We start from the raw sequence: 121870 nt of genomic DNA, 5'->3' as shown, positions 1-121870 counted from the left end.
CGCGGTGTCCTTCTCTTCGACGCCTTTCGATCTACGCTTTTTTTTTTTTTGCGTGTGCGTTTGCGTGTGCCCGAGTTCGGGTGGCTTTCGCGACGTTTTTGATAGTACGGACGTGGATAGTACTGTGGGTTGAAAAGGGGAGCCGAGCTGACTTTTTCTTCATTATCGGCTGTTCTGACGGGGGATGCGGTCATCTCCTGTTATTGGTGATGGCTCTGGTGTTGAGTGTTGACCGTCATCAAAAGATCACAGTTTCTCTGCAATTATCTGTGATTAGATAACCTATCATCCTCTGTATGAGTGCGACCTAGTAGCTGCCAGCCGTGCACGAGATGGCTAATTGTATCTTCATAGAACAACGCGTGATGTAATTAACCTGAGATTCTGGTGTTACTGGCCAAAAGCATGCACTAGTTAAGTGTTTGCTCCGCGCGCGTATTATTATCTGTCTAATCCTTTGGGCGAGAACTGTAACGCAGAGAGCCACGAATATGAAATTCGTAGCTTTTCAGATTTATGCTTATCTTTTCCAATATTCCTCTGAGAGGAAACTCTCTCGTGGGATTGGAAGTAGGTGATGGGCATGAAATGGGCAGAGGTGATGGGGTCAGAGGCCAAGCGCATTGCAGCATGGGCGCCATCAGCAAACACGTAATAAAGGCCAAACTCCAACTTGATATCTCTCTTTCTTCCTTTCCACTTGCAATTCTTCCTTCAGTGCATTATCATCAACCACCATTATTCTATATGTTATCACCATGTTAGCTGCTACTACCTCAATTCAGTTCACTCCTCCGGCACCAGATCTCCTAGATGCATGCATGGCAGCCAATGATCGAGCCAAAACCATCAAAACAGCTTACAGAGTCTGTGGGTGGTTTACCGCTGAAAAAGATAGCTTATCAAACATGGATTTATTAGTCATATATTTTGTGCCATGCTGTAGTACGACACGAGACCTCTTTTTTATCGGCCGGTATATCGTAGCATGTGTAGAGAGATGCATTAGCAGACAAGCCCTATAGGCCGCGTACGTTGCCTAGCATGCAACAAACTGTGTCTGCGATGGGATGCTCTGCTGGCATGAAAAATGTGGCCCTGCATGCTAAATGAAATGATACAAAAAATCTATCGCTCATATTCGTTCGGTCTGTACTGCCCTTGACACACAGAATTTAAATCCATGACGTTGTACAGACGGCTAACTATTTACCGACAGATTCACGTTTTAACCGTTTTAAATCAAAAGCAAGAAGTATATGAATTTTCTAAGGTTATTATAAGAAGCTTGTCCTATACGAGTATAATAGATATATTTTACTGTTACTCAAAAAAAATACCCATGCGTTGCAACGGGTGAAGTTTATTTTTATTTTATTATTGTTATATGGTTTAGTTAAGATAAAATTCACAGTGGGAGTTCGCTTGGATATATATATATATATAGAAAATCATGAGCTACAGTTAGAAGTCCAATCGTCTCAAGTTAACATGCGAGTTTTTCATACATATTTCTTATATGGTTCCTTTCTATTATCAAAAGTGAACGATCTTAAAAACCGACTCAAATATGGATATGTATTTCCAAAAACAAACAAATTTAAAAACCAACTCATACACGGATGACGTATCAAAATACCGGCATAACATCTTCAGTTTTTATAATAGTAGAGATAGAGATAGAGAAGAGATATAGATTAAAACCAAAATATAAAATTAAAACCGACTCAAACACAGATGACGAACCGCGAAAATATCTTCAGTTTTTATAACCGACTCAAACACAGATGACGAACCGCAGAAACAACTTTAATCTATCTATCTATCTATCTATCTATCTATCTATCTATTATATTATTAAGACAGCTTGAAAAGGAGGCACCACGTTCGCTGTGGAGGCTAGAAATTCCCACATTAATCGGAGAAAAAGAAAAAAAAGAAAAGGAGAGTCCAAGTAGGAATACAATCTAAAAATAGCTGAAATTGGGAATTAAAAATAAGCAATATTGAAAGAAGTTTCCATATAAGAACCCAATACGAGATTAATCAAAATTCGAAATAAAAATAAAATAAAATCCAAAATTAGAAAAGGAAAGAAGAGTCCAAGTAGGAATACAATTTAAAAATAGCTGAAATTCGGAATTAAAATAAGCAAAATTGAAAGAAGTTTCCATATAAGAACCCAATACGAGATTACTCAAAATTCAAAATTAAAATAAAAAAAATCCAAAATTAGAAAAGGAAAGGAGAGTCCAAGTAGGAATGCAATTTAAAAATAGCTGAAATTCGGAATTAAAAATAAGTAATATTGAAAGAAGTTTCCATATAAGAACCCAAGACGAGATTAATCAAAATTTGAAATAAAAATAAAATAAAATCCAAAATTAGAAAAGGAAAGGAGAGTCCAAGTAGGAATACAATTTAAAAATAGCAGAATTTCGGAATTAAAAATAAAGAATATTAAAAGAAGAGTCCATACAATAACCCAATACAACATTAATTAAAATTCTAAATAAAAATAAAAATAAATCCAAAATTAGCAAAAGAAAATAAAAGAAGAGTTAAGTAGGAATACAATTTATCAAAATTAAAAATAAGCAATATTGAAAGAAGAATCCATATACGAACCCAATACGAGATTAATTAAAATTTCGGAATTAAAAATAAGCAATATTGAAAGAAGTTTCTATATAAGAACCCAATACGAGATTAATCAAAATTCAAAATAAAAATAAAATAAAATCCAAAATTAGAAAATGAAAGAAGAGTCCAAGTAGGAATATAATTTAAAAATAGCTGAAATTCGGAATTAAAAATAAGCAATATTGAAAGAAGTTTCCATATAAGAAACCAATACGAGATTAATCAAAATTCGAAATTAAAATAAAAAAATCCAAAATTAGAAAATGAAAGGAGAGTCCAAGTAGGAATACAATTTAAAAATAGCTGAAATTCAGAATTAAAAATAAGTAATATTGAAAGAAGTTTCCATATAAGAACCCAATACGAGATTAATCAAAATTTGAAATAAAAATAAGATAAAATCCAAAATTTAAAAAGGAAAGGAGACTCCAAGTAGGAATACAATTTAAAAATAGCTGAATTTCGGAATTAAAAATAAAGAATATTAAAAGAAGAGTCCATATAAAAACCCAATACGAGATTAATTAAAATTCGAAATAAAAATAAAAATAAATCCAAAATTAGCAAAAGAAAATAAAAGAAGAGTTAATTAGGAATACAATTTAAAATTAGCTGAAATTCAAAATTAAAAATAAGCAATATTGAAAGAAGAATCCATATAAGAACCCAATATGAAATTAATTAAAATTTTGAATAAAAAATAAAATAATATCCAAAATTAGAAAAATTAAAAGAGAGTTCAAGTAGAAATACAATTTTGAAATAACTGAAAATAAAAATAAAAAATAAAAATATTAAAAGAACACTATACGGTATTAACTAATTTTTTTTAAAAAAAATAAATTCTGAAATTAGAAAAAGAAAAATAATATTTCAATTAGGAATACAATTTATAAATAACTAAATTTTGTGATAACAATAAACACTATTGAAAGAAAAGACCATCTAAAACACATGACAAGATAAATTAAGTAACAGATCTATAAAGGAGTAGAGTGGTGGCGGTTCGTACGACATATAAAAATTGTTAATAAAACACCAAATAGAATCCTAATGACGATTAAAAAGAGGGACGTCAAGCAGGCCGTGAAGCAAACAAGTAAGGCAGTTGCTGGGACTTCTAGAAAGTAAAAAAATAAACCCATTGATAATCATATTTGATTTTTAAAATCTCAATGACAATAAAAAGGAGAAGCAGAGCCGCCGATGGTTGACGGGACTTCTAGAAAATAAAAAATGAATTCCAACGATAGTTATGTTCGATTTTTAGAATTACAATGATAATAAAGAGTGGGTGACGGACGAGTTGTAGAGGGGTATAGTGGCATCGTTTGATGGGACTTCTAAAAATTATAAAAAATGAAATGCAAGTCCAATGTTTAAAGGTTCGGAATTTCCAAAAAGTAAAAAAACCCAATGATAATCATGTTCGATTTTAAAATCTCAATGACAATAAAGAAGGGAGGCAGCGGGCGAGCCGTAGAGGAGTATAATGGCAAAGCCGCTGATGGTTTAGCCGGACTTTTAGAAAGTAAAAATGAACCCAAACAATAATTATGTTCGATTTTTAAAATCTCAATGACAATAAAGAGAAGAAACAGTGGACGGGCCGTAGAGGAGTATAATGGCAACGTTTGACGGGACATCTATAAATTATAAAAACGAAACCCATCGTGACAATAAACTCTAAAAACTATAAAATCCAATTTTTAAAGGTTCCAAGAAAAATGAATAGAAATAGTGGTAGATCAAGCAAGCAAATAAAAAAGAAGATGACGTTTGAAACACGAGAATGATAAGGTTTGGTCTTTTAAAGTCTTTAAGACAATAAAATAGCTATTTAATAGATTTTAAGTAAAATCATACTTAAAAAAATATATGATTTTGTTTAGGTGCTAGCCGCGCAATCGCGCGGGCCACCCAGCTAGTTTTTATAACAGTAGAGATTTGTTAATCATGGGTAACTAGATTTGTAGCAAAATATGGGGACTTTCCTGCTCTCTCTCCTTTTCAACTCATTTGCAGATTCAACGTGTTGTCTGTTTTTTTTTCCTTTTTTTTTTTTTACTGGGGCGAACAGATTCAACGTGTTCTGTGTTCCTTCGTGAACATGTTGGCGACGAATCCAAAGCAGTGGAGTCCGTGGCGCAGAAGCAAAAACGAGTACGTAGAGGTCAACAATAATAGAGATTGGTCCACTCGATCGAGAGTGAGATTACAGGCAGGCAGCTGGCGAGTGTGCCCTACTGCCCTTGCTAAAATAATGCGGGCGCTTTCCCATCATGGAAGCCAGCGGAGGCCGCGCTGCAGCTGCTTGGGCTTGGGGCAGGGGGGATCCACCGAATCGCGGCCGGGGATTCGCGTTCGCCGCCACGGGGGCACACGCGATGGAAAAAGGTAGACCAAAAAGGCCAGTTTTGGCCGCATCCGCCTCCGCCTCCGCCTTTTGTCCCCCAAAAAAATCCCCAATCCCGCCACGACGACGCGCCCTTGCTCCGCGGGGGAAACGGCACGGCGCTCGCGCGCGAGCCGGGAAGCAAGCACGGGCGCGCGTCTCGGCTTCGGCCTCTCGCGCCGCGCCCACAAGGCGTACGTGTGCGTAGGCAGCCGCGGCGACTACGAGATTGGGCACCGTTTTCGCGCGCCTTTTCTGCGGCTCGTACGTCTCCCGGACTCCCGGTTCAGAGCAGCCCAATACTAGATCTAAATCATCTATAACCAATATAATAGCCAATTCATATAATAGTTACTTACTATACTATTAATATCTAGTCTCACATATCATACGCACATTACATCTTAGACTCCGTGCTGCAGCTGGCTACTGATATGTAGCACGCTGCTCTTCTCTCTCTTTCTTTATCTTTTTAAAATATGTTTATAGTTACCTTATAGCTTGTTATTATACCTGCTCTCATAGGCTCACAGCTGCAGGTCAACTCGCGCGGCCTTGTAGGACGGTGAGGGACTTTTCAAGGTGGATCGATGATCTCTGGTCGATTAATTATCTGGTTTGCCGAAGGTTCGCCCGTGTCGCCTCGCTCCAGGGCGACTCGGGCGGCGACGCCAGCCACCACCGTCAGCCCCCCTCCCTCGCCTTCTTTGCCTCGCCGCCGCCCGAGCAGCCGCCGGCAAAGCCAGGCGGCGGCAAGGACGGCGGCGGCGGGGCCTTCTTTCTCCCTCGCGCCTCTACCTGTCGGATGGAGCTTCGAAGGGGAACGGACGGAGGGACGGAGGCGGGGGTCTTCGGTGCCGCCGGCAGCCGGAGGCGACGGATCCAACGCCAGTGGAGGCGGATCTGGCCCCCGCGTGGCCAGTTCGGGAGGGAGCGGCGCCGGCCGCGTCGTTTCAAAGGCCAGCGGAGGAGGTCGAGCTGCCGGTGGAGGAGGCCGTGACGGCCGCGGAGGTGGTTGCGGCACAGGAGGAAGAGGCGGACGAGGTGACGGCGGCGGGGCTGAGGGGCGGCGGCGGTGGCGAATGGTGGTGGAGGCGGCGGAGTGCAGGCCAGCGGCAGCGGGGATGGAAGGGGGCGGTGAGGAGGGCGACGGCGGGCAGGACCCGATCGCGCCGGAGGCGGATCCAGCCCCCCAGAGGGCGGATCTGGTGTAGGGCGACCTCGCGGCAGTGCCAGCGCTGCGGAATTTGCGGCGTCAGCGGCAAGGGCGCAATGGCGATGGTGGCAACGGCGCGGAGCTCGTGGTGATGGTGGCAGTGGCGGCTGGTCGGCGGCGACAGCACGGTGGTGGATCAGCGGCAACGGCGGAGGAGGTTGAGTATTTGAGGATGGCGACAGCGAGGTGGTTGGGTGTTCAGCAGCAACGGCTGCGGTGGCGGTGACCATATGTGCGGTCACCGGAGGCATGACGGCCTCGGACGGCTAGCCGAGAGCGTGGCAGATGGCTGCAACTAGCCGGCGCGGCATCATTTGGAGGAGGGGTCGGAGATCGGCTTGGTGTAGAGAGGCGCGGGCGGCGGAGATGGAGGCCGGCTTGGCGCGAGAGGTGCGGCCGATGGAGGGAGGCCGGACTGGCGCGAGAGGCGCGTCCGGTGGAGGAGGCCGGCTTGGCGCGAGAGGCGCGGCCGGCGGTGGAGGAGGCGACCTCGGTGTGAGGAAGAGCTGTCGGTGGGTGTGGCGCGGTCTTCGACGCACGAAGGCTGGCCGGCGGGGGCCGCCGGTGCAGGGGTCCCACATGTCGGCAGAGCTTGAGCGGTGGTGGAGCATCGGAGCGTCAGTCGTGGATTCGCTGGTGGTGAGCAGCGGGTGAAAACCTAGCCCGGCCTTGGCCGGACCGACATCGATGGTTCATTCCCCCTCTTGAGGGTGTTGCCGTACTGTCTCACCCCTCATGGGTGGTTGCCGGGCGTAAGCCCAGTCTTGGCTCCTTTGAGCCCCGACAGACGGCGGTGGCGGTTTTTCCGTCACTTCTCTTCTTGAAGACGTCGTTTTGGCATTCCCTCGGGGGCGATCTCGTCTGTATTTCTTTGTTGGTCTAGCGGCGGTCAGTTACGCTTAGCGGCGGCCGATTCGGTGATAATCTTCTCCCGGACTTGTGTGTTAGCGCTGTCGGTGTGTGGGTCGTGGTTTTCTTTTTCCTTTTTTCTGGTTACAACCTTTTATGGTTGTAATCTTATAATTTTTTCCTGCCCTATCAATAAAACTTCGCACCGTCTCGTGCGAGTCGTTAAAAAAAATTAATTATCTGGTTTCCAGGAGGACTTACGGCTGGAGACTAGAGGTTGCGACATGCGGGTCAATTGCGCCACGTTTCTGGGAAGCTAGGTGAGATTGGTATGAATCCCTATAGAATCCGCTGTACAATTCCGGATGGAGCTGCTCCTGGATATGATAGCTGTTGACCGTGGGATGGTCTAGGTTGCTTGTAGTTGGATCATAAGATAGTTATACATGAGGAGCGGGCTAATTAAGGTCTTGTTTGGATCCCAAAAAATTTTAGCCAAAAACGTTACATCAAATGCTTAGACACATGTATGGGGCATTAAATGTGGGGAAAAGAAAAAAAACAATTACACAGTTTGCATGTAAATTGCGAGACGAATCTTTTAAACCTAATTACGCCATGATTTGATAATGTGATGCTACAGTAAACGTTTGCTAATGACGGATTAATTAGGCTTAAAAAATCCATCTAGCAGTTTACAGACAGAATCTGTAATTTGTTTTGTTATTAGTCTACATTTAATACTCAAATGTGCGTCCGTATACTTCAAAAACTTTACACCCAAAGAACTAAACACACCCTAAGTTAGTATTATGTGTTCTCGATATAGAAAAGACGCTCCTTAACCTTGTAATGGTTAACTAGCTGGGTAGCTCGCGCAATTGCACGGCTAGCACCCAAACAAAAACATATATTATTTTAGTATGATTTTACTTTGAGTTTAGACTTTAAAAGACCGAGCATTATCATCCTCGTGTTTCTAATTATATAGTTTTTAAAAAGTCATATCAGTTGCTACCCCTTACTTATGTCATCTCATTTTTTATTTGCTTGCTCGATCTACTACTATTTCTATTCATTCTCTTGAAACCTTTAATAATTAGATATTATAATTTTTGGAGTTTATTGTCACGTTGTGTTTTTAATTTCGTCCCGTCAAACGTTGACATTATACTCCTCTACTGCCCATCCACTGTCTTTTCTCTTTATTGTCATTGGGATTTTAAAAATCGAACATAATTACCATTTGGGTTCATTTTTACTTTCTAGAAGTCCCGCCAAACCGTCAGCGGCTTTGCCATTGTACTCCTCTACGGCTCGCCCACTGCCTCCCTTCTTTATTGTCATTGAGATTTTAAAATCAAACATGATTATCATTGTTTTTTTTACTTTTTAGAATTTTCGAACCATTAAAAATTGGACCTTATAGTTTTTAGAGTTTATTGTCTTGTTGGGTTTCATTTTTTATAAATTTTAGAAGTCCCGTCAAACGATGCCACTATGCTCCTCTACGGCCCATCCACCGCCTACTCTATATTGTTATTGGGATTATAAAAATCGAACATAACTATTGTTGGAATTCATTTTTTATTTTCTAGAAGTTCCGCCAACCATAGGAGGCTCTGCAACTATACTCCTATACACCCCGCCCGCTGCTTCTCATTTTTATTATCATTGAGATTTTAAAAATTGAATATGATTATCAATGAGGTTTATTTTTTTACTTTATAGAAGTTCCGGCAACCGCCTTGCCCGTTTGCTTCACGGTCTGCCTGTCGTCCCTCCTTTTAATCGTTATTAGGATTTTATTTGGTGTTTTATTAACAATATTTATATGTCGTATCAACCGCCGCCACTCTACTCTTTTATAGACCTGTTACTTAATTTATCTCGTCAAGTGTTTTAGATGGTCTTTTCTTTCAATAGTTTTTATTTTTATCACAAATTTTACTTATTTATAAATTGTATTCCTAATTCAAATCTTATTTTTATTTTTCTAATTTCAGAATTTATTTTTTTTTCAAATTTTAGTTAATACCGTATGTGTTATTTTAATTTTTTTATTTTCAATTTCAGTTGTTTCAAAATTGTATTCCTACTTGACCTCTCTTTTAATTTTCTAATTTTTGATATTATTTTTTATTCCGAATTTTAATTAATCTCGTATTGGCTTACATGGATTCTTTTTTCAATATTATTTATTTTTAATTTCGAATTCCAGCTAATTTTAAATCGTATTCCTACTTGAATTCTTCTTTTATTTTATTTTATTTTTATTTTTTCTAAATTTGGATTTTATTTTTATATCTATTTCAAATTTTAATTAATCTCGTCTTGGGTTCTTATATATGGACTCTTCTTTCAATATTACTTATTTTTAATTCCGAATTTCAGTTATTTTCAAATTGTATTCCTACTTGAACTCTCCTTTTTTTTTCTAATTTTGGATTTTATTTTATTTTTATTTTGAACTTTTATTAATCTCGTATTGGGTTCTTATATGGAAACTTCTTTCAATATTTGCCTATTTTTAATACTAAATTTCAGCTATTTTTAAATTGTATTTCTACTTGGACTCTCCTTTTATTTTTCTCTGATTAATGTGGGAATTTCTAGCCCCCATAGCGAGCGTGGTGCTCCTTTTAAAGTGGTTTTAATAATATAATATTCGACTTTTGATCAATCTCGTATTGGGTTCTTATATGAAAACTTCTTTCAATATTGCTTATTTTTAATTCCGAATTTCGGCTATTTTTAAATTGTATTTCTACTTGGACTCTCATTTTCTTTTCCTCCGATTGATGTGGGAATTTCTAGCCCCCACAGCAAACGTGGTGTCTCCTTTCAAAGTTGTTTTAATAATATAATATTTGGAATTTTGATTAATCTCGTATTGGGTTCTTATATAGAAATTTCTTTCAATATTGCTTATTTTTTAATTTCGAATTTTAGCTATTTTTAAATTGTATTTCTACTTGGACTCTCCTTTTCTTTTTCTCCGATTAACATGGGAATTTCTAGCCCCCACAGCGAACGTGGTGCCTCCTTCCAAAATTGTTTTAATAATATAATAGATTAGATTAGACCCCACACTCATTTTTAATTATTGGGTCAAGATATATCTTTAGTACCTCCTTCCCTACATGCGTCAAGGGGGGGGGGGGGGGGTAATTAGTATGACAACCGAAAGACGAGTATCTGATAGAACATGAGGAGAATAACTTATTTGTACCCAATATGATAGAAAGCTCATGCATGATGTGAAGTCGGGTAGTACTAGTTGAGTTGTAAATTCATTCATTGCTACATCCTTAGAAGACTTTGTCTCAAAACCTAAACTTTGGATTAAAGGAGAGGAGCTTTGCAACCTGAGTTCAAACACAGATTTTACAACTCTAGTTAAGCCACTTTGTCGACAACTTTGGCTACCATCCATGTCCATGAGGTCCATCGTAACCAATACAATTGAGCTTTTCACTTCATATTTTATTAGTTGTTTTCCTTGTCTTCGCCATTAATTTGTCATACAATTGACGGTGCTGGCATACAGCAACACCATCTCTTTCCAGGTTTGTTTTGACCTATAATTAAAGGGAATAGTTAAACATATGATCTTAGTGTTAAGTTGCAGGTCGTTGGAGTGTTGGGATAACTCAAGTGGACTATGTTTTTTAAGAAATAATGGTGGATCCATTATTTATTCATGTTTTTTTTCTTCAAGTATACGAAGGAAACCAGGAGAGGTTACAATAATATCATATAGTCATTACCAAGGAGCCTATTGTCGAGGCCACAGTTACTCTATTGTCCTTTTAGTTGGTGATAAATCGTTGTAGCACTAATGGTAATGACTTTGGAGATTGGTAGTATTGGTTGATTGTATCGACTAAATGTCGGTTGGTTAGGGAAGGGATACATACACCTATCCGTTCTTAAAAAGAGAGATAAGGTTAATTTTGTGGTCGGTAAAATTAAACTAACTTTTTACCTAATTGGAGATAACCCCCGAGCACCACCAACGCCTATAAATAGAAGTTAACACAAAGAAGAGAGGGACACTGAACTCTCTGTACTAAACCCTAACCCTAATTGCCAGATCGATCTGAGCATTGGAAGAGATTCATGAGGCGATCTCGGGAACCGTCGATGGTGAAAGAAAGAGAAGATGAAAATTGAAGGAAGAAGAAAAGGAAGAAACAAAGGAAGAACATAAATCAATGTCAAGACCGATGACATTTCAAGCAGGTTATAAGTGAGATTAAGAATTTCGCATTAAGCAAAGATTATCATGTATAGGCTAAACAATAAGATCATATAATTTAGTAGACTCCAATGGTTAAGGGCTATTATTTCTCAGTAACAAATTTTCTATAAGTTCATTTCAGCTGATACTTGGCATGAATTGGACAGACTCCATCAAGTCATAGATCGACTATTGTTAGTGAAATCATTTATAAATATTGATTAAGTATGTTTGTGAATCTCTTTTTTTAACACGACCCATTCAAGAGAGTATGAAGTTTCATGTTAATATAGTAGAAAAAAATTGCAATACTTAGTCTTAGCGGACTATAAACAGGAAAAAAAACCAACTAAAAGTTTCATATTCAAATCTCTTTACAAGATATAGCTAGATTATAATCGACAAACGTGCTTACGAACTTTTTACCCTCTATGCATGAGGAGGGGGGAGGGGGATCATGGGACCCTTCTTGGAAAAAATAAATAATAGACCGTGATGGGGTGGTCCAACTTGGCGTAAATGTCCAAGTGGCATGTGTTGGATTAATAACTATAACAAATACACAAATATATTGAATTTTGCTACTTGCTTTGATCAATTTGCAATCATTTTAAATAAATTGAGTTGATATTACAACTGCTGGTACCAACATGTATTACTGTGTAGTTGGTGGCTAAGCACTTTTGAGCTTTTGGAACAAATAATATATCCTATCCCCAGCTTGACATCCCCACATCAAGACATTGAAATCTGTGGAAAAAGCTCACAAATCTATTTTCCTTTTATCGTTCTATTTTACAATTTGTGCGGCCATAGCTTGACTACGTATGCAACTGGTTTGTGTAAGCCGGAAACATGGCTTTCAAGGCTAACACGGTGTCAACATTTTCAATGCATCCAACTTTTGCACAGGTACAAGGGAATTGATGCCACTCCACTGCTTTCCATTTTCTTGGGATCAAAAGGAAATGGGCAGAAAACGACTCCAAGAAACTGGGGTGTGGTGGCTGCTCGTCTATATATACTTGTCTACTTGAAAAGGTCGAATTAATATGCGTGACCGCAGCAGTAGTGCTATGGTATGGTTAATCCACAATAATAGCATATGAAACTATCTAAGTTTCGCCATTTACCCTATTCATAAGTCATAACCATGGAAGAAGAATTGAGCTAAGCAGTCTCAAACCTACTAAATCTGTGACCAATATAATGATCATGTTAATTAAACGATCGAAGTTGGATGATGATGCAGTAGTATTTTCAGCTTAGGTGAAAAGGTAGCATTTCGTGAACATATTTATCCACAAATAACATGAACTGGACAGCGGGCATGCAGTCCCTTTTGATCGTGATGCCAAACATGTCTGATTAGTTGTGAAGAAAGGTACCGGAAGAACAAACTCAGCCACAAAGCTTTGCAAATAAGAACACACATTGAAGAGGAAAGGCACTGCCCAAGCGAGTCAAAGGGCAAGATGTGCATACGGCTTTAAAGGGCGTTGTTTTCATGTGCTGCACTTTTCAGCCAAGCATGGGCATGCGTTGCACTTTGCTGCTGATAAGGCAAGAACAACTTGGCACACGCAGCCAACCATTCCTGGCTCCACAAACGCTCTGGACTCTGGAACTTTATTGATGAGAGATATGCTAGAGTTGATGAAGAAGCCCCATGATTTGTTTATACCTCAAATTGCCGAGATTGCATCGAATCGTCACGAGCTGAAAAGCATAAAAATATTAATTGTTTGCAGCTTGCGAGGGACAACGATCGTTTGGTCCTCTCTGCTTTGCGTGCTCTACTGAGGAATCAGCTCAATCAAGTACAATTATAGGAGGTAATTGCACGAGCTAGGGCATACTCCTTCCCGTCACAAATTCAGAATTAGTATCCTGAAACCATGTTTCTTTTTTTCTTTCGAGGAAGCTGCAGTTTTAATCACGTAGTAAACAATGCTATATTACACATCGCAAGCAAGAATTATTGGTGAGAGCAGAATCTTTGCTTTGAGATCGCGGCATGTGCTCAGCGGACACGGAATCGATCACAAAAGTTAACATTTGTCCTGTTGCTCCTGATCATCGCGATTTTCTTATGATATCTTGCGATCTCCATCGCGTCCGGTAGGATTATTATTCTCTGGAGTCTACACCAATGTGCGGCTTAAAGAAAATAGCGGCAACCTAACTACACACAAGTTGCGGATTCATCAAAAGTGCACCTCTGATAGAAGCTCAAGCCATGCATCATTTGTTAAAAAAAAATAACGTCGCACGAGTTGCGCGCGCGAGATGGCCTGCGTACTTCCGAATTCTCAACGGCAAATTGGACAATTGGTGGCAGGGCCGGCTGCTCCGTCCAGCTTTGGAATCACACAGTCTCCAGAGATTTATTTATGTTTCTCGTTTTGAGATGGAGCCTGCAGAGATGGTATATATGCTACCAACACAGAAACTCTCACCACGGAGAAGAAACAGTAGGAAGCTGACGCCATCGGGCCAACGTTTTTGGGCCAATCTGTCACTTCAAGGCATGTGCTGGTGGTCCATAGCCACAACCTCATGGGCCATGGCCCATATGATACGTCTGATATCAAAGCCTTCTTCCGATGGGCCGAAATCTGGCCCATCCATGTGGAAGTCAGGTTCTCCAACTTCCTACCCCTATAGTCTACCGTAATTTTGACATTTTGATCTTTTACTAAACTTATTCCATAGCTAGTGCTTGACAAGAATTATAACCAGAAACAGATATTTACCTCAATGCCATAGACCTTGGCGCTGGGGCCCAACATGTGGTCACTAGGCCCATTGGCACTGAATCGTGAAATACATTATAAAAAAATAATAGGCTCAAATACACGTGATAGCTTGTGTAGTGTAGTGGTAAATGGTAGAGACCTACTTTTAGTTATAGTTTTTGTCATGGTTCATTTATAGAACTAGGTGATTCCCCGCGCTTTGCTATGAAACATATCGATAAGTATATGTTAAATATTGTAAAACTGATAGATAGATTTGTTAAAATATTGTGGAAATGATATGAGAGATGATGATTGGATATGCTTGCGTTTTGATTTATAGAATTAAATAAATTGTAGATCATATTGTATGCTTGCATGAGATTAAATATGTAATTATTGTTAGTGGGTGATGATGTGGTATGGTTGCATGTTAAGCTTTGGACTTAATTGGCTTTAACTTTATAGAAAGCATACATAAGTTTTGTGAAAGGGCTAGAATGTTAAAATTTCAGTATAGTCTAAGCTATTTTAGATGTCTAAGCCCAACGATGTGGGCCCTACTTACTTAGTTTGGAGTGGGAATAAGTCTATTTTTCCTCACTCAGATCTTATCCTTGGTTGAATCACGTCCCTCAACCGAAAAACAGGGTATAATACCTCCTTCAGCTTTGAAAACCATGGCAAATCACCTCCCTTGGTGGTTTCGCTGGCGGTTTCATCCGACCTATGCTGACTAGCTAAGTCAGCTTGTGGATCCCACCTATCAGTGACTCTGCTCTTCCTCTATCCTCTATTCCATCCCTCGTGGGCTCGTGGCGGCAGTGAGACAAGCACCGAATGCCGGATGCAGGACACCGGAGCTGGGAGGTCGCGGCGGAGGCGTTTTGGCTTTGTCCGCGTCGGAACAGTGACGTGTGGTCCACGACCGCATCCGTGCGCTGGGCGAGGTGAGGCGACGACACTACCAGCCGCTGCTCGGCACGACAGAGGCACGCCGGATGAGGGAGGTGACCCTGCCGCCGCCGTCGAGGCTGTGACGAACATGTCAGGTGAGGCCGTCTCCGTCAGGATGCCAGTCTGCGTGTAGGAGGAGGAGAGGATGGGGATGAGGCGACGGAGGAGGGGCGCGGGAAGGGAGGCGACGGCGAAAGGGAGAAGAGGCGGCGGCGAGGCCAACGAGGCGAGAATGAGGATGAGGCGGTGAGGTTTCTTCCCCTCTCCTCTCTCTCTCTCCGCTCCTGCGAGCTCTTGCCGCTCTGCCGAGCTCTCGTAGTCCGGCCACTCCCACCAAGATCCCGCCACCCCCGCCGCTCCCGCCTCTCCCGCCAAACTCCCGATGCCCCGCCTCTCCCACCGCCCCACCGCCTCCCGCTGTCCTACCGCTCCTGCTGTGCTCCCGCCGCTCCCTCTATGCTCGCGCATCTCTTTCCATCTCGCTCGCTGCCAGGGATAAAGTGGGAGGAGTAAGGTAATTAACACATGGGCCCAAAATTTATTTTGTTGTTTTACTAACTGACATGTGAGTCCCATTTAGGTTTGTTTTTATTTTAGTGCCATGTCGATGCCACATGGGATAAAGTCCAAGTCAACTTGCCACGTAAGGGCCACGTAGGACGAAACCACCTCCGAAACCGCCGAGGGAGTCGATTTGTAACGATTTTGGAAGTTAGGGGACGGGTTATACCCAATTTTGCGGTTGAGGGATGCGATTCAACCAGGCGCAAGAGTTGAGGGAGGCAAAGTGGACTTATTCCTTTGGAGTGTGAAGAAGCGCTCGCTGTTACATAACAGGCCCTAATTGAGATCCCACTGGATGGGTCGCATCGTAGGTTCGTAGCCCATGGAGATATTGTAGCTATCCGCACCCATTATTGTCTTCTGACCTGTGCAACGAGAAAGAAGGTTGCACGTAAATGAGAAGTACAAAAATTTTCAACAGGCAACGACTACAGTCTGCAGGCTTGCATGCAGCTAGTAGAAGTTTGACCTTTGTCCACGTTTGCGAGACGCCCAGGGAGAGTGACCTCACCGCTGGTGCAGGTGAGCTACCCTGCACAGACTGATGGCAGTTGACCCTCTCATTCACTCGCTGGCATCGGCATCGGCCATCAGCCAGCCAACACCCACTGATAGAGATGTGAAACTGATTACTAGTCGTGCAGTGGGTGCAATTAATCCACTGTTTAACCCCCCCCCCCCCCCTCGCTTGGTCGCGTTCCCGTGCCTTCTAATGAACATCAGTTGATGTGATTAAGTGAAGCAGTAGTATTGGTACTGCTTCAGTCTTGCAGATGATATGTCTTCCTCAAGGCTAGGTCCTGCTCTGTAGTGTGCAGTCTGAAGATCATAAATTGTGCGGTTGTGCATAGCAAGAGCGGCGCTTGCCATTCACTGCACGCACCCATACCTTCACAGTTAACATACATCAGCCATGGCTCACCGTTCATGCAAAGGCCAAATCACATGCTAAATTTTGGAGTAGGTGATATAACGCTACCACACCAAAATTTAGTTCTTATCTCGTTGACCTCTTCGTTGAATCCATGGGGCAAAAACAATTCTAAACTAAGCATACGACTGGACGATATTTCACTTGTTCTTTCCAGCATTGCCATATGGAACAAGATTAGATTGGTCAGGTGTACTTATTGAGCAATAATGATATCCAAAGAATACATGTGGGCCAGATTGATTGGCCGGCCCCAGGTGACTGTGCAGGCAATCAAACTGTTGCGTGATAGCCAGAAAATGGCTAAGTGTCAACACTCTATAGAATGAATTAGAGCCACATATTAAACGTTTCAGAATCTCGCCTTCTTTTTCCTTGGTGGTAGTATGATTAAGCAATTTAAGCCTTTCCAAGTGCTCCTATTGAAATTACTGATCCGATTGACGCCACGTACGAATGTCGTGGAGATTTTATACTCGCCTAAAAGCTCATCGCCTCACACGTAGACACGGGCATAGGCAGTAATGTTATCTGATTTGCCGTCCCCGACATGTCAAATTCGTCATTAGCAAAGCCTGTTATAAGTAGCTTATCCTCTCCTTTTTTTTTTCCAACTGAAGGGCACAAAGAAGATCACAATTCCCAGGCATCTCCTAGTTCGTTTCCTAGAGAAGTAACAGAACATATAGCAGAAACAAAAGAGCAAATCAACACATGAAGAGACCAAAAGCAGGGTCCCTCGCTGCATGTGCCCAGAAGCAAAAATTCGTAGCCAAACGAAGCAGAGGAGATGCGCGCAGTGCGTTGGCGACAAAAGAAAGAGCAGCGAGAGGCAGGGAGCCAGGTAAAAGAGATGCAGTCTGTCTGCACCTCAGAGACTAAATTTACCGTGGTCCATGCCAGTCTTTTATCTTTCCGACATGATGCATTATTGAGAGTATGTTTTTCAGTCTATTAGTACGCAGTTTAAGGGAGAGGGTAAAAGAGCACGCGGCTCAAAAAAGAAAGACAAAAAAAGAACTCTCACTTGCGATAACAAATCCGCTTCTCCAACTCAAATGATGATTACGACCAAGGCAGGTGCAAGTGCGACCCTTTGGGATGACATCCATCATTGTAGCTACTAGCACCACCGGCGTTCTACTCTGCCGCAACTTTATGGATTGAAAAAAGGACGAGTGGCTGACGGATGGAGCAGGGTGCTTATGTATAGTAATATATTCTATCTTAATATATACTACTTTCTATTTAATCCTAAAATTTATAGTTTTAAAATGAATCTAATCTCATCCTAGTTAAATTGCTACGGAGTACATACTAGAACGGGGAGATAGTACTATTTATCTTAGTAATATAAATATAGATAAGTATGTAATAATTGATAAGATAGGCGTCGAGGGCAAGATCGTGAGGACTGAGGCTCTAGGGTTACGTTAGTCACTCATACTTTCAGGACTCACGGGCTTTCTTTGCGTATGGACTAATGAGCTGGACAGAAGATGAGTATATACATATTCCGACAAAATGGCAAAATAAACATCGTTCTTGTTTCCATTTCCATTATTGGCTTCAATAAAAAATGAACATGGCAGCCAGTACGGTTGGATTTTCCATCCTATTTCCAAACTTACACTACTAGAAAAAGTGTTTTTCCAGACGGCCCAACGACATTTTCGCAAGCGGGCAAGCCATCCGCCTGCACCTCAACGCTTGCGAAAATAGTTGATTTTCGTAGGCGTGCAACAGGTCTGCCTGCGAAAATAGCTTCGAGCGTTAAAAAAAAAGGCAGTCACCGTCGTTTCCGGCGGTAGCTTCCTGTTCCCAATCCAGTTCCCACCTATTCCCCATCCAATCGAGTGAATCCAAATTCAACAGAGAAATCACAAGTTCATCCAAAATCACTGAATCAATTCTAGCAAGAAAGCAAATAAAATCATTCCTAAAACCACGGCCGCCGCCCTGCCGTCGTCCGCCGCCGCCGCCGCACGTCCGGTCCGCGCCGCCATCTGCCGCCGCCGCACGTTCGCGCCACGCTCCCCTTCTGCCAGATCTGAGAGGGAGGGACCGGGAGCCGCCGCCGCCGCCTCAACCCCCCTCGCCGCCGTGGCCGAGAGCTGCGCCGCCTCGACCCTCCTCACCGCTGCCGCTACCGCCTCAACCCTCCTCGCCGGCGTCGCCATGTCTGTCCTCCCCCCGCCCCCCTCCGGCCAAATCCGGGAGGGAGAGGCTAGGACCCGCCGGCCACCGCTCTCCCCCCGCCCCCCTCAGGCCAGATCCGGGAGGGACGGGCCGGGAGTCGCTGCCGCCTCAACCCTCCTCGCCGCTGCCGCCCTCCGCTGCCACCGCCCGCTGCCGCCGCCGGGAGCACACGCCGCCACCGCCGGTAGCCGCCAGAGAGGATAGGTGTGAGACTTAGAAAAAATCTAGCTATCACAAGTATATTTATATTCAAGTCTATTTTCGCAGGCGGACCACTTAAGCGGGCGCCGCTTGAGTGGTTCGTAGCAAATTTCACCCCAAGTTATATTTTTGTAGGTGGTCATTTGACTCTAAGGGTCATGTCCGCCTGTGAAAATAAGACCCCCACGTCAGGAAAAATTTTCTAGTAGTGCTACTCCATTCGTCTCAAAAATAAGAATTCTAGTATTTAAATTTTATTAAAAAATATAAGAAATACTAGCGCTACTCACGATACTATTTGTCCATTAATCATTTTTATGAAAATTTTTGTTCATCTTACCTTAGCTACTCATTTTTCTCCATCTTAATATATGCTAAATGGCAAATTTTGCTACATTACACTCAAAATTTGTGTAATCACTGATAAGCATCGTAAAAACATGTCACGGCTCAAAGACTCCTAAAAAATTGATAATTTGCTCAAGAACACTTTTGGCTCAATCGGAGAGATAAATTCTTAGGAAAGATGAGAATACTCGTAGGACCTAGGGGCATTCTCGTCTTTAAGAATCTCTTTCTTCAATAGAGCGGAAAGTGTTATCCAAGAAACTAACAGTTTTTAGGAGGTCTTTCAGCCGTGACGTATTTTTGCTATGTTTATAAGCAAATTACATAAATTTTAAGTGTCGTGTAGCAAATTTTGTCATGCTAAATAACCTATAAATTCATATAGTGTTATATATTTTGAAACGGGGGAGTATATTAGCCAGGAAGCCACTAGTATGCAAGAGTAGTACTTCTTGTTTTATGTTTGCATAGTACAAGTTGCACTACAAATTCCGTTATAAGATATGGTCGATAGAGTTGTCGTACTAGTACTTTCTTCGTTCCAAAATAGGCATATCTATTATTATGATTGTGGATAAGGAGTTTATTTCGATTTATAGTATTAGAATATGTCATATCTTCTATTTATCTAAATTTATAGTATTAACATATTGCACATCCAATCAAAACATCTTACATCTTAAGACGAAGAATGTAGAAAAATGTGTCATGTACTAGTATTCCCTCTATCCTATTTTAAGTGAAGTTATAGTTTTCTATGTTCAATATTTGGTCGTATATCTTATTTGAAATATTAATAAAAAATAAAAATAAATAATCCATAAAGTACTATTCATATATTATTATCTAATTAAAAAAATACTAATTATAAAAATATTTTAAATAAGATGGACGATAAAACGTTGGAAAAAAATAGAAAAGAGTAGTAGTAGAAAATTGAAGGTCCGGCCTGCATCCCGAGTTCCTGAGTCCTGACCTAAATTCTGAACGACAGACATCACACGCAACGAACGTGATAGGACGTCTTCGTTTAAGAGCGCTGATTCTGACGTGTGTTCTAAACACAAATTTTGATATATGATGAGTTGGTCAACGTCGTTTAATTTTACTTAGCAACACCAATGAATAAAATTGAAGTGAGCATTAGTGTCAGTTCTTGGGTCAGAGGTAGTAGTTGTATGCAGGCAGCACAATGTGTATGAGATTTTAAGGTGGGGTCCACCAATAAAATATTCTCCAACCCTCAACCATTCATAAGGGCACCCACAATGGTTATCTATAGACTCTATATAAGATATTCATGTCAGCATATTTTCCTACTTGGAAGAGATTAAATGAAGAGAGAGAGCAAAGCTATCTACTAACCTGGAGATGGTCTATAGAGAAAAACGAGACAATGTATTAAAGAGCTATAGATACCCATGTAGACATACTATTGAGGTGGTTTACTATTAATCTAGTCTATTGCTGAGATGTACATGTTTTATAGAGAGCACCTTACTTTACCATTGTGGGTGAGGGCACCCATAATGGTTATCTATAAACTCTCTACAAGAGATCTATATCAGCATATTTTCCTACATGGAAGATATTAAATGAAGAGGGAGAGTAAAACTATCTACTAACTTAGAGATAGTCTATAGAAAAAAACGAGGCAATGCATGATAGAGATATAGATACATGTAGACATACTATTGAGATGGTTTACTATTAATCCAGTCTATTGCTGATATGTACATGTTTTATAGATAGCACCTTACTTTACCATTGCGGGTGCTCTAAGTAAAGATGTTTTTATCCCGTACTCTCTCTGTCTCGATTGTGTAAACAACATTATTTATTCCCTTGCTATCGGTAGTAAGCATACTACCCGATACTACTTATTTACTAGTTCCACAATGGCTATTACCAGGTTGTAGAGGACCATTGAATGTCTATTACCTGGTTTCTCAGCACATTGTGGATGAATTAGTTTCTGAGCATTGCCAACTTTGTTTCTGTTTGGTCCACCTGGACATGCATGTATCCCCATTTGAATTTTAATACTTTCTTCGTCTTGTAATAAGTTTGCTTTTAGCTTTTCTTTATTTATCATAAAATAAGTTTATAGTATTTATATTAAACATTATATCGGATTTTATGAAAATAGAGAATTATTATATTTAAAGTAGATAAAATGAGAAATAGTTGTATTAGGATTTGATAAAAAGTATTGGTATTTTTCATTACTATATCTGTGGAATGAGTGAAAATTAAATTTATTTTGGAGGAAGATAGTACTATAAAAGTACTAGTAGCATATTAGCACCACATAAATAGGATTACTCATTAACACATGATTAATTAAATATTAGCTATTATATATTTAAATAATAATTTATTTTTAAAAAAAATCTATATGGAAAATTTATATCATTTAGTAGTTCGAAAAATATGTTAATAAAAAAATGAGAGTGATAGTTTAGAGTTGAAGTTTAGAACTCAGTCAATTGTGTGCACTCGTTTGATAGTGCTATTTACCACTACTATAAAGAGGCGATCAAACAGGCACTAACACGTACTCTGTCATACTATCACCGGAACAGAACTAGTAAGCATCAATATACTAATCTAGTATTCCAGTCGTACTTCAGTTTGATTGTGTTTGATTGTGCTGCAAACCTGCAAAATAAATATATTGGGTGATCGCTCAGCAAAAAATAAAATAAAATTGCAATACTGGTTTCCTTCTAAATTCCGTTAGTGTTCTGACTAGTCGTAGGCTCGTAGCCGTGAACTCGAGGTGGGTCAAGCAGCGAAGTGACCTTGGTGTATACTCCCTCATATTTCTGTATCCAACTTTGACTGTCCATCTTATATGAAATTTTTTTATAATTCGTATTTTCATTGTTATTATATGATAAAATATGATTAATATTTTATGCGTGACTTATCTTTTTAATTTTTTTCAAATAAGACGGACAGTCAAACGTTAGACACGGAAACCAGAGTTTGTTTTTTTAGGACGGAGGGAGTACAACGACGTACGATGTTGTTAATCTCCCGATTCCATTTCATCTTCAAACAACTGAACAAGTAGTTGTTGTAGCTTTCACGCAAAAAACCGAGACGCTCCAGTCTCGTGTCCCATAGGCAGCAGGTTCCTATCATCTCGATGGCAAGCCAGAGAATCTTAGGCACCTTTTCTCGTGGAAACTACTCACTCCATCCGTATACTGTTCAACTCTACTATTCATTCATAGTTTTCTTTTTACCATTATGCAGTACAGTACTTTAGTACTCTCTACTATAGTATGTAGACGTAGTAGTACCATGGCTTGTCCTCCTAGCTTTCAGTTAGGACGTCTTTTGGGTCAAAAGGTCATGAAACCTTATCAAATCGGCCGGTTTCAATTGAAACCAGTAGACGTAGTAGCTCTGTAATCAAAAGCTAACGTTAGGCATGCCTGTTCTGTTTTGCACTCAACAGAAAGCGTGCCTCGCTCCAAGGGCTCTAAACAAGTTGGCGGAGTAGTCTCGGCCGCCCCCAGAATTTCTGGTTTTATTTGATAGATGCGGGCCGCATGCACCAGCCAGCCATTAGCCAAACCAACTTGTGTCGTAGTTGATGGCTTCCAGCCAATTAGTAACGGAAAAGGAGCCACTCTTGCACGGGAAAACTTTAAGGCTAACGAATTGAAAGCGAGGACTAACACACCGCGCCAAACCTTGAAAAGACTCGGCCATGGACGCCATGGCATTACACTACTGTAGTATGGAGTATGGAGTATGGAGTATTCACTGCCACCTTCCAGTGGCACGGCTCAGTGATAAATTACTAGGAGCAGTAGCAATTTACAGTAACAGCTAACAACCTGGGCGTACGGTACGGCCACCTCGCTATTACTACAGGGGGTTTGTTCCACCCAAACACCAAACGCAACGCCAACGCGCGCGCCATATCCCGCCGCGGCGCATGTGCCGCCTCGCCACGAGCCCACGTACGCCAAAGGCAAAGCTACATGCACTCGCGCGCGGCGTGCGTCTTCCCCGCTTCTCGGCCCATGCGGCGACTGTGTCGTCGTTCACGGGATGATCGCGATGAGTGTGCGCTAGGTGTCGCGCATGCATTTGCCCCCTGCCCCTTGCAAACCCGACCGGCCGGTTTGGGTACTTCAGTTTCTGGAAGGGGAATCCCCGTCTCTGATTTTATTCAGAGTACGTAGTAGGGACGAGTAGGGTACATGTTACCAGTTGCTGCTTGCTAGGATCAACTGATCAAGCGAAGCAATAAGCAGCCGTCGCTGGTCAGTGGAGTGTACACAAAACAGCCCAGGAGGCAAGAATCCAGGAGGGTGAAAGACGGAAGGGGAAAGGAATAAGAGTACATCAAAGCAGGAGAAAGCGCACACGCGGAGTGGATGTGCAATTCCACCTCTTTTTGTATTTTCGATAGAGAGGTAAAGCAAATTATCGCAGAAATTTGTGCACGGCTTGCTTTCATGGATAAACAGCTCAGTTTCTAGTGTCTAGCTAGCATACTACGTAGCACGGAGCTCCCACTTGACCTAAGCAACACGTGGAAATGGCAATAAAATCAAAATGGATTTGGAACTAAGAAATGAAAAAAAAAAGCAGAAATAGAACGTAGGATCAAGTCGAAAAACTAGAAATTTGAGAATTAGACGTAGCTCAATTTATTAGGCTTATCGTGGTCGAACCTATTCACCAATATTCAAATCTTACACTCATCACAGGTACAAATATTTATGCATTAATTTTGCTATACATTTGCGATAAATTTTCTCCTAAAAATTTGACAGATTTATAATATAATTATAGTGTAATTATAATGTAACTTGCATGTAATTACACTGTATAAGTGATCCCTTATGTATTAGTACAAAAGCAATTTTTCTGTACGAGGACCCCTATAGGTTACATGCGAACCGTAATTAGTTGCATCTGCAAAAATCAATCTTCATTTTCGCATACGGCTCCTTAAGACAAGTACATGTAAAAATCTAAGTGGTCCTTATGCAAAAGATACCCCTCTTTCTCCACAGATTTTTTTTTCTCCCGGCCACTCTCTTTTCCCTCTCACCACCTAAAAAAAATTCAACTCATCTCCTCTCTCTCTCTTCCTCTCCTCTCCTCAAGTCCTCATTATTCTCTCATCTCTCTCTCTTCCTCTACGAGCAGGAGATGGCGCCGGCATCGACAAGGAGGCGGCAGGGAGTGGCTGCGGCGACGGCGACGGCGACGGCGGTGGGACTCATTTCTCAGTATATGTTACTGTATATATTAGGAGGGAGATAGATACAAACCCAAACCAAAGTGGAAGTTCTAAAAGAAAACAACCAAAGTGAAGAAAATTTTCATTTGAGTTGAACTTTATTTTTTTTCCTTTGAAAATACAAGAATTCTGTCTTTTTTCTTAGGATTTTGATCTATTTTTTTCTTTTGTTCCAAACAAGATCATAGAAAAAAAAAAGTCTCCAGAGAAAAGTAGAAAACCAAACGTTGACAATTCCTTTGAAATTCAGGGCCCTTTGATTCAAAGAATTTTTATAGAAATTTCATAGGATTCAAATACTATATGAAATTTTCCAATTTGGCCCTTTGATTCAAAGGATTGAAGCTTTCCAAATCCTATGAAATTCATATGGAATGATACATTGCATGTGGATTTTGGAGGAAATTTAGCAAGAGCTTCAACCTATTGAAAAATTCCCTTTGAGTCTATCTCTCTCATCCGATTCCTGCGTTTTTCCTGCGCTCTAATCAAACGACCATTCCTATATTTTTCCTGTGTTTTGCAATCCTCTGTTTTATACTTCAATTCCTATCAGAATCTTATGTTTTTCCTATCCCTCCATTTTTTCAACCTGTGATTCAAAAGGGCCCTCATTTGATCCTTAAAGAAACACAGGAATTTTATTAAGAACTTATGTAGAAAACAGTGCAGTTCCTCCAAATTGCTGCGAAATTTCTCCGAACTACTCTCTGTCCTAAATAAGAACTAAAATAATAATAATAATAATAATAATAATAATTATTATTATTATTATTATTATTATTTTATTATTTTGAACGGAGGAAGCGGTAGGCCGTAAACAGGCCTTCGAAATTTCTAGCGGTCCGTCACGCGTGCACGCCGACGTAAGCGCCCGCCACATGAGTACATCACGACGGGGAACCGGGAAGCTGCAGCATCTCTGCGCTGCTACTGCTGCTGCTGCAACCAAAGCACGTTGTACGCGGATTGGGTGGAGTATTTAGGGGTGTTTGTTTGATTACTTCACTTTGCCACGCCACACTTCAGTCATGTCACAGTTACTTCAGTCATGCTACGTGTGTTTGTTTCAATGCTATAGTTATGTCATGCCACACTTTCCTACCCTTAGGTCCCATATGTTATACTCAGATAACTGGCAACATATTCTATACACACATGCCCTCACATGTACACACGTGCACAACAACTAAAAAATATCACAAAAAAAATCTAGAAAAAATTATACACATACTTTCAATTGTATTACACCTAAGGTTAAAATCTTAACATCAAATTCATTATATTTTAGCCGTAACAAAAAAAAATCTGACAGTTTTAAGGTTGCAATTTTGTCAGAATTTTATCTTTTTTTGTTATTCTCTATGTAGAATGAATTTGAAGATGCGACTTTGCACGTAGATGTAATACTATTGAAAGTACATGTATGAATTTTCGTAGAATTTTTTGTGATAATTTTTAGTTGGTGTACACGGTGTGTACACGCGAGGGCCTGTGTGCATAGGATACGCTCCCCAGATAACTAGAGCTAACATTGCCACACTTGTGGCTAAATACTTCTTGGCCATACTTTTGCCACATGCCACAACTTGTCTTAGCTTAGTTATGGCAAACTTAGTCATCAACCAAACAACCCCTTAGAGCCTGTTCTTTTGGATATAAAAAAACCTTACTAAATTTTGATATGGATGTCAAAATTTTGGTATGATATCTTGTATAGTTATCAAAATTTAACAGCAAACTAAATATATTTATTTTTTAAAACTTTTTTTAAAATTTAGTAAGTTTGAAAATAGTATCAAAATTTAGAAAGCCGAGGCACCTGACCGGCCGCGGCGGCAAGCGAAATCTTGCTCGTCGACGACACACGGGCAGCGTTGCCCGCGCAGGAATCTGAAGTATCAAAGATTTCTCCCCGAAGTATATGTTAAACCGGAGGGAGAAACTCGGATGTCGTGTGTGCCTGTGTGGAGTTGGACGGGAAGACCGGAAGGGCGCGGTTATCGCCTACTGTTTGTTGGGAAGCACTCTATCGATCTGTTCAATCCACATCCACAGTACACAAGACCACGGCGGCTTTTTTAAAAAAACTACTCTCTTCTCGTTCCATAATGTAAAAGATTATAATATTTTTTAAAAAAATTAAAGAAGTAGCAAAAGAACAAATCATATAGGGATGAATAACAAACCAGCGGCTCATTAAAACTAAGGAGCTAAAAACCTATCTCGGTTCAGCTCACGAGCTGACTCATTAATGCATTTATACCACTTTTATAATTTTATATTTACTATTTTATTCTATAAGCCGAATAATAAACACTAATTAAACATATATAGTTTGCCTGAAATTAAAGTACTAATCGATAGTTAACAAGCACTAGGTACGCGAAGACATGATGATCTCTTTTACTAACGACCTAAATATCTAACTTGGCTCGAATAATTAAGACTATTAGCATGAGCCAAGCTAGTTATACGAGCCGATCCAAGTGACGAGCTTCGAGCTTTTGCCCACCCGGCCACCCTAATACCATAGTATTAAAGGTGATAAATTGAGGGATAAAATAGTACAGAAGTTCATAGGTGGGAAAATATACTACTACATGAGTGGATAGATGGGAATAAGCATTATCTCAGAATCACAAAACCATGAGAAGGAGAGAGTACCAATTTTTCACACAAATGAATTACTCTTAAGTAAATTTTACAAAACTATAAATACTTTAAGCAAATTATTGTAAAACTACATATTCAATATGATGATCACAAAACTACAGGTTTAATTATAAATTTATTATAAAAATACAAGTTTAAGCAAAATATCGTAAAACTATGTATTTAATAATAAAGTTATAAAAAACATGTTTTGGAGTTTAAATACTTAGCACTAATATTATGTTTGAGTAAATGTCCTAATTTTATGATTAAATTGATATTAAACATGTAGTTTTATGATAACTTTGTTATTAAATCTACAATTTTGCGCTATTTCACTAGTGTTAAGTCCGTACTTTTGTGATATATCATGTTAAATCTATAGTTTTACGATAATTTCACCAAAGTACATGTAGTTTTGTGAAATTTACATAATTGTTTTTGGTAAAAAAATGCGAAAACTATCATTTAATTTAATTTAATTAGTCTGGAGTTATCAAAAGTAGAAAAGAGTTAAGAGAGCTTTGCTATAGCTCAATTAGTAAATGAATGGCATGCCTCGTAAAATGGGTAAGTATGGCAAACTTTGGCTAATAAGTGAGCCAACAAGGTAAAATTGCGCCTTGTTTGAATTAGAATACTCCCTCCGTATTTATAAAGGAAGTCGTTTAGAACAATGTTTAAGTTAAACCTTGGCAATATAAATCATGAATAACTCTTAAGTTGTTGAGTTTGAAAATGTAAAAATTACATGAATAGATTTATCTTGAAAAATACTTTCATAAAAATATACATATATCACTTTTTAATAAATATTTTTTATAGAAATAAGAAGTTGAAGTTATATTTTGGAGACCGTGTCGCTATACAAAACAACTTCCTTTGCGAGTACGGAGGGAGTACTTAACTACACGCATGAGAACTCATCTAGAACACAGAAATACTCTAACATATTCAAATAAACTGTTCAAATTGGCATGGCAAACTTGGACCATGAACCAAACATCACACTCTTAAAGGCGCATTAAGCATGAAGCCTATTAGTAACCCGGCATCCAAAGTGTATAAAATAGTGTTTGACTATCGACTGCAAGAGTGTGTATCCAGCAAGAGTGTTGCATCGTAGTCTAGAAATGAAGCTGGCTGATATATATGAATAAGAACAACCTAATGTACAATGAGTACTTAATATTCATTGTACACTGCTCTCTAATTTCAAATGTAGTCTCGTTTTGAGTTGTTCATAAGAACAAATGGTAAAAGAAACCTCGTTTTCCTGTGGCTATTACACATTTTTCATCTGATACTCCCTCCGTCTTATAATATAAGGGATTTTGACTTTTTACTTATACTGTTTGACCATTCATCTTATTTAAAAAAATTTTACAAACATAAAAAACAAAAGGTTGTGCTTAAAGTACTTTGGATAATAAAGTAAGTCACAAATAAAAGAAATAATAATTCTAAATTTTTTTAATAAAACGAATGGTCGAACAGTACAAGCAAAAAATCAAAATCCCTTATATTATGGGACGGAGGGAGTATCTTGTTTCAACCGTATTAGCAGTGTTTATTTACGGGAGAACGATTTTCTTTCTCAAGTTCTTGCAATAAAATTCAATGCGACTTTCTCAGTTTCTAGACAATATAATTTAATTAAGCCGGTTGATTTGAATGGGGTAAACAGAAAATCGTTCATATAATTCAGATTTTTTATTTGTTCTGAATAACTTGGAGATTTTCTAAAGTGTATAATTGATAGAGCAGTACCAATTTCCACTTGCAGCATGTTGTATTCAGGCCTTGTTTAGATTCAAGTTTTTTTTTCAAACTTCAAACTTTTCCGTCATATCAAATGTTTAGGCATATGCATGAAACATTAAATGTTGACAAAAAAAAATCAATTGCACAGTTTGTATGTAAATCACGAGACGAATCTTTTGAGCCTAATTACGCCATGATGATTTGACAATGCGGTGCTACAGTAAATATTTGCTAATGACAAATTAATTAAGCTTAATAGATTCGTATCACAGTTTATAGGCGGTATCTATAATTTGTTTTGTTATTAGTCTATGTTTAATACTTCAAATATATATCCGTATACGTCCAAAAAAAAATTTGGCACACGAACAAAACACAGCCTCTCATATGAACTCTTCATTTTCAATATTCAAATGGATAGCCTTTTTCTTTTTCTTTTTTCCAGAGCATGATAATTAAGAGTATCTAATTTATATGACTATAGACCAAGAGATAAATGATAAACTGCCTATGGGGTCTAATCAATTATGCACATGAACTTTAATAGCGGAAATGTGGAATGCGAGTAGTCTCAGTCTCACTGGTGTTGAACTGTTGACTACTGATGAAGTGGCTGAGATGGCTTTAGGAGACCACCTACAGTGATGTGTGATGACCTCGACATAGATAGAACCAATGTTCTCGATGTGCCGGGAGTAATGGACAGATAGCTTTGGCACCACAAAGCTGATGGCGATGATGCAGGCAAGCCACACCCCATTCCTCTTTCACCAGATACTCTAATTCTTTCTGACCCCTCGGTTAAAACAAGACAGCCAATTTCTTGTTTCACACCGAAGACATCGGTACCCCTCTGCCTCCCAGCCATTCTTGCCAGACGCAGCTTTGAATAGCTTTTCTTGTGAAGAGCTCGAGTGCTTTCTACTAGAGTACACTATAACAATCTAATGCTAAAACATGCAAATGTTGATCACTAAACCTAACACAATCTCTAAATGAGACCTCTAATTTTCCTACTACTGAATTCTAGCAGTACGACGGGACTAAAATAGAGTGAAGGGAGGAAAAAGTTCAGGTACGGTACAGCAGACTAATGATACGGCCAGGAAAAAGGAAAATGTACAGCCACCGCGGCGGTGCTAGCTAGGCTAGGCTAGAAGGAGGCGACGGCCGGCGCGGCGGCCGCCACGATGACGGGGGTCTCCTTCTTGCGGCGCATCTCGAGCACCTTGCGGTGGGAGTTGGAGTGCAGGCTGCTGACGAACGTCGGGCTGCAGGCCGGCCGGTACTCCGGGAGGAGGCGGCCCGACTTGTAGCGGACGCCGCAGGCGTTGCAGAGCGTCTTGGCGCCCTCGGGGCCGGCGCGCCACTGGGGCGTCTTCTGGACGCCGCAGTGGCTGCAGCGGCGGTCGCCCGTGGCGGGGAGGGCGGCGCCGCCGGCGGCGGCGGCGGCGGCGAGGTGCGGCGGCTGCTGGTGCTTCGGCTTGCGCCCGCGCTTCTTGGGCTTCTGCTTGCCGTTCTTGCCGTGCTTGGACTTCTTGGAGCGCGGCTGCTCGTCGAGCAGGTCGGAGGCGACTAGCGCGGGGAAGTCCACGTACTGGAGGAACGGCGAGAAGGAGGCCGACGACGAGCAGGACGAGGTTGTCGCGGTGGACGACGACGACGTCGAGTCGGACAGGGGCGCGCCGGAGAGCGACCACACGGAGGCACGCGACCGCTTGCTCCGCCGCGACTTCACCGGCACCAGCGCCTCCGTCGACAGCGCGCAAATGGTCGGGGTGCGCATAGGGTCCAACAACGCCGACGCCGCGCCTTCGTGCGGCCGGCGGTGCTGCGGCTTGCCGCACGCCGCCAACGCCGCCGCCGCCGCGGGGAGCTGCGGCAGCGGGAGCTCGGCGAGCGAGTCGTCCATGATACGGGACACCCACTCAAGCTCCTCCACGTCATGCGCCTGTACACAAAAACAAACACCTCATGAGCAAACGACGACATGGGTGGAGACTGCAAAAGTCGACGCGCTTGGCGCGAAACGAGGAGCCAAACGTCGTCATATATGTTCTTACCGGCAGGTCCATCACCGGCGGCAGCAGCGGCATGGGCTCATACGACACCACCGACGAGCCATGGGAGTCACTAGACCTCTCCTTCTCCACGGCGGCCGCCGCCGCCGCCGCCGCCTCGCCTTGCTCGCCGCCGTCCCTGTCCACCTCACAGAGCTCCTCAAGGTCCAGCAAGTCCTCCACCGAGAACCCGTCCCCCATCATCCCTGCCCCCCTCTCCACCGCCCCCCACGCCGCCGCCGGCCCGCCGGCGGCCGCCGCCGCGGCCATCTCCTCGGCCGCCTCGTACGGCCTAAGGCTACTCCTCAGCGCGGACATCCTCCCGTCCTTCTCCACCTGAAACCGCACAAAGAAAGCAGAGCAAAAGAAAGAAACACACGAAACTCTCGTCAGTTTCAAGAACCACCCTAATTAAAACCGTCGCGAACGGCTCAACCACGCAAGAGAGAGCCTCACCAGCGAGCCATGGTGGTGGTGCGCGAACGACGACATGGCGGCGGCGGCGTGGGAGGAAAGCGAAGGCGAGGAGGAGGAGGAGGAGGCGTGGAGGAAGTGGGAAGCAGGGGAAAAGGCAGAGGGAGGGGTGGAAGGGATGAGCGCCTGGTGGGTCATTGAATGGCTGCCAAAGTCCGTGTGCGCAACAAATGCACTGTTCGTTAAATTTCTCCGTCGCCCCCCTCCATCTCCCCCGTTTTTACGCCCAACTCAACAAACTTCTTTTTTACTAGGGCTGTGTTTTTCTTCTAAAGTTGAAAGTTTGTGTTGAAATTGGTACAATGTGACTGAAAAGTTATGTGTATAACAGGTTGATGTGATAGAAAAAATTGGATGTTTGGATCTAAAGTTTAGATCTAAACACAGCCTAGACTTGGGCCTAGTTTAGTTCCAAACTTTTTTAAAAAAACTTTCAACTTTTCTATCACATCAAACTTTCCTACACACAAACTTTCAACTTTTCCGTCACATCGTTCCAATTTCAATCAAATTTTTAATTTTGGCTTGAACTAAACACACCCTTGGTTTAGTTTCCAACTTTGGTTGTGTTTAGTTGGAGCCAAAATTTGGAATTTGGTTGAAATTGGAGACGATGTGACTGAAAAGTTGTGTGTGTATGAAATGTTTGATGCGATGGAAAGTTGTAAGTTTGGAAAAAAACTTTGGAACTAAACACACCCTTTTTCTTCAAACTTTTAACTTTTCCATCACATCAAAACTTTTCTACACATACAAACTTCCAACTTTTCTGTCACATCGTTTCAATTTCACTTAAACTTCTAATTTTAGCGTGAACTAAACACGCACTTTTACTACTACAAATACAATGCTAAAATTGACTTTGCTTTTAATTATTTCATTATTACTGGGAGAGCCACTAATTTGAAACCTGTATGTGACGGCTTGCGTTTGCATGCACCCTTTGCCGTTCATTTGGGGGCTTCTTTTTAAAAGAAACGGTGCGAAAATGGGGCGAATCTGGAACTGATTCACTCACTGTGTGGAGGGAAGCATTATTCGACGCCCATTGTTCTTTTTTCTTTTTGAGATTATTTTGAATAGTCGGGAGGGGGCAGAGATAAGCGGGGCGGGGGTAGTGGGGCGTGGGGAGTGTGATTAGTGGCGGGCACTCGGGGCATGGGGAGGATGACACGTGGTGGGCCCAGGCATCCCACGGATCCTTCCCTCCAAATGGAGACGCAACGCTGCTTCTCCCGAAATCCGGATTCGGAAAGTCCGAACTCCGCTTTGCTTTAGGCGGGCAACTGCGGCCGTGTTTACTGTGTAGTTTATCCCTAACTACCCTAAACTTCCAACTTTCCATCACATCACATCATCCAAAACTTTCCTACATACATAAACTTTTAATTTTTTTCTAAACTTCCAACTTTCCCCAAACTTCCAACTTTTTTCAGGAACTAAACGTTGAAAGTTTTGGGAAAGTTGGGAGTTTGAAAAAAAATTAAAAGTTTATGTATGTAGAAAAGTTTTTGATGTGATGTGATATGATGAAAAGTTAGAAGTTTAGAGTAGTTGAGGGTGATCTAAACACGTCCCTACTACAATAGCACTGACCCAAGTCCAAGTTTAAGAAATGGCCGTGGGCTCGTCGTGTGTTAGCCGTTGCCGTTGCGGCGTCAGCAGCTCGCGTAGCGTAGCGTGCAGCAAAAAGGGTTGTAGCCCGGGGCTGGGAAGCAACCGATTTTTGGCATGTCAAAGATTGCTACTCCAGATTTGGCCGGCAATCGGCATTAGTTCTGTCAGGCTGCCGGTGGAAATTGAGATATCAGTAGTAGTGGTAGTGGATATAGGCATCTTGAATGGGAGAATCAACGAATTCTGTTGGAATAGATCACTTCTCTCTTGTGAAATCCAAGAAATGTACTGACTTATCATTTCAAAGTTCATACATTTACCGGGCAGAGGCATGAAAGTGGCTGATTGTGGCTGGGCCAGCCAGCAAGATTGAAGGAGGATTCATAGTGGTGGTGATGTAAATTGTGTTGTTTTTTTTCTGATTGCAACTTTCAAGATTGTAATTTTGAATTTTTTTTATGCTATATCAATACAAAACTTCGTATTGTCTGGTAGGGGTTGTTTCGAGAAGGTGGATTCATGGTGCAATGACATTTTAAGAAACAAGTTTAGCGACATCATTCTAGCAAAGTTGGCATACCTTAGGCATTTAAGAGAAAGTGACATTTTGGCAGAACGGCTCAGTTCAACTGGGTTGTTAGGTCCGACATATTAGAGGTACATAGAACATGGGGTAAATTCCATAAAACGACATGTACTTTGTCTAAACTATCACAAATTACGGATTTAAGATAATATATCACAAAACTATAAATTTAGAACCAAGTTTATCGAAGAACTACATATTTAAGATGGAGTATAATAAAATTACATGTTTAGTAATAAAATTATCACAAAATTACATTTTTGCACCAAGTGAAGTACAAAACTACAACATTTATAACTCTAACATAATAATAGTTGTAGGAATTTAAACTTGTAAAATATATAGTTTTGTGATAATTTGAGCATTAAATCTGTAGTTTTGTGATGCTTGGTCTTAAATTTGTCTTTTTGTGATACAACGTTTTAAATCTGTAGTTTTACGATAATTCGATCAAAGTATATGTAGTTTTGTGAAATTTGATCTAAAACATGATAAGTCATCAGTGAGCGTATGATTAGTCAAGTATTGGTTATTATAATTTGAAAATAGATTTATTTTACTTTTATAATGAAAACTTTGTACGAAATATATCGTGTTAGTAGTTCGAAAAACATGCTAATAGAAAATGAGAAAGTTGCCACACCCAAAATTACTTCCCAATGGGGCATAAACATATGTAGGGTGGGTCTGTTCATTTTGGAACTGAATTAAGGCTATATTCTTCTCCCAGTTTTCCCAACTCACTTCTCTCGTTTTCGTGCGCACGTTTTTCAAACTGTTAAACGGTGTGATTTTTACAATGTTTTAAAAAATTATACTAATCCATTTTTCAAAAAAGTTAATACTTAATTAATCATGCAATAATACGAGCTTCGTTTTACGTGCCGGGGAGGAGGGACTGCGGCCCAGCCCCTCCTCCCGAACACAGCCTTAGGCTGTGTTTTTGTTCCTGGTGTGGTTCCCAACTAATGTGCAGTGCACGTAAAATGAAACTATCCATTAGCGTGTGATTAATTAAGTATTAGCTTTTTTAAAAAATGAATCATAAGATTTTTTTTAAAAAAACAACTTTCGTATAGAAATTTATTAAAAAAATACACCATTTAGCAGTTTGAAAAGCGTTCGTGTAGAAAAAGGAGAGATATTAGTTGGGAAAACAAAGGAACAAACTCAACCGGGGTATTTCATTGTTGCTTTTTCTATTTTTCAGCTTTACCTTATGGGTTGTTAAGAGTAAAATTATTAAACCTTTTAGCACAGAGTTTTTATTTTAAGACTCATATTTTTATTATATAGCAATGACAAAGTTTATGGAAAGAATCCCCAGTACATCACCACGACGATTAATCATACAACACACGACCATCCTTCGCGAAAATAAGATTGACTAAACTTAGAAAACGAATTTCAAAAAGGACCATATAGGGGTAAGGATAAGATCGACGTAGAGTCGCGCCATATCTGATTATACCTTTGATTTATAAGCCACAATCGTAAGAAAGCATTCCAAAATTCCAAAAGCAGACTCGTGCTATGACTATGAGTCGAGAATTTATCCATGTTGGCCGTTTGGTTAATAGTTCTTCCAATGTACGAGACTCTTTATTATGCGCTTCTAGAGGTCCCAGGCCTCATGACCAGAGGCAAAGGGCCGTTAGGCTACGGATGAAAACAGTAATGAAAATTTCCATGGATCGAGCGCCGTTTCCGTATAAGAGTTATTGTTTCTGACCATACTTTTTTTTGACTATTTATAAATTTTATTTTTTCTAATTTTTTATGGTATTAATGTCATTACTGAATAGTTTAAATGATAGTTATGGCCAATTATCGACCGATTGAGTGTCGTTGCCAAAAAGATGCTATCGATTCCGACCGTTTTCACCCTTACATTCGGCTTTGCGGTTAGCAAAAATTAATTATGTTATTTGGTATACTTATACTACTGGAAAACTGATATTTGCTCGGTCACCCCAAAATCACAATAGTTCCGGTTAAAAAAGAACCGGCACTAAAAATCATCTTTAGTCCCGGTTTAAAACCCCACAGCCATTCTACGATCACCAACCTGTCAGTCCCTTGTCAGAGAGATCTTTAGTCCCGGTTGGTGTCACAAACCGGGACTAAAGATCACCACTTTACCAACCAAGACTAAAGATCTCCTAGATCTTTACTCCCGGTTGATATTACCAACCGGGCTAAAATCACGCATAGTATATAATCCATATTCCATATCCTCTCCCCCACAACCAGCCTCAATCTCCTCAACAACCGGCCTCTCCTCTCCTCAGATCCATCTCCCTTTCCTCCTCCCCCTCCTCCCTTCACATCCGATGCCCGGAACGCCTCCTCCCCCTCCTACCTTCCCGTGCCCAGCAGGGCCGCACGCGGCAGGCGCCCGGCGGGGCCGCACGCAGCAGGCGGCCGCGCACGGGCCGAGTAGCGAGCGGCGGCAAGTGGCGCTACCGGCATCAATTCTTTTTTCTTTTTTTTTTTTACAATTTGTGATTCACTGAGATGTATAATTTTGTGATTTGTTGTATGGATCTGAGATGTATAATATGTGATGTATTTGGTTTGTGTGTAATTTTTTTAAGATCTGTGATGCATTTGATTTGTGTGTACAAGTAACTTAAAATTTGTGATGTGAATGTTTTGGGATGTTACTTTGATTTGGGGTTTGATTTGGGAATATGCATCCCACTCGATTTGGGAGAAAATATAGGGATTAAACTCTGGCTAAAAAACAATGAAAAAAAAAGAAGAAAAGGAGACCTAGTGGGACTGCCGCTATCCTCTCTTTAGTCCCGGTTGGCGTTACCAACCGGAACTAAAGATTCCTGATTGGTGTTACCAACCGAAACTAGAGATTCCTGATTGATGTTACCAACCGGGACTAAAGATAGATGGGCATCTTTAGTCCCGGATTGCTAGTCCCGGTTGGAAAACTGGGACTAAAGAAGATTACCAACCGGGAGTATAAATGGTTTCTCCACCAGTGTTAATTTCAGTTCGAGTAATTGGATTATAAAACTTTTAGCGAATATGCAAGAGGATTAAGTATTTTATTAAGGAGAAAAGTTTAAATACAATCATCACGGTGCAGTAATAGGGTGATGGCTGACGACCCATAGCGTTTGCAGAAGCATTTGAACAAATGTAATAATAAGGTATAAGTCAACTATAAACTTATATGGATGAAACATAATTTAAAAAATGAAAATGGTTGGCTCTCATAGAGCTATTCACATATTTCAAGATGAATACATTGAATGTATATGTGAGAGATAAAGAAAAGAAAAAAAAAAAGAAGATAACCTTATAGGTCATCTATATACTAGTACATGCTAACTTTAATATGACTTATAAGCTTAAAGTTAACTCTAATATTAAACTTGTTTTTAAGTTGTTATCCCGCGATACGATACGAAAGAGATGATTACCCACTTGTAGCTGCAGGTGGAAATGAGCTCGAACTTATCATTGAAAAGGCCGTTCACTGTACCATCGAAATCATCTTTTAGTTGTTGGTATTTTTTTCCCTTGTGATGTGGCTACGAAAGAGCAGGTGAAGTGGGCAGCAAAGACGGGCCTTGACAAAATTTCCCTCGCGAGTCTCACCTGTTCTCCTCCTCCTAACCGCGATTAATAAACAAACCTTGGCCCGCGCCAAAAGAGAGACCGTCAGACAGCGCGCTGCCAGTTATCCTCGGAATGGCAAAACCGAGCCGAGAAATACCCAAAAAAGGAATTCCAGAATTTTTAGTCTACGTCGAGCTCAATACAGCCCCACACGTTGACGCCCAACTGGTGGAAACTTGGAATCGCCAAATTTGACCGTGGGCCTCATGGCGAAGTTACCAAAACGCCACCCCGTGCCCCCCCTGACGGAAGTCCAGCGCCGCCCCACGTTCGCTACGAGGAAAATAGCGGGCCAAACCGCGGTTGCCGCCTTGCCGATCTCCACGAGGGGCAGTTTCGGTAAGAAGCCGGCCACGCCGCCTCGCGTAGTCGCGTGCTCGGAGGCGAGACCTCGTCCTCGCCCGGTAAACGGCCAAGCGTCCGCCCGCCTCTCGCTCGAAGCAAAGACAAGAATGCAAGATACACACGACGGCGCACGCGCGAGACGGCTCGTCGATACTGCTGCCTCGGCTCCTGACCAGTTGGTCCCGCGCGTGCTGGAGCCCAAACGGTAGCGAATACAACGTCGCCCCCGTGCCGCGTCTGCGTCCAACGTGGCGGGCTGCATATGCCCGTTTCACTCCGTCGTTTTGCATTTCGGGAGGAGCGCGGTCGCGTTCGAAATTTGAAACCTGCCCGGCTGACTCTTGGGCCGTCGTCCTGCGACGGAGTCACGCGAAAACAGGCTCGGCCTGTTTGAGTCAAACTCGTCCAAAAATTTAAGCGGTCACCGATTTGAGCGTAGCAAACGTTTGGCGATTCCCAGATTTAAAACTTTGATTTTTTTTCCCTCCTCGTTTCGTCGTCACCTAGCAGTCCGCCCCCTCCACATGTCATGCCCCGCAAGACACGCAAGTGGAGCTACACTGACACATTGTACACACCGACTCGGCCGCGTGGACGATGACAAGTCGCTGACGGAGACGCCGAGGGCGGACGACGGGGTCTTCGCCGATTCGGCGCTTCTACTCGCAACCATGCTACTACCGTGGATCCCATACCATGCGGTCACCGTCGAGAGCGGCTTGCGGAAAACAACAATATTGAGTTTAACACGTACCAGTACTCCTGTTATTGTATAGGAGTGTGCACGTAAGATATGTGAAGTCAATGATCTCTCTAACCGAAAGGTCAACGGATCACGCATGCTTGGCCTGAATAGTGGAGTATATATATATACCTCGTCTGGTCGGAGTATACTATACTGTTTGCGGAAGGTCCATTTGCGCTAACGAATTAATAACTTGAAAGCTTATCCATGGAGTATTATAACGTGCATAAAGTTCTCAAAAGAATTTCTCGGTCAATTGTATTCGGCCTGTACTTATTTTTAATAATGGATAATAGAATTTATCTTCCCTTTAAATAAGTTACGACTAGTTATTACATAGGTGATGTTTGGATACAGGGACTTAACTTTAGTCCCTGTATTTAGACACTAATTTAGAGTATTAAATATAGACTACTTATAAAACTAATTACATAAATGAAAGCTAATTCGCGAGATAATTTTTTTAAGCCTAATTAATCCATATTTAGAGAATGTTTACTGTAGCATTACATAGGCTAATCATAGATTAATTAGGGTCAATAGATTCGTCTCGCGAATTAGTCTAAGATTATGAATGGCTTTTATTAATAGTCTACGTTTAATATTTATAATTAGTGTCCAAACATTTTAGTCCCATCTAAACAGGGTCTTAGACTGCAAGTCGAACGACTACTTATCATAAAATCACACCTTGATTAAAATACTATTTGAGTATCCGTATAAAAATAGAGACAACACATTAATAATGGTGATAATCTGCATAGCCCGTTATTTATGACCATCAACCTACAGGTTATATATAGTACTTGTTTTTCATAAACTGTAAAACAAAGTATCAAAATCAGCACTTTTTTTTATTAACCGAAGACGCATGCCACGCTCGCACACCCAAAAGTGCGTCCCATAACACATGTTAAAAGAAACGAACGGCATATCCATAGCATCGCTGATTTCCTATTGATATCACACTCAAGTGTGTATATATTTGTGGGCACCATGATTTAAACCCTAGTAAGTGAAGTCTCGCAACCACGATTACACCACCACAATACTGGTGCTTCCCCAATTTAGTTATCAAATTTTCAAATTGGTTATGTCAGATGAGAGATTATAATCTATTTATTGTAAACTATCTCAGGGGCATGGTGGATATATGACAAAATTGAACGGTAAAACCTAATTTTGAATTGTTTTAATTTTTTTCATTGTTTTTAGTATTTACCCTTGATATTGATAACACTAAAAATAAGAGTATTGACTTAACCTAAAATTATTGTCTTCACTTAAGACACTTAAGACACATGTTTTGAATTAAAAGTTGCAGCCAAAAGATATATTTGCCAAACAAACACTTAAACATTAGATTATAAAATCATACACTTGGAATCATCTCCTATTCCTTGCATGACCAATTCTTCCCTCTACCCCCAGGGTCACGGTAAAATTGATGGTGTACATCAAATCTATACCATTACTTATCGTAGTCATCGTCAAAGTTATATCGGAGGGGAATGTGTAGATAACATATTCTGTCAAAGATAGCATGTAATACTCTATTTTTGGCATTGTCTCCTCTATATTTGGTGTGTAGGGGTTGTATAATAAGTCCCTTAATGACCTTCCATCCCTTGTAAGTTTTTTGGATGTTCCTAAGCCTAGTTATTTCATTAAAATCGACCCGCACTGATTGTGTGTGAGCTGAGCCAATCTCCTTCTCTTTCACTACGTTCACAAGGTATTAGAGCATGATTGATCTTGCCTGCTTCCTTCTCTCATTCGTCTTGCACCTATGGAGAACTCTTCCACTCAGCTTCCTGTGGGAGGTGCCACTCCTCCTCCTCCTTCTCAAGACACCGTGGCCAACCTCGTCATGGTGCTCGCAGTCGCCCATGTTGTGTCGTTGCCGGCAAACAAGAGGATCTCCTCGCCACCATAGCCAACATACAAGCGGCCTAAGATACCATCATGGCAACAACACATGCACAAGCATCAGGCATATCCTCAGCCATGGTGATGGTCCCCGCTGCCCATACTGAATGTGTTCATTGGCACGGCAAATGCACCCTCTCCCTTGACGATCGATGCCCTCAGCATCCCAACGTAAAGACGCATGTACCTGTTATCCTCGACATGAAGAGTTTGAACTACACCAAGTGGAGGATATTCTTTATTGTTGCCTTCCTAGGAAAGTTTGGTATGCTAGGTCACGTGCTCAACTCTCATCCTCCTGTTGATGCCACCAACACCTGGTGGACTTTACCATTTTCACCGTACTCTACTACTCCATCTCCCGTTACTCCTTGACATGATCATGGAGCCAACACAGATGACCTGCGATCTGTGGGTCGCCAACAAGAACGTCTTTTATGACAATCGTGAAAACAACCACAACCGATTGATTGAAGAAACCATCATTTGGGACATCTTGTTTTTGCAGTTTTTCATGGAAGATGTTCTTGATAGTGACCCTTAGATCACGAAATGTATATGTTGGATCCATGTTGATGTCAAGGACATCGTGGAAGATGGAGTAGTAGAAAAGGCGATGAGGATGGGTAAGTCCTCTTGCACCCTGTGCCGGTTGCATCTATTGGAGGAGGAAGTTCGAGCACATGAAGTAGCAGGCAAAACTTGTCGAGGAAAGAAAGGGAGATTTCCCTTCACTTGGTGTAGTTTGGACTCTTCATGTCGAGGACAACAGGCAATTTCCTCTTGATGTTGGAGAGTTGAGGGTGCTAGCCATCTAGGTAAAGGGTGTAGATGCCACACCGGCTAACAAGTTTGGCATGGGCAGCTGGACCATCAGTCCACTATCATGGTTGAGGAGATGCATGGCGCTTGCGCCTAGCTTCATACAGTGGTGGCATCTTGGGTTGCATGCGCATTGGTTAGGCACTAAGGAAATCCTCTTGTTTGCCGAAATACCGGTGGCGACCACAACATAGGTGGTTGCGAGTGCTGTGATGAGGCTTTCGCAGTATCTTGGGGAGGAGGAGTGGACATTGTCGCCGTTGGGAAGCTGAATGGAAGATGTCTTCATGGGTGCGGCGGAAAGATGAAGGAGAGAAGGAAACACGTGGAATTAATTTCGCTCTAATATCATGAGAACATAAAGAGGGAGATTGGCTCAACTCATACAATCAATGCGGACCGATTTCATATAAACCCGACTTAGGAAAAATGGGAAACATTGAAATGAATGAAAGGTGATTACGAGACTTAATATACAATCCATGGACATTAAATATAGAGGATACAACGCCAAAAATAGAAGATTACATGCGTTCTTCGACAATAATAAATCCCATATAGTCTTGCTACAAGACCGAGTTGTTTTAAATTTTAGTTTTTAATTACCTTGGCAAACTCATTTTATTTCTTAGTTAATTCTTGGGGGAACACTAAACTCAAAATATTTTCACGCTAATGGCTCCCGTTTCTAAAAGGTTTAATTGGCTCCATGCCACTACAAATATGCTATATTAGATAAATGCCACTACTGTTAACGATATCGGCTACGTGCCACTGAAATTTTGGAAAATTGGAATCATGCCACTCCGTCGCGTTTTCCATCAAAAATCTCCTTAGTCTCATCTGCACGCGGGGAAGATAAAAGAGGGAGGATGGAGGAAGATGGAACTGGCATGTGGGTCCCACGTTAGGGGTCTGACGGAAAACGCGACGGAGTGGCACAGTTCCAATTTCTCCAAATTCTAGTGGCGTAGCCGATTTCGTGAATAGTAATGACATTTATCTAAAATGGCATATTTGTAATAGCATTGATCCAATAAAAAAGATGATCACATATATCGATTCAGATTCAGAGCTCACAAATTTAACTGGGAACTTCCATCAAGAAGAGGAATGTTGGCACGTGCCTTTCTCTGATATTTCTATCTTGAGCGAGAGAGATGTGCCGTTCAAGCGTTGGCGTGCAGTTCGGCGAGAACCCAGCAATTTAACCGAAAAGAGAGATCAACACACCCAAAAGAGAAAGCCACCCACTTTTTCTTTATCGAGAAAACCGAAAAACAAAAGCCGGCCGGCTTTTTTCCTCTTTGGAGCTCGTTTTCCGGGCTTCTTTTCCATCGCTTGCAAGGCACATCCTCCTAGCTATCGATCGTGTGACGCTGTACTGGATTGCATCATCGCTCGTGAAAATTGCGATGCTGGGAAGAGTAAAAGTTGATGGGAGGTCGTTCGTTCGGTGCCATCAAAATCTCGCTGTTGTTTGCCGTTCACACCAAGCAAGACACTAGTAGCAAATGGTTTCTGTGTAGGACTTGGGAGTTTCATTGTATCGGTAGCTTTGATGACATGCACGGATGTTGCCACCCTACTGCACGTACTGTTTCTTCTCGCTACGGTCTTGTTGGTTAGGGAATCAATACCATCAATTTATGATATGGTAGCACCAGTGAGTACGTGTGGTAGTGTATACTGGAGTACTATTGAGATGTTTTGTGTTACTCTTTAGATAATAAATCAACCAATGGGAAAAACCGTTGTGGGGAGATTGGGATGGACAAACTAATACACTGACTAATACTTGTCTGATCTTTTTATAGGGAAAAGTAAATTGCTCAATCTTTTAGGGCTAAAATTTAGTACCACAATAAAAAACGGTTAGTACTTTTTTTACACTATAAATTACATATAATTACATCGTAAATTTAATACATACACTGTACTCTACTATGGACAAATCAAGACAGTAAGGGAAAAATACAAAAGAGATAGAAACATATGAATACACCATAGGCAAGCAACAACACGTGCCCAGTATGAGAAAAGGCTTAAAAAATTCGACTGAAATTACTCGATAAATGTGGTTGCAGTTTTCTGTCGAAACCGATCTTTTTCAATGGAAGAGATTTGCTCAATCGTGTGCATCAGCGAATGGATCGGACAACCTGTTAGGCCCGGCTGGGCTCACAAGAGGCCCGTGAATTGGGTTAGCATCGACAGGGTTCAGGTCCTCAGGGTGGAGGACCATTTACCAATCAAGTGGGCCTTCTAAGGCTGGCCTGAGCTTGTTGCATAACTGGGCCGGGCCCTGCTGTTGTCAGCCTACGCTGTTTTATAAGAAGCGAGACAAAACTGAGACAAGAGTTAAAATAAAGTTTAGCGATCTTATCGAAATAATTCAGAGTCTCCCCGCATAGAAGAAGAAATAATTCTGAGTAATTACTTGAACAGTTCAACTAAATCAGTCAAATAGAAAATGTTATTATGGTTCCAATTCTGCTGGATCAGTTCATATACCTTGCCAGAACTTGGAACCAACCTACGAGGTAACTTTTTTCTCCAGGGATAAGATTTGATCATATGAATCATGAATGGTGTTCCAAAAAAAAAAAGATTTGATCATTTGAACATTAGAACATACGATGCAGTACGCACACTCTGTACAGCAGTACAGGTGAGCACCTTCCAACTCGGGCCACAGCGTATGATACCACCAGATTACTAGTGCTACCGACTGGCCCCGCGTGCGTCTGCGGCAAGGCGGCAATCTCCTCCGTGCTCCAAGACCAAGCAGGACTGACTGCAGAGTAGTAAAAACAACAGAAAAACGCACGGCGTTCTGCCCAAACTGGCGCGCTAGCCGCTTGGACACGGGCACGGACACGGACGGACGGATCGATGTTGCAGGATGCGGATGTTCCCCGCGTGCTTAGCTTCTCGGACTCTCATCTCTCTCACGCCCTGACGGAAAACACGGGCAGATAGTTAATCAGTTGCAACGTACTCCCTCCCTCCCGTAAAAAAACGAATCTAGTACTAGATAAGACACATTCTAACTATGAATCTGAACATATGTCCAGATTCGTAGTATTAGAATGTGCCAAATCCGGTACTATATGTTCAGATTCGTCATATCCGGTACTAGGTTGTTTTTTATGGGACTGAGGGAGTATGACCTTATCTTGTCGCTTATGTTTATGCATATTAGCGAAATTTAAATTTGGAGTTGATTTAGAGATTTTTTTCATCGAATTTATTTTTCAACCTTTGATCTTAGATCGTTAGGAACACGTATATAAAGTTTTTATTCATAAGTTATTTTTCGTTTGTAAATACGCTGTTGTAAGCGAAATCCAGCGAGTAGCACCTGTATGTTCCTTTTCATTCGCTAAAAAAACGAGGGTTCGTTATGGTCAGCCGGCCGAATTGGGCAGCTGGCAGCCGTTGGAGTATAGTATTGTGCTTGCCGACACGGCTTTGTGGAACTCGGTAGACTTTATAAGTATATCCTGAAAAGAAACTTCCAAGCAAAATATAGGAGACTAATCATGTCAGACCAAGAAAAGTACAAACGCGAGTGAAAATCAGGAGGTTTAATACTACTATTCTTTTTTGAGAACCTAATACTCCTATCCGACAAGGTGCTACAAGCGGGTACGTCTAATAGGCGATCGATCACCGTCAGATTCGCTCCCCACCCCTCCCCCTCTCTTTCTCTATCTGGTTTCATTTTTTGGCACCGTATTACTTTTATATTTTTAGTAATTTATGCATCTAAAGTTTATACACCTCAAGTTTACACATCTAAAGTTTAGAGACTAAAAGTTTATAAGTCAAAAGTTTATATATCCGATTCAAATATGAATTTGAATTCAAATATTTTTCATATATAATATTTCTATATATCTAAAGTTTATACACCTAAAATTTATAGAGCTAAAGTTTATATACCCGATTCAAATTCAAATTTGAATTATATCCGATTCAAATTTAAATTTGAATTCAAATATTTTCTATATATAGTATTTCTATACATCTAAAGTTTACACATCTAAAGTTTATAGACCTAAAGTTTACGTACCCAATTCATATTGAATTTAAATTTGAATTCAAATTTTTTATATATAGTATTTCTATACATAATTTTTTCTAACTTTTTATTTTTAAAAAAAAATTATGGAGATGTATAAATTTGAGGTGTACAAACTTTATATTTATAAATTTACTAAAATAGGAAAGTAATGCGGTGCTAAAAAAGAAAATCAGGTAGAGGGAGGGAATCAGAAATTTAATCGCCCCTAGCGATCCCTAGCGATCGATCGCCAGGTAGCATTCTCGGCTACAAGCTGACTCCAAATTTAACTACCAAGGCAGGGGCACTCAAGATATGCAGTCATGTTTAAAATATTCAGATCAGCACCTGATTATAGCCGTTGGTGAGTGGTTGTCGTTCAAAAGGCCAACCTGGGGACATGATGTTTAGGATTCCAGATCGCAAGGTCGTCGCACACGTGAATTACTAGTAGCTACAGTTACATAGTATAGTGCAAGTTCCTGTGTGAAATTCGGCTTCTGTACGGTCACACATTTGAATTTAGTTTTCACGACGGTAATTTAGGAAATGCACTGGTCCTTGCGGCGTGTTAAATACCTGAATGTGGCAAAACACCCCGTGCCCGTCATGACTCGGAATTACTCTCTGCATTGATGATCTTCAGCAAAGTACTTCAATTATGTGCGATACTCGCCAGTATCCATGTGATGTCCAAGGTACTGTGTATAGTCCCCGCATTTAATAATATCGGTTCATCTCCTTGGAAGTACCCATTCATATATATTACGAAATTTTTAACTCTATGCTAATTTGACATAAATAAGTTGGTAAATGCCAATGAAACTGGATGTTCATTTGGTTTGTTGCCCAAAAATTGCCGAGGCCAAATTATTTGCCAAGAAAAAAAGGGGCTAAAACAATTTCCCAAAGTTTTGGCAACAAATGGAACACCGACGCTCTACCAAAATTTCGACAACACCGAATCTTGTTACTACCTCTTTAATCAAATAATTTGCATTGACATTATATTTCATCTCAAATTTTGACTACTTCTTCTAGGAAAAAACAATTACAAACACTTTAAAAATATGTTATATTATTGAAGTGTCATTTCACATATATAACAATACAATTTCTAGTCATCGGAACCTAACCATTTAAAATTAATTTATAGTCAAAGTGAGATGTCAATAGTGTTTTTTTTTTTTGTCCATTATCGTTTTCTTGTAGTTTTTTTTAAACTCCATTGTATGTGCATGGTAGGTTACATACAAATATTGTGAAATAGAAATAGTAGCTATACTTCATACTTTCTACGTAGTTGATATTCACTGGTAGCAATTACTATTTTAAACCATTTTAAATCCTATGTAAGTATGACATCATCTATAAAATAAATCATCTTTCTCATATTGGGATTGTTTGGCTGCCTTTTATTTGATTGTGGCTACAGCTATCGCTAGTAGATTGCTAGTAGCCATGGCTGTGCGCCGCAGCCGTTTACATTGTGTGCAAAAGTAGTAGCAGTAGCTGTTTGAAAACTTGCAAATTGATGTTTTTCATCCCCTCCTTATCCCTCATACTAAACAATTGAAGAAACACATACTATGTCGATGCCGAAAGGACAATATAAGTAAAGAAAATGTCATTTTCTAAAAAGAATTAAAAGTAGCATTGTAAAATAGACAGCTCATGTTACTATGCCGTATGGCACCCTGTATGCTCCAAAAAAAACGTACATGGGCTCCACTCAACAACCCTATTCTCCATGGGGTCTCGCATTCAAAAACACCCACCAAAGAACAATCGACAGAGAGAGCCACAGAGCCATTGAAAACAACCCCAGGGGAAGAGAAGACAAACGACTCAGCGCAACGGTCTCCTTGGGTTGGAGAAGACTCAAACAAACAAAAAAATCACCAAAAAAAAAAAAGAGAAAAAAACAAAGTACTACTCCTCCACTGTACACCACCGTCTCTTGCACTCCTCTCGCCTCTCTCTCTCTCTCTCTCTCTCTCTCTCTCCCCCCACAAATTCAACAAGATCGGCGTGGGGAGCACAGCCCGCACGCGGTGAAGCGCCCGCTCTCTCTCCATCCACCACCTCCAACCTCCCCCAAAACCTCCACCTCCACCGCCAAATTAGCGAAGGAGTTCAAACACTCGAAGGGCCATGGCTGCCGCCGCGGGGCTCCGCCGCTCAACCGTCACGCCGCGGGGAGCCGCCGCCGCGTGCCTGCGTTTTTCCGGAGCCGGCCGCCGCCTTCGCCCAGCCTCGGTAACGGCCTGCTCCCTCCCTCCCTCCCCGTGGGCGCTGCTACTCGCTTGAGCATTGCTGGTTGGTTGGCGAGTTGTTCGGTGATGTTGATCTCTGGCCGGGGGGTACTGTGTCGGCTGTTAGGTCTGGGTGAACTGGTTCATGCAGATCTGTAGTACTATTAATTAGTTTGGGGATTTCGCGAGAAGGATGATTGGTAACCTGAGCAGGAGCTGGGTGGGGTGGTGGTGGTGATGGATTTGATTTGATTAATCGGTGGTTCTCAAGTTGTATCCGATTATCGGACGTGCTAACAACTGTACTAATTACGTGCGTAATTACTTCGTAAGGGTCCACAGAAATGCTTGCCTTCTCCTCCACCCGCTGCATCAATCTCGTCAGCAGCCTTGCCCCGCACTCAAATTCACAGCAACAGGACGAATTCGTGCATCTCGTCCCCGTTGGTGGCTTGGCTTGTTGTTCCTTTTGGTTTTTATATGCCTTGCTTCTTGGTTGGGTCTGTTGTATAATGGTCCCGCACTGCTTGCAGATGGTGTAGGAGAAAAGAGGGATAGGAGAAGGGGGGAGTGAGCGGGAGAGAGATGGGGGCGATTGGAGGCGACGAGCTGGTGCAGTGGGACAAGATGGGTGCAGCTGAGGCAGTCAATGGCGGCTGTGGAGGCGCCGGGAAGATGGATAGGATACAGGTGTTGGTGAGGCTGAGGCCGCTGAGCGAGAAGGAGGTTGCTAGGGGGGAGCCAGCGGAGTGGGAGTGCATCAATGACAGCACTGTCATGTTCCGGAGCACCTTCCCTGACCGACCCACGGCGCCAACAGCATACACGTTCGGTGAGTTTGCTGATACAATTGTTGCAGATGGTCATTGCTTAGATATTCTTGTGTTGGAGAATAGTAGATAACATTTGTAATCATGGTTCATGGAACCTTCAAACAAGATATTGGCTTTGACTCTTTCACAATTGTGTATATTCGTCATATTACAATTCATATCATTTGTCATTGACAGTTTGAAGCATTTTGATGTACAGAATTGCTATGTAAGGTTATTTTGATAGTACAGTAGATTGGTAATGCTGTTCTCTAAAACTAACTTGTCACTGTAACACAGTGTTTCGTGGATTAGTAATATTTGAAGAATTATGATTGATGCTGGTTAAGTAAATGCAGTCCAAGATTGCAGGGAATGGTTGTGGTTGGTTGCCCAGATGAGAGCCCACCTTGTTAAAGAAACTTTATTGAGATTGGCTTCATTTTAATAATTTATGCCAGAGGCACCATCCTAGATAATTGTGTTCTCTTTGGTGCATCATGTCACCTGGAATTTCCTGATTCAGTCCTCCAAGTTAAATTCTGGACCCTGCATGATTAACATAAGCATCCTTTCATTGCAGATAGGGTATTTCACTCTGATTGCAGTACCAAAGAAGTCTACGAGGAAGGGGTGAAGGAAGTTGCCCTCTCTGTAGTTAGTGGCATTAACTGTGAGTGCAAACCACACACGACACATACCACAATTTCAAAATATGTTAAGACATTTGAGCTAAATCAGAGTGCATTCCCTTTTACAGCAAGTATTTTTGCATATGGACAAACCAGCAGTGGAAAGACATACACTATGACTGGAGTAACAGAATATACAGTAGCAGATATATATGATTATATTAACAAGGTAACCAAACTTCCGTCCATCTTCTGATCCCATGTCAGAGTTTGGTCGTATTTTACAGTCTTCAAATGATCTTTTTTTTTTCAGCATGAAGAGAGAGCCTTTGTGTTGAAGTTCTCTGCGATTGAAATATATAATGAAGTTATAAGGGATCTTCTTAGTGCGGAAAATACCCCTCTTAGACTCTGGGATGATGCAGAGGTGAAAAAAGGGCTCCTTATTATCCTTGATAATTATTATCCTGCAATGTATTTGCTTCTGACTTTATTATGCTATTTATTCAACAGAAGGGCACCTATGTAGAGAATCTTACAGAGGTTGTATTAAGGGATTGGAACCATCTCAAGGGACTTATTTCTGTGTGTGAAGGTGCAAAATTGATTACTTATAGCAGGCATACATTATTTGTAATTGGTGAAACCGTTTATCTCACATGTGCTTATGTACTTGCAATAGCTCAAAGGAGGACAGGGGAGACCTTCTTAAACGAAAAAAGTTCTAGATCCCATCAGATACTTCGATTGGTTTGTTCTTTACTCAAATCTATGAATTACTCCCTCCGTCCCAAAATAAGTGCAGCCATGGTTTTCTGCGCCCAACTTTGACCGTTCGTCTTATTTGAAAACTTTTTTAAAAAAATTAAAAACAGAAGTCACGAGTAAAGTACTATTTACGTTTTATCATCTCATAACAATAAAAATGCTAATTATAAAAAAATTTCAAATAAGACGGACGATCAAAATTGGGCGCAGAAACTCATGGCTGCGCTTATTTTGGGACGGAGGTAGTACTTTGGTATAAATTGTCATCGTTGAGTTTATGCTTCATTTTGGCTGATGTATTTGTCAATCAATTCAGACAGTTGAAAGCTCTGCTCGTGAGTTCTTAGGAAAGGACAAGTCAACTACACTCGTGGCTAGTGCAGTAAGAATAACATCTTACAAGTCTATCATGGAGTTCTTTTTATTGGAAAAATTAGGTGCATGCATTATTCATTCTCCATTTCTCCCCATGCAGAACTTTGTTGATCTGGCTGGAAGTGAGCGTGCATCTCAGGCATTGTCAGCTGGCACAAGACTGAAAGAAGGTTGTCACATTAATAGGAGTTTGCTTGCCCTTGGCACTGTCATTAGAAAACTGAGGTCCGAATCTCAACTTGAAACTGTGCAATTTTATTTAGTTCAATCCACGTTATAGGAAAATTTGGTTGTCTTATTTAGAGAAAAGTTTGTTGCTTGACAGAGTATGATTTTTTAAGGATGGCTGTAGTCATGTAGCTCCATATATGTTTTGATTTCACACTTGTCGCTTTAGAGAATTCTAGGAAAGATATATATTTGGAGCATGTATTATGTGCACAGAATTTGTGCAAAAATATTGTTAGATATGTAAAACATAAAAAGGCAATAGGGTTGCATTTGTTTGATAACAGATAATATATTTTTTATATCATTTTATTTTGTGTAGTACATGTCATGTTTTGCACAATTTTTTGTGTGCTGACATATTTAAGCATGCTTTATGCATATGTATTTTCTTTTGGGATTTTATATAGTGTACAATAAAGTGGGATGTTTACAGTAATGTTTGCTTGGAATTTCGCCCAAGTGATATCAGTTATATCTTTTCATTAATGCAGCATGGGAAGTAATGCACACATACCGTATAGAGATTCAAAGCTTACACGCATACTACAGCCATCTTTGGGAGGTAATGCAAGAACTGCAATTATTTGTACACTGAGCCCTGCCACTAGCCACATTGAGCAATCAAGAAATACTCTGCTATTTGGGAGTTGTGCAAAGGAAGTAGTTACAAATGCTCAGGTTAATGTGGTCATGTCTGATAAAGCACTGGTTAAGCACTTGCAAAAGGAACTTGCTAGATTGGAGAGCGAGTTGCGGCATCCAGTTCAGAGTTCCAGTCTCGAAACATTATTGAAGGAAAAGGACAACCAAATCAGAAAGGTAAAGTTACTTGTCACTTTTCTTACCTCCCTGTTTTCTCCTCCACGGCTCATACTGGAATTTGCAGAAAACTATTGTTTTTGTGTGCATCTGGTCTATCTTACTTGCTGCCACTTTTGCCTTGTCCATTACGAGTATTTCCACACTATTCTACTTGACAAAAAAAGTTTGTTGTTTCTGTTGCACACATCCATAAAATTTCATGTCATGTCCATTGCAGATGGAGAAAGAAATAAAAGAACTGAAGTCACAACGTGATTTGGCTCAATCCAGGTTGCAGGATTTGCTGCAATCTGTCGGTGATCATGACCTGAACCGTCAAGTATATTCTCTGCCATGACTTCTGAAATTTAGTTTTGTTTCATCTCGTTGTTCTGGCAGGGTCATGTTTGTTTTGTTTATATTTTAGGTTCAAGGAAAGCATTCAGTCAGAAGCCCTCCATCTGTTGGAATGCCCCCAAGCGTCAGCAGAGATGATAGTTCTCAGGTCTCTCATGATGATTCAGATCTTTACAAGGAAGTGCGATGTATTGAAAGCAATCGGACAGGAGGAAATGACCAGTTGGACTTATCAGCTGGTGAAAGTAGTAGCCCACAAGATTCAAATATGAATTCTGGTTTGCATGGAAATGATTCAAATGCATCAGTGAATTCTAGGCATTCAAGGCCCTCTGGCGAAGCTCCTATTACTTTGGAGGAACACTTGGAGAATATTAGAAGGCCTTTTGTCAGTCTAGCCAAAGATCTAGGATCTTCAACACGTAACTCATCAAACTTAAGAGTAATTGGTAGAAGCAGGAGCTGTAGATCACTGACAGGTTCTACTATGTTTGACGATATGGAGATGGATGATTGCACTCCACTAAATAGAAGTTTGGTGGAGTTCCCAGGAAGACCTGTGGAATCTCATAGAAGAGGATCTGCACTGCACTATGATGCAGAGACCGACACACTTTCAAGGGCAGGATCCATGAGTTCTGAGATCAGCACTTTTAAGGATGCAAAGACAAATGGGTCTGTTGCATGCGATACAGAATTCACTGGTATTGGTGAATTTGTTGCTGAACTCAAAGAGATGGCCCAGGTTCATTATCAGAAGCAGTTAGGTGACCAGGTATGAAAATATCTAATTAGCTTTGAGGGCACTTAGCTCTGCAGTTCATTTAATTATTGTTTTATTCAAGAAAAATGTGATTATGTGATGCTGGTTAGGAAAATACATGCTTATATATAGTATTGCTTCGGTTTAACATCCTGGCTCTTGGGACTCTATCATAGAATTTCAACAATTTCTCCCACCCCTCAAAAGCCACATACCATTAGCATTCCAACTAATAATCTAAAATAAATAGTGTTTTCTGCTGAATACTTCTTTTTCTATGCTTCAGCAAGTAATTAAATTATTGGCATTTCATCCATGTTTTAGAATGCAAATGGAAAGAGCATCGGATTGGACCCGATCGAGGGTGTTTCTCAGTCACCTTCTCGATGGCCTTTGGAATTCGAGAAGAAGCAGCAAGAGATCATCGAGCTTTGGCAAGCTTGCAGCATTTCCTTGGTCCACAGGACTTACTTTTTCTTGCTATTCAAGGGAGAAGCAGCTGACTCGATCTACATGGAAGTGGAGCTTCGAAGGCTATCATTCCTGAGAGATACATACTCAAGGGGGAGCACCCCTAGCAATGCGATAGTAGGCAGCCTGAGTACTTCCCCTGTTGCGAGGTGCGTAAATTACTCGTTTCCATTCATTCACTTCTTTTGTGCCATAACCTTAAAATTAGCGCCAAACCATCATGAGCAACTCATAAGCCCCGTGCTCTGCTGTAATGCAGCGCAAAGAAGTTGCAGCGGGAGAGGGAGATGCTTGCCAGGCAGATGCAGAAGCGGCTGTCCACGGAGGAGAGGGAGCACACGTACACAAAATGGGGTGTCTCGCTGGACTCCAAGAGGAGGAAACTGCAGGTCGCTCGCCGCCTCTGGACCGAGACGAAAGACCTGGAGCATGTCAGGGAGAGCGCGTCCCTGGTCGCCAAGCTGATCGGGCTCCAGGAGCCAGGCCAAGTTCTCAAGGAGATGTTCGGGCTCAGCTTCGCGCCGCAGCAGCAGCCGACCCGGCGGCGATCCTCCAACGGCTGGAGATACGGGATCCCTTCGTTCGCCTGATTTGGATCGACCACACACGAAACAAGGCTGACACGACGATGCGACTGACCAAAGGATCTTTTGTTTTTTCTCCTTTTTTTTTCCCCTTTTCGATCTTGGTGTATCTGCGTGTTCAGATTGTCCATAGGATTTTAGGAAGCACAAAATTGATGGTGGCGTCCGTTTGCGCCCTTTGTGTTGCCGGCCTCGTGCATGTTTCTGCCCAGCCGCCGCCGGTCTTTGATTGCTGCTGACATTATATCGCCGCAGAGCCAAACGGTGTTGTGTTGTATAACGTGTGCTAGTTTCTCGTATTTTGCTTGTAGATCCGCTTTGATATAACGGTCCTTACTAGAAATGCGGAAGAGAATGCCGCATGTGACGAGTATATTTTTACAAGCTGGAGTAGGTTTCTCTCTTTGGTTTGATAATTCTCGATAAACATGAGAACAAACATTTATAACTATCGATGGCTTTAAAATTTATTTTGTTTATAATCACTAGAATAACATATATAGATTTATTTCACAAAGTACTATAATAAAAATAAAAAATGTTTATTTATTGTATATATTATAAATAGAAAAATATAGTTAAAAATATGTTTTAAAGGCCGTTTCATTGTTCAAAATATCAAGAATTATGAAACCCGGAGAATTAATCTTTACGGCATCCACATTTTGAGGTTTTGAGGCAATAGTACCTCAGCCGGATGTCTAATCCATCGTTTTCCCGTACTATTTCAGCGGGGGTTATCGACCTTCACGATATTATAGGTGTTGCTCGGTAGCTGTGAAAAACCGTATAAAATTCGTCAAAATTTTAAACAAATTATTTTGATCTGACAGTGGTTCCATATTTTAGAGATAGTTACTCGCGATTTCAGACGGTAACCACATGGTAAGCTGCGTTTATTGTGAACTGTTTGGAAGGGGAAAAAAAAGGGAAAACGCAGTAGAAAATCAAGAGGAAATTTAGGATAACTACAAGAATACTCCCTCCATTTCAAATTGATCTACATATAGTTTTTTTAGGTTATTTCTAAATGATATACATATTTGTATTCATTCATTAGGTATATTCGTTATTTGTGCATTGGAGTAAATGGACATTGATGCATGCATCCATGCACACAAGCATTTATAACCCACATGCAATATCTTGATTTGCTATTGGTTAGAAAATAGTGGGGATGGTGCATGCATTGAGTTTGTTGCTAGAGTAAATTAATTATGTTATTTGGTATACTTACACTACTGGAAAACTGATATTTGCTCGGTCGCCCCAAAACTACAATAGTTTCGGTTACAAAAAAGAACCGGCACTAAAGATCATCTTTAGTCCCGGTTTAAAACCCCATAGCCATTCTACGATCACCAACCTGTCAGTCCCTTGTCAGAGAGATCTTTAGTCCCGGTTGGTGTCACAAACCGGGACTAAAGATCACCACTTTACCAACCAAGACTAAAGATCTCCTAGATCTTTACTCCCGGTTGGTAAAGTTGGTATTACCAACCGGGGCTAAAATCACGCGTAGTATATAATCCATATTCCATATCCTCTCCCCCACAACCAGCCTCAATCTCCTCAACAATCGGCCTCTCCTCTCCTCAGATCCATCTCCCTCTCCTCCTCCCCCTCCTCCCTTCACATCCGATGCCCGGGCCGCCTCCTCCCCCTCCTAGCTACCTTCCCGTGCCCAGCAGGGCCGCACGCAGCAGGCGGCCGCGCACGGGCCGAGTAGCGAGCGGCGGCAAGCGACGCTACCGGCATCCATTCTTTTTTCTTTTTTTTTTACAATTTGTGATTCACTGAGATGTATAATTTTGTGATTTGTTGTATGAATCTGAGATGTATAATATATGATGTATTTGGTTTGTGTGTAATTTTTTTAAGATCTGTGATGTATTTGATTTGTGTGTACAAGTAACTTAAGATTTGTGATGTGAATGTTTTGGGATGTTACTTTGATTTGGGGTTTGATTTGGGAATATGCATCCCACTCGATTTGGGAGAAAATAAAGAGATTAAACTCTAGCTAAAAAACAATGAAAAAAAAGAAAAGGAGACCTAGTGGGATTGCCGCTACCCTCTCTTTAGTCCTGGTTGATGTTAACAACCGGAACTAAAGATTCTCGATTGGTGTTACCAACCGAGACTAAAGATAGATGGGCATCTTTAGTCCCGGATTGCTAGTCCCGGTTGGAAAACCGGGACTAAAGGGGGTTACCAACCGGGAGTATAAATGGTTTCTTCACAAGTGTTAATTTCAGTTTGAGTAATTGGATTATAAAACTTTTAGCGAATACGCAAGAGGATTAAGTGTCCAAACATTCGATCTGATAGGGACTTAAAAGTTTTACTCCCATCTAAACAGGGTCTTAGACTGCAAGTCGAAGGACTACGTATCATAAAATCACACCTTGATTAAAATACTATTTGAGTATCCGTATAAAAATAGAGACAACATATTAATAATGGTGATAATCTGCATAGCCCGTTATTTATGACCATCAACCTACAGGTTATATATAGTACTTGTTTTCCATAAACTGTAAAACAAAGTATCCAAAATCAGCACTTTTTTTATTAACCGAAGACGCATGCCACGCTCGCACACCCAAAAGTGTGTCCCATAACACATGTTAAAAGAAACGAACGGCATATCCATAGCATCGCTGATTTCCTATTGATATCACACTCAAGTGTGTATATATTTGTGGGCACCATGATTTAAACCCTAGTAAGTGAAGTCTCGCAACCACGATTACACCACCACAATACTGGTGCTTCCCCAATCCACACGCTATTGTTTCGTCCTGATATGGAGACAAAATATTCCCAAGAAATTAAATTACATTATTGTTGCATTCCATTTGGCTTCAAGGCTTAGCTACTTCATCGTTTCTAGCGCACTGCATTTACATTTATACATGCTAAGAGCTCATATCAGGCTCTACATTTATACATGCTCTTAGGTTGTATTCCATTTGGCTTCAAGGCTTAGCTACTTCATCGTTTCTAGCGAGCACTCTTCCTCGACTGCTAAAAGAGGCATATTTTGAAAAAAAATCATAATTTTTTTTTAAAAATAAAAAAATAAAAATAATTTCATTAATAATTAATAATCAATCAAATACATCTCTTCGCCTGAGATGTACTAGAAATCTTAGCACGAGACTTAACTGCCACTTCTTTTACAAGGGAAAGGGACTACCAGAAACTGCTGAAGAAGCCAAACAAGCAACCCCATCCTTCCCTACAGATACCCCAGCCAAAAAAAGGTGCTTTGATCACTCCTAGGTGCATTCCAATAATAAAGATTTCTTCCATTGTAACTAACACATCGTTTCAATAAACAGAGGAAGGCCTACACCTACAGCAACGCCTCCAGTTGCTAAGAAATTGTTCAAGGATGGTGCCCAGCAAAAAGGTAATGACAGGTTACTCCTCAAACACAAACTCACCTATCTACACATAACAAATTAGCAATTTAAAGGCATTCCTAACCTCACAGCTCTTAATTCATCTACACAGTGAATGAGTTGTCGACGTGCAATCCATCTCAAGACTTTTGCTTATATGTACAAAGCTATGTCCCAGCTAGAAGACAGATGGCAGTTGTGAAATTACCCAGGATTAAAGAACCAAGATCTTTTGTTCATGGCTTTTTGTCATGATTATCATTGTATATAAGTGTTGCCTTATCTACCTTCCTATATCAGAATGCTGATGTATTGGCAGAAAATGCTAGTAAAGTGATAAGCATACCTTTTCACCCTGTTCAGCTCCATAACCACTATAACCATCAACTGTGGATAAAGCATGTGCTCTCTGCATTTACAAATAGACCCATCAAAGATCAATGTTTATTTGAAAAAAAAAAGAACTATAATACAGAAAATGCAAAAAAAAAAAGAAGAAGAAAAAAGAAAAGGAGGATGATGATTTCTTAGTTTACTCCTAGGAAGATGCACAGCCACTTATAAAAATTAGGTGTTTAGTTCTTTGTTAAGAGACAAAGGATTAGTGTGAGGATAATTACGATAAGTCTGAGTTAAAATTAAACACAATTGTTAATTTAATCTAAACTAATTTGTAAGCAATAAGCTAATCTAGCTTGCCATGATTGTTAATTCACGCCCTGTATGAACTATGAATAAGGGAATAACTTTTGTGTAACAGGAATTCAAAGTACTGTATGTCTCACAGCAGCCTATTCTGTTCTATTGCCACATTGATGCAACTTTTAATATTCACTGGTTTGCAAAAAAATCATCACCACATGCCTTCTTCTAACTCAAATAGCCTAAATGCTGCAATCGCACCTTTTCTCAAAAAGCCAAAAAGTTCTTTTAAGCTTGACACTTTATTAGTTGCTGAACTAGGTAGGTTGTTACTGTACTGTAGTAGCAATTATTTTTTCCTGTTCATATGCTAACATTTTGTTGATGTTAGTATTTCAGATGGAAACTGGCATTTGTGTTATAACAGGAGCTGGGAGTACTGCAGTTCTCGTCTTATACTAGGCTACTAGCACTCCTCTGATCTGATGGCCAACATTAACATGGCAGATACTGCTCCTTCCTGTGATACTTACCTGTTGTTCAATGGAGAAACACTGCTTCCAAATGGTGTCCGTGCGTTTATTTATACCGTTGTCCTCGCGTACTGTTTTATTGGTCTATCCGCGATCACTGGCCGGTTCTTCAAATCGATGGAGAGCATCATGAGACACTCCCGGGAGGTTGTCACAGTAGACCCACACACAAATGCTACTATTGTCAAGCATGAGAAGGTGTGGAACTACACTATAGCGGACGTTGCTCTCCTCGCATTTGGTACTAGCTTCCCTCAAATTTCACTAGCAACGATTGACGCAATCCGAAATCTGGGTCAGCTGACAGCAGGAGGTATACTTTGATCACCTCGTGCAAATGTTTGTTCCAAAACATCCGCAATTGTATCTAATTCGGTTTCTTGTGATTTGCAGGTTTAGGTCCAGGTACCCTTGTGGGTTCTGCTGCATTTGATCTGTTCCCCATACATGCTGTTTGTGTGGTTATGCCAAGGGCAGGCTCTAAGAAAAAGATATCTGATCTCGGTGTTTGGTTAGTTGAGCTGTTCTGGTCATTCTGGGCATTCATTTGGCTGTATATTATATTGGAGGTAAGCCATACATTCTCATCCTGCTATCTAACTATAAGCACTAAATCCAGCATTAGGTCATATTAGTACTTTTCGCTGTATACAGGTGTGGACACCTAGAGTGATCACCCTCTGGGAGGCCTTGCTGACAGTACTGCAATATGGACTGCTTCTGCTTCATGCATATGCGCAGGATAAGCGCTGGCCATATGTGTCAATCCCTTTGTATGGTCCTAATCCCTTAAATAATCGTTCTTTTTATCTAATATATTTCCTGTGGCCATGTACAAATTAAGGATGCACTTTCCTGATGCTTCTAGTTTTATTTGCTGAAAACAGGGCAAGAGGTGACAGACCTGAAGATTGGGTTCCGACAGAAGATGCTTCAGTTGATTATGACGATAACTATGATGGGATTGGGGACATACTCCCTGGCCAGAATGAGGATATTGTGGATATATTCTCAGCGCATTCTTACAGTAATGAAGGTAATCAATTTCTGGTTTTTTTTTCACTCACTATTTTCTTTACTTCGTGTAACAATTCTTCGGGGTTCGAATTATTCTGAAAGTAGTTTCTTATTGCCTTTCAGGGTATCACCATGTTTCAGAAAAGGATGTGGAAGAATCTCCAACAGGTCTTACATTAAAGAACAAATGGGAGGATACTCACTGGTTTTCTATTTGGTGGCAACAATTTGTTGATGCTGCAACGGTAATTTAATTCACTATCACTCTATATATTATACCTTGCCAATGCCATTTCCTGTTTAAATTAGAATTAATGCTCAGTTATTAGATCAATGTAGTTTGGCAAGGATACTTTTGTGAGGGGATACTTGTAAAACTTAATTTTGCAAGCCAACAAGGACATAACAATGACAAGATATTTTTTAATGAGAGTTATGGTGGATAGAGAAGGATGTTCTAGACTTTATAAGACAACTGCAAAACTTATTTCTAGTTACGCATTCAGTGGAACTACAGGGGTGTACGACTTGGATAACTTATACAGTCAGGAGAGCTTTATCTGTTGAATATCGTCACACCAAATCAAATTTTATGCCGCTCTTGTGCTGTATTCTTGTGTTATTGGTTTACCATTTCTAATATATCACCAAAGGCAAAATAGAATAGTAAAGCATATTCTTTTATCTTTGTTTAAGAGTGTTTACCACAAGCCTAACAGTGTACAGCCTTCAGTTGATGAATCTTTTAACATTGAATTGAAACCTAAGCCGCACTCGTTTTTAAGTCTTTGAAGTACATTGATTTGACCTGAAAGTAACAAAAATTGCTACAGCATTCCCATTGGTTATAAGTGATTTTGTTATTATGTGAGCAGTTGGAGAGTTCAGTGTCAAGAAAGATGGATTCTACCTGCTTGAGAGTCATCGGAATCTCATGGAATTTAATCATTGCACCTTGGAAAATGCTATTTGCTTTCATTCCCCCTTATGAAATTGCTCATGGCTGGATCGCTTTTATTTGCTCACTAATCTTCATAAGTGGTATTGCTTATGGGGTTACTAAGATTACAGATCAGATAAGCTGTGTCACAGGTTGGAACATGCTCCTGTACAAGTTCAATTTATCATCTGTCAAGGGTGTAGCTGCTTGCTTGCTGATACAAAATCTACTATCCTGTGTAGGAGTAAGTCCATATGTTATAGCATTCACAGCACTGGCTGCTGGAACATCATGGCCTGATCTAGTTGCAAGCAAGATAGCGGCTGAGCGTCAAATCACCGCCGACTCCGCAATTGCCAACATCACTTGCAGGTACATTTCTGCACATCTCCTCTCCAATTAGTTGTTCATGCCTACCTTCAACCTTTTGTAAATTTATCTTATCGAGGCGGGATAAACGGTATATCTTATTTCCGCAGCAATTCGGTGAACATATATGTCGGCATTGGTGTTCCATGGTTGGTGGACACAATGTACAACTATTTTGTCTACAAGAAGCCCCTGTACACAGACAATGCTGCTGGCCTCAGCTTCTCCCTTCTGGTCTTCTTCGCGACGTCGTTCGGTTGCATCACGGTTTTGGTTCTTCGTCGCGTCATACTTGGCGCCGAGCTTGGTGGCCCTAGGATGTGGGCTTGGGCAACATCAGTGTACTTCATGATCCTTTGGGTTGTTTTTGTTGTACTTTCATCCTTGAGAATCTCTGGAGTAATATAGACTACCTACAAAGTATATATATAGTTGCAGTTCTTCATTCTTTTCTATATCTATCTCTTATGGTTTTCTTTTTATATATGCATAGCCTTTTTTACACACAAGAAATATAGAAGGCCGGCCAAAGTTAGTCATTCTATAGGTACTGTACATATATACATTACATGTGCTTGATCGATGCATTATTTTTGTAAGCTGCTGCATATTCATATAATGAAAAGCTTTTCTGCCTGAGAAAAAAAAAAGAGACATGTGCCACTGATTACAATATTATGCTCTTTCAGAGAGTATTTTCACCTCAGAAGAGATTTTTTTTCTTCTTAATCTTCATGACAACTGTATGCCTTGTTTCAAGAAGGCCGACCAATCGAGCTTGATGGAAGTCTCGGAACATCTTTTGTGGTTTTGCTAGATTCAAGACCTGGAGTCAATTGAACCAATGGATTCAGCGTGCTCCTCATCCAAGATACTCCGTATGCTGTTATTGCAAAGCTAAACAAAAGCATGACATCCTATAATACTGTACAAGTGATCCCCACTTAGTGCAGTTATTAGGATTTTGCTGAGTTCTGGTGAAGCCACGTCACTCTTTTAATCCCAGCCGTTCGATCAGGCGCTGCAAACGGTCGGATGCGTTCTATCCTACCCTAACCGCTCTGCCTTCTTCTCCACCGAGCGCAGATTTCTCCGCCCCGCCGCCGCGCGCTCCTCTCCCCACGCGCGCGACTCCTCCCTTCCCCATCCTGCGCTCGCTTCCTTCCCCAATCGCGCGCGCCAGGTGCGGGCCCACCGCCGGCAGCTCTCGCATCCTCGCGCCGCTTCTCCTCCAACCCTCTCCCTCCCGGCGCTTCTCCTCCACACCCCCCCTCCGGCGCTTCTCCTCCCCCTTCCCCTCCCCCCTCCCCTGGCGCTGCTCAGTTTGCTAAGTATCGATGATAAATATTTAGCTTTCTCCTGATTCCATTCCTCCTCTTCATGCTAAATATCGATGCTTTCTCCCGATGCTCTGCGAGTATCAAGTATGCAGGCTTTCAATCCCGGCGCGGCGCTCACCACGATATCTTATCATTATCCAGTACTCATGCGGATTATCAGGGCTTTCATCAATTTCCCGTCCAATTCATCTGGTGGCTCATATGGATTATCAGGGCATTGATTTGATCTTTCGATTCAGAAAACATTGGTCGATCTTGGCTGGGAATCAGATCTATATAGGGCATATATGCAGGGTAAACAACTAATTTGTCCTCCGTCAACATGATTTCATTTGCAGCTCCTGACATCAGGCGATTGGTGTCTTCCTGGTGTTTATCTTTCCTACTCCCATCAGTATTTGGATGAGGTACATTTTCTCTCCCCTTATTCTCCTACGTTGAGTTCATTGGCTCGATCCCAAATTTATCAGCTTTTGGTTAAGCTGATGTCTATACTGTACTCTCTTTTTTTTCTCCCCTTACATCAAATAGCGAAGCTTTAGGTATTCTTCAGTCTGCCCCATTGGCTGGAAACTATATTGGGCATATTACAGGGTTCATGGTTAATTTGTCCTTCGGCTACATGATTTGATGGTAGCTTCAACATTAGCCGATTGCATGGTGTCTTCTTTGTGTTTACCGTTCTTAATCCCATCAGTTTTCAAGTTTTTGATCAGGTGCATGTTTTCTTCCATTCTCCAATGCTGAGTTTATTTTCTCGATCCCCAAATTGTAACATAGCTATTAGGTGAGTTGATGATTGTACTCATTTTTTTCTGCCTTTTTGTAAAATAGCATGCATGTGTTCTTCTGATTGCCCCATTTTTGGACATATAACTTGATAATATCGCTATGTTTTATCTTTTGTAATGTCACTTACATGATCGATCTGACCCTAATTGACGAGGTAAATTTTGATTAGACATTTCTATCTTTGTATTCAATTCTGTTCTGATTCCTGAAGAGAATTTTACGTTTCCAAGAAACGATTGCTGACGATAACTTAGTTTTCCTCTCCATGAGAGTGATACGGGAAATTTCAAGGCTGCACTCCTTTTCTGCTTATCAAATAATTTTCTATCATGCAGAAAAAAATTCCACAGGTGAGAATTCGATCCAGTTTGCAGCATAGCGCAATGAATAATATGTGATTTTACCCCTTTTCAGACCTTATATATGTCAGCTACTATAAATCAACTTCATGATTTCATAAGGTGATTTTCTTATTCTATTCCTAGATGTGTTAGTCATGTAGTAGTATTTCATAGTTATATAATAGACCATATAAGCTTAATCTCTACATAAATATATTTATCATCCTTTGAGCCAGTGAAGTTAGCAGTATGAATTAACGTGATGATTTAAATGTTGGCTGAGGAAGTCTGATGTACGAGTTAAACATGTTGATTGAGATGTTCTCACAAAACTTCACTTTTTTTTAATAAATTTAATTCTTCGAACAATTAATTTATGAGAACATTGATAATACAATCTGTTAACTGCAATTTGTACTTTGGCTAGCCCGTGATTGCTAATGGGTAAGATTATTGCATAATCTTTCTAACCTCCATGTATCCTGTTTTGACTGTTAATGACTAATTTCTTAGTGGGATTTACAATATTTGATTTACATATTATAGTTTTGCAACTATGTTATACACCAACATTCCGCAGCAACGGGCGGGGTATCATCTAGTTTCCAAGATTTGTCATCCCATATGTGCAGCATAAAAGGCAAATCAGCCCTGTTTGACATGGCTCCAATGCTTAAATTCTTTAGAGAAAAAACAGACTTTGTAGATTAAATCAAAGTGGCATAATCTTTTTATTTTGATAAAAATATTAGAAAATATCATACCCTAATATTCTTAGCATAGTACTCCATTCATCTCACTTATTAAGGTACGATCAAACTTGGCATAGTCTTCAAAGGCTGTGTTCTTTCCCCCATTTTCCTAACCCATCTATCTCGTTTTCCGCGCACACGTTTTTCAAACTGCTAAACGGTGTGATTTATGCAAAAACTTCTATATGAAAGTTGTTTAAAAAAATCATATTAATCCATTTTTTAAAAAAATCAGTTAATACTTAATTAATCATGCAATAAAACGAACTTCATTTTGCGTGCTGGGGAGGAGGGGCTCCCAACCCCTCCTCCGAACACAGCCAAAAGCTACTTTTGGACTTTAAATTTGTCATATATTATAATGTTTCTAGCAACAAAACCATAGTCATATGAAAGTAAATTTAAATGATAATCCAATGATATTGTTTTCATCAAATAGAATTTAATTTATAATAAACTATTTATTGATAAAATATTCAGAGAGTTGAATATTAAAATACCTGTGTGCCTTAGTGAGTGGGCCAAATTAATTAATGGAGTAGTAACAGCTTTAACCAAAGAAATTTCAACAATTTCCCAAGCTAGAAAAAACCCAACTCCAAAATAAACATGAGTTAGAACTGTGTTAAGCACCTAAATTGTAATACCTGTTACTCTCTCGTTCTCATTCTATATTTGTCCTAAGTTAAATATATCTACCTTTTTTTATCTGTCCTAAGTTAACTATGTGTATGTCTATCTTTTCTACTACTCCCTCCGTTTCAGGTTATAAGACGTTTTGACTTTGGTCAAAGTCAAACTGCTTTAAGTTTGACTAAGTTTGTAGGAAAAATAATAACATTTTCAACCCAAGACAAATTTATTATGAAAATATGTTCAATTATTGATTTAATGAAACTAATTTGGTATTATAAATATTATTATATTTATATATAAACTTAGTTAAATTTAAAGTAGTTTAAGTTTGATCAAAGTCAAAATGTTTTATAACCTGAAATGGAGGGAGTAAGTAATTTGAAACGAAGAGAGCAGACAAATAATAAACTAGTAAAGCCTGTGACTTGGGTTCTAGTCATTGATCGTGTACATGTAGGTCTTGTTTAGATCCCAAAAAATTTTAGCCAAAACCTCACATCAAATATTTGGACACATGCACCCCTACCAGTGTGTGGAGGCATTGCATAAACGAAACATGGAAAAGGAATCAACTTGAGAGGTTAGACCTGCTAGCTCTACTAGGTCTGGATGGTCATGCATTTTTTTTTGAAAAAAACCACGCTGCAAGCTCGACAGCCTCAACCTCAATGGCAACCATGACAATAATATGCATGACAATGGTGTAGGAGAAAAGACACGTCGATAACCAAAAGGCGCGCCTGCGCATGCAAAGGCGGAGAGAAGGAACGATGGTGGCTCAAAAAGAAAGAGCGTCGGTGGCAGTGGTGCGTGGAGCGACACTAATGTTAGTGGTTGCTGATGGTCTCACACAATCCCTAATCGAAATATTTATTTTTTTTCTCTTAGTATTGCTGATCCGTGGGCCACCAGCCAATCATAAAGAAAAATGTTGAGATAAAAGGTGGAGTATTTTCCCCTTCCTTCCCTTTTTGACTCGAAAAAAAAAAGCGTCGGTGGCGGCCGTGCGTGTAACAACACTAAAGTTAGTGGTTGCTGGTGGTCTGACACAATCCCTAATCAAGTTTGATAATAATAATAATTTATTTCCTCTTATTAGTATTGCTGATGCGTGGGCCACCAATCAATTGTAAAGAAAAAAAATGTTGAGATAAAAGGTGGGGGTATCTTCTCCTTCCTTCTCTTTTTTTTTTTTGGCTAAAATAAAAGTGGTTTCTGGTAGTCTGACACAATCTCTAATCGAAATATTTATTTTTTTCTCTTAGTATTGCTGATACGTGGGCCACCAGCCAATCATAAAGAAAAAAAATGTTGAGATAAAAGGCGGAGAGTATCTTCCCCTTCCTTTTTTTGGCGTAAAAGAAAGAAAAGAGAAAATCTCCCGTCGTCTCCTTCCTTGCGCCAAGAAAGACGAGCCGCGGCTCAACACCGGAGGGGAGGGGCGCCGATCTCCATCGCCGAGGAGAGCAGAGCAGGGGAGGGGATCCTGGTGAGCCTCCTCTTCCTGATTCATCTCTCTCCCATTCTAGCTTCGGGGGACTACTTTTGCCTGGAATTTGCTCGCGTTCGTTCGTGCGTTCGTTCGTTAACCCTAGCTTCTTCTCTTCTAGATCTGGAGGAAGCTCTTCTCCTCCTTAATTTCAGAGCCTTAATACAAGTAGTAACAGTTTAACCTCCCCCATGTCCCAAGTTGGATCCGCCCCTGCGAGTTCCGATATTGGGTCCTCCCAATTCTCAATGCCATTTTGTTCATCGGGGGGCATATGGTTCATTTTTGCCTGCATTGATTCAAATGTGGTTTCGAATCGTTTGTGAAATTCGCGGGTATACTTGTTTATGATACATGAGGCCTTTTTTCCCCCATGAGGAGGCAAACTTTTTAGTGAGTGGATCCACTAGTTCATGCCTCAATTTTTTTCTCCTCTTTTAAGTTTTCCAAAGAGCTACATTGTTGTAAAGTGTCTGATACAATTGATTGTTTATTCAGGTTAGCGCTTTTGGCGTATGATTGATTTCTAAACGAATTTTGGGCCGTGAGGGGAAGTTCAATCATGGCAGGGTCTCTTGCCGCCTCAGCATTCTTCCCAGGTCCAGGCTCATCTCCTGCAGCATCAGCTAGAAGCTCCAAGAATGCTGCTGTTACCGGCGAATTGCCGGAGAATTTGAGTGTCCGTGGCATTGTCGCAAAGCCTAACCCACCTCCTGCAGCCATGCAAGTAAAGGCACAGGCTCAAACCCTTCCCAAGGTTAATGGTACGAAGGTTAACCTCAAGACGGTGAAGCCTGACATGGAGGAAACGGTGCCTCACAGTGCTCCAAAGACGTTCTATAACCAACTGCCGGATTGGAGCATGCTTCTTGCGGCTATTACAACCATCTTCCTCGCCGCAGAGAAGCAGTGGACACTGCTTGATTGGAAGCCGAAGAAACCTGACATGCTTGTTGACACATTTGGCTTTGGTAGGATTATCCAGGACGGTATGGTGTTTAGGCAGAACTTCATGATTCGGTCCTACGAGATTGGCGCTGATCGTACAGCTTCTATAGAGACATTGATGAATCATTTACAGGTAAGTGGTTGCACATTCTGTTTTTAGTTTCATTTCTCATTTCAGCATTTTGTTATAGATTCGTATGTCTCTTTCAAGCTGGCAATTATTTAAAATTTTGCAGGAAACGGCTCTTAACCATGTAAGGACTGCTGGTCTTCTTGGAGATGGTATTGGGGCTACACCGGAGATGAGCAAACGGAACTTGATATGGGTTGTCAGCAAAATCCAGCTTCTTGTTGAGCAATACCCCGCATGGTACTTTTTTGCAAACCTTTGCTCCTCTTGATATATGTATCTTTGGTTTCTTTCTATCAATTCCTTACTCTAAGTTGTCATTTAATTTTCACATTTTAAATTACTTCATATTTGTTTTGCTTCTTTTACAGATATCGTTTTATGTACTACTTTACAGCTGTGTGTCCTTTGCATATTTGTTTTTATTTGTTTAAAGAAGATTCTTACACAAGCAACAGTAGTATTTAGCTCAATATTTACTTTAACATGGTTTATCATATTGTTGTGTGGATCTCTGGTCTGATTTCTCCATACACTGGTTGGTTGATGAAAATCAAGTGAATCTTTTACTTGCTCGTAAATTTCGCTGCTGCAGGTTTGCAAGAATATGGGTTGAAGTTTTTATACTGCTATAGAAGGCCATGTTTTTCTTTGATTTCCCGTGATAGGCCTCATGTTTTGGAGGTTCTGTTATTCCTCCTTGGTTGACTAAGAAATGTGTAGTAATATCAGCTCCAGTTTTGTTGGATCAAGGATAGATTTTGTGGCAAACTAAATTTTCCAATTAGGAAGAAATGAATATATTCCTACTTAAGTGGGAGGAGCATGCACTTTGTTTCCAATTGTCGAGCCCTGATTATAACACAAACTATCAAGTTATTTCTCTGCATTTAGAAACAGGATTTGCATCTTGGGTAATCCTCATTAAAGACATAATCTAGCTTTAGTACATGCAACATAAAAGTTATGATGCCCCAAGGCCTTTTTGGTACAGCACTGTAAGTCTGTAGCTCTCCTTGCTCTATGTTGTCCTCAAAAGACACAACATCAGTTAAAAGAACAGTAATCTCTCCTTTAAACGTCAATTATTAGTGGAGTAGTAATTTAGATCCAAGAGCAACTTCATTTGTTACGCCTTATTCATTGCCCAAAGCTGCCTCATTAAATGATGTCTTCTCTGTGCTTCCTTGGATCTTGAATTATGCTGAGTGGGAATGCCAGAACGGGCATGTACTTACGTTTTCCAGCGATAAGCTCCGTTTTAAAAATAAATTAGCAAGTGATTTATTTGCATTTATAAACAAAAATTTACCACTCGGGTAGTTCATATTAAAGTTATTGTCTAGCTTTATTACAAGCAGCATGAAAGTTACGATACCCCAAGGCCTTAGTTTGGCAGCACTTAACTCTGTTGCCCTGTTTTGTCTTGAAAAGTATAACATCACTTAGCAGGACAATGCTCTCCCGAAAACATAACTGATTAGTGGATAGAGGGAGAGGTTTAGTCCCAATAGATAATTGACTGGTTACTTCATATTCATTGCCCAGAGCTGCCTCATTAAATGTTCTGTCCTGTGCTTTCTTGGATCTTGAATTAAAAGACGTCTGTACAGGGTACCACACCTCAAGGGATCACAATTCAGAAAGTTTCCCTTTATTGGGCTGCAGTAAATGATTCCATCGTGTAGAAAAGAACAAAAGCAATTAATGCTGTGCCATATCATGGGAGAAGCTAAGGACCGATCTAGAACAGTGAACTTTTGTTGAACAGCATCTGTCAGTTTAAATTTCTAGGTGGTCATCATTCATCAAATAAGTGGTGCTAGTACTACTATTCACACGTTATGTTTAAATCCTCTTGTCAACTGTGTCAACAAGTGGTTGAAAACTTCTTTTTTGGGGTTTTGAGTTAGAAAAATGGAAGTGCAATTTCAAACTGTTTTTTTAGTTCAGATACAATTGCCGATGTCTTTCTGTGGATCAAAAGGAATGACAGATGTATTGTACCAACCTGCTATGGTTTTAGGGGAGATATGGTTCAAGTTGACACATGGGTCGCTGCTGCTGGCAAAAATGGCATGCGTCGAGACTGGCATGTTCGTGACTACAACTCTGGCCGAACAATCTTGAGAGCTACAAGGTTTGGGCTTCAACTGTATCCTATTGCAAGAATCATCTGTATCATTTTTTTTATGAGGACATCCAATCTTGGTATTTCTGCTTGGTCACATCATTGATAATCACTAATTGTGCTCCTTTTCCAATCCATTTGTTGCAGTGTTTGGGTGATGATGCACAAGAAAACTAGAAGACTTTCAAAAATGCCAGATGAAGTTAGAGCTGAAATAGGCCCATATTTCAATGACCATTCAGCTATAACAGAGGAGCAGAGTGAAAAGTTAGCCAAGACAGGAAATAAAGTTGGTGATGATGCTACAGAGCAATTCATAAGAAAGGGGCTCACTGTAAGTCAGCTAGACATGGTTACATACTGAAGTATCATTATGCCTCAACTGCTATCATTTATCTAAGAAAAACAGTAATAATTGATCTCACCCCTCATTTATTTTAAATGATATTTGATGGACTCCTGTTTACTGCAACAGCCTAGATGGGGTGACCTCGATGTCAATCAGCATGTGAACAATGTTAAATATATTGGGTGGATCCTTGAGGTGGTTATTCTTGTCCCTTATATTCATTGTTTAGAGAAAAATAATTTGGCTTTATCCTTTTATATGGTACTTCCTTTATTTCACAATGTAAGTTATTTTAGCATTTCCCACATTTATATTTATGCTAATGAATCTAAATAGATATATGTGTCTAGATTCATTGGCATCAATATGAATGTGAGAAATGCTAGAATGACTTACATTATGAAACGGAGGGAGTAGTTGTTAGGGAACCATTTTATGTAGTACTTGCAATTATTTTCTAGAGATTCTGATCTGACCATCTGTATTGTTGATATTGTCATTAGTCTTACATCTGGTCAGTCAGAAGGCTTTCAAACATGTTTCTGAGTTCTTTCTAATTTTTTCCCCCAGAGTGCTCCAATTTCAGTACTGGAGAAGCATGAGCTTGCAAGCATGACCCTGGATTACAGGAAGGAGTGTGGCCGAGACAGCGTGCTGCAATCACTTACCACCGTGTCAGGGGAATGCACCAGCATTGGCGCCGACAAGCAGGCTTCTGCCATCCAGTGCGACCATCTTCTTCAGCTTGAATCAGGAGCTGACATTGTGAAGGCACACACAGAGTGGCGACCAAAGCGATCGCATGCAGCAGCTGAGAACGCGTAAACAAACAAACCGACGAAAATCTGTGGTAGGGAGAATATCAAACTTCCCTTGCCTCTGTTGCCCTGAAGCTGATCTTGAAGTGTGAGTTGTATTCTGTAAAAAATTAGTAGTTTCCATAGTGTGAGGTTGGAGGGGAGGTGTTGGTGCTTGCCTACTGTACCTGCTACATCTATTATTTCTTGATTCTTTGTTCGCTCTTTTTTTTCTTTTTTGTTTTTAACCCCTGTGGAGATAAGACAGGTTTTGAAGTGTGGAAGAGGTTGTTTCAATCGTCTAATTGATTCAACTATTCAGCAAGTAAACTGCTCCATGGAAATTTCATCGTTTGGTTGGAGCTTGAGAAATGTTGCTACTTCCTCCGTTTCACAATATAAGACTTTCTAGTATTGCCCACATTCATTTAGATGTTAATGAATCTAGACATATATATGCGTTTAGATTCATTATACTAGAAAGTCTGTTTAGATTCATTAACATCTATATGTATGTGAGCAATGTTAGAAAGTCTTACATTATGAAATGGAGAGAATAGTTGTTTAGCTTCATCTAATTGCATACAAGTTGATTTTTCATGGAAAATCTTTTTTTTTTGTGTCAACTTGTTTAGATTCAGATGATTTGTTTAGATTCAGATGATTTGCATAGAGCGACTGACTTGCTTTTGGTTGAAATTCAGCAAGAACAGTGGTTGCTCAGGCTGTAGTATATTCGAAGGTGGACTGTTTGATCTGCAGGCTATCCTAACACTCTTTCGCCTGGGAATGATTTCAATCAACGTTTAACACAGATCTCAACAGCCACATGTAAAACCAAAATATTCAGTTTGAGTAATATTCAAATTCCTCAAATATGCACTACCAGGGAATTGGTAGGGCTGTATGGGCCACACAAAAGAATGCAAATAATAGCTTAGCATTACTGAAAAGGAGGAACATCTTAACCATCAAATATAATACATCCTATAATAATTTATAATACGCCCTATAATTTTCTACAACCATAGCTTTATATACAGGAAAGATACAGCTGCCATCTACACACAAGCCCCCAAAAACTAAGGATTTTGAAACAAAAGAAAAGCTAGAGAACCATACATTTCATTCATTGAACACTTGAATGAGAGAAAAACTGAGCCTAGTTAATCAATCCAAGGCATATAGCTAAACATTCTAATCTTGTTGGTACAAATCGTAATTACACATAAACAGCAAACTTCAAGATTGATTTTGGTTGAAAAAACTACATAAAAAACTACATAGATTCAACACTAGACCTAGGGCAATGAAGATTCCCAGAGCTTATAACCTGCAGCGATCAAGGGACTTATAAGTTATAACCCGGCCAAAAGTAAAATAAATACTTCTGCGTCACCCCTTGCTTCATCATTGTTCTTCAGCCACAAGTCGTTTTGCCGGCAGGATGCTTTTGTTTTCCACTTTTCATTGTGCTGCCATTGTGACAGGTACTTCTGAAGGAATTATGGCTTGCAATGTAGACCGAATTAGAACCAATTATCCCTAAGGATAATCGATCAATTAAAGACTCTTTGATGAACTCCTGCATGGCAAAAATAACAGCGGTCAACTTCTGTTTTCCCCGTAGCCATTAACTATTAACTTTATAAAAAGAACTGTAACAAGCTTTACTCAAATTTCGAACTGAAGTTGGCATCTGTCTTGTAAAGTTTTGATTTGACCTACATTGAACTGAGACTGCATTGAACATTGATGACATTATTTCTGCTACACCAACAATGATGGCATCAAAGGTCGAATTTGCTGGCAAAGAGGCACCTAATTTTCTGCAACACTAACTAGAATTTTCTCCTAGACAATTGCTGTCAGTAAAGGACTCATGATTTGCAACATTCCATCTGCATACAGGTTATCTGTTACGGATGTTATGGGATCAAATACCATAGGTGCAGGAAACATTGGCATGGTGCGTTAGATATGTTCATAATTCTAGTCCTAGCTTGATTTATGTATTCTATTTGATATTCCTAGTTTGTGTCAGATTCCCTAATTATTAGATGCCACCTAGTACATAGAGGTTGTATACACTTTGGAAACTTAAACAATAAGGATATTAGAGAAGGGCTTTGCCCACCAAAGTCGCCAATCAGAGCCTCGACCACGCGGAGAAACCAGAAACTTAAGGGCAATCCGCTCCATTGTTCCTTTGTTTTTAATAGAGCACAACATTACTATTCAGCTAAACATACTTGCTATATCCATTATGCTAGAAGGCAATAGTAACAATCTAACAAGACACACTAAATCATCAGTAACAAGAAAAAACAAGCAAAACCATGAGGGAAGATTATCCAATTCTACATTTCATGAAAAAAATGTATTCCTTCACAGCTCACTAGTTATCCACAACAGAACTGAAACCTTACCACATCTTAAACTTTCAGAGACTGAGCAGCTAATGCTTTCCAGAATTCCAGGCAGGCAAAAAATCTTCAGGTGGAAGATTTGTAGGTTCCATGAATTAATTCAATACAACAGGGAATCGAAGTTTGACATTAACCTGGATACAAGCAAAGTCTGTTACCTTCTGAAGGAAAAGAAAAGGTTAAAAATTTGGACACTCAGAAAAACATGATGAGATAAGACAATTACTAGTGCCGTTCCAAATTTGACAAATCACATCTCTACTTGCACAGAGACTCACAACCTAAGTGGAACTTGGACCTAGAGAACACAACATAACAAGGAATGAATGAAATTAGGAACGGGAACATGAGAAAGCACTATATTCAACGTATCTTTTAGAGGATACTTCATCAATTAGTACCTGTGTTCTTGAGGAACAGTATCTGGAACTGAAGAGAGTTCCCATTTTGAATGTCTAGGGAGGTAAAATCAGAGCCTGTGCTGACAAAAGAGATCAAATCCCCAGTAAAAAAGAAGACCATGACAAGCGCGCTGCTCCGCTTTTAATCCAACAAAACAAGGCCAAGTAGGAAAAAGAAATCCATGAAGCAGGTTTAGGCAGGAATATATAGAACATACTAATAAAATAATGTGAGTGGATACATTTAATGAAGCAAAAGTACGATCTATGCAACCTGAATGAGCGTCCTCCTCTATTTTGTTAGCACGCTTGAAACTTCTCAATATTGAAAATTGGCTGAATAGTGCAGAATTGACAGAGTATACCATATCCCCGAGACTAAAAAATAATACTCCCTCCGTCCCAGAATATAAGCATTTTTAGAGTTGGACACGGTTATTAAGAAAGTACATAGAATTAAATACATGAGGGTTGTGATTGGATGAGAAGTAGAGATAGGTAGGAAAATTGAACGGTGGAGGATTGTGATTGGTTGAGAAGAGAATGTTGGTGTAGAAGTTGTTATATTTTGGGACATTCTAGAAGCTAGAAGTTGTTATATTTTGGGACGGAGGGAGTACCTCTTAAGGAACAAATACTGTAACAAAATACACTAGTACCTGAACTGAGTTCAACTGTCCTCAAGGGTTGCTAGGGTCAAGTCACCTACTAGACGTTGATTGGCCTCCAATCCTTTAACAAGGCCATCAATTGCACGAGGACTCAAAGAGATTTGCAAGGAGGTCTGCTTGAAAAGCAGACTGAGATGTAGGATGCACAACCTCTTAATGTTGGTATCTGAAATGTTCTTGACTTTTCTCTCAACAACAGGAGCCTCATTTTCTTTGAGGATTTCTACAGAAAGTTCTTCATCAGCAATGTTGACCTCCTGAAAATCATAAATTACTTGATCACTCACAAGCTATGCCCAGTATATTTCACAATTGTTGGTACTTAGTTCCCTGTCAAGTGTAGAAACACTTGCAGAGAATTGTATATACTGCTGATAAGATTATACTTGTGACCAATTTTATAAGCAGAGAAGAGAAAAATCCAATTAACTAATGATTGATAAAAGCATCACCTTGCTGTTGACATAGGTGTTCTCAGTAGAAAGAATTTACTAAACATGGTACCACAGAGGGAATCATGCACAGAACTGAATCTTCCTAGACCTCAAGGAACTCTGATTTAATACTGAAAAGGTCAATTCATCTGGTTCTATTCCCTTGTCAATCATTTCTTGCAAAAGATCTTCAGCCTTTGATATTTCCCCTTGGCTACAATATCCATTTATAAGAGCTGTGTAAGCATAAGCATCAGGAGTAAGTCCTTTCTGCAACATCTCATCAAATAGTTCCCGGGCTTCCACTAGATATTCAGCTTTGCACTTTCCATCAATCAACACCGTGTAACAGGGTACATCAGGTTCAATTTGCATGTCTTTCATGGAGCTTAATAACTTGTTATGATTCGCTCTAAGAAGAAAGCTCCTTCTCTCTTTAGCAATCCCCTCCCAACCTTGCTGAAGGGTCTCCTTTAAGTGACCATCCAGTAGAACTGTATATGCAATCACATCAGGCTTTATGCCCAAGTTTGTCATTTGAACAAACAATTGACAAGCTTCTTGCAGACGACCAGCCTTGCAGTAACCATTCATCAGTATAGTGTATACAATAACATCAATAGAAAGTCCTCGCTGAACCATATCATGGAACCATAAGTGAGCTTTGTCCATATCTCCATTCTGACAATAGATTGATATGAGTTTGCTATATGAAATCACATCAGGTACAACATTATGTTCTAACATAATCTTACAAACATTTGAAGCCCCCTGGACATTTCCAACTCTACAGAGGTCATTTATCAACTTAGAACATGAAAAATGATCCACAAGATTTCCTTGTCGAGCAACCCTTACAAAAAGCATGTAAGCATGATCAGTCCAGCCTGAAAGCAAATAGCCACAAACCATCGAACTGTACATCACTTCGATATGATCAATTCCTTTTTCTTCTACTACATTAAATAGAACCTCTGCTTCACTAAGGTTGCCTCCTCTACAAAATCCAACAATTGCTATACCGTAGGTGAGTGAATTAGGCTCCAAACCTTGATCTGCCATACGGTCTAGAAGATCAAACACCTCCATAACAAGACCGCTCTTGCAAAACCCACTAGCCAATATGTTATATGTAACTATATCTGGCTCAATATTGGCCTTCAGCATTTCCTCAAATACCTGCTGTGCATTTTGCATTTCTCCCTTCAAACAGTAACCATTGATTAGGCATGTGTAGTGAATTTTGTCAGGTGTCAAACCCCCACACTTCATTTCATTCAGTAGCTTAACTGCCTCGTTCATGTTCCCATTCTTGCAATAAGTATCCATAGCAATGTTATAGATCACCTTGTCAAGATGAAGCCCTGAATCTTTAAATTTCAGGAAATACGCAATTACTTCAGATGTCATGCCTAACTTCATGAAGCATTGCAGAAGGTAACTCACAATGTGGCAATTTGTCTCAATACCATGAGAAACCATGGCTTCATAATGATCCACAGCCTTTATTAGGTTGCCCATTTTGCAATAACTCCGAATCAGATAGCTATAACCATATACATCAGGGTTGGATCCTTGTCTGGCCTTGTTTTCCAAGAGCTTTTCCGCCTCATCCAATCTCATTTCTTTGCATAGTCCATCCATTACCATGTTATAAGCCATGGCCTCAACAGGAACCTTCTCCCTATTAATCTCTTGTAGAATAACATAAGCTAAATCATATTTTCTGCAATCACACAGACCAATTAGAAATGACGAGTACCCACGTGCATCTGGTTTCACTCCCATTTCAGTCATCTCGGCCCAAACTTGCAAAGCCTCATCCACTTTCTTTGCTTGAAAAAGTGACCTAGTGACTATGGCAAATGTATAAACATCGGGAGTCAGCTGAAAGCACTTCATTTCATTATAAGCTGCGAGAACCATCTCATATTCACCAGTCTCAGCTATAAATTTGAGAAGCAGGTTCCAAGTCCAAACAGATGGGACAACTCCAAGCCTGCAAATGCCACTAAATAAGCATATGGTTGCTTGTACATCATAGCAAGTGATGCATGCCTTGATCAAGCAATCAACCATGAACGAGAGTGAACATGGAGTAGCACATGTTCTTCTGTGGTGATCAACAAGGGGCAAAATTTCAGGACCACTAGCATTACTACTTGAAACAAGCTCAGAGAACAATGAAACTAACATCTTCCCCTGGCGTGAGTGGGATAGAATCTGAATCATCTCTGAGTAGGTTGAAAAGTCATGATTAAACCCAATGCTCTGTGTATCTTTAAAGTAGGCAAATGCAATGGCAGGTCGTCTCTTTAGGCAGTGGAGAGTCTGTACAACACTATCAGAGCACAAAGTGCGGGATCTTTTCCGGGCATGTTGAGACGGAGCACAATTCAGTTTTTCATCATCACTAGAGCAGTCTGATTGAACTGAAGCTGAAGCTGTCAGTACAGAGAAGGGGCAGGAAGAGAGTCCCAGGGGGGGAATTCTCAGGTGTCTGCACCATTGGAATACATATTTGGGCTGCCGGCACAGAACCATGTGAAATATGGAGAAGTATACAACTTTACATAGGGCTCATCATTGAGAAATGAATTCGGCTATTGCCACCTGCACCCATAAGATTAATCTATCAGACCTTGAATATATGCTAATGATACGAGCTTAAAACTATGCAATATGTGTACCTCAAAATAATTATAAAAATAGATAGAAGAAGCAAAACGTTCTGTTCAATACCTAGAAGGAATAGTTGGCGAAAAGGAAATTTGAGGGGCTGTAAATAACTCACTGCAACTTTGCAATTTAAGGAATCATAAGTGTAAGAAAATCAGTTTTAATTCCTCATGAGAAAATTTTGCTCTTTTTTTCAACGAACACTGAAAAAGCTTTTGTGCGTTGATATATCAAGAAGAAGAAAAATACTTCATCGGTTTCATAATGTAAGACTTTCTAGCATTGCCCACATTCATATATATGTTAATGAATCTAGACACACATATATGTTTTGATTCATTGACATCTATATGAATGTGGGCAATGCTAGAAAGTCTTACATTATGAAACAGAGGGAGTACCCAGCAATATCGCAAGAGGAGAGCAAGAAAACCAGGAGCCACTTCTTGAAGGAGCTCAAATGTATGTTATGAGAGGATTTTAGCAAACTAAAGAAGATATAAGTCAGTGGCGGAGGACAAAAAAAAAATCGTATATGAACTAGCGCATATAAGGTCAGTGGCGGAGGACAGAAAAAAAATTAGGTGTGGCACATGAACTAGCGCGCGAGATTTAGAACAGAATAAGAAGGGCAAAAAAAAGCAATATCAATTCACGATATTATACGACGCAGCATTATCCATCACGTCTACATTAAGCATAGCAACAAGCACTAGTCATATGAGTTCACAATCCATCATCCCAGTTGCAAAGGTTAAATAGACGAGAAACGCAACAATACCTCAACATTCCTAATCTCTCCTCTTACTCTCCTCTTTAGCTTGTTGCCTGCCTCTGCGTGACTTCAGTCCCTGTTGGTTGGTGGCTGCCTCTGCCTTGCTCCCTGCGCTGCACCGCGCTGCCAGTGCCGGCTGCCGCGCCGCCGACCCGCGCGCGCGCCCGCCGCTATACGCCCTGCCGCGCCCCTCCTCGCGCACGGGCACAAATTGGGGATGGGAGAACTGGAGAAAGGGAAAATTTGGGTTTAGGGTTTCCTAGTCAAAAGCCCCATTTACACAAAAAAGACAAGCCCAATGGGCCTAATAGCTTGGCCTGCTTCGCTCCTCTCGCGCGGCTGCGGCTCGCGTGCTCTCTTGTCGGCGCGGTGTCCTGCTCTCGGTCGGAGGTGCTGAGCAAATCGTTCAGTTTTGTTGTAAGGCAGTGTTTGTCAAATGGGAAAGGGAAATAATTTTCCACCCATTTTTAAATACTAGCGATTCATTCTCGCTCTTTTATTTAATCCAAGAGATAATCTTTTATATGCCACTAGAATTTGACCAGTTCTCTTATATGCCACTCAAAATTGGCTTCTCCCTTATATGCCACTAGTTCAAGTTTTTCCACCCTTTTATGCCACTCCCTCCACTATAGTGTTAGCTGACGGTTAGTCAAAGGTTAGTTTTTTTTTCGTAAATAACCAATATGCCCTCTCAACTAAAAAAAAGTGTAAAGTTCAAAAAAATCATAACTAATTTATTTTAAATACTTTTTGAGTGAACAAAATTTTGTCAGAACCAGTGAAAAATGCTCTGTATATTGAAAATATTGTTGGAAAACTGCATGTTTCATGCTTACATTGAAAATTTATTTGTGATGGTAATGGCTAAAATTGCATGTGATGCAGAAAAAATGAATTTTCATATGTTGTATCCGGTAGCTATATTAGTACTCTAATACCTATTATTGGTTGTATACTAATTTTCAAGGGCAAATGCGTCTTTTTATAATGAAGTTAACGGTCAACTGATAGTGGACTGATGGCAATGGCATAAAAGGGAGGAGAAACTTGAACCGGTGGCATAAAAAGGAGAAGCCAATTTGAAGTGGTATATAAGGGAGCCGATTAATTTAGAGTGGCATATAAGGGATTCTCTCTTAATCCAAGCCCTTCATTCATTTTCCAATCCCAATCCCAACCCTCATTTCTCATTATCCAAACACACCCTAATTGTGTCGTCATATTTCTAGTTAGTACTAGATTTCAGTCAGATTTTTGTGCATTGGATTTGTGTTAAGACCCGTGCTTGAGGTTGAAAGGCCGTTGGATCTGTGTTGATGTAGGCCGGTCGGGGCTGATGTTACGGGACATTATGAAGTTCAATTGGCAAAATTTACTACATGACACTCAAAAAAACGTGTAATTGGCTGTGAGACACCGCAAAAAACGTGACACGGCTGATGGACACTAGAAAAAATATGTATGAGCTATAGGACACTTTCGCGGTGCTGAGCTGCATCCTCTGTCCGGGAGAAGCTCGCTGCTGATTTCAACCACATCCTCCAAAACTTCGCCTCAGCAAACTTCGTCGTGGGAGGAAATTCACCAGGTGACACCTCCAGCCAGATTTGGCATGACCTTGGCAGCATCAACCGCCTCTGTTGGGATAGGAGACGGTGACGACTGCTAGGAGGATGTGGGGTGGGGGGTGGGAAGCATGGTGAAGGCAGAGGTGGTGCAGCGGGAGAGGATCTTTTGATGTCACTGTTCACCGCGCCTGACATGTGGACCCAAGACAGCCACCAAATTAGTGGAAGTTACTTATATTGGGATTAGCTTTTGATTTTACCCTAGTTTTCCTATATATATGAGTTATATTTTGGTATAGTATAGTATAGTAAGTATGATTGTATGAAATGGTTTAATTTCAGGATAGAGAAGGCTTAAGTTTGGAGCTTTTTTTGAGCGTGTGAAATGTGCTTTGGTAAAGGTAGAGAGTGCTCATATGTCCTTTTTGTCCTCTATTCAATTTTTTTTGTATTTTCTCTCTGTATTTAATTTTTGTGGTTACCATTATATGTACTAGTATATTAGCCTTTTGCTGCTACTCTAATAATTTGGTGATGAGAAAATATGTGGCCACCAAATTAGTGGAAGTTACGCTAAAGGATCTTAATCTGGTGCAGTAGCGGCGACTAGCATGCGGTGGTAAAAGTGGCCACACGGGCACACGGGGGCGTGCTGATGCATGAGCTGCTAATGTTGGAGGCTAGGATTAGGATGGAATAGGGTGGGGAGTATATAGCTGATGGGCTTAGTTCTGTTTCCTGGACCTGTGATAGGTTACTGGGTCAAATTTTCCAAACTCAGTGTTCGGTCAGATCGGATACCGACAAAGAAGACCGAAGCACCGAAAAAAGAAGAGGGAATAGAAAAGGAAGGAGAAGGGTTAATGTAAAATATAAGTACATTGTGACTATGTGATAGATAATTATTTATGTGGATGGATGAGTAGTCTTGATGGTTCCCTAGTTTCTTGGCCCTCCAGTACTTTTACCTTCTCATTTTAATTTATTACTGCACAAAACATATCTTCTTCAATTCGTCCTCTTCATCCAAATTGGTTGCGCATCTCTCACACACACATACAATCGGGGTACATATACATTGCTTTTTTCTTGGATGGAGGAGGGCCATCCAGCTATGCAGGTGAACTTATGCGAAGGTCTGCACCATATGCTCGGCAGATTAAAGGTTAAATTAATCATATGGGATGAAACACCGTGCTCATATGATGGTCAGTCCATCTGACGGTCAGATGAATCATATGACCGTCAGATGAAACACCGTGCTCTCCCTTTTTGCTCTGCTTATATTCACAAAGGGATTCATATCAATATGGGTGATATGTAACATCCGTATTCGATTTTCGCCGTTCGATCCACCGCCTTCGCCGCCCAACACATCCACGCTGTCGCCATGTTTCGCGCCGCGCACGAAAACGCCGCTCTCGCGGCCGCTAGCCAAGCAGCAGCTCGCCCCCGCCTCCCAAACCGACATTGCCTCCACTATAAAACCCAAGCCGCGCCCCAAACCCCTTCTCTCGTTTTCACTCGCTTCACACCCACCGCGCCATTGCTGCCAAACCACCGTCGCCGCCTTATTGACCCTGCCCTGCTCGCGCCGTCGCCATTCGTCGCCAAGCACCGGGGAGGCCGGTGCGTGCGTGGGCACGTGACGAGGAGCTCCGGGCGCCACCTCCCTCTCTTCTTCCCCGGCCGCGCCCTCTTGGTGCCGCGCCGCCTCGCCACGACTCCCTCCGCATCACCAACGCCGCTCCCCTCTCGTCGGTGAGCCCCCACCGTGTTCTTCGTCTTGCCGAACGCTGTGCCGCGCCCACTGCCGCACGCCATAGCCCGTCGCACGCCGCGCCGCGCCCGCCGCCGCTCGACGTAGCCGGGTACAAAAACAGAATATGATTAAATTCACCCAAAAACAGACTAAATCAGCCACGCAGAAGCACAAGACGGACACTAGAAAAGAACTAAAGCAAATCCGGAATATTCAGAGGAAAGCAAAACATGCAGAGGTGTCAGCAGGGAGGGTGGTAACCTTGAGAGCTACGATAGAAGCCGACAGAGAAGCCTCTGCTCCGCGTGTTCTTGATGTCTTCTTCTTCTTCTTCTTCTTCTTCTTCTTCTTCTCCGGGATCGACCTTGTTTAAGAAGTCACTCTTAAAAGGGAGTAACGATAAGCCGGTATGCGATTTACAGGAGTGACGATTGATTATTGTTGGAACAATAATTTGTTTATTTTCTAGCGGAGGACAGAAAAAAAATTAGGTGTGGCACATGAACTAGCGCACGAGAATTAGAACAGAATAAGAAGGGAAAAAAAAAGCAATATCAATTCACGATATTATACGACGCAGCATTATCCATCACGTCTACATTAAGCATAGCAACAAGCACTAGTCATATGAGTTCACAATCCATCAACCCAGTTGCAAAGGTTAAATAGACGAGAAACGCAACAATACCTCAACATTCCTAATCTCTCCTCTTCCTCTCCTCTTTAGCTTGTTGCCTGCCTCTGCCTGACTTCAGTCCCTGTTGGTTGGTGGCTGCCTCTGCCTTGCTCCCTGCGCTGCACCGCGCTGCCAGTGCCGGCTGCCGCGCCGCCGACCCGCGCGCGCGCCCGCCGCTATACGCCCTGCCGCGCCCCTCCTCGCGCACGGGCACAGATTGGGGATGGGAGAACTGGAGAAAGGGGAAATTTGGGTTTAGGGTTTCCTAGTCAAAAGCCCCATTTACACAAAAAAGACAAGCCCAATGGGCCTAATAGCTTGGCCTGCTTCGCTCCTCTCGCGCGGCTGCAGCTCGCGTGCTCTCTTGTCGGCACGGTGTCCTGCTCTCGGTCGGAGGTGCTGAGCAAATCGTTCAGTTTTGCTGTAAGGCAGTGTTTGTCAAATGGGAAAGGGAAATAATTTTCCACCCATTTTTAAATACTAGCCATTCATTCTCACTCTTTTATTTAATCCAAGAGATAATCTTTTATATGCCACTAGAATTCATGATTATCATTGTATATAAGTGTTGCCTTATCTACACATATACAATCATACCTGCATAGCTAGTATACCATAAATTAATGGATAAGATTAAAGGTTAACCTGTTTTTACTTGACTCTTAACTTAAAAATTTTGGGGTTTTCTCCGGCTGCTCCTCCGTGTGGCCAGTTGTCCTCATCTTCCTCCTCCTCTCTCCTTGTTGCCGCAAAGAGGATAGATAACCCATAGTCCCGTACGCTTTTCTTTCTCTCTCTCTCTCTCTCTCTCTCTCTCTCTCTCTCTCTTTCCTCTCCACTTTGAATCAATCAAAACGGAGAAGAAGAAGAAGAAGAAGAAGAAGAAGAAGAAGAAGAAGAAGAAGACATCAAGAACACGCGGAGCAGAGGCTTCTCTGCCGGCTTCTATCGTAGCTCTCAAGGTTACCACCCTCCCTGCTGACACCTCTGCATGTTTTGCTTTCCTCTGAATATTCCGGATTTGCTTTAGTTCTTTTCTAGTGTCCGTCTTGTGCTTCTGCGTGGCTGATTTAGTCTGTTTTTGGGTGAATTTAATCATATTCTGTTTTTGTACCCGAGAGAAGTTTTGGTATGTTTATCTTGGCTTTTTCTTCATCCCCCTCTTTTGTTTTGAAATTTGTATTAGTTATTTTTGTTGAACGGATGAAAGTTATTAGTTAGGTAACTAGGTAAGGGAGGAAGAATTCTTAGATTGTTTACTACGAGGGCTGCAGATTTGTTTATGGTACTCTGAGTATGAATCTCCCCACATCCCCGACTCCAAAAACAACAAAATTACCCCCGAAAAAAACCAGAGAAAATTATGATCAATCCACGCACCGGTAAGCAGATCCTGGTAGACCAACATGGTGCCGCCTCTTCAAATCTCTCCCCCCGAATTAAAAAAAAATTCGGCAGCGGAAACCCTAGAGCTCTCTCGGCGAGGGGGGAGTAGCGGCGCGGACGGACGGAGAGAGAGGGTTTGAGGAGGAGGCGACCAGCCGGTGTTTATAAGCGGGCCGAAATATCTGGGCCGCGTTTCTGGCCGTCCGATCTGGCTGACACGACGATGCGACTGACCAAAGGATCTTTTGTTTTTTCTCTTTTTTTTTTTCCCCTTTTCGATCTTGGTGTATCTGCATGTTCTGATTGTCCATAGGATTTTAGGAAGCACAAAATTGATGGTGGCGTCCGTTTGCGCCCTTTGTGTTCCCGGCCTCGTGCATGTTTCTGCCCAGCCGCCGCCGGTCTTTGATTGCTGCTGACATTATATCGCCGCAGAGCCAATCGGTGTTGTGTTGTATAACGTGTGCTAGTTTCTCGTATTTTGCTTGTAGATCCGCTTGATATAACTGTGCTTACTAGAAATGCCGAAGAGAATGCCGCATGTGACTGGAGTGTATTTTTACAAGCTGGAGTAGGTTTTACTCTCTTTGGTTTGATAATTCTTGATGAACATGAGAACAAACTTTTATAACTTTAACTATGAGTGACTATCAATGACTTTAAAAATATTTTTGTTTAAAAGCACTATAATAACATATATAAATTTATTTCACAAAGTACTATAGTAAAAATAATAAAACATTTATTTATTGTATATATTATAAATAGAAAAATATAGTTAAAAAATATATATTGAAGATCATTTCATTGTTCAAAATGTGAGGTTTTTACCTGTGTGTCATTAAGAAAGATAATGTCTGCCTCTGTGCCACTAAAAAGTTCGAGCCTCCCTCTATGCTATCCTCGAACTTTATTGCGCCCTACACACCATTCCGTCCGTTTTTGGTCCTAACGGCGGGTAACGGCGCAGCTAAATGACTTTATTGCCCTAGGGTTGAGAGAGAGAGAGAGAGAGCCTACCTCCCTGAGGTGCGGGACGAGACGGCCACTGAGGTGGAGGCCCGAGAAAGAGCGCCGACGAAGAGCGCCAGGATGGCGGCAGCGGCCACCAACGAAGAGCGCTGGGACAGCGGCTGCGGCGGCCGCGGACGCCGCGGCCTCCTCGGCGGCCCCCATGGCGGCGAGGAGCCGGCGCATCTCCGTCTTCCGTTGCCGGCCGTAGTACCAACCGATGACCATCACCAGTGCCACCAACACCGCAAACGGCACCCACCCGCCGCGGAGGATCTTGGTGCACACGGCGCTCACGTAGGTGGCCTCGAGGAGCAGGAACGGAATGAAGTAGAGCGCCACCAGCACGACGTGGGTGCCCCAGATGATGAGCATCACCAGCGTGAGCAGGATGGCGGTGATGAGCATCACGAGGATCACCACCACCCCGAATAAGCGTTGCCGATATCCTTGCCGTCGCCGAAGCCGAGGATGACGCCGGCTTCTTCACCTCCTCATCCGCCGCCTCGCCGCTCGCCTCGGCTGGCCGCCGCACCACCCCGCCCCTTGGTTGGCCGCCGCGCTGCCTCAGCTGGCCGCCACGCTGGTCGCCTGCCTCAACGCCGCGCCTGGCCGCTTGTCCGCCACGCCGCCTGGCCTCTCTCTGAAACAAAGCAGTCACTGAAAGAGCAAGAGCGACATTTTTCCTGTCCGGGCCCATATGTCAGAGCTGCCAAACGGTTAAACCCACACAGAATAGCGACGGAATGGTGTGGAGGGCACAATAAAGTTTGACGATGGAATAGAGGGAGGCTCGAATTTTTCAGTGGCATAAAGGGCAGGCACCATCTTTCTTAATGGCACACAGGTAAAAACTTCTCAAAATGTCAAGAATTATTAAATCCGGAGAATTGACCTTTACGGCATCCACAATTTGAGGTTGAGGCAATAGTACCTCAGCCGTATGTCCAATCCATGGTTTCCCATACTATTTCAGCGGGGGTTATTGACCTTCATGGTATTATGGTTGCTGCTCGATAGCCGTGAAAAACCGTATGAAATTCGATAAAATTTTAAACAAATTATTTTGATCTGGCAGTGGTTCCATAGTTTTGAGATTAGTTACTAGCGATTTCAGACGGTAAACCACATGGTAAGCTGCGGTTTATTGTGAACTGTTTGGAAGGGGAAAAAAGCAGTAAAAAATTAAGAGGAAATTTAGGATAACTACAAGAATATGTCGGAGGCATTTCGAACATATAGAACTACGTATTGATGTAATGTAAGAAAATGTGACATGAATTTCGCTATACTTTTTACATTCCAGCAATAAAGAATCCTAACTATTCTCTTCTTTTTTTGGCATTTTTAATCCATTATTAGTTTGGCTTGAGAATATGGGGTTGTTCAGTTGTGCTACTTGCCACTGCGTTATACTTAGGGGTGGCAACAGGGGTGAGGTGGGATCGGGTTGGCTGGAATGACCCCACCCCCATCACCTGTCCCCTGCCCCCACAGGGACCTGACGGGTGACCTGAGCCCCGCATAATAGGACAATACACTGAATAATAATATGATAAAATTTCAAATTTTCAATAGCAACGTATACTCATCCGTCATTACACACATACATAAAGCACATGGTCAAGGTCAATCCACTAACACAAGAAAGTAGCACATATACATACATGATACATCGTATGGTCTATCTTCTAATTGAAATGATGCATAATAGACGATAATTAGCACGAGGCAAATTGGACAGCGGCTGGCTGCTTAGTGACTCGGCAACGAGGAGTCGATGTGGTGACGAATCGACGACGAGGCGACGTAGAGACGAATTGATGCAACGAAATTGATGCAACGAAATTGGTTGAAGGAAAGGGATAAGGTTGAGGGAAACTAATGTGTTAAGTTTTTATATATCAATTTGAAATGAGTTTGTTGGGTCTACATTATTGCAATGGGCTACTTTCATAGAGGTAATTCATATCCGGAGCCCCTCCGAATCACCCACGGGTAATTCTAATCACCCCCACCCCCCACCCCGCGCGCTCACCCGCAGGTGAAAATTCTTCCGGAAAATCGCCACCCCTAGTAACAGTTATAGGACAATATCCACAATGAAAAAATGAACTACAATTGTTCGTGCAGGTACAACTATTACGGTTGTGTTAATACAACTAGCACAAACGATCAGAGCCTATTATGTTAACCTTCTATCTTCTTTATCACAAAATTTATATAAGTAGTCCTTACAAGAATTTTCCAATTTCTTTTTTGAAAATTTAAATTTAGATAAAATTTATCAAATCCTATAGCCGATTACCTCTACCTTACCTCCACGGAAAGCATGGTAACCGGGCGTCTGGGGAAACCATGGTCCAATCTAATCAAACTGGAGTCTGCCTATACCAAATTACCAATTTTTCCTGGCTTGATCGCTTTGTTTTATGAAGAACGCTGGCAACGCTGCCAAGGTGGGTCATTGAGCCCCGCGCCTGGGAGTCATGATACTGGTTCATGCCTTTGCGACGCCCAAAGATAAAGCTGCGTGCCTGCCGTGCCATGCACACAGCAAACACGGCGCAGAGACCCCCCCCCCCCCCCCCCCCCCCCCCCCGGCGCCCACGAACTCACACGAGTCACGAGCGCTGGACGATATCCAACCTTGGTGGTTTCATATGATATCGACTGCTTCCATTGCGCTCGCAACAGCAACAGGTGATGAATCGTCGACATGCGGCGCTCGCTGTTGTGCTTGTAGGTAGCAGAGTGGCTAGGAGAATTGTGGGTTTGTTGCGAGCGGTGCTCTCCTTCAACTTCAAGGTCTGGGGGATTGGGCCAATGAGGGCAATGGGCCTGGCCGTCTCTTTTTGATGGGTTCGATGAGGCGAAGACGACGAGGGACCTAAAAGTTGGAGGACTACTACAACATGGCCCTATGGCTCAGTGGATGGTCCCGTAGGACCTTCTTGTTCTTGGTACGGGACGAATGACATTGACCAGAGTTAACTATGGCCGTTTGTTGGTTTAGGAAAGTGGTATTCCTATTTCCTATAGGATTTTGCATCTTGATTGATCACAAGTGCCATTATGCTATACCTATTGTTTCGTTTTTTCTACTTTCTAGCATCATGCACCGGGACAATCATGCTTTGGTTGTACTACCGCGGTAGAGTATAAAATGTATACTCATGCTTGAGCATGTAGGAGTAGAAAAATGTAATGTTAGACCCATCTAGGCCTCTTACAAAATGAACAAAAAAAATTCTGATTCCTATTAAACGAACTGATTGCCATAAAAACTTCAGGATTTCATTCATGCCCTCCGGCGACCTTAAAATGGCGGCAAAATTTAGGAGTAGTAGATGTTGAATTTCAAAAAAGAAAAGCTGTAAAATTCGTGCCTGCCAAAGCGAAGCGTGGGGTCTGGGTCGAGTTACCAGTTCTGGAGGAAAGAAAAGAAGCGTACAAAAGGCCACGCATAGCGACGACGACGACGACCATTCCGAAGCGCGGACAAGGACACCACCTCCTACCGTCCCACTCCCACGCCGCGACACACGCCACTCCCCGAGAAAGCCATGACGCGCCGGGCCAACCACACCGCCTCGCCCTCCGTGAACGCCACGACGGCGGCGGCCATGATCACCGCCACCCCGTCCCCGCCGCCGAGGCTGCCGCTTCCCAACCCCGGCAATGCCGACGCCGGCGCCGGGGCGTGGGGCCCCTACGCCAGCTCGCGCGCGTTCTTCTCCAACGTGGCCACCATCCTCATCATCCTCGCCTGCGTCTCCCTCCTCGCCTTCTGCCTCCACGCCGCCGCGCGGTGCCTCATCCGCTGCCTCGCCCGCCGCCGCGACTCCGGGGCGCCGGCGCTGGCGCCGGCGCAGCCGCCCAAGCCGTCTTCCGACGACGGCGCCAACACGGGTAGCTCGGGGGCGGCCGGCGCGGCGTCGGGGGTCGCGATGGTCGGCGGGTGGGCCGAGGCGGAGTGCGCCATCTGCCTGTCGGAGCTGGCGGACGGCGGCGGCGAGCGCGTCCGCGTGCTCCCGGCGTGCGGGCACGGCTTCCACGGCGCCTGCGTGGACGGGTGGCTCGCGGCGCGCGCGTCCTGCCCCACCTGCCGCGCGCCGTCGCGCGCCGGCGAGCCCTAGCCAGACAACCGACCAGGTGGCCGCTGCTCCCTCTTCAGTCTTCCCTGCATGCCTTCCGGCTTCTAGCTTTGCCGCCGCCGCCGCCGCCTCCGGCCGATCTGCCGGTGACGCAGACACGAAGTGACAACAAAGTACATTACGCTGGAGCTTGTTCAGCTAGCTCTGTGATGTTCATCGAGTACAGATTACAGAGTACCACCTAGTACTACTAGTACCTGTTCTTCCATGGTTCGTGACAATGCTGCTCGTCGCGTCGTCCATATGGATTAATGAAGGCATAATGCTCTTCCATTCGCATGGTTTTTGTTGGTTTTCATCCCAATTCCCAAGCTCGATGTTGCATTCTCGCAATCTTGGTCATGCATGCGCCGCTGCAACAACCCCGGTAGTCGCTGGGGGGGGGGGGGGGGGCGTGCAAAAGCCGGTGATTACGCCGGCGCCAGTGACAAACTGACGAAACGCCTGCGGGCTGCAATTGCAAGCACGCATGGAATAGGAATCAGGTCGCTGGAGACGACAAGCGTAGGGCGTTGTATAGGCGCCGTAGGCTGGTGACGCGGGAATATTAAGTGGGGGCAGTGTGTGTGTGTGTGGTTGGGCTCTGCCGCGGCAGGAAGCATCGGTCATCGTCGCGGCCTGCGACGTGGCGTGGGGTACGGTCTCGGCTCGGGAGCCGCGCCGTTGTGTCCGGTAGCCCAAGTCGCCGAGGCGGCGAGGCCCGAGTGCCCGACCGCCCGAGGGCCAACAACAGCAAGGCGTGACGATCTCCTCACCAAACGAGCGGACAGGACAGGACAGGGGAGGACACACTGCTGACTGGCTGACTGCTCCATTGTTGCCGGTGTCCTATGAGCTGCAAAGCCTGAAAAGGCTATGGTGTCCCACACTCCCACTGTAGGAGTACTGCCTTTTGTTGCTTCTCTTTTCTTCTGCGTGCTCCCTCTGTACTTTCACGTCCAAAAGCTATTGTCTCTCAGGGCAGCGATTTTTACTTCGATTGCTCAATCGGGAAGGCAAGGGTCTAGCTGTGTTTGCAGCCCCATGTTACAACCCCTCTCACTCGTTTTCCGCACGCGCGCTTTTTAAACTACTAAATGGTGTGTTTTTTATAAAAAAAAATTATACGAAAGTTGCTTAAAAAAATTAAATTAATCCATTTTATAAAAAATAGTTAATACTTAATTAATTATGTGTTCAAAGGCCGCTCCGTTTTACGTGCAGGAGGAATGGTTTCCCATCCTGCACTTGCGAACACACCATTTGTCAGTTTTTAAAATCATGGTAAATCTCATGATAATCGAATGCATTTTTACGATAACCACATAGTTATTGCGATAACCACCTTACCGTGAGATGGTAGTAACCCCACCCAAAACGGTTTAGTGAACCCTATCTATGACTAAGAATAAGTTCATTTTAGGGTGTGTTTAGTTCATGCCAAAATTGAAAATTTCGTTAAAATTGGAACGATGTGATGGAAAAGTTAGAAGTTTATGTGTGTAGAAAAGTTTTGATGTGATGGAAAAGTTGGAGGTTTGAAAAAAAAAGTTGGAACTAAACTCGCCTTAGGTCTCTTAATTTGTTGCCGAGTGTGAAGTTCATCCCCAAACCATAATACTAGATATGATGTGTTCCTCAACTCCCAAAACTAGCGTAAATAAGATCCTAAGGTTGTTTGGATGACGGTTTCGTCTGACGTGGTGTCTACATGGCGTTAATGTGGCACTTAAAGTTTTTAAAAAAACTGTAAGACCCACATGTCAGTGTTTGGTTAAAAAAAAAGTTGCAGTGGGACCTACATCATCAACCCTCTTTATCTCTCCCTTCCTCCTCTTTTTTTCCCTTATATTGTCGACTCATTATCGGCGCACGCATAATTGTGTCGAGAAACCACAAGCCAACAACGCCGCCACCACCATCGTCATGTCCATCCATCTATGTGCCCACGCCTCGCGAGAACCAACTGCGCAGCCTCTTCGCCTCCACCACGACCATCTCCCGGTCGCCCACGGCCAACGCCCTCCACTCCTTCCTCGATGTTGGGGCCGGACCGACCGGCCACCGTGCTCCTAGGACTCTCCTCCTCCATCTCCCGTCTCGCCTTCTCCTGTCATGGTCGATCGCGTGGCTCTTGCCTACGCGGGTGCCCTCCTTGCAGGCGCCGCAGCCGCACCCTCCCTCTCCGACGTCGTCAAAGCTGCCGAAGAAGCGTCTAGGAGCATCCTACCAGCCGCCCAACACCGTGCTCATCACCAACACCTCCAACTTTTGCACCATTGTGTAGGAGTTCATTCTCCGCCTGTGTTGTTCGATTACTTCCTTTCCTCTCCATCTATCGTCCTCTCCCTTCCCATCTCCATTAGGGCGGCGCGCAGCGGGCAGCGTGGAAAGGCACGCGGGAGGTGTGGAGAAGGACGGCAGCCGAGCGTCGCCCGTCTTGGCATCTGGGCCCGCACTATCGACGAGGTTCACTCCTAGCCGTGGGAGAAGCTCGAGTTCAACATTGCCCAATGGATTCCAGCCTTCTTCCCTCATTGGTGCGTAGGAGAGGATGAGGCAACCAATGGTGGGGAGCGAGCATCCCACACCCGTCGGCAGGGTCGGCAGCAGCTGCAACGTGCGCTGGTGTCGGGGACAATGAGGAAAGGGAGAGCAAAGGAGAGGGAGGGAGAGAGCGTAGAGGAAGGGGTGATGAAGTGGGTCTCACAATAATTCTTTATTTTTAATCTAACACTATCATGTGGGTCCCACCCATTTTTTATGATTGCAAGTGCCTCGCCACGTGGGACGAGGACCCAGTCAAATCAACCATATAAACGTCACGTCATCCAAACCATCTTGGGATCAAGTTTGCACTGTTTTTAGGAGTTAAAGGACATGTTATATCTGGTATTTCGGTTTAGGGATGAACTTAAGACTCGGCGACAAATTGAGGGATATAAAGTGAACTTATTCCCTATATGACTATCGTGTTTAATGCCAAGTGTGCTTCAGGCCCAATTGGGCCCATGGACCAGCTTAAAGCTAATTCCTCCTCTCGACTGAGCCGTGTGAGTTGTGACTTGTTGTGTGACCCATGGTGGACTCATAAGCCAGTGCAGGTTGGAAGGAGCGTGGGCCTATAAAAAAAGGGAGACCACACCCTTTGTTTTGAGTTGTTGTCTTGTTGAACCGGTAAAACATGTAACTATGTTTGGTCATGTTTGATTTAGATTATTGTTGATCGCGAATTATCTATCTGATTAAGAGATAAATTGAATATTTAATAAATAGCTTAAAACAAGTGGTTAATGCGGTAGAAGAAATTTTTCTTTAAAAGAAAGCGTAATTTGTTAAGTATGGAGCACATAATCAGTTTGATTAATGCGGTGAATAAAAAGAAAAAAACACGACCAACGTGGAACATAAGCGCAGCAGTGGAAAAGCTTGCTGAGAAAAAAAAAACAAAAGACTGAAGATGTTCTTTCATTACAATATTACTCATTCTTTGCTTTCCTGAGAAACTCGAGAGCCTCAGCACAAAGTTTCAGCCGTGCTCTGCATGTCGCCATGTTGCGATGGTCACGCAACTAAATAAACGATTCAACACGTCGTCAGAGGATGAGGAAGGGGCTTAAGAGCCTGAAACGTTTGTCACACCGCCGTCCAACTCTACACCCGTGTAGTCGTGTACTACTACCACTACTGCTATCCCTAACAAAGGAATTTGGATTAGGCATCTGTCAACTGTCAATATTGGCAATCCACACACTTAGGTTAAAAAGCACGTCGTTTTGGATATTGATACGATCTTTAAGATGCAACTTTGATCTCCAAGCCTATATGTGTTGTCCTTCTGTTGCTTTTGGCCAACTCAAGTGTGTTCAGAAATAAAGCTATTATATTTGAACTCTTTTCTTACATTTGGTTTCCAATTTTCCCGGTGCAAAACCCTCTTTAAACTGCTCTGTAAAAATATTGTTTTGGCAGTACTGGTCTACTGGACTCTCTAGGTGCTTTCCATGAACATCTATTTGTTTTCTACTTGCAAAAAGAACCCGTCAGGTACATGAACTCAACACCACCACTTTTATATTTGGCACACAGCTAGCTATGCTACAAATATACTCTCAGAAAGTCAAAACAGAAAAACAACCAACAAAGTTGATTATTGTACCCATACTCATTTGACGCCAAACAATAAACTATAACAACAATCCCAATCACATAGAAGTACCATATTCTCACATCCGTGTCAAATTTTATGAATTAAAGGCATTTATATATATCCGGTGTCTAAAACTTCAAAGCACGCAAGTAGGCGGCAGTACTCCGTTTTAAGAGACCAACAATAGTGTCTTGCGATTCTTCACACGCCAAAGCAACTGTAGGATATGTAAGATAACCCCCAGGAATCAATGGAAAATATTCATCCATCCCTTTGAAGCTTCCTCTTCTCCATTCCATCAAACAAGCCCCTAACGCGCATACCACGAACGTGCTCCGTTGCAGGACATGGTGATGCCAACGTCGCATCTTTATCTCTTCCAGTAAACGAAGCTTCAAATTCGAGATCAATATTACCTTTTTTTAAAGAATAGATCAATATTAGTATTGATCCGGTTTTTTAGAGAAGACTTAGCAACACATGAACTTCCTATTTCGAATTTGACAAGAATTATGCTTGCATAATCAAGAAAGTAAATAAATGGAAAATACTGGTGATGTGGGGTGGAGTCATCCATGACTCTACTCATACGGTTTATATCCTAGTGTCCACGGGTATTATGGACACGTGGCTGGGGTTTCAATAAGATTTTGGTGAGTTTAGAGATGTGCTAAATAAATACTACTTTTTTCGTGCTGATAATACTTATCGTTTGACAAGTGTGAGGTCAAATTTTAGAATATTTGATTATGAATCACTTTTAAAATATTTGTCAATCAAATGTGATGACTACATGTATAAATTAGTCTTAAAAATACTTTAATAAAATCATATATTTGTTAACACTTTTATATATATTATAATGAAAAAAAAGGTCAAATTGTTTTTTTTAGAGATCGTGCTCTTGTCTAAAACGACAAATATTATCAACTCGAAGGGAGTAACTATTTTCTGATAATGTTATGTAATTTTGGTGACATAAAAAATAGTCTTAGTATTATACGAGGAAAAGGAGAATCTCACGGCTTTTAATTGCAAGCTCGCAATGCAAAATAGCAAATCATAATTTCTACCGTGACGGGCGACGACACTAACAGCGACACGTTAGCCGGATTCAAAAGCAGGCACAAAAATCCCCAATTCCTCGCTGCTGCCTACACACGAATCCTCCGAGCCTCATCCGGTCTTCGCGAGCAAAAGCCAAACCGAATTCCCGACGCGTGCGCGCGCGCAGATCCGTCTTCTCTCCAATCCGATCGCTCCGGGCGCGCGGGATTCATGCGGTCTCACTGCCGCGCGCTCCCGCCATGCAGCAGGGGAGTTGTAGCAGCAGCAGCATCCTGGAGGAGGGTTTGACTGGCGCGGGGGGTGGTTGGTGTCGTGTGCGGCAATGGCGACCCTGTCGGACTCCGCGGGCGGTGGCGGCGGTGGCCGGGCGGGCGCCGAGCTGATGGTGCCGCAGTTCCACCTCAAGGCGCTGCACGCCATCCTCGCCGTGCGCGCGCCGCGGCCGCTCGCGGCCGCGCCCGCGCCGGCGGCGTCGTTCCGGAGGCGGGACAGGTGGTTCCACCTGCCGCTCCACGCGCCGCCGCCGCCGGCGTCGGCCGAGCATCTGCCGGAGCCGCCCCCCGGGGAGCCGCTCGTGGTGGATGTCTACCTGACCCCGTCGGGCGGCGGTGGGGGAGCTGAGGCGGTGGTGGAGAGGTGGACGGTGTCGTGCGAGCCGTGGTCGGCCGGGGCGAGGGGCGGCGGCGCCGCCGCCGCCTCCGGGGAGGGGCTCGCCGTGAACCGGGCGTACAAGCGGTGCATCACGCTGCTGAGGTCGGTGTACACCGCGCTCCGCCTCCTCCCCGCCTACCGCGTCTTCCGCCTGCTGTGCGCATCCGGCCAGGCGTACAACTACGAGATGGGCTTCCGCGTCGGTTCCTTCGCCGCGCCCTTCACCCGCGCCGAGGAGGCGGCCATGAGCACCCGCCGCTTCGCCCCCGTCGAGACCCAGCTCGGTCGCCTCGTCGTCTCCGTTCAGTACCTCCCCTCCCTCGCCGCCTTCAACCTCGAGATCTGCTCCCTCGCGCCCGCCATGCTCATAACCGATTACGTCGGAAGCCCGGCAGCCGATCCCATGCGTGCCTTCCCGGCGTCGCTCACGGAGGCCGCCAGCTCGGCGCCGGCCTTCCCGCCGCGGCGCCCGAACAGCTGGGCGCCGTCACCTGCTCCCTGGCCGTATACGCCCGGGCAGCAGGCGAAATTCTCGCCGCCACCGGCATTGTACGCGTCTCCCACGCCGTCTCCTCCCACGTTTGCGGGTGGCTACCTGCAATCGCGGCTGAGCGGGGAGACTGCGCCGATGATCATACCGGGTGGTGGGAGAGGCCCCGTTCACAATCGGAACATGTCGGATCCCGTCAGGGGGTTCATGCTACCTCCACCTTCACCGAAGAACATCAGAGGCGACTCTGGGGGGCATGAGACACCGATGGAGACAGGCCGGACAGGGATCCGGATGGCTGATCTCTACACTAATTTGCCTTCTGTTCCTAAGGTGATTCCTGACTTTAGTACATTTGTTGAATAATGTCTGTGTGTGCATAGTTGAAACTTGAAAGCACAAACTATAAAAAGTCGCATCTTTATGGAATTGTTTTGAAAATCGCTAGAGTACAATGTAATGCATTTTGCTCATTCATCATGATTCTGTGTTTAAGAGCAACACCTTAGAGCCTTAGAGCTCAACTATTTTGTTGGCGGCTAAACCTGCGGCTTATTCATTTTTCATGATTATAACTAATATCTTTATTCAGTATATTTCACTCTCCGTGTGGCATTTGGTAGAATATAATTTGCATGGTCTGAGGGCTATAGGCCTTTATCATTACGTTGATTGTTGGTATGTTGCACATCCTTTTTACTACCTTTGGTCTGATCGGATGATTATCATCCCATATAGAGGATAGAGGATAGAGGATAGGGCTCAATTGTTTTCATGAGGACTTCGTTGATGTTACATCATATCCATTTTAGGATCATATATAGCACAATTGCGGAATATGATGTGGATGTCTTTTACAGACGAATAGAACTGTTTATGCAACTATTAAAACTATTTCTTTCAGTAGGATGGCTGACAATTTTCATCAGAGAAGTTGATCCTGTCCACAAATTAGTATACATGATTATGCATATTTGGCAGATGTGAATTATTATGGATATGATCATCGGCGAAGTTGATCCTATCCACAAATTTGGGAGTGTTATGGTGTTGTACGAACATTTACAACAATATTTATACTATAGTATATGAATCACTGCCAAAAGATGACAGGTCTTAAACTTGTGATGTGCATTTGGTTTTCGAGAAATTATACGATGCAAAAATGAGCTAGTAAGCTCATGGCTAAGTGAAAACTGATTTCTTTTGAGCTTTGGCAATCCTATATGAGCTATGTTAAACTAACACTACAGTTAGTAGTAGCTTTTAGTCTCATTAGACTAACTAACAAATTTGTTTTCCTCAACATGATACTTGTACAAAACATGCCTATCGTAGCTATTCAAGGACTAATATGTCTAGTGTTAAATGAGCTGATTGTGTGATTATTTCTGTACTCATGTTATAATGTATTTGATGATGAGATCCATCTAGTTGATTGTAAAACAGCAGTTCCTGCTTTGGTACTAGCTCTAGTTCTGGGTTTTATGTAATTCCATTCCAAATTCCTTTTTGCCTATTGCATTCCTTCTGTAACACCATAATGAATTCCACAAAAGTAAGATTTTGTGCCCCCCAATGATCAAGTGCAGTCTATGCTCACTAAGCATGCATCTTTTTGGCCGATATGCAGATTAAGATTAAGGATAGTAGGGATGAATCTGGCAGATTCTCAGGTGTTTTTTCCTCTAGTGGTTCCCCACGGCTTGGGTTTTCAAGAAGTTCAAGCAGATTGTCAATGCAGGATGATACTGATGATTTAGATTTTCCTTTTGCGGTGGATGATGTTGATACACCTGATTCCCGACCAGGGTATGTTTAAACTCTTCCATCCTTATTATTTATTTTTTTGATCAAATCACCAGAGGGAAGACTTCCCCACCTGTATTCATTTCATTGAAAGGGGTTAGGGTAGTACATGGAGTTTACAATTTAGTTAGAGTGTTGAGAGGGGAAGAAAACAATTTTTCCAAAGCGAGATCACCATTCTATCCTTTCTTGGTAGTCGCTCAGCCCATAAGCCCGCCTCCTCCTTAGCACATTAGCAACGGAAGGGCTCCATCCTCGTTATATTTCACCATATACCAGCTTCCACTGTTTTGCACATCCCAATCCAATTTCCCGACCTCTGTATCCAATTCCAATATGTAGTTAAGCATTGTTTACTATCCTGCATATGTCATATACAATGTTTTTGATCAGTAACCTTTTTCACTTTATTAATTAGAGATAGTCAATTAGCAAAAAGATATGTTTATTTCAAACTTCCACTGTATTTATTTTACAGGAGCAGTGGTGGAAAGGATGTGGGGGATCAAGCGAGCTCATCATCCCATAAATCACAGGATGCTGCTGTGGGTTATCTTGTCCACATGCTGAAGTCTGCGCGGCCGCTGCGAGACTCTAGCAATTCACCTCTTACATCAAGGGTTGAATCTGAAGGAGGTAATGTCAGTTCTTTCATGTCCCGTAGGACATCTGATGCGCTCGAGGAGCTTGAATCTTTTAAAGAAATAAAGGAGAACCTGCTTGCCCGTAGTAGATCAAGGATGCAAGAGTCATTGGATAAATCCTTGCGCCATTCTTAACATAGCTGGTGAAGTATCCCAACCATTTAAGGAGGTTGTGTGGTAAGAGATGTTCTTACCGCGGGCATCTCCATGTGTATAACTGTCAACCGGCGCTTGTTATGAAATGAGGATATACAAGTCGTTCATTCTTAAACTCAAGCAGGATCATGATCCACCTTTGTTCATAGTGTTTTGTATGCAAGCAAAACCAACCGGATACATGCATCCTGCTGGAAGTATATGATGATCACCGTGTGCGTACGTGTGGGATTATGTAATCATACTAAACCTGTTTATTTATTCTATTTTAGCTCTTACCTTACTGCTCTTAATATACCAAACTGTTTGTTTATTGTTACAAATTTTTTAAGTCTTGAGCTCTTTTTTTTTTCTGCACTTGTAATTACCGTCCTATTTTCTTTGTTCTTCTGATGCGTGAAGTGTGCTTGAATGGATATGTGACATGAACTTTCTCGAATTTTTTTGTAAGGTTGAATTTTCTGCTCTCAGCTTGTTCTATGTTCGTATCCCGTGCCATCCTATTGTTCTGGAATTTTTGTCATCCCGGCGAGCTTTTTAGCACTTCCTACTTGGGCAGTGGATCCGATTTATTCTTCCCGTTTCCCTCTCGTGACGCCGACCTTTCTTAAGGGAGACGTCTCTGTGAACAAACAGCATGCATCTTTGAGTGAGACACAACTCGCTCCATTCTGCTGGATACGCTACTTGTTGTATCCAATCAGTTGGTGGTTACGGAAAAGTAAGATGTTACTCACAATATGTCGCATCAGTTTCAGTTTTTGTAAGAATTATTTTGAACATGTACCATTTTCCTTCAGCTAAAGCATCATTCCTGAAAAGATTGCGCGATGAGAAGCATCTCACATTTTCACTTTCAGTGAGAGCACTGCACTGGAGCACATCTAGGGGTGAAAACGGTATAAAAATTTCCCGACCGTACCGATACCGTTTCCACAAAACTAATATAATAATAATATTTTTTTTTTACCGATGTTACCGTTTTCAAAATTTAGTTTTTTTAATTTCTATCAGCGTGACATTGAAGTTGGCTCTAAATAGATGAATTTGTAAATATAAAAATTTTCCGACCATTTCCGTTCATTTTCGAAGAAAATAATAAAATAATGTACCATTTCCGACTATTTCTGACCGTTTTGCACATCACTCAAAGGGGCAAACTGCAACAACTACCACGGTTAGAGTTAATACCGATACAGACTTGGGACAAAACGCCAACAAGCAAATCGGAGCACCGAAGTCATTGATGCAAGCCATGGATGGCGCGCAACCTGATGGACGCACTCCAGAACGAGTCATTTCCTTGTTTATCAGTCGATTAGCAGTCTAAATCGAGGGAACATCAGGTGAGACGGTGCATAAGTTGGAAATGCGTGCCAGTATTGTATACGCCTTCATTTGCATGGATCACTAATGACATCGCTCCGGGTTGGCCTCCAAAGTTGGTAGTACACTAGACTTTATACTCCATGCATTAGATGGTGCAGCCGAAAGCCTTAACGCACAAACTGATGAGAAAATAATATTTACGGTTAATTATTTTTTTATGATAAAATACTGTACCATAAACAATAAGACGTCCGTACTGAGTTTGTCAATATCAAAAGATACATCAATCTAATTGATGCAAGTGTGACTGCGTGTATGCGAGCACATTTGTTTATACCGTACCTCTTTAAAAGTGAGATATCAGATACAGTAGTACAACGTTTTCCTTCGGGCCACACAGACACGGGAGCCAAATATTGCAGTATTAATATCTGGAAAGTCACCGGCCGGAAGAAAGAGCTCGGCACGTCGACTGCACCGGTGAAAAACACAGGATCGGTGGCCGCCCACTGCACCGGCGAGCGCAGGACGATCCAACACATGTGTTCCCGAGCGAAGCCGTGCTCGGACACCGGAGTAGCTAGCTTTATTCTCGCCCTCATGGAAGGCACAAAGCCACGCCCTCGCCCACAACTAAACTAAAAAAAAATGCTCGCATTACAAACGTCGCGCCAATGCGCCATGCCTCTGGACCATGCAAGACGTCGCTGATTGGAATAGAAACTCTCTGTGCAAAATGTGCGCATTCTTAATCCTCGCCCGATCGATCCAAGGAGTGTCGTTTACACCACAAATCTCGATCAACACCAAACGTTTCAACGCTCACGATCACATCCATGTATACGTTCATTTACTCCGTATTATAGGTACATTTTGTTACTGCGTTCTGAAATGTGCCAACTTTTTCCCATGGTACAACAAAAAGATCGCGATTTCGCTATAAATACCTCTCCATGACTCCATGCAAGCTCCAATATTCCCAGTTCAATCTCCATTTGTAATAAGCTAGCTTAGCTCAGCTTGTCGTTGATCTTGCACTACTCTTTGCAACCATGGCTATCGACCTTGGTTGTCACGTCGGCTGTGCATCGCCAGAGACGAAACAGGAGGAGACGGCGGATCCCACGGCGGCCCCCGTCGTCGTCGACGACGTCGAGGCGGCGGCTGGTGGGCGCCGGCCGGGCGACGGCGGCGGCGTGAACTACGTGGCCCGCGCCCAGTGGCTCCGCGCCGCGGTGCTCGGCGCCAACGACGGCCTCGTCTCCGTGGCGTCCCTCATGGTCGGCGTCGGCGCCGCCAACGGCACCAGGAGGGCGATGCTCGTGTCGGGCCTCGCCGGCCTCGTGGCCGGCGCGTGCAGCATGGCCATCGGCGAGTTCGTGTCCGTGTACGCGCAGTGCGACATCCAGGCGGCCCAGATCGAGCGCGCGCGCGGCGGCAAGGACGCCGACGGCGGCGAGGAGGAGGAGGAGCTGCCGAGCCCAACGATGGCGGCGGTCGCCTCGGCGCTGTCGTTCGCGGCGGGCGCCGCGCTGCCACTGCTGGCCGGCGGGTTCGTTCGGCCGTGGGCGGCCAGGGTCGCGGCCGTGTGCGCGGCGAGCAGCCTCGGCCTCGCCGGCTTCGGCGTGGCGAGCGCGTACCTCGGCGGCGCGGGCGTCGCGCGCTCCAGCGTCCGGATGCTCGTGGGAGGGTGGCTCGCCATGGCGGTCACGTACGGGGTGCTTAAGCTGTTCGGGATGCATGGTGTTTAACGGGCAAGTCTTTATATTTTCACCACGTAAATAATTAAACCAAAGGGATTATTACCAAGATACTCCCTCTGTATTCAATTACTTGTCATTGGATAATACTCTCTCTGTTTTTTAATGACGTCGGTTTAGTTCAATGTATTTAACGATGGATGTAGTATTCATTTTCAAATTGACTCTTATTCGAAGAAAATGTATAAATACCTAAGAGTATCCTATATCGATAAAGTGTTGCACCCTAAATATAATTGTCAAGCTTTCATACATTATGATCTGATCATTCAAAATTTTTATTGATGGTCAAGCTAAAATTACAATAATAGCAGTTATTTGAAATCGGATGGAGTAATTGATTAAACACATGGTATTAACTACTCTTTAGACTTTAGGGAGGAGTACGTTGCTAATCTAGGTGAGGCTGCCGGCTGAGCCATTCTATTTTCGTTTCAAGATAAATAAATTTAATATGGGATACGATATATCCTAATAACATGAATTATCCTAATAACATGAATCTGTATAGGAGGAAGTAGAGCAAATAAACAGACACCCAACTGATCAGTATTGTCTTGGAACTGACAAGAGCATACTATCAGTGCCAGCAGTACATAGTGCCAAATGATGTAGGTTTAGTTATTCTTGTTCAACACAATTTGCTTCACATCAGATCGAAATGAGCTGATATATTGCTGCCCAAAGTATTCCCCGCCCTCCTCCACCCCAACCCAAAAAAAAAAATATTTGACTAAAGGAGTGGAGGATCTGGTCGTTTGGAAATGGATAACTAATGGAAAATATATAGTGCAAAGTTCACCAATTCAACGGAATGAAATCTCACCATAAACAAAACTGTCTTGGGAGGCATGGCCCCTAGCCAAATGCAAGATCTTTAGTCGGCTCGCACTATAAAATAGGGTATGGACACCCGTTTGCAACTCAAGGGGTGGCATAATAACTACTTCAGCTAACTATGTTTTAGAAACCTTAAAACCATTGACCACTTACTGTTCGAATGCCCAGTATCAACGTAAATTCGGTTCGGTGGGCTCATGTGGCTACTGCAAGCACACATCATCTTGAGGTGAAATACGAGTAAAGACTTGTTGATTGGTGGATACAAGGAACAAATAACCCAGAAACAAGAAAACACAAAGCTCTCAAATCAGTTTTCTTGCTTATCGCTTGGGAAATTTGAAAAGAAATAAATGCAAACATTTTCAGAGAACAACAAGCAACAGTCCACCAAAATAGTTAACTGCATTCAGGAGCTGGGCTGTTGGAGTTTGCCCACCGCACAACATATTGAGTTGTTGCCATGAGAAGCGAGGAGGATTGACATGCAAGGATGTTTGCAATCAAGCGAGTACAATTCTTTCTTCTTTTCTTTAATTTTTGGTTATGTATAAACCCTCTTCTATTAATATAGGGTTAATTGGATCCATGCCAATGCAAATTTCCCATATTAGAAAAATACCGCTACTGTTCACGATATTGGTTACGTGCAACAGGAATTTGGAAAAATCAAACCCATGCCACTGCCGTCAAGTTTACTGTCAACCTCCATCAACTCTCTCCCTCAACTTTTCTTCTTTTCTCTTCTCTTCTCTTCTCTTCGGCAGGTGATTAGTCGAGCAAGGATGAGCGGCGAGCGGCGGGCGGGAGGGCTCGGGAGCCACCACCGTTGTCTTCCACCACCTCCCATCCGCGGCGGGAGGGCTCGGGAGCCGTTGCCGTTGCCGTCGACCTCCTCCAGTCCGCGGCAATCCACCACCACATCGATTGCGTCATCTACACCGGTCTGCCATGAGAGGAAGAGGGAGGGTAGTGGTGTTGCCTCGCTCGAGCTCCACCCAGGTTCGGCGAGAAGGGCCGCCGGAATCGTCTATGGCGGCGGCGGTGGTGAAAGAGTTTTAGGTCATCGCCGTCGTGCCGCCCCTCCACCCGACCGAGTGTCGCCGCGTCGGACCTTCCCAGAGCTCACCGGTTGGTCTCCGCGTGGTCCTCCTCCTCCATGAGCCGACGACAATCGATCCAGCACCGATTGGTGTAGGCGACGATGTTCTTCGATGGGGTTAGACGGAGGAATTTGACGCTGTTCATAGGGGTTAGACAGAGGTTGACAGAAAACTTGATGGGAGTGGCATGATTTCAATTTCCCTAAATTTCAGTGGCACGTAGCCGATATCGCAAATAGTAGTGGTATTTTTCTAATATGACATATTTACAATGGCATAGATCCAATTAACCCATTAATATAACACCAGTCATTTGATTAGCCATTTGAAAAAGAAAAGAGCTGATATTTACACATATAATCAATTTAATCCCAATTCTTGAAGGACAAATCCGTGCTACCATATCCTCCATCGCCTTATTGTCAGAGTTCATCATTAGGGTAGCCACAATACAAATATAAGGATGTCTTAAGCCTCTAAAGTGAGAGTAGTTCTTATAAAAAAAAACATTTGGTTGAGCTAACTATATGTATAAAGACCACTCCTAAGACCAAAAAGAAAATCTATCAATCTCCACTCTCTCGTGGTAGTGCTACTCTCTCTCTCTCCCTCTCTTAATGTCTAGTATTGGATTTGAGGTCTACCTTAATACCCTCTCTTACTATATTCATTGTAAACATATCATACACTTTGGTAAGACCCACCATGATACTATTTCCATATACATCAAGCATATATTCCATCCTTCCCAAATTTATCATCATATAATAGAATCCAAAATTTCTCAAATTAATCATCAGAGCAGGTACAATAGCAGGCTATTAGCCAGCTGTAAACATATTTTAATGAGATAAAAGATGAGAGAGAAGAGCAGCGGGCTACAGATCTATAGCTAGCTGCAGCACGAACTCCAAGACGCAATGTGTGTATGATAGGTGGGACCATATATTAATAGTATAGTAAGCAACTATTGTATGAATTGGCTATTAAATTGACTATAGATGAATTGGAGCTAGTAGTGGGCTATACTATTAAACTTGCTCTCATATAACTGCATGGACACGAATTTCATCGGAATACAATTAATGCAGTATAGGAGAATGTGTGCGTGCTAGGGTGTAATTGGTATAATGTTTTTATCGATGCATGCATTTTGGAAAAATGTGTGCATGGTGTCTTAATTGATGCGATTTAAATTATCCTTGGTCTTGGTGCATAAATATATATGATGATCAATTTGTGATGAAAGGAGTATAACTTTTGGACAGCTGAACAATAAGAGAAACCGAAGCTTACATTTCATGTACCATTGGTTATGCATTGCAAAGTGATATCATCTTTTCGTAACTTTAGTCCATATCTCTATCGGCTTAGAGCAACCAACATAGAGGAGCGCAGTAATTTGAGTCTATTGCTACTTTTTCCCCTAACTTACTATAGTAACAATATATCTAATGTGCCATTTAATTGTACACCAAGGCTGTACACACGTCTACCACATTCATTTATTGCATCCTCAAGTCATAAATACTGTTTTCCTCTGACTTTACTATACAATGTTAGAGCACCTGCAATGGTAAAGTAAGGTGCTATCTAAAAACATGTATATCTCAGCAATAGACTAGATTAATAGTAAACCACTTCAATAGTATGTCTACATGGGTATCTATAGCTCTCTAATTCATTGCCTCGTTTTTCTCTATAGACTATCTCTAGGTTAGTAGATAGCTTTGCTCTCTCTCTTCATTTAATCTTTTCCAAGTAGAAAAATATGCTGACATGAATTTTTTGTAGAGAGCTTATAGATAACCATTGCGGGTGCTCTTAGAGGACCCAAAATCCCCTCAAATTACATGTTTATGGCCGCATTGTTGTGCCAAGTGCCAACGCCATATGGAATACGGAAGTGCTGCTCGCCTGAGGTATTGGATGGTGGTAGAAAAAACAAGACGTGCGATTAATATAAAAGATTGATTTATTTGATATTTTAAGAAAACTTAGATACAATTTTTTAAAAGACACACACATCATTTCGAAGTTTGAAAAATATGTTCATAATAAACGAAGGAATAACTCATCCTGACATCCTAGCAGCAGAAAAGAACAGTCCTTTAGTACATCTTAGTCAAATCTAGCATCGCAAGCATGCGAGGAGTGTACACGCAGTTTGACATCTCACAGCAATGGCTCATCAGTATTTGTTTGAATTCTAAGAAAAGCATACGTACTACGGGCGCTAGCTCGTAGACAGGAGGGTTGCTGTATTTTCAGTTAGGCATATGGTGCTTGACATGAGATCGAAATGAACTGACATTCACCGAGAGAAACGTGTTAGCGTCTTGCTTTCCAATTTGACTCAATTTGCAGCTATGCTTAATGCTTTCCATGCAAGAACTAACCTAAAGGAACATAAGAATTTGGGACATGCTCGTATTGTGATTTCTCGCGACCAAGCCAAACCTGTTAACTGGAAGCCATACCCAAGGAGCTCTCAACGGTATCTTGCTCGCTAGCGAAAATCAAGAAACAGGCAAAACGACTCTCAACTTGTGCAATGGATCTGTTTTTCTACATCGCTAACATCTCCATGCAAAGCGACTCTCAAATTCTGTGACCGGCCTTTTTCAATCTGGCGAACCGATGATTGTGATTTTGCGTGTCTACCTGATACGTTTGCTACGTTAGGAATCAAGACCACCACTATAGTTTTTCTAAGTAGTATAGATTAGAGAGACTAGGAGAGGATGAAAGAAGGATTCCACTTTTAAAGGAGCAGTAATTGATCTGACTGCTGATTCAATGGCAGTAATCTTTATAAATACGTGATGTTTAATCTTCCATTTTCAATCCAATCCATCAGTTCTTTTTAATGAATTGGCATAGCACGGTGTCAATTTCACTGTATGTAAAGTACAACGGCCTGGATCACCCATCGCCCCGTGCATCGATCTCCCCCATAGTGCTGGTGTTGGCCTCTGCTGCCGCCACTGTTGCCCGTCTCCTTCTTATCGCTGTTCCTCCCTACCGCCGCCACCTCCGTCCTCAACCGCCACCACCGTCGCATGAGATCCACCTTCTCTCTCCCCCTCGTGGACCTTCCTACCCCCGCTGATTCACCGCCAATGCGTCACCGCCTCCTACGCCGATCACGATCAATCTAAAAAGATACAAACTCCATCCCTCCCCCCCCACCCCCCTAAACCCTAATTAGTCATCCTGTTGTCCATAATCGTTCAGATCGTCGGGGAAGGCCTCGTCGCTCGTCCCCCTCCTCTATGTCGCACCCGATCTGGGTAGGACAATGAGCTGATGCTTAATTCATGCCCATTGGCACTGGTCATGTTGTTCAGAAAATCTTCTGTATCCTTTTTATGTCATGGAGTTCATATATTTCTATACTTGGTCTCAGAATGCACTGAAACGTTTCTCTTTTTTCGTTTAACTATATTAGAAAGCCCATATTGTTTATTCAATAATGGTATTAGTTGCATATTGTGTCTTCAAAATTTGAAGAACTAAGGGGTTAACAGACTAAAATGCTTTGCATGAAGACCTTTAGACCTTAAGCTCAAAGTTTTCTTTGTCTAGGGACACTCAATGACGAGGTTAGAGAACTCGTCAATAATATTTCTTGGATTTAGGTGTTACAGCCGATTGAGTGTACACTCAATGATTATTCAATATCATTTCATTCTGTGATTTTTCAACGGGCACCCTATTAGTGCTCCTAGAAGTAAAAACCTGCAGTCCAATATGAAGAAATGCCTTTAAACTGAATTTCTTCCTCAAAGATTGGCACATAACGAGGATAGTCCTCAAGATCCTTTCAAGAAGTCTAGAATTGTGGTGGCTAGAGATTCAAAACGCAGATCATGTTCGGCAATCACAAATGAAACCTGAAAAATTAAGGAATGGCCAGACCCATGACCAAAACCGATAAAAAATTGAACGCTCGAATATATGCACTTTACTAGACCCAGTAAATAAAAGCAATCGACTATTTCTGCACCTCTTATGACTCTATTTTCATTCGGTAGGGAAAATGTTTAGGACTAACAAATAGAGACATACGTTTGCCCGTGCAGCTGTAGCACGGATGCCATAACCACTAATAATCCAGTGACACGCTGCACTCACATAATCCAATTGAGAATGAAGATTAGCCCCAAACTGTGTAAATCTTAAGTCCACAAAGACTGAGCATGGAAAAAAAGTAAGGAGCAATGAACATAGACACGAACAGCGCTTCTTGCTTTGGTCGACTATCTCATTTGAACTATTCCAGCGCTTACAAGCTTCTGAATCTTCTGCATCACTCCAGGGTTCTTAAGATGCTCCTGAGAAGCCCTAGGGTTCTCCTGCAAATCGACCAGTACCTGCAAAACATTTTCGATATCATTAAGATTATGGACAGACAGGTATTTGTGATACTTTATGAACTGACATCTAAATTTCAGCTAAGAACAAATATTCTGTGTTACCTGTCGCATGATGGGATCTGTAAGAATATTCTGGATCTCTGGATCCTGCATAGCCTTGTTCTACACAAAAAAAAAAAAGGACCAGTTAATACAGTTGTACAGTATTGAACTTTTAAAGCAACAAGGGGCATGAAAAGTGCAACAGGCTTACCTGTCGTTCCTGAATCTCTTCCTGAGTCAAATCACCCCTGTTGGCCTTGTTGATCTGTTCGATACACCTGCAAACATGTGCAATAGTTCAGAGTTGGTTTATGCAAACAAAAAGGTGAGTGCGCTTGGATTCTATTGGGGAAACAAGGAGGTGAGACGGATTCATGCGATGCCCTAACTCATTAGGAGCAAAGAGGATACAATCATAAGAATAACTATCACTAGTGATTTGTGCTATGACGCTTCTGTACCTTTTCACACCGTCCAGCAGTTCCGGGTTATTCGGATCATGCTTCAAACCGGCCTGGTAAGTTTCCATTGCCTTGTCATATTCTTTCATGAAAAACTGAATTGCACCTTTCCTTGTATACCCTTTGGAGAAGGTGGGATCTAGTTCAATGCACTTCTCTGCATCTTTAAGACCTTCAGGCATGGCTCCCAACTTGGTGTAGCATGCAGCCCTATTGCTGTACACCTGTAGATAATTGAAACCCCAAGCAGTTATGTTAAGGGATGCATGCAAACAGGTGATAAATAAAAATGACAGTAATTTAGGATAATGATGATATAGAGCAATCCAAAACAGTAATACACAAAAGACGTTTTTGTTATGCATACATACAGATAGATTAGATGGTGCGTAATATATAGTTGAAACTCACACATACACACATGACAAACAATGATCCAAGTTAAACTTCAAAACACAAGAAAATGAAGAAACCGAGTACATTATTTATATTTCCAAAGTTCGAACAAGCAAGTTCAAGCAATAGGGCCAAAAGAAATTACCTTCGGGTCCTTAGGATTTCTCCTGATAGCCTCAGTGTAATGCTTTACCGCGTCTGGATATTTTTGCTCCTTGAAAAGCTGATTACCTACAAACCATAAGGATTAGCTAGCCAGTCAACCTACAAATGGCACATTGCAACTCTAAAAAATATGGCAGCAAGGGAAATCTCTGCAAGAGACAGGTGAGGACATAAATAAAGCAGGGGGGAGAACTAGAGATGACAGCATGATACCCTACTGGATCCCATACCTTTCTCTCTCTCTTCATCTGCTAACTTTGGATCATAGTACTCTTGTTGCTCCAACTCTTTCTTTGCCCTCTCAGCCTCATTTAGCTTTTTTAGAGTGTCTGGATTCCGATGCTCAGTTAGAGCCTTCTGGAAAGTCTCAATGGCAATGTCATAGTCCTTAGAGGTCTTAGCAAGTTTGGCTAGGGCTGTTCCTTTTCTTGTCAGTGCCCTTGAGATCATCTTGAAATCAGCACGAAGTTCCCTTCCCCTTTCCACAGCCTTATCACAGTCCTTAATGCATTCATCGTACTGGAGTTTGCAAGTGATATTAGAACAAATTAGAAGAAAACAACCATGTTGTTTACAAGAATCCGCATGTTACATAACTTGCATAGAGGCATAATGTCATACTCATTAAAGAAAACATGGAACTACCATTGAAGGTGACTATCTAGCAACAAAATTTTCGATTATGACCTATGGAACAATTTGCACAATAATTCCTATCTGCGTGAACTTTTATTGGTGAAATCCATTAAGCTCTTTTTGAGCAAAGACGAAATTCAGGTTTCAGATGAACTATTCAAGTTCACCTTTAACAAGTAGATTGAATCAAGCTTTTGGTGAAGAGGTTCTCAGGAGAGGGACAAAACAATAGCGGTGGTTCCCCAGGATATAATGTTCAAATCGTTAGGTACAGTAATATGGTCAATGGTCATAGTAGACATAACGCAGATTGCTACTAACTTGCATCACAAAAAAAAAAGTATATAAGCTTGCAACTACTACGTACTCCCTCTGTTTCATAATGTAAGACTTTCTAGCATTGTTCACATTCATATAGATGTTAATGAATCTAGACACACATATATATTTAGATTCATTAATACCTATATGAATGTGGGCAATGCTAGAATGACTTACATTATGAAACGGAGGAAGTATAACAGAGCTACCAGTAGAACTAGGATCAACATAAATAAATTTCAAAAGTCGCTAAATCTAAATAAATAGACCAAAACGAATGCATTTACAGCTTAAGGCTGATTGAATGCTTTATCTAAAGTTCGCATAGGGATCATATCAATCAGGTTTGTATGTAGCGTTTATGACTTTCTTCTCTCTTAATCTTGAGCTTTCCATTGATTCTGAATCCCATTTGTTTTGTGTGATTGTAAGACCACCTATGGAATTACTCCTCAGAGATCTAACTAGATGTTGTGGAAAGATCCTCAAGTAGTTAACTTGCAAGTCAGTAAGAACTGCAGATAAATCAACTAACAAAAGCACAAGCAATATAAATATACAAAATTCAATCTTCTTTTGACACTAAACAGGACATTTGATGTGTTTGCATCACTTGGTTAACATAAATATTTAATTTACTTGGCATCTGTTGTAGGCTTTATTAACTGCCCTAATGTGGTGTCATGACTGCTAGTCACTTATATATATAGAACCCGACCATCCTTACACTAGTTCAGAAAACTAACAGTTAAGCAAAACAATAAACAGGTAATCCTCACAATAACTAGCCAATATGCATTTAAGGGTCAACACCTAATCTCTTGCAAGTCCAAACAAATGAACAACTATCAATCCCCACAGGCCCATACTACAGAAAGCAAAGCAATTTATCTTTAGCAATGGACTAACTCAAAGAGATCATAAATCAGCAAGCAGTGCATTGAATGTTAAAGTATCATAAACCTCACCTTTCCCATCTCAATGTAGACCGCTGCACGGTTGGTAAGATAGGAAATGTCCTCATCGTCAAGTTCCATGGCTTTTGTGTAATGCTGGATCGCGGTCTCGAAGTCCTTTTTCTTGTAAGCTGCGTTCCCCGCTTCCTTCTCCTTCTGAGCAGACGATTTCCTCTCCTTCCGCTCCTTCTCCTCATCGGTCACCTCCATCGGCTCCGGCTCAGGCTCTGGCTCCACCTCCCTCGCCTTCGCCTCGGGCTGCTCCTGCGGCTGCGACGGCGGCGACGAGCTGGGCTGCGACGATTCAGAGGCCTCTGGTCTCTGGATCTTGATGTTAAGCATGAGGCCGAGCACCTGCATCATCCGGGGATCGGAGAGGTACATGTTGAGGCTGCTGGGGTTCCTCTGCACATCCCGCAGCATCTGCATGAAGTCGGGCTGCTCGAGGTATGCGCGCGTGGTCGGGTCGGAGGCGATCTTGGTCCAGAGCTCGGGCCCCTGGAACATCTGGCCTATGCCGTCAACGCCGCTGGGCGGCGGGCGGCGCGGCGGGGCGGCGGCCGCCTTCTTGGCATCGGCGAGGCCGGCCTTAAGGCCCTCGTTGGTGGGGTCGAGGGCGAGGCCCTTCTCGTAGGCGGCGACGGCGCTCGCGGCGTCGCCGAGGCCGAGGTGGGCGGCTCCGAGGCGGGAGTACCCCTTAGCCCAGTCGGGCTTCAGCTCGACGGTCTTCTCGGCGTCGGCGAGCGCCTCGGAGTAGCGGTGGACCGAGGCGAGCGCGGCGGAGCGGTTGGAGTAGAGGACGTGGTTCCCCGGGGCGAGCGCGATGGCGTCGGTGAAGTGCCGCGCCGCCTCCTCGTAGCGGCCGGCCGAGAAGGCCGCATTACCCTTCGCCTTCGCCTCGTCGGCCATGGCACGCGGCGGCGATCAGATCGGCGGCGCGGGCTCCGGAAGCTTCTGGAAGGGCTCTGGCGGCGGGGCCGGAGGAGAGGGAGGAGGGGAGGAAAAGTCTGGGGTTAGATGGGGGATTAAGGTCTGGGAGAAGATGAAGTTTTATAAAATCGGCGACCACTATGATTGTTGCGGCGTGGCGTGGGCCGTCGGATCTCTCTCAAGGGTTCTCGAAGCTTCCGCTTAGTACTATTAACGTTTATTACGCTTTCTCCTCATGGAAGCGAACTCTTTAGCGTGATGTAACTCTCCGCTTTGTCCGCCATACAGTCTCCAATGTGGGCTGGGCTGGTTTCTCATCAGTTGGTCCGGCCCGTGTTAACTTCGCGGCTTGACTTGTTTTAGTTGGGCTGGGCCACGCACGCCGAGGCGGCGGGCGGCGGTTGCCGTGGCTGCACAAGACGACGAAGCGGCGGCGGCGCCACCTGTCCACCTCACGCCCCACGCGTCCGCGCCGCAGGCTACCCTCCTTGCATGGCGGCATGGCGCGGCGCCTACTTCGGTGCTTCCCCTCAACCACCTCGGTGTCCCGTAGAGTCGTAGGCGTGGTGTTGTCGCGCGCGGAGAAGAGGGGAGGGATATGGCGGCGCGGTGGTGCTTCGCGTTGCTCTTGGCGCTGTCGGCGGCCGCGGCGGGGGCCGGAGCCAAGCGGACGTGGGAGCCGGTGATTCGGATGCCGGGAGAGGTGGTGGAGGAGGAGGTGGCCACCGTGCCGCGCGGCAGCGAGGGCACCGAGAAGGAGGAGAAGGACGGCGTCGGGACGAGGTGGGCGGTGCTCGTCGCGGGCTCCTCCGGCTACGGTAACTACAGGCACCAGGTAAGCGCACGGGTCCAGTACTCCAGTGTCGTCGGCTTCGCCGTCGCTTAGTTCGTGCGCGTCTGGAGCTCGATTTGGGGGGCTTGGGTGACGATGCAGCGTGGAACTGCTGTGAGGCTGTGTAGCTATGGGCAGCCGTTTCTGAAAGTCGTTCAGATCATTCGTAACGAGATCTTTAGTATTCGTGAATTTAAAGATTTATATGTTCAATTTGTCGTGCCATGAGTACTTCAATGCTCCAAAATTTTCGGTTTTTAGCTTTTGAAAACGAAAAGGTTTGCCTTCAGTACTGAAATTAACTGAGCAATTTTCCCTCAAAAAAAAGAAATTAACTGAGCAATAAGTTAACGATTTGGGCTTGATGAGAAGTGAACTACTGAAAGCAGCCCCAGGATCTTTTTTTGGGATTGCGCAAGGAGCGCATCATTGTATTAAGAAGAAATAAAGTTTATGTATAAGGCGGGAACAAAAGCAAAACAAGATGGGGATGGGATACAGGAGAGGATCAAGAGTACTAAAGCCTAATCTCCAAAATCATTTGGCGACCCCTCCCTATCCGCATGGATTACTACGCTAGGAATGGCTGCCCTAGCCAGCCTTCAAAGATCAGCTTCGCCTGTCATGGCCCGAGCGATGTCCACCCAAGATCTGCTGGTTTGATTGAAAACTCTTATTGTTTCTCTCCTTCCAAATTGTCCATGCTACCAAGGTTGCGATGGTGTCAAACCCCTGACGATGCGCCTTGATCTATGTACGTTTGATCATGTGAGTGTGTGCGGACTGCAGAGTGCTAGTAGTTCAATCTCGGCATGATTTGCACACATTGCTATCCAAGTTGTACTTAGTCTTTTTGTCAGGAAGCTCAACAGACTGATGCCTAGACTCATTTCAAGGAAGAAAATGGCGTGAGCAGCAATATAATTCTGGATAAGCAAACGAATTTGAAGTTTTCAATTTTTTCTGGGTTCAAAGTTCTAGTAATATCCATGTTTAAGACAGATTGAGAAAAAAATGGCACAACATATGATGAGTTTAAAATGGAGGGATCAATTTAATACGAAAGAAATATCAGCTGAAATATTTAGTGGCTAATACTTCAGTGATTAATTTTTACTGAAATATATGTAGCAGAAAGAGACAGGCTCATAGCAAGTTTGTATTTATATTGTTTCGTTTCAAATTTAGAAGGAATTGAGACCAACAAATGGTTTATTTCTCCAAGGACTGTTTGCTTGAGGTTTGATGTTTTTTTTTGGGTGCGTTTGCACTTTGCAGGCTGATGTATGCCATGCATACCAGATATTACGGAAGGGAGGGCTAAAGGAGGAGAACATTGTCGTGTTTATGTATGACGACATTGCCAATAATATACTTAACCCGAGACCAGGGGTTATTGTCAATCATCCACAGGGTGAAGATGTTTATGCAGGAGTTCCGAAGGTATTACACGGTGCCGTACTGCCTCACTGTTATTCGTTCCTCGGGCTGGAGAGAGGACTGTTAGGGTCTTATGTCCAATTATTTACCCTTTTGCACTTCTTTATTAGCTTCAGGTGGCTTCAGATTTGCGTGTACATGGCACAAGTGCATAACATATATATTGACCTTTTTCTCTAAGTTTGATGAAGATAACACACTCTATAATTCCAGGATTACACTGGAGACGAAGTCACCGCAAAAAACTTTTACGCGGTTCTCTTGGGCAATAAAACTGCAGTTACTGGGGGTAGTAGGAAGGTCATAGATAGCAAACCAAATGACCACATATTTATCTTCTACTCTGATCATGGGGGTCCTGGAGTTCTTGGTATGTGATAATTGCATATGCTGCTTTGCTGTTTGAGTTAAATTTTGTCCATCATGCATGTTGACATGTGCAATTCTCAGGTATGCCCAATCTGCCATATCTTTATGCTGCTGACTTCATGAAGGTGTTACAAGAAAAACATGCCTCCAATACTTACGCTAAAATGGTAAGATTTTTCTTGGTTACTTATTTGTGGAAGAGCCTCCTTGGATGGAATAAGCAATATATTTGTGCAGGTTATATATGTAGAAGCGTGTGAAAGTGGCAGTATTTTCGAAGGTTTGATGCCAGAGGACCTTAATATTTATGTCACAACAGCGTCTAATGCAGAAGAGAGTAGTTGGGGGACGTACTGCCCAGGAATGGAACCATCGCCTCCTTCCGAGTACATCACCTGCTTAGGTGACCTATACAGCGTTTCTTGGATGGAAGACAGGTAGCTTCACATATCTTTAGAAATGTAAAGAATTACATATTGCACACAATGCCATTTGTGATTTTTTCCTACATTCTTGTAGAACTTTCGGTGGCAAATGTTTTAATAATCAAATCTGAAGATAATACTATAAATGGTAAAAACTATTTAATTTATTGCATCATGCAGATGTTATGTGGTCATCTATAGAAGGATTTTTTTTTCTTTTATGTTGAGAGAATGACCTGTACGCACTCCTTCCTCGTGCACGGGACACAAGGTCCAAATTCTTTTCCAAAGCATGTTCATCATTGTACATCATTTTTAAATGATAATTGGAGTATTAAGTGTGTATTTATATGCATGGGACCAGCTTAAATGTATGGGACAGGATATTAAGTGTGTATTTCTATGCATTGAACATGTGCATATCTTGTGTTAAGTGTGTATTTATGTGCATTGGAAATTTCCATACATATCAGCTTTAATGTTCCTTATTTCTATGCAGTTTGCAAAGTATTTACTCTATAATATGTAAAATTTATCTCGATGTTAATTGGCAGTGAGACTCACAATCTGAAGGAGGAATCAATTAAGAAGCAGTACGAAGTGGTAAGTCTTGATTTGCTCTGTACCTTTCCAATTTTCATTGTTAAACTCCCAGGTAGTCACAGCATTGTTGACAGGTTAAGAAGCGTACCTCTGACATGAACAGCTACGGCGCTGGCTCTCATGTTATGGAGTACGGGGACAGGACATTCAAGGATGACAAGCTTTACCTATACCAAGGTTTCGATCCTGCAAATGCTGAAGTTAAGAACAAGCTATCATGGGAAGGCCCAAAGGCTGCAGTCAACCAAAGAGATGCAGATCTTCTTTTCCTCTGGAGAAGGGTATTTCCTAGTCTATTCTTTTGCAGACTTTTAGTTAGTTGTTTGTTATGTTCCTTCCAAAAATACTTACCAGTACTAGCTATTATCTAATCCCCTTTCTATACAACCATATGGTTGGAGTGGACTTGCATTTGTTTTGATGTCACAAATTATTCCAGCCTACAGAGATTTTTCTAAACTGAAGTTCATTATGACGTGTTGAAATTACTTGGTAGTGTACATCAGCTAAATATCTTTGTTTCTAGTAAACTGTGCTGCTGTCTGCTGCTCGCAAGTTTCTTTTCATTGGAGTATTATCTTAGAGAGATTTTTTTTTATAAAAGTATCTCCTGTTGCCATTTGGAGAACAATTGCACTAGACTATTAGCGAACCAAACTGAAATGCAGAATCTGTGAATGGGCAAGCATTTGTTTCAGTCATGTGCTTCCATCCTATGGTTGCTAATTTTATTTCTTTGTTTGGTTTCAGTATGAGCTGTTACATGACAAGTCCGAAGAGAAGCTGAAAGCTCTGAGGGAGATCAGTGACACTGTTATGCATAGGAAGCATCTTGACAGCAGTGTTGATCTTGTCGGAAAACTTCTCTTTGGATTTGGAAATGGGCCTTCTGTGCTTCAAGCTGTTAGACCTTCTGGTCAGCCACTCGTTGATGATTGGGATTGTTTGAAGAGAATGGTAAAGTTGGAATCTTCTTTATACTCGGCTTACCGAGAACTGACATCTGCTATTACTCCACTGCGCTCCAATAGTTCCATATTGTCCTGAAATCTCCTAGTTTCCATTGTTTCTGTTTGTCTGACTTTAATATGAGTTTCTTCAGGTACGGATCTTTGAGTCGCATTGCGGACCGCTCACTCAGTACGGTATGAAGCACATGAGGGTGTTTGCTAATATTTGCAACAATGGTATCTCTGGCGCTTCAATGAAGGAAGCAAGCATCGCTACTTGCAGCAGTCACAACTCGGGTAGATGGAGCTCGCTGGTGCAGGGGTACAGTGCTTGATCTGCCGCAACACGTGATCTAGCCTCAAAACTTATGCCTTGTACTCGTACTTCCTCAAAACAATACCTTCAGGACTGCAAATAACCGTCCAAGGATGTACCGCTGTATGCTACTGTACCTCTATGTGTGCAATATAGATGCCCTGTATATACGAGTATATAAATGAATCGTGTGCTTTTACATGCCCGGGAATTGATCGTGTATTTGATAGCTGAGAATGCTGAGATCGAGATGGCAAGGTAGAACTTGTGTTTCGAACTGAATGAAGTTCGCCTGAGCACAACTTTGCTGCGGCGTCGCAACTCGTTAATATCAAATGAATAGAAGAGGGGTGAGGTTTTAAACCTAAGTCATCTAACACATCACCTTGTGAAGGTAGTCAGAAGACCTCTAAGCGTTTTCATATAGGCCTGCTAATGGACTAGGTTAGAATGGGTTAAATGGACTGGTTTCTAGTTCCGGTTTTCATATAGGCGTGCTAATGGACTCGGTTTTTATATAGGCGTGTTAATGGACTGGGTTAGAATGGGTTAAATGGACTGGTTTCTAGTTCCGATTGCCTTTGGTTGGATGAAAATAGATTGCTGCTTCAAATGGATTGGATATTTGGATTGGCGTGGGTTGGATTTGGTTTGGTGTTTTCGGGTTGAAAATGGATTTAACCCATGTAGGGCAAATGGATTCTTTTAAGGGTTGATTAAATCCATACCATTATAAATTTACACGTTTGAAAAAATATCATTATTATTTAAGAAATTGGAAGTATGCCATTACAACTTAACATGCCTTCGAGATGTATCGCTATTTACCCTTTCGCTGAAATTTCTAGATTTTTTTTATCAAATTACTCTCGTCTTCTTCCTCCATCCTCTTCTTCCTTCCCCTTTCTCTCTCCCTATCACCTCATCACCTCGTCGTTGGGCGCAAGCACAAGAAACATGTACCACTCGAAGACAAACCGAACCATTTCAGGGTGGTGAGAGAGTGAGTTTGAGGAGGATGATGGCGATGAAGTCCTTCACCTGGCTATGGGTGTCGAAATGGTGCTTTCCGAAGCCCAATCCAAGGGTTGGCAGCGGCACAATGGCTGGATTGGGGCCATGGCGTCCCAAATCGGGAGCACTAGGGGCACACAAGGGACAGAGGGGGTGCTAACTTCTTCAGACGGTGCGTCTTTAGGTCAACCTCGGGCGCACTTGTGAGCAGCAAGGCGGAAATGTCGACAACGACGAGACTGCTACGCAGGGGCGAAGCCAGGATTTGAGATTAGGGGGGTGTGGGGTGAAGATAAACCATTAGACCGAATCCTATATACCTATACAAATCATCCTCGCTTAGTGTAGTTGTTAGCAATTTCCTGCTTTGAGGTTGAGCCACGTCACCACTTATTTCCATCCGTTGGATTCACGTTCTTAACGGTGCAGATTGCTTCCTCGAGGCCTTTTCTCTTGCTCGCTGAGCCCAGCCCAATTTTCCCACCTGGGCCAGCCAGTGAACCTTTCCTCTTCCTCCTTCCGACTAGCGTCGTAGGCGGCGCATCACCAGGCCTCTCCATCGTGCGTTGTCGAGTCCTCTTCCCCTCATCGATTCGCCTCCTCCTTGATGGCTCGATCAAAAACTGTCATTTGGTTCATCTTCCATGGTTCCACCATCCCACGGTCTCTCCCTCTGCGAAACCAACAGCCTCTTCCACTTCTCAAGAATATAAGAGGAAAAGAACTGGAAGGGCAGCTATTAAAGGATCTTCTTGCATGCTGAGCTCCCACAAACAAGCAACAACACAACGAATCAATCTGTTCGCCTACGCGGCTACACCCACGTCCAACTACTATCCTACAGGATACATGTATACCTGGTAGCAATGGCACTAACAAGTTGTTCATCCATACCCACGAAAACGTTTCTTCCTGGTCCAGATACAAAGATCCATCAAATCCCTTTCCCCTGTTAGCGCGGTTTCCATCTGTAAAAGGGCTCATGTAATCATGTCCAACTCATCTGGTGGCTTCGGTTCGATGCAGCATTTTAGCAGGCATTTTAGCCTCCCCTTTTGCTATGAAACTAATTGTTGCAGCACAACAGCTGGATTCGCCAATCTTCATCTTGATTTATTGGACACAAACCGACACAATTGTTTCTCCTTCAGTGAGATTGTTTCAATGCACACAAGCAGCCCATTCATTCGTGTCTTCCTGGCCTATACCTTTTTTCTGTTCCCATGGGGTCTTCTTGCTGAATCAGGTACTTCTCTTCCCTCATTTTCCCATGTTCAGCTGATCAGCTCATTGGCTCACAAGGTTGAAACAGGTGGCTTTGGGATGAGTTTATTGGTTATACTCATTCCTCCTGTATAGCAAACGGCAATGCTCCTGTTTGTCCTCATCTGCCTAGCCATTGGCTAGATCTGCATGATATCACTTTTTTATCCTTCATAAAATTTAATGTCACATTTCCCCTCCATTCATGTTATATCATGCTGATGGATTTTATCATAGATGCTCTTACTAGCTAATTGGGAAGGTAAATTCTGGTCATTAATTTCTACCTCTATTCATATTTGAGCTATACTACGATTCAACGAGAATGATTTCTGGAACTTTTTTTTTTTGATAGAAGGCCAGATGGCCCAGCTTTTATATAAAGAGAGTTTTTACATCCACAGGCTGGGGAGACCAGCTCAAACAAGAAAGGAGCGTTTTCAGCCAATACTTTGGCCCAACACAAATAGTAGGTAGCAGACGAGAAAGAAAACATGCGAACTTAGATGTAACTCTTCTTGAGTAGGGAGAAAAAGACAAAACAAAGTTCAAGATTATCACCTTCAGTCGACTCCATTTCTTTGGTTCACAGAAAGAAGTTGCAGCTCCCAGGATCATCCATTTCAATAACTCCGTCTTTGCTTCTCCATTTTGTTTCATCAGCTTAGCCCACTCTATTATTTTATTTATTATTGTAATATTATTTATTCCAATCAAATAATATAACGCCATCTCTTATATATCTCTATCAGTATGTCATATATTGCTAAAAAGAATAGTACAACTAATCCTCATTTAATTTGTAGCATAGCGCAATAAACAGGTCTTTGATTGTTATACACCTTTCCTGTCCTTACACATATATTACGCAAGTTTCACAATCTCCTCATAAGATGAGTTTGTATTATTTCCAAAATTTGTAGTCAAGAAAATTCATTTTCCTATAATCGATGAAACAGGATGAAGCTCTGCAAAGGAGTACTTGGACCTATCCAACCCATATAGTATGTTAAATGTGATGGATCAAATGTCCTCATAGAATTTCGCTTTCTTTTATTGGTATGCACTATGTCTAAATATGATGGATCAATTGTTCTCTTAGAATTTCACTTCATTTTGTTTAGATACATTATATCCTGCAGCAACGCGCGGGGTATTTTCTAGTAACTAATATTGTTAGTAAAGAAGGTCAAATAGTCACCGTCAATAACAAGCAATACGTAGCTCTTTAAGAAAAACTTGAATTTTAGCTCTTTAATAATATCATTGAAAGTTTGAAACTAGTCTTTTTTGCTAAATTCTTTTAATGTAAACTATTAAATAATCTTACAAATAAGTATAATTTATTTTACTTTGAAAAAGATGATAAATCACAAACTAAGTTTGTATATCATGTTTTTTTGCTAATATTTTTAGACTTGCTAACTAACTAAACTGATAATACTTTCAAACTATACAAAATAAACTAGATAAATACTTATCTTAGCTAACTTAATATAGAGTAAAAACATGAGGGTGTAGTGGTGATAGTGTTTGGATAGGAGGGTGTTGGCACCTTTGGCACCCCCCCTACCTGCGCCACTACTGCTGCGGCAGCTGAAGTCCTCCTGGACGAAGGACGGCAAGAGGAGGCGCTCTACTTCCTTGAGATGCGCTCGATCCAGTTAACCCTTCTTTTAGTGGACCGAGTCCGGCTGCTCCTTTCTCCCGTCTCGGGGGACTGCATGGTTGGAACAAGTCTACTTTGACTCCTTTAAAAATGACCCAAATCTAATACATGACCCTCAACCGTAAAACCAGATAGGAAGTCCACTTTAACCGGATAGACTTCCTATCTAGTTTCAACCGTAAAACCAGATAGGAAGTCCACTTTAACCGGATAGACTTCCTATCTAGTTTTACGGTTGAGGGTCATGGTTTAAATTTGGGTCACTGTTAAGAGAGTTAAAGTGGACTTATTCCCTGCATGGTTAGGATTGCGTTGGGCCATTTGTAGTGGGCTGGGAACGAATTGCGACTTACCTGAGGCCCATTCTAGTCGGTCGAGAACAGGATTTATGTGGGCCAGGGCACGGGGCCATGGTGATTTGTAGTGGGCTGGCAACGCGGCCGTACGTTACGTGTATTGTTTCAATCTCCAGCGCAGCAAGCAAGATGTGAATTGTGTGTAGGTACGAAAGTGCTACCTCCGTCTTAAAATAAGTGCAGCCATAGATATACGTGCTCCGTCTTATTTGAAAAATTTATAAAAAATATTTAAAAAATTAGTCACACATAAAGTATTATTCATGTTTTATCATCTAATAACAATAAAAATACTAATCATAATCTTTTTTCAAATAAGACGAACGGTCAAACGTTGAATATGAACAGTGCTAAAACTACACTTATTTTAGAACGGAGGGAGTATGTTGTAGCTGAACTCGGCAGTGAGGAGAGAACCGCCGTTGCAGTTCAATACTCCAATCTTCAGCGCAACCCAAACAAATGGTACGTTACACGCAGATCAACCTCTTTTTCTTTGCAGACTGCAGACCGACTGAAACAAGACAGTGCATCTCAGGCAAGTAGAGCATCAGTGAATCTCTGCTATAACTAACAAAATGAATGCGATGCCGTGAATGGAGTTCGATCGCCTGTTGTTCACGTCCTCAACCCAAGCTGGCTACGCCGACAGCTGCTAACCTGCGTATAGTGCATTGGAAAATTGGTTAGCTACTTGGCTATATTAAAGTGTATCTCTCTGTGGACATAATTCAGAGAACTTACATGCTTTCCTGAGGAAAGAAATAAACACCACGAGGAGTGCCAGTCCAGCCAAGATACCGATTATTATCGCCACAGTCCTCCCAACATCGTCTCCAGAGTTATCTGTCACCAAGCCAAAGGGAGATAATGACTAATTAACAACCATATATATGCAAAGCGATCCGCACGCACGCACGGGGAGCAAACGCGCGCTAGCTTTTCTCCATAGCGGCTAAAAAGCGCTAAGCTAGACGACTAAATGAGCTAGAACGCCTCATCAAGTCTTGAGTGTTAAATACTTAATTACCATCGATCCAAAAGGGTCGAAAAGTTTATGCCGGTGAATATATTCTTCGTGTCCTCTTTATCAGCTTTGGAAGTTTACCAGTTTGGAATCTTATTCTCACTTCCATAGAGACCTCACCTCACTCACTAGTGATCACTATCTAGCCAACTACTACCATTTTGCCCATTAGGTAGGGCCCTTACACACAGGTTCTCTTTTAAGATTTGGATCGCCCCTGCTTTTTGAAATACTAAATATTCGAATTATTCGTGCACTTCAAACTTCTCCAAATACTAAAAAAAATGTTCGATATAAATTATAAGAAAGGTTAACTATTATTCCAACTTATAGGAAGAAATGAATAGTTAGAACGTGCACGCGATTAGTAGTACGTGACATGCTTGGTTGGTTAATTACAATGTCGCATACCTGAATTAGAGCGGAAGTAGTAACCATTTGCCCAGTATCTGACGTAGCACTGCGCCAGGTAGACGTCGGCGGCGAGCGCCGTGCCGCACGCGCCCTTGAGCTGCCCCACCGCCTCGGCCAGGCAGGCGGTGCAGTCGTTCGCCGGGACGTCGCCGAGGCACTGCGCCACCCCCTGCACCGTGCCGGAGGTGCTCAGCTTGTACCCGGCCGCCGCCTGCAGCTCCCCGAGGACGCCGTCGCGGCTGCTCAGGAACGCGCCGTCGCGGCTCGTGCTGGAGCTGCACTTGCGGTACGCCGTGGTGGTGTCGGCGCGGCCGATGAAGTCCGCGGCGTCGTACCGCACGTAGCAGCCGTCCACCTGCAGCGACGCGGCGTACGCGTTGGCGCACACGGCGCCCAGCCGCGCCACCGTCTGCCGCACGCACGCCACGCAGTCGCCGGGGCTCAGGTCGCCGCGGCACTGGTACAGCCCGTACGCGGCCGTGCCGGCCGCCGGGTCCGGCCCGGCGCCACCGCCGGCGGTGAAGCTGTTGTAGGCGGCGCCCGAGGACGCGGTGGAGGCGATGGAGGAGAGGAGCGAGTTGAGGTTGCTCTGGAATGCGGTGTTGGGCTCGTACTTGGACGGCGAGCAGCCCGCGTAGATGAACGTGCCCGTCGCCGCGTCGACGGCCGCCGGTGGCGCGGCGCCGAGGCTGATGAGGACGAGCACGACGGCCGTGGCGACGACGCAGCCGCTGAGCAGATGCATGGGCGTAGCTGATCAGGGAGCGTGCAGCGACCACTGACCAGTGTAGCTCATGCAGATACGAGAATTAGTTTGGCTTGGTTTGATCGCGCCCTCTCGTGTCTAGAAGCTACTTATCTCGGACGACGCGGACGGTTGGTGCGGCGTTGCTCGCACCAGAGATTCCTGTACACCGTGGCGACCAAAAGCCACGCGCCACCGTACGTACTGGGCCGGAACGGGAGCTCGACCTCCGTGCGGCCTATACGTGTTGGGCCGGAACGGTAATGCGGGCTCCGTGAGGCCTATGTATGCTGGCCCA

General features: G+C 42.5%; 11 protein-coding genes across 36 annotated transcripts; 7 read left to right on the top strand and 4 right to left on the bottom strand.

Moving 5' to 3' along the window:
* Positions 1-29361: 29361 nt before the first annotated feature.
* Positions 29362-31699, bottom strand: LOC127761033 (GATA transcription factor 6-like). The gene is made up of 3 exons (XM_052285240.1): positions 31495-31699; positions 31042-31374; positions 29362-30929 (listed from the first exon to the last, which is right to left on the bottom strand). The coding sequence occupies exons 1-3, from the start codon at positions 31648-31650 to the stop codon at positions 30132-30134; spliced, it is 1287 nt and encodes a 428-aa protein (XP_052141200.1). The 5' UTR covers positions 31651-31699; the 3' UTR covers positions 29362-30131.
* A 15531-nt stretch (positions 31700-47230) lies between these two features.
* Positions 47231-53700, top strand: LOC127762963 (kinesin-like protein KIN-7C). Its single transcript, XM_052287508.1, has 14 exons — positions 47231-47526; positions 48056-48354; positions 48918-49007; positions 49095-49195; positions 49280-49393; positions 49480-49561; positions 49649-49716; positions 50051-50116; positions 50210-50334; positions 50832-51159; positions 51380-51481; positions 51569-52273; positions 52586-52881; positions 52992-53700. The coding sequence occupies exons 2-14, from the start codon at positions 48108-48110 to the stop codon at positions 53320-53322; spliced, it is 2655 nt and encodes an 884-aa protein (XP_052143468.1). The 5' UTR covers positions 47231-47526; positions 48056-48107; the 3' UTR covers positions 53323-53700.
* A 4153-nt stretch (positions 53701-57853) lies between these two features.
* On the top strand, positions 57854-60635 carry LOC127764148 (magnesium/proton exchanger 2). Its single transcript, XM_052288981.1, has 8 exons — positions 57854-58214; positions 58295-58470; positions 58556-58674; positions 58789-58937; positions 59042-59163; positions 59794-60010; positions 60101-60230; positions 60338-60635. The coding sequence occupies exons 1-8, from the start codon at positions 57854-57856 to the stop codon at positions 60633-60635; spliced, it is 1572 nt and encodes a 523-aa protein (XP_052144941.1).
* A 691-nt stretch (positions 60636-61326) lies between these two features.
* On the top strand, positions 61327-70334 carry LOC127762308 (palmitoyl-acyl carrier protein thioesterase, chloroplastic-like). 10 transcript variants are annotated; one of them, XM_052286775.1, is made up of 12 exons: positions 61327-61974; positions 62099-62283; positions 62695-62820; positions 64796-64914; positions 65188-65245; positions 65354-65577; positions 66076-66658; positions 66762-66895; positions 68682-68795; positions 68934-69120; positions 69262-69330; positions 69706-70334. In XM_052286775.1, exons 7-12 carry the CDS (start codon positions 66140-66142, stop codon positions 69958-69960), a joined length of 1278 nt encoding a protein of 425 aa, XP_052142735.1. In that variant the 5' UTR covers positions 61327-61974; positions 62099-62283; positions 62695-62820; positions 64796-64914; positions 65188-65245; positions 65354-65577; positions 66076-66139; the 3' UTR covers positions 69961-70334. The 10 variants fall into 10 exon arrangements, with proteins under 10 accessions (XP_052142735.1, XP_052142732.1, XP_052142737.1 ...); XM_052286772.1 differs by adding an exon at positions 64977-65031 and having other exon boundaries at positions 62099-62820; positions 64796-64894; XM_052286777.1 differs by lacking the exon at positions 62099-62283.
* Positions 70335-70903: 569 nt separating this feature from the next.
* LOC127762307 (pentatricopeptide repeat-containing protein At2g26790, mitochondrial-like) lies at positions 70904-82868 on the bottom strand. Of its 17 annotated transcripts, none has more exons than XM_052286760.1 (9): positions 82711-82868; positions 81343-81562; positions 80916-81018; positions 77328-77547; positions 73886-76480; positions 72763-73690; positions 72588-72659; positions 72362-72495; positions 70904-71517 (listed from the first exon to the last, which is right to left on the bottom strand). In XM_052286760.1, exon 5 carries the CDS (start codon positions 76409-76411, stop codon positions 73949-73951), a length of 2463 nt encoding a protein of 820 aa, XP_052142720.1. In that variant the 5' UTR covers positions 76412-76480; positions 77328-77547; positions 80916-81018; positions 81343-81562; positions 82711-82868; the 3' UTR covers positions 70904-71517; positions 72362-72495; positions 72588-72659; positions 72763-73690; positions 73886-73948. The 17 variants fall into 17 exon arrangements, with proteins under 17 accessions (XP_052142720.1, XP_052142716.1, XP_052142715.1 ...); XM_052286756.1 differs by lacking the exon at positions 77328-77547 and having other exon boundaries at positions 72763-72901; positions 73422-73690; XM_052286755.1 differs by lacking the exon at positions 77328-77547 and having other exon boundaries at positions 72763-72893; positions 73422-73690.
* A 3995-nt stretch (positions 82869-86863) lies between these two features.
* On the top strand, positions 86864-88263 carry LOC127764126 (RING-H2 finger protein ATL79-like). Its single transcript, XM_052288955.1, has one exon. It carries the CDS (start codon positions 87294-87296, stop codon positions 87864-87866), a length of 573 nt encoding a protein of 190 aa, XP_052144915.1. The 5' UTR covers positions 86864-87293; the 3' UTR covers positions 87867-88263.
* Positions 88264-93265: 5002 nt separating this feature from the next.
* Positions 93266-97109, top strand: LOC127764022 (autophagy-related protein 13a). Its single transcript, XM_052288827.1, has 3 exons — positions 93266-94555; positions 95856-96034; positions 96510-97109. The coding sequence occupies exons 1-3, from the start codon at positions 93404-93406 to the stop codon at positions 96808-96810; spliced, it is 1632 nt and encodes a 543-aa protein (XP_052144787.1). The 5' UTR covers positions 93266-93403; the 3' UTR covers positions 96811-97109.
* Positions 97110-99163: 2054 nt separating this feature from the next.
* Positions 99164-100140, top strand: LOC127764392 (vacuolar iron transporter homolog 1). The gene has a single exon (XM_052289272.1). The coding sequence runs from the start codon at positions 99213-99215 to the stop codon at positions 99909-99911; it is 699 nt and encodes a 232-aa protein (XP_052145232.1). The 5' UTR covers positions 99164-99212; the 3' UTR covers positions 99912-100140.
* A 5721-nt stretch (positions 100141-105861) lies between these two features.
* Positions 105862-110253, bottom strand: LOC127762002 (hsp70-Hsp90 organizing protein). Its single transcript, XM_052286339.1, has 7 exons — positions 109232-110253; positions 107537-107825; positions 107287-107372; positions 106746-106969; positions 106496-106562; positions 106345-106404; positions 105862-106239 (listed from the first exon to the last, which is right to left on the bottom strand). The coding sequence occupies exons 1-7, from the start codon at positions 110126-110128 to the stop codon at positions 106126-106128; spliced, it is 1737 nt and encodes a 578-aa protein (XP_052142299.1). The 5' UTR covers positions 110129-110253; the 3' UTR covers positions 105862-106125.
* Positions 110254-110488: 235 nt separating this feature from the next.
* LOC127762003 (asparaginyl endopeptidase Rep2) lies at positions 110489-115285 on the top strand. The gene is made up of 9 exons (XM_052286340.1): positions 110489-110984; positions 112260-112424; positions 112635-112791; positions 112872-112957; positions 113028-113227; positions 113770-113818; positions 113893-114099; positions 114569-114775; positions 114921-115285. Exons 1-9 carry the CDS (start codon positions 110748-110750, stop codon positions 115101-115103), a joined length of 1491 nt encoding a protein of 496 aa, XP_052142300.1. The 5' UTR covers positions 110489-110747; the 3' UTR covers positions 115104-115285.
* Positions 115286-119634: 4349 nt separating this feature from the next.
* Positions 119635-121636, bottom strand: LOC127763997 (plasmodesmata-located protein 8-like). Its single transcript, XM_052288800.1, has 3 exons — positions 120825-121636; positions 120131-120232; positions 119635-120046 (listed from the first exon to the last, which is right to left on the bottom strand). Exons 1-3 carry the CDS (start codon positions 121570-121572, stop codon positions 120042-120044), a joined length of 855 nt encoding a protein of 284 aa, XP_052144760.1. The 5' UTR covers positions 121573-121636; the 3' UTR covers positions 119635-120041.
* Positions 121637-121870: the final 234 nt, after the last annotated feature.

Source organism: Oryza glaberrima, chromosome 2 (genome assembly GCF_000147395.1).
Source record: "Oryza glaberrima chromosome 2, OglaRS2, whole genome shotgun sequence".
NCBI classification, from domain to species: domain Eukaryota; kingdom Viridiplantae; phylum Streptophyta; class Magnoliopsida; order Poales; family Poaceae; genus Oryza; species Oryza glaberrima.
Note: the sequence above shows the minus strand (reverse complement) of the source record. Positions and strands in the feature narration are given on the sequence as shown.

Coding starts and splice junctions, on each gene's coding strand:
- LOC127762003 (XM_052286340.1), top strand. CDS start 110,748: ATGGCGGCGCGGTGGTGCTTCGCGTTGCTCTTGGCGCTGTCGGCGGCC. Junction 110,985..112,259: donor ACGGTAACTACAGGCACCAG/GTAAGCGCACGG, acceptor TGCACTTTGCAG/GCTGATGTATGCCATGCATA. Junction 114,776..114,920: donor GGGATTGTTTGAAGAGAATG/GTAAAGTTGGAA, acceptor GAGTTTCTTCAG/GTACGGATCTTTGAGTCGCA.
- LOC127764148 (XM_052288981.1), top strand. CDS start 57,854: ATGGCCAACATTAACATGGCAGATACTGCTCCTTCCTGTGATACTTAC. Junction 58,938..59,041: donor GCATTCTTACAGTAATGAAG/GTAATCAATTTC, acceptor ATTGCCTTTCAG/GGTATCACCATGTTTCAGAA. Junction 60,011..60,100: donor TCAGATAAGCTGTGTCACAG/GTTGGAACATGC, acceptor TATCCTGTGTAG/GAGTAAGTCCATATGTTATA.
- LOC127763997 (XM_052288800.1), bottom strand. CDS start 121,572: ATGCATCTGCTCAGCGGCTGCGTCGTCGCCACGGCCGTCGTGCTCGTC. Junction 120,233..120,824: donor CTACTTCCGCTCTAATTCAG/GTATGCGACATT, acceptor GCTTGGTGACAG/ATAACTCTGGAGACGATGTT.
- LOC127762308 (XM_052286781.1), top strand. CDS start 66,140: ATGGCAGGGTCTCTTGCCGCCTCAGCATTCTTCCCAGGTCCAGGCTCA. Junction 68,796..68,933: donor ACAATCTTGAGAGCTACAAG/GTTTGGGCTTCA, acceptor CATTTGTTGCAG/TGTTTGGGTGATGATGCACA. Junction 69,331..69,705: donor ATATTGGGTGGATCCTTGAG/GTGGTTATTCTT, acceptor TTTTTCCCCCAG/AGTGCTCCAATTTCAGTACT.
- LOC127762963 (XM_052287508.1), top strand. CDS start 48,108: ATGGGGGCGATTGGAGGCGACGAGCTGGTGCAGTGGGACAAGATGGGT. Junction 49,008..49,094: donor TGTAGTTAGTGGCATTAACT/GTGAGTGCAAAC, acceptor TCCCTTTTACAG/CAAGTATTTTTGCATATGGA. Junction 50,335..50,831: donor ACTGTCATTAGAAAACTGAG/GTCCGAATCTCA, acceptor TCATTAATGCAG/CATGGGAAGTAATGCACACA.
- LOC127761033 (XM_052285240.1), bottom strand. CDS start 31,650: ATGACCCACCAGGCGCTCATCCCTTCCACCCCTCCCTCTGCCTTTTCC. Junction 31,375..31,494: donor ACCACCACCATGGCTCGCTG/GTGAGGCTCTCT, acceptor GTGCGGTTTCAG/GTGGAGAAGGACGGGAGGAT. Junction 30,930..31,041: donor CGCCGGTGATGGACCTGCCG/GTAAGAACATAT, acceptor TTTTGTGTACAG/GCGCATGACGTGGAGGAGCT.
- LOC127764392 (XM_052289272.1), top strand. CDS start 99,213: ATGGCTATCGACCTTGGTTGTCACGTCGGCTGTGCATCGCCAGAGACG.
- LOC127764126 (XM_052288955.1), top strand. CDS start 87,294: ATGACGCGCCGGGCCAACCACACCGCCTCGCCCTCCGTGAACGCCACG.
- LOC127762307 (XM_052286761.1), bottom strand. CDS start 76,411: ATGGTTCTGTGCCGGCAGCCCAAATATGTATTCCAATGGTGCAGACAC.
- LOC127764022 (XM_052288827.1), top strand. CDS start 93,404: ATGGCGACCCTGTCGGACTCCGCGGGCGGTGGCGGCGGTGGCCGGGCG. Junction 94,556..95,855: donor ATTTGCCTTCTGTTCCTAAG/GTGATTCCTGAC, acceptor GCCGATATGCAG/ATTAAGATTAAGGATAGTAG. Junction 96,035..96,509: donor ACACCTGATTCCCGACCAGG/GTATGTTTAAAC, acceptor TTTATTTTACAG/GAGCAGTGGTGGAAAGGATG.
- LOC127762002 (XM_052286339.1), bottom strand. CDS start 110,128: ATGGCCGACGAGGCGAAGGCGAAGGGTAATGCGGCCTTCTCGGCCGGC. Junction 107,373..107,536: donor AGATGAAGAGAGAGAGAAAG/GTATGGGATCCA, acceptor TATGGTTTGTAG/GTAATCAGCTTTTCAAGGAG. Junction 106,240..106,344: donor CAGATCCCATCATGCGACAG/GTAACACAGAAT, acceptor AATGTTTTGCAG/GTACTGGTCGATTTGCAGGA.